Below are 143,262 nucleotides of genomic sequence, written 5' to 3'. Positions count from 1 at the left end.
TCCAAATATAGGCGCGCAGAATCGCTGGGGGAAGCGTCCCCTTCCCGCGCATCGGCTTGGGTGCTTCTCAAAAGCCCGCGCCCTTTCCTTCCATCTAGGGGATGTGGGAAACAACGGGATTGGGGAACAGTGGTTCGACACCTTCTCGGAGCTGTCTTCTGCAAGAAGCTTAGCCCAAGTCTGCTTGCTACCAACAGCTCCCTGTAACACAATAGGATCTGGTTGGAGAGAAGGACGATGAGGCGTTTTATCCTTGGGGCAGCTTCTTTGCAAGGTTTGTCAGAACTGGGTGGGCAGGCAATGACCCTTGCAAGGTCACACAGCTTCGAGGATGGGAGGGGGGATCCGTCCTGCACTGCAGGCTCTCTCCCAGCACATTGCTCTTTCGGCCCCACCTGTTACAAAACTATGCTTCCTCCAATCAGCATCTTAGTTTTGTGGGGCTACTGACTCTGATCCGTTATCTCTAAATGATACACGGATTCGTTCAAAAGACTGCGAGCTGGTTGCTGTCTGGCTACGTTTGCACAACCCACTGTATCAGAATAGAACAGCCAAAGATATTCTATCCTGATGTTATTGTAAGAACACAGGCTGTGTGATTAATTTATGGTCCAAACACAGTGCCTGTGTTATGGTATTGTAGATAGGCTAAAAATACATTGTTGTGATGGGAAGGCAGCCTATTCAGAATCCTATTTTACTCATGATTAACAAGTCCAGCTCTTGTCTTAAAGGTAAAGATTCCCTGGGGTTGGGGGGTCTATTTTTTTGTAACCATGTAGGTGTTTTAAAATCCATTACCTTGTTCCAGGATACTTTTCTTAATCACCGAAGAAAGTATTAACCAGATCTAACCCCTATTCTTTTAGCTATAAGCCAAAGTGAGCTAGACACTACCATTTAGTGTATGAGAGGTTTTTGCCTAAAGCTTTTATAATAAATGTCCTGGTTTTCCTCACATCTTCTCCATGTTTGGGGTAAAAATAAGCACCCACGGACCTCTCCTGTTTTTTAGATTAATCTATAATTGGTGAGAACTTGCTGATAAAAGAAAAATTATACACCTGGCAGAACTATTTGAGAGCACGGAGAAAAATTATGATATCCATGACTTCCAGATATGTTTTAATTTAATAAGGAAAGGTAGATAAGAAGAAACAAGATAATTATATAAAGTGTGGAGAAAGTGGATAAGAAAAGGTTCTCATAACACTGAAACATGAAGAATTGGAAAAGCAAATTCGAAACAATGTTAATTCAATTTTAATTTTACTTAAACAGAAAAAATCCCTATTGCAAGATAATAATGATTGCTGCAACTGTGGCTATTTTTAAGAGGGGATAAGACATATTCATAGCAAATAAGATTAGAAGTTACTGTTGGTCAGAATGAATCTAAATTACCTCCAATATGAGAATGGAAGGTCTCTTGATATAAGTAGGTAGGAAATATTGAACTTATGTTCAACCGGTGGATGTCCCTTAGACCCCCATAGGAACAGAATGCTGAAGGGAAGATGCTGAAGACTTTTTCCCACAGATATACTGTTATCAAAATTCAAATAAATAAAATGGATTGGATCATCACAGGGTATTCTGTTTCTTAGGGTTTTAAAGAACTATAAAAGACTACTGGGGCAGGTCTTTGCAAATTCATGTTGATTCTTCAGTAAGATTTGTTTTTTCTGTATGTTTGGTCATTCAGTCATTAATAAAACTTTTCAGTCAAATTTAAAACAAGCCATGTGTGTGCCAATCTGTAATTTTCTGGACCCATTCTAATTACCTTTTAAAAACTGACATCACACTCAGCATCATCTAAACTTTAGTATAGCGGCAAAAAAAAGACTAAATTGTGTTGATTCATGTCAAATTGTATTGATTCAAGATGATATTCCTTCAATACGAACTCTCCCACAATCAGTTTCTTCCTTTGGCTTAGTTTGAGAAGATATGATTCTCTTCTCCATCGGAAGATTGGAAGTGTGATCATCTTCACTGCACACAAACTAATCCAAAAGGAGAAAGAGCACATTCTTCATGCTTTTTGTGTTTCTAGTCTAACCGGGGGGGGGGGGGGGACGGGGACTGATCAAGGAGAGATTCACTCTAGAAATAAGGAGGAATTTTCTGCCAGTGAGAACAATCAACCCATGGAAAAGAAGTTGCCTTCAGAAGTTGTGGGAGCTTCATCACTAGAGGCTTTCAAGAAGAGACTGGGCTGCCATTTGTTGGAAATGGTGTAGGGTCTCCTGCTTGGGCAGAGGGTTGGACTAGATGATCTACAAGGTCCCTTCTAACTCTGTTAATCTAAATCTAATCAAGGTGTCCCTATCATGGGTTATATTGTATTTTTCTGATAGCATTGTAAAATAAGTACTTGCCATGACTGACCTGAACAATACATCTGAATGAGTGGTAGGATTCAATTTTTTTTTACTATTGGTTCTGTGGGTGTGGCACGGCTTGGTGGGCGTGGCAGGGAAAGGATACTGTAAAATCCCCATTCCCTCCCCACTCCAGGGGAAGGTTACTGCAAAATCCCCATTTCCTCCTGATCAGCTGGGACTCAGGAGGCAGAGAATAGATGTGGGCGGGGCCAGTCAGAGGTGGACTTATGACCAGTCTCTGCACTTACCATTGTGACAGCGTCCCTATGATCACTTGATTTGGGGACTTGCCAACCAATACATATTTACAGTGTTTGCAGTATCTTGGGAAGGGTTCTACCACAAAACTGCGGACGACAAAATTGTGGTCGACGAAAGCGCGTATGTGACGTCATCACAGCGCGACGAAAAAGATCGAAAAATGTAAAAATAAAGCTAAAACCTTCCCCTAACCCCCCCAAACCTAACCCTAAACCTAACCCTTAACCTAACCCTAAACCTAACCCTAAACCTAACCCTTAACGTAACGAAAAACCTAACGCTAACCCTTAACCTAACGCTAAACGTAACGCTAATGCTCTAACCCTAACCCTTAACCTAACCCTAACCCTTAACCTAACCCTTACCTTTATGTGAATCGGCTTGCTGTAATTTAATTTTTATTTCAATTTTTCGATCTTTTTCGTCGCGTTGTGATGACGTCACATACGCGATTTCGTCGACCGCGCTTTTGTGGAACGCGCTTTTGACGGGTCACGCTTGGGAAGGCCTAGGTGATCTTCTCAGCTGGCTTTCAACAAGCAAAGTCAATGGGAAAGTCAGATACACTTAATGACAGGACAGGAACAAAGATTATTAGAACTATGGAGAATAAATCCCATAAGAAAAAATTGAAGAAACTAGACAACATCAAAGGTTTGAGAGAGAACATGATAGCACTGTCCAAGGACTTAAATAGCTGTAATAGAAAAGGGCAGCAGAAGATCTACTAGCTTTACCTTATAATCAGGTAGACTTCCCCTGAACATTATGAAAAAAATCTTAACAGTTACAATCGAGTATCTAGCAAAGTAGTGAGACTTCTGTTATGTGGAGATTTTCAAGCAGACCTTGGCCATCCATTAGAGCAGCTAAACTTTGCACTGAGTGGAGAGTTTGGTGGAAAATACAAGGAAGGATCAAAATGAGTTTAAAATTCAGAAGAAAAGAAATAAGAGGCTGGAGAAGTCAATTTACTGGAGGGGTGGGGTGAGGGGAGCAGTAAAATGGCATTAGAAGCCACATGAGGACATTTCTAGATAGACATCCCATCAACATGTGGTGATAGATCGTACAGCAGACAACTTCCCAGCCAAGGGAAAGAGACCTAAAAATAAAAGCATCATTTATCATTATGTCCATTAAATAACCATACATATACAAGTTGTTCTGCTTCCAATGCAAAGATTTAACTGCATTTATAATATTTGAATATAAAGTAAGTCTCTTAATAAGAGTCAACAAAATTTATTTGTTTCTTTTCGATGGCATCTTCAATAGTGCAGAAATCAATGGAATCTCCTTCAGGTGTAGATGCAATTCTCTCCCTCCCCCCCTCCCTCCCCCTCCCTCCCTCCCTGTGTGTGTGTGTATATATACAGTATATATACATATATACATGTATACATATGTACATACACACACACATACATACACACACACATACATTTATGTGTGTGTATATAGTATGTATGTGTATATGTATATATGTATATATGTATGTGTGTGTGTGTGTGTATATACACACACACACACACACACACACTATATACTATATACTGTATGCTATATACTATATACTATACACTATTATTTATCAGCACAAATTAAAAAAAACCACAAATATAACAAAGGCAACAATAAAAATATTGGGTTTCTGTCGTGATGGACTCTTGTGACGAGCCGATTGACAGATGATGGAAGCAGTTATCTTCCTCCCATAATTGGGGCTTACCAGGGGTTGTGACTCTAAATATATATACTATATACTATATATATTTAAAGTCACAACCCCTGGTATGCCCAAATATGGGAGGAAGATCACTACTTCCATTCTCTGTCCTTCGGCTCGTCACAAGAGACCATCCAGACAGAAACCCAATATTTTTTACTGTTGCCTTTTTGTTACATTTGTTATATTTGTGCTGATAAATAAATAAAGGGAGACTAGTATAGATAAATAGCTTGAAATAGATCTATACTAGTCTCCCTTTATTTATTTATCAGCACAAATATAACATATAGACCATATATATATATATATATATATATATATATATATATATATATATATATATATATATATATATATATATATATATATATATATATATATATATATATATATATATATATATACACACACACACACACACACACACACACACACACACACACACACATACATACATACATATATAGTATGGACTTCTGAATACATATGGATAGGATTAAATTGATGTTAGTTAGATACAGAATACATTCTGCATAAGCATAATGTAACTGGTGTTTGTTGATGTCAGAGAGTTTGCACAATAAATTCATTTAACTGGTTAAAAGACTGGAAGCATTTAGTTTAAAGTTTAATTGGTATTTTAAATGCAGAACAACTATTTTTCATAATGCTTTGAAAGATCATCCTAAGAATATAACAGTAAATGTAATACTTTACCACTGAACAATGAGATTTGGCATCTAAGCATGATCAGCCTTTACTCTTCTCAAATTACATCGGGTTATTCAAGCTAAATGACTCCACTGACATTGATGAAGCATCTAGCTAAATCCTAACCATCCCGTAAATATGTAGAAAGTTGCAACTCACAGTACAAGAAGATCTATTTTAATACTCTAAAAGTATGATTAAACCATGGGATTATGCTTGCCAAACAATGTTAATTCATATTCCCCCATAATAGAGATCATGTTGTAGGAACTATTACAATAGCAACAAAAGATACACAGTTACCCATCTGCAAAGCTCCTGTTACATATCATTATTTTATCATAAGATAAATATCATGTTTGCAAAGCAATTTAATCACTAATCCACAGCTTTGCCATAGTTTATGTATTCACTCTAATGTAAGGACAATTCATATAATGATTATGTTGACCTTGAAACAATGTTCAGTCAAATATTTTTAAAGTTTATTGGAATGATTCTCAGGTGTGACCACAACAGGACAAAATTGACAAAATACTGTTTAGTATGTTTGGGCTGTTATTACAATATTCAGATTGAAAGTTGATGTTACTCTGGCAAAGAATCAGATAAATGATGAATTCACCAATGGTTATATGAAAGCATTCATTTCCAACGTCCTTTCTTTTGATGGTTTGAAACCCACTCAGTTCTGGAAGGACTCTAACCGTAGTGTAACTAACTGATAAGTACGTTATTTAGTTATAGCTTTAAAATATGTATTATTTTACTTTTACTTAGAAGTCTAAACCATGTTGATACTTCTTATAACACTTTGGAAAATGTTTGTTCCTGTGCATAGACAAAGAAAGAATATTGTCTTATGAATGCAGGGTATTTGAAAATAACCTATTAATAAAAAAGAGAATAACACATTATTTTCATAATCTATGTCTATACTATCTTGTCATTATTCTAGTTTGTGAGATGGACACCTCTTTCTCTTGTGTCCAATCTGATACAATCTGTAGTTAGACAATTGTGCACAACAGCAAATGATTTATTGTGCCTTCAATATCCTTCATGTCATCACCAAGGGCATTCAGATGACATACAAAAATAGAGCATGACTCTGAAATGTAATTATCCTCTCTTCAAAGGGAGGCAAAAGGAACCGGTGCCTTGTTTTTAGAATGATTATTTTCTCAAATTTAAAAAATGGTAACAAGCTATTATTTATTTTACTAATTAATTTGTGGCAACCCCTGAGATATTGGAACACTGCTATCATGTCTCCCCTAGTCCTTCTTTTCATTAAACTAGACATACCCAGTTCCTGCAACCATTCTTCATATGTTTTAGTCTCCAGTCCCCTAATCATCTTTGTTGCTCTTCTCTGCACTCTTTCTAGAGTCTCCACATCTTTTCTGCGACCAAAACTGAATGCAGTATTCCAAGTGTGGCCTTACCAAGGCATTATAAAGTGGTATTAACACTTCACGTGATCTTGATTCTATCTCTCTGTTTATGCAGCCTAGAACTATTGTATGTTGGCTTTTTTGGCAGCTGCTGCACACTGCTGGCTCATATTTAAATGATTGTCCACTAGGACTCCTGTTGGGGAGATGAGAGGAATAAAAGAAATGGAGAAATCCTAGATTGCAGGAAGTGCTTCTTTTTTTATTTTTGCAGAGTGCTTTTGACCAGAACTACAGGACTTTTTGCCAGGAGCTCCATTTCTCTTGCCAAAGTAGAAAAGTCATGTTCTTCAATCCACTGGAAATTTTTCTTTTATATTAATGAAAAAGCTAAACTTTCCCCTGAGTTAAGTTCAGCTCTTGTCCACATATAGGTAGTCGTTGACTTACGATCATTTGTTTAATGACCACTCAAAGTTACAACAGCACTGAAAAAATTACTTATGACCATTTTTCTTATGACCCAATTCAGCATCCCCATGGTCACATGATCAAATTTCAGACACTTGGCAACTGGCATGTATTTATGATAATTGCAGTGTGCCAATGTCATGTGATCATCTTTTGTCATCTTTTGTGATCTGACGAGCAATGTGGAAGCCAGATTCACTTAGCAACTGTTACTAACTTAACTGCAGTGATTCACTTGACTGTGGCAAGGTTGTAAAATGGGCAAATCTCACTTAACAATTGTTTTGCTTAGCAATGGAAATTTTGGGCTCAGTTGTGGTCATAAGTCAAGGACTACTTATAGTTCTTGCACATATATCAGAGTAGTTTGCCACTGCCACATTCGTTCTGCACCATCATTATTCTCCAACATTTACCCTTTCTTAGATCTATCCACCATCCTGTCTTCTTTGTTCCTATTTTATTGTTTTACCAGTTGACAAAGATAGAATCAGAAAGCAAAGTGAACTTTTTCTAAAGGTTGTCATGTTAATGATGTATGTTCTGAAGTTACAAACTCGTACTCATGTTAATCCAGGCTTTCCTAGCTGGCTGTCTTTATAATCTATTAGAATGCAACTCCCATTGTCTTCAACTAGAACAATAAGTACAATTCCCATAATCATAACCACCAGCTGACATGGAAGGCTAGAGGTGACTGGGCTAAATACATAAGAGTCATGTATTTTAATTGCCAATTATGCATTTCTACGTTTTCTTCATTTGAGCAAACTCTTGTGTGTGCATGTGCATATTGTCTTAAGCACAATGTTAGCTCCTACCCTTATTCTGAAAATAGTTGCTCTTTCCACACTGCCACTTGCAGCTTAGCTTCACAATGCAAGGTGGAATCAAGTAATTAAACATTGAGTCCAGTCACTGCCTTGCTGAATATAGCATTAAAAGCAAAACAATAAGCATAAGAAGCACAATAGCACACAAAGCAAAGGCAAATAGACAGAATAGAATGTTCTTCTTTGCACTTTCAATATCTGTGATCTCTTCACTTCCTCTCCCATTAACTGTGCTTTTGCCTAAATAAACATCAAAGAGCATTCATAGTGTTCCTTTCATCTATAAATGCCAGAGAAGCCCCAAGATTGGATTTCCTCCCCATACCAATTTGGAGTTGATATAATGAATTCCATCCATTGCTAAGGGAACATAAAAACATTGACAAGTACTGCTTATTCACTTTTGTTGCCTTAAGCTGGCTCAGCTGGAAAGGCTCAGGAAGTGCCATGACTTTACTTCCATGTATCAAGCTCTTTCAATTATATGGTAACACTGGCAGCTTAGAAGTGGAATTTACCTAATTATTTCTATCATTGGAATTGCCTTGTTAGGCCAATATAGAGCAGTAGGATGACCTTGAGGTGCCAAGGAGAGCAAATACTGCTCATTTTTTACCTCACAGAAGTTTCACAGTGTACCTGTAATTTTGCTTACTTGTACAGAAATGACAAAAACCTTAAGAGACTGAATGCTCGTATATCTATAATAAGATCCCAAAACTATCTAAGTTCTGTTGATATGTTAAGAATCAACAGGAGAAAGATAGGCAATGTGAACTAGTATCATAGTGAATCATAGTTTCACAGAGATGGAAGGACATGTTTGGGCCATCAGGTCCAACCCCTTGTCCAGTACAGAAATCCAAATTAAGCAACCCCAACAAATGGTTGTGTAGCTACCACTTAAATATATCTAGGAATGGAAAGCTCACAATCTCCTTTGTTGAATTGCTCTTACTGTTAGGAAGTACTGCCTTTATGCATCTATGACCATTATTCTGTACATTGGGACAACAGAAAATAAGATGTGACCTAGTTCTGTGTTACATACCTTCAGTTGCTTTATCTCAGGGCAAAAATTCTCAATTTTTCTTGCTTTGACCTTGTTAGAATTAGCTTCAGTCCCTCAGTTATCATCACTGCCTTTCTCTAGACTAAGGTGACCAGATTTTCAGATTGGAAAAGAGGGACACCCTTGACCGGGGGGGGGGGGGGGGGGGCTTGATTAAAAAAACTTTTTTTGTCAAAAGGTCACCCCAGGACACTGAAACCAGAATAAATACGAATCTGTTGCCAAACAAAATTTTGATCACGTGACCATGAGGATGCTGCAACGGTCGCTAAGTGTGAAAAATGGTCGCAACGGTCGCTAAGTGTGAAAAATGGTCATCAGTCACTTTTTTCAATGCCATTGTAACTTTGGTCACTAAATGTTTTCCCCCTCCTCGAGACTCCTCACTTCTTCCTTCATTCCTCTTGCTTATCTACCTTCACCTTATCTGTCTTCTGCTCTTTCCCTCTCTTCCTTCCTTCCTCCCTCCTTCCATCCTCTTCTTTCCTCACTCACTCCCTTCCTCCTTTTTTCTCTTCCTTCCTCCTTCCATTCTTTATACGATATAAAATTCAATGAGGGTGAAACACACCAAATCTGGCAAAGCTGCCTTGCACCAACCTGGCCTGCCCATAGAATAACAGCCACTTTGAGACACATAAACCTGGTCTGAACATATTGCATCACAAAGATTTGCAAAGATCACATTTGCAAAAAGGAACATTTCTTGTAGTAAATACATTTTATAAACAATTTAAAAGTAAAAATCCCCCCAAAATAATAAAAAAGGTATTCTATAAATAAAAGAAATCCTTAAAAACCATTGTTAAGTATTACACCAGCAATAATTTATACTGTCACCATTTCAAACTATCATCAGAAATACGAATCTGTTGCCAAACATCAACATTTTGATCGCGTAACCATGAGGATGCCACAACGGTCGCTAAGTGTGAAAATGGTCACTAAGTGTGAAAAATTGTCATCAGTCACTTTTTTCAATGCCATTGTAATTTTGGTCACTAAACAGCCATGTTCCTGGCTTAACAACCACCATGATTCACTTAACGTGGCAATAAAAGGTCGCAAAATGAGGCAAAAATCATTTAACAAACGTCTCCCTTAGCAACAGAAATTGGGGGATCAATCCTGGTCGTAAGTCGAGGATTACCGGTAGCCAATTGCAAAAGGCAACTTTACTTGGAACAGGTGAGATTGTGCCCGGATCCCTTTCATGCCAACATATCCATCTTCTGCTCTTTCCCTCTCTTCCTTCCTTTCTCCTTCCATCATCTCCTTTCCTCACTCACTCCCTTCTTCCTTTTTTCTCTTCCTTCCTCCTTCCATTCTTTCAGCTTCATTTCTTTTGCCTATCTACCTTCTCTGTCTTTCTGCTCCTTCCATTTCTCCCTTCCTCTTTGCTTTTGTTCCTTTCTCCTTCCCTCCTTTCCTATTTCTTGCTTCTTCCTTCCTTCTGCCTATCTACCTTCACCTTCTCTGTCTTTCTGCTCTTTCCCTGTCTTCCCCTTTCCTCCCTCCTTCCCTTCTTTCATTTCTAGTTCCATCCTTTCTTCTTTCCTCTCTCCCTCTTTTTTCCCTTCCTTCCCCCTTCCTCTTGCCTATCAACTTCATCCTCTTTGTCTTTCTGCTCTTTCCCTCTCTTCCCCTTTTCTTCCTACCTCCTTCCTTCTCCCTCCCTTCTTCTTTTTCTTCCTTTCTTCTTCCATCTTCCTCCTTCTCCTTCCATTCTTTCTCCTTCCATCCATCTTTTCTCCTTCCATCTTCTCCCCCCCCTCCCTTCTTCTTTTCCTCCCCCCTCCCTCCTTCCTTCCTCTCCTTCCCTTTCTCACACACAGGAAGGGGAGGGGGGCTATCTAGTCGCTTTCACAGCATAATTTCTTTATCTAACTTTTAAAAAACAGTGTGCAAATCAAACGAGATTTTCGTAACCTGCGAAGCACCAAGTTATATTATGTTGTTATAAATTCGCAGCTACTCCACTCTTTCTGATAGGGAACTACATTTCCCAAGATGCCTCAGGTCCTCAAAGTGCTGAACGCAGTTTTGCAATTGACTCCAGCGAGGCCCGGTAGCCGCCGGTTGGGGTGGCTGTCAAGGCGCTGAAAGGAAGGAGCTGCAGCCGAAGGGAGAGACGCTCCCCCCCGTGTTCAGCAAAGCAAGCCCGCTGGCGGCGCCTGTGCTGTGGTGGGAAGCGAACTGCGGGTCCCCCCCTGCCGCCGCCGCCTTCTTTACCTCTGCCTCTTCCAGAGCCCGGGGTGGCTGTCAGGGCGCTGACAGCGGAGCAGACGCGCCGTTTGTTACTGCTTCCAGCAATCGAGACGGACGAGGGAAGCGGTGGCGGCGGACGTCAGCAGCGACTGTAACGAGGTGCGGAGGAAGAACGGAAGGTCCAGCCATGGACGAGAAGCTAGCTAGCCCCAACAACAACAACGTGCTGCTCTTGCCGCCACCTCTGGATGGGAAGCAACCAAGCCTTGCAGACTCGCTTCCCACCGCACCGTGTTGTTGTTGGGGCCAGCCACCGCCGCTTCCCTCATCCGTCTCGATCCTGGAAGCAGTAACAAACTGGCCGCGTCCGCTCCACCGTCAGCGCCCTGACAGCCACCCCGGGCTCTGGAAGAGGCAGAGGTAAAGAAGGCGGCGGCGGCAGGGGGGGACCCGCAGTTCGCTTCCCACCACAGCACAGGCGCCGCCAGCGGGCTTGCTTTGCTGAACACGGGGGCGAGCGTCTCTCCCTTCGGCTGCAGCTCCTTCCTCCCACGGGTGGCTGTGTCCTGGAGCCATCGCCCTTTCCTTTTTTCTCCACGAAGAGGCAGCTCCTCGTGGGCGCAGCGCCTGCCGCCCGCACAGAGTGAATTTAATTGGGATCGCCTGCGGCCGCGAGGACCCCTGCACAAATGGATTCCTCACGGCTGCAGGCGATCCCAATTCACTCAGCCGGGGCGGGCAATTTCTGCACGAATGGACTACTCCTCGCGGCCGCAGGAGAGGGAGGCGGAGGGGGCAGCCGAGCCGCCCGCACAGAGTGAATTCAATTGGGATCGCCTGCGGCCGCGAGGACTCCTGCACGAACGGAGTATTCCTCGCGGCCGCAGGCGATCCCAATTCACTCAGCCAGGGCGGGCAATCTCTGCACGAACGGACTACTCCTCGCGGCCGCAGGAGAGGGAGGAGGAGGGGGCAGCTGAGCCGCCCGACTCCTGCACGAACGGAGTATTCCTCGCGGCCGCAGGCGATCCCAATTCACTCAGCCGGGCGGGCAATTTCTGCACGAACGGACTACTCCTCGCGGCCGCAGGAGAGGGAGGAGGGGGGGCAGCCGAGCCGCCCGCACAGAGTGAATTCAATTGGGATCGCCTGCGGCCGCGAGGACTCCTGCACGAACGGAGTATTCCTCGCGGCCGCAGGCGATCCCAATTCATTCAGCCAGGGCGGGCAATCTCTGCACGAACGGACTACTCCTCGCGGCCGCAGGAGGGGGAGGAGGAGGGGGCAGCTGAGCCGCCCGACTCCTGCACGAACGGAGTATTCCTCGCGGCCGCAGGCGATCCCAATTCACTCAGCCGGGCGGGCAATTTCTGCACGAACGGACTACTCCTCGCGGCCGCAGGAGAGGGAGGAGGGGGGGCAGCCGAGCCGCCCGCACAGAGTGAATTCAATTGGGATCGCCTGCGGCCGCGAGGACTCCTGCACGAACGGAGTATTCCTCGCGGCCGCAGGCGATCCCAATTCATTCAGCCAGGGCGGGCAATCTCTGCACGAACGGACTACTCCTCGCGGCCGCAGGAGGGGGAGGAGGAGGGGGCAGCTGAGCCGCCCGACTCCTGCACGAACGGAGTATTCCTCGCGGCCGCAGGCGATCCCAATTCATTCAGCCAGGGCGGGCAATCTCTGCACGAACGGACTACTCCTCGCGGCCGCAGGAGAGGGAGGAGGAGGGGGCAGCTGAGCCGCCCGACTCCTGCACGAACGGAGTATTCCTCGCGGCCGCAGGCGATCCCAATTCACTCAGCCAGGGCGGGCAATCTCTGCACGAACGGACTACTCCTCGCGGCCGCAGGAGAGGGAGGAGGAGGGGGCAGCTGAGCCGCCCGACTCCTGCACGAACGGAGTATTCCTCGCGGCCGCAGGCGATCCCAATTCACTCAGCCGGGGCGGGCAATTTCTGCACGAACGGACTACTCCTCGCGGCCGCAGGAGAGGGAGGAGGGGGGGGCAGCCGAGCCGCCCGCACAGAGTGAATTCAATTGGGATCGCCTGCGGCCGCGAGGACTCCTGCACGAACGGAGTATTCCTCGCGGCCACAGGTGATCCCAATTCACTCAGCCAGGGCGGGCAATTTCTGCACGAACGGACTACTCCTCGCGGCCGCAGGAGGACAGGGAGGAGGAGGGGGCAGCCGCCCGCACGCGGTTCAGGGGCTTCTGCCAGGCGGCGGGAGCCCCTGCACCGCATGGAACTTCTCTGCCGCGGGCGGCTGCAGCTGCCCCCACCCTCTCCTTCTGCCGCGGCAAGCGGAAAATTCGATTAGAATTAGATTACTCACCAGTCAGCGCAGCTGCAACCTCTTTCGTCTTTTGTAGAAAGGAAATGGAAACTCGCGCAAGCGTGCTGAAAATTTCCCATCCCAGCCAGCTCACTGATTGGCTGGAGTCCAGGCCAATCCAATCAGTGAGCGGGAGGCTGGGCTGGCTTAAATTTGTAGGTAGTTAGTAGGTAAAAGGCTAAAAGCACGCTTTTTTTGGCGCTCGCAGCTCCCGCCCATCAGCTGCTAGCTTGCTGGGTTGGCTCATCTGGTAGGATAGAGAACAGAACGATGAGCCAGCCCAGCAAGCTAGCAGCTGATGGGCGGGAGCTGCGAGCGCCAAAAAAAGCGTGCCTTTTAAAAAGGCGGGCGGGACGCGGGAAAATGCGTTGGAAGGCGGGTGTGTCCCGCCAAAAGCGGGACGTCTGGTCACCTTACTCTAGACCTGTTTTAAATTGTATTCAATGTGCCTAGAATTTGACACAATTCTCAAGGTATGGATCTGGCTGATGCAGAATATAGTAGAGCTATTATATCCCATGATGCAGAGGCTAGACATACTTTGATTAACCTGTAATTGCACTTATCTTGGCCCCAATTAATGTATACCTTGTGTTTGTCTCAGAGCCAATAGATTATGATCTGGATGCTGTTTCCACCAGCAATTTGCAATAATCAGATCCCTTCTGATTAGATATGTATAGGCTTGAAGACAAAGGAAATACAGAGGTCAACAATAAATATATTAGAGATACAGAAATCTATGAAAATACAGTGAAATTGGACTTTAAAGGCCAATAGAATACAGCTTGTAGGAAATATAGGCAGTCCTTAACTTACGACCACAATTGATGGAAATATTTCTGTAGCTATGAACTCTATTCACAATTAAGTGAATTTTGCCCGATTTATGATCCTTTGTTAAGTGAATCGCTACATTTGTTAATAACACAGTTTTTAAGGAAATCTGCTTCTCCATTGACTTTGCTTGTTAGAAGGTCACAAAAGATGATCACATGACCCTGGGGCACTGCAGTTGTCATAAATATGAGTCTGTTGCCAAGCAGCCAAATGCTGATCAGTTGACCATGGGGATGCTGCAACAGTCGTAAGTGTGAAGAACTTCCATAAGTCACTTTTTTCAGTTCCATTGTAACTTTGAATGATTACTAAACTAATTCTTGTAAGTCAAGAACTACCTGTAGATAATTGAAATATATTATCAATTAAGTAGTAAGATATTAATTTCTAAAACAGTTGAAAGCATTTATAAGGAACAATTTATTATTTTTTGTAAGCTTTCTTTTGTAAAAATCAAACCATGACTCAGAAATATCTGAACAAACAACATTCAGACTAATTTGCATCTCAGAAAAAGGTATTTAAAGACCTGTGTTCTGATAGATGAGCACAATTCAAAATGCACTGACAATGTCTCCTCAAATGGTGACGAAACATTTGGAACCAAATTGACAAGCTCTGAGCTCAAACCAGTTGTCAGGTGCCGCTTCATGTAATAATCAGGAAAGAAACCACTCAACTCCATTTGTTAGAAATCAAGTGTACTTCTACTAACTACAAACGAATAGTAGCAAAGCTAAGCCAAATCTGGTTAATTAGGTGCGAAAGCAAAGAATATCATGTATAGGTCAATCCCCTCCCCTTGGCATCCCAGTCCATAGTCCAATTATAATTCACCCAACTGTCAGGTGGGAGATATCTTCAAAAAACATCATCAGGGTGGAATGCTGGACAGTTAACCTTGGTGGGAAACTCCCTCCCTCCACATGCACAATGAGATGGTCAGGACAGCGTCTAGAATATTCCTCCAGCACATAATGATTCCCCTCCCAAATACCATGCCCCCCTCCCCGTTTCAATGGCAGCCGAAGCAGCAGCAAAGCAGAGGCTGACATCTGGCCCTCCTCCAGAAAAGGCCGGTCAGACCTGGAGAAACGAAAAGAACACAAACAAACAGACAGACAACAAGACACAAAAGAGAGAAAGGGGAAGGGAGGTGAACTGAACACCCCTGTCCGAAATGATGTGGTCGGGTACCCCATGTAAGCGATATATATGTGAGATGAACATTTTAGCGAGAGATTTAGCGGAAGGGATCTTGGAGCAAGGAGTGAAATGAAATGCTTGGAGAATAAGTCAGTAACAACCCAGATTACCGTGTTTCCTTGACTTTCTGGAAGGTCAACAATGAAATCCATGGAGATCTCCTTTCACGGGGCCTCTGGGCGAGCCACCGCCCGGAGCAACCCCTGGGGCTTACCTGGAGGGCGTTTAGCTGCGGCACAAATGGGACAACTAGCAACATAAGCCTCAATGTCCTTTTTCAGTGAGGGCCACTAAAATTGCCTCTTAACGGGGTGCAGGGTCTTGACAAACCCAAAGTGTCCAGCCATCCGGGAGTCATGAGCCCGTTGTAGTACAATGGTCCTAATGGACACAGGGATGTATAACTTTGCTCCAATCCAAGCCAATCCATCTTTTATAGTGCATTCATCCATGTGTTGCTTGAACCAGTCATCCCCAGTAAGGGCCTTTTTTAGGTTAGAGAGAAAGTCGTCAGTGACCTCCAATTTAGAAGTTGTTTAACTTCTAGTGACAACAGGAGCAGCCAGGCTTTTTGTGGGAATGACAGGCTGGACAACACTGAGCTTTGAACAGTTGTACTGAGGGAGTCTGGACAAAGCATCAGCCTAAAAATTTTCCCTCCCGGAATGTATTTCAAAGTAAAATTGAATCTATTGAAATGCTGAACCCAGCGCATCTGTTTTGGAGAAAGTTTTCTGGGGGTTCTCAATGCCTCCAGTTTTTTATGGTCAGTCCACACCTCGAAAGGGTGCTTGGCGCCCTCCAGAAAATGGCGCCAGCTTGATAAAGCCCAACGAACAGCAAAAGCTTCCTTCTCCCAAATAGCCCAATGTCTTTCTGTGTCGGTCAGTTTGCAAGAGGTGTAAGCGCAGGGTTGCAATTTACCTTGGCTATTTGCTTGAAGTAGTACAGCTCCCATTGCCACATCACTGGCGTCAGCCTGGACCACAAAAGGCGCGTCCATGTCTGGGTGCTTTAGGACTGGTTCCTTTGCAAAGAGGCGTTTCAACTTCTCGAAAGCAGCTTGACAGTCCATAGTCGAGTCCAACGGTTTGCTAGGTTTAGGCTTAGCCCCTCCTTTCGATTTAAGGAGGTTAGTTATAGGTAGAGCTATCTTAGCAAAGGAGGGAATAAACTGACGATGGAAGTTAGCAAATCCCAAAAATCTCTGTAATTGCTTACATGTACGTGGGGCCTCCCATTCGGTGACAGCCTTGACCTTAGCGGGGTCCATTTCTATCCCCTTATGGGAGCTTCCATAGCCCAGGTAATCAACTTTTTCCTGATGAAATTCGCACTTGGACAATTTGGCATACAGTTCTGCCACTCAGAGTTTCTTCAGAACAGTGCGAATAAGCTTCACGTGTTCTTCATGTGTTTCCGTGTAAATAAGGATATCGTCTAAATAGACCATTACGCCTTTGTAAAGATGGTCATGTAAAACCTCATTAATCAGTTGCATGAAGACTGCTGGTGCCCCCTGGAGGCCAAATGGCATTACTCGAAATTGAAAGCAACCAAGGGGGCAGTTGAAAGCAGTTTTCCATTCGTCCCCCTCTTTAATTCTGACCCTATAGTATGCTTCCCTTAGGTCCAATTTAGTGAAAATCCGCCCCTTCCCCAGTTGGGCCAGCATGTCCTTCATCAATAGTAAAAGATAGAGGTTCTGAGCAGAAATGCAGTTTAAGTTTTTGAAATTAACACATAATCTGAAGGAGCCATCTTTCTTTTCCCTGAACAATACTGGCGCAGCTACCTTGGGCCTTGCTGGTTCAATGAAACCCCTTTCTAAGTTTTTATCAATGAATTTCCTCATTTCTTCTATCTCTCTAGGGGGTCATAGAATATATTTGGGGCTTTGGAAGCTTTACTCCAGGTAAAATATCAATGGTGCAATCCGTGGGCCTGTAGGGGGGGTGTAATTAATCAGAAGATTTTTCACTAAAAACATCCTTGAAGTCCCAATATTCCTTTGGAATTCTTTCCTCCCCCTCAATTTTCTCCTGCCCCCTGGCCGCCAGTGTGGGGGCCGTAGTATCAGAGTCTGGAGCTTCAATCTTCCCCTCAGGGGGTGTGGTTGTCCGAATTCGTAACCACCCCTCTCTCCAGTTAATGCGTGGGTTCCATCTACAGGGGAGTCCTAAAATAAGGGGCCGGTCCATTCCAGATGCCACAATAAAAGTTATCATTTCTTGGTGGGTAGCCATCCACATCTCGATGGGCTCAGTAGAAAAATGAGCAGGACCGCCCCCCGCAATAGAGCCATCTATTTGGCAAAAAGCAATAGGGATTTTTAAAGCTTTTAGTTTCAAGCCCAATTTCTCAATCATTTCAGGCCTTATCATGCAGCGGGAGCAATCAGAATCTAAAAGAGCCATAAGTTTTTCTTTTGCGCCAGAAGAGGGCACTCTAAGCTCAATGGGAATAAGCATGGAGCCAGAGCGGGAACTTACCCAGCGATCAGCATGTTCATAGTCACTATCGTCAGATGAGCTGGGATTTCCATTTCCCTCCTCCTCTGGCGCAAAGCGGCGAGAAGTTTCTTCCCCAGCCAAGGCGGTTTCCTTTCTCTTGCCTGGAGGCTTCTCAGGTTTCCTCTCCCTCCGGGGGGGTGGAGCGGAGTATGTCAGCTTGACTTGGCAATTCACAGCACGATGCCCCTCCTTCCCACAGCGGAAACAAGCGGAGGACTTGGGCTTGCCTGCAAAACCTCCCCTACCCCCTTTTTCACTCTTTGGGAGGGGGGTTTTAGGGGGTAGTGGAGGCGATGCCTCAACTTCTTTCTCTTCCATGCAATGAAGCCTGGTTAAATCAAGCTTGATATCTGCAGCATTCTCATACCAAGGCTCCAAGCGGCAGGGAATGCATCTGTTTATGCACTGCTGGTAAACATCTTTATCTAGGCCATCTGCGAATTGATCCAACAAGGCTTCTTCAGACCATTCCCTCATATAGGCCGACAACTCCTGGAATTCCTGCACATATTCAGGCACAGTCTTTTTTCCCTGTCTGAGGGTCGTAAATTTTAGCCTAGCTCGATGCTCGGTGAGGGGGTCATCAAACCTTCTCTTCATTGCCGCCATAAAGTCATCAAATTCCTCAGGAGAGGGGAATTACTATTATGTAATCCGACCATCCAGTCTGCTGCTTTCTTTGCTAGGGCCATTAACACTATTCTCACTTTAGATACATCAGAGTCCAAATCAGGCCCATATATTTGCATATAATGAATAATAAACAACTCCAAACCGCTGGGCTCTCCATCATACTTTACACTTAAGGGTGGGACCTTAGCCATCCGGCGTCGCCTGCCCCCCCCTGCTCTCGGAATGTCTCTAGCCGCAGGGGGAGAGGTCGGTGCTGGGTTTTCTTGCGCACATCCCCCTTCGGCCCCTCCAGTCTCCCTTAAGCTATGCAACGGGTACCTTTTTTCCAGTTCCTCTGCTGGTTCCCTTTCCATAGCAATCTCTCGAATCCGGCGTTCACTCTATGCCTCTTCGAGGTGTCTCATGGCTTGGGACATTTTGTAATCTTCCTCCCTGGAGCCACTCCAGTCAGCTGCTGGGTTTTTTTGGTCTCCTTCTCGTGACTCCAGTTAGTAATTCCTCAGGTTCCTCTTTCTGTCCCACACCCCAAGTCCACCTGGGTCGAACAGCAGCTTCCTCCACTCTCAGGTCGGCTAGCATTTCTGTTAAAGATGGTGCTGCCGTTGCACCCATGTCTTCTTCCTGGTCGCTTTCATGTAAGGACATTTTCCTTTTCCTTCTGTGAAGTTGTTCGCTTCCAACTTCTGTTGGAAGTTGTTCGCTCTGGGTTGGGTGCGAGGTGAGATTCAGCTTATTGTCAGGTGCTGCTTCATTTAATAATCAGGAAAGAAACCACTCAACTCCATTTGTTAGAAATTAAGTGTACTTTTACTAATTACAAACGAATAGTAGCAAAGCTAAGCTGAATCTGGTTAATTAGGCGTGAAAGCAAAGAATATCATGTATAGGTCAATCCCCTCCCCTTGGCACCCCAGTCCAAAGTCCAATTATAATTCACCCAACTGTCAGGTGGGAGATATCTTCAAAAAACATCATCAGGGTGGAATGCTGGACAGTTAACCTTGGCGGGAAACTCCCTCCCTCCACATGCACAATGAGATGGTCAGGACAGCGTCTAGAATATTCCTCCAGCACATAATGATTCCCCTCCCAAATACCATGCCCCCCTCCCCGTTTCAATGGCAGCTGAAGCAGCAGCAAAGCAGAGGCTGACACCAGCAGTCTAATTACCAACCCAAGCCCCTAATATTCAAACACATTCTTTTGTAGTGCCACATCTGGTCCTTAAAAATCCGGATGACTATTAATTGGCAGCCAAGGATATTAGAGTTTTCTGTACATCTTTGCATTTTGACTTATGCTGCTTAGATCTGATAAACATTTGTCTGTGTGATTGATGTCTTAAATTTGACACAGTTGTGGAAACAGAAATTGCAGAGATTACATTGTATGAAAAAGAACATGTATTGCAACACTTTAAAAAGGTGTGGGTTCTTGATAAGTATTCTAAATGTTTTCAGAAAAAAAACATTTATATAGATAAAGCAATGGAGATTATTGGGGTACCTTAATGCTGAGTTTTTATAAAATTCAATCTATCACCACATATGTCAAATGGAGTGAGTTTCCTGTTGAATCACAGCTGAGCCAAAAGTAAAATAATTCAGTGGCCCTGTGGAAAACGTCAAAGCCATGCAGCCCTTAGGGAATGGTGCAAATGCCGTATAAGGAAATGCACTTTGATTAATCATGAGAAACCTTTTAACATCTATTATTATTTCAACATCTGCTATTTTGTGACGAATGTGGCCTTTGCAATTTCTTTTCTCAAGAATCTCAAGATCATCTTGAGGTCAGAGAGGCAATGTGGCTTGAAGAACTGCGGTGCTGCCTCTTTTTTATTTTTAATATTACCATTTTTACAGTCAGATTTGTGCCTGTTTATTCTTCTGTCTAGAGGTTAATCATACTATTCAATATAAAAATACAACAAACATTGTTTGCAGATATTGTGTACTACAATGGATCTAAGCAAGTATATATTTTTCTGATTTGTGGGGACTTTCCTGTAACTATGATACCAACATAGCTAAATAGCCCAAAAAAAAATCCATATATCACATTTTTTTAACCACACCTTACACATATCTCTGGCTGGCAATGATGAGAATAGGTGTGGATGAATTTAAAACATTTTCACAATTTCGGAATGAAAATAGAGGTAGAATTTGCATATAGATAAGAGATTCTCATCAGCATTATTTTAACCAAGTAGTGTATGCAGGAAAATCTTGTTATTTTTAATTACTCTTTTGCTAAAAGAGGCTTTAAGTAATCCTCATGACCTCCTGACTTTCTAACATGCTGCCTGTCTCACTCTGAACTCTCTCTCTCTCTCTCTCTCTCTCTCTCTCTCTCTCTCTCTCTCTCTCTCTCTCTCTCTCTCTCTCTCATCTATCTATCTATCTATCTATCTATCTATCTATCTATCTATCTATCTATCTATCTGGTCTTGTTGTATTCAGGTCTTTTCCCATGTAAGATTGAGATTGTTTTGGCAACGTTTCAGCGAGGTCTCACTCGCCATCTTCAGGCTGGGTTTTGGGCTTAAAGTGTGATCGGAGATGCCGTCTTTCTATAAATCTTGGGTGGGGTGGGGTGGGGTGCTGGCTTTATTTTAGTAAGTGAAATGATTGGTTGTGTGCTTGTATCATGATTGGTAGATTGGTGCTGATTGGTGCTGGCTGTGTGTCCATTGTTGTTTTGTGTTGTAATGTCCTGGGTGGTGGGTGGGGCTTGTTTGTTGACTAGGGATGGTTTCCAGATGTCTGGTAAGCGGGAGGTATCGTCATGTTTATTCATGTTGTGGGGGTGTTTCTCTATTTTCATAGCTTCCATAATTATTCTCTTGTTGAAGTGTTCAGTTTTGGAGATTAACCTGGTTCCTTCAAAATTAATTTTATGTCCTGTAGCTTTAAGGTGCTGGAAAAGGGAGGAAGTTTTTTCTTTTTTTCTTACTGTGTTCTTGTGTTCTGCGATGCCTGCATTTATTCTGCTGTTCGTTTGTCCAGTGTATGTTGCAGGGAAGATTTTGCATGGTATTTCATAGACTCCTTGGTTTTCTAGCTGGATTTTGTCTTTGGGGTTTCTTAAGTTATTGGCTATTTTTGGTCAGTATTGAAGGCTGTCTTGTTATTGTGTTTGTGGAGAATTTTGCTGATTTTATCTGTGGTGCCTTTGATGTAAGGGAGAAGGGCAATGCCACTGTCCTGTTCTATCCTGTTCTATGTATACACATACATACATACATACATACATACATACATACATACATACATACATTCATTCATTCATATTCTGCCACAAGACTTGGTTTGCAGATGGTGATTACACAAGTAGAAATGAAACATGAACAGCAACTGAACAAATATAATTTATACTGTATATCTCTGCAAACAATGATAGTAAAATGAGAAAAGGAGGGAGAGGAAATCAAAGGACCGGTCTTATATAATAATTTAAAAATGATTGTGCAGTCAAGAACAACAAATATTAGATAAGTCAAGCAAAGTTAAAATACTAGTAAGCCTTTTAAATTAATAAATCAAATGCTGTCATATAGATAGTTCTCATACCTTTAGAACATTTGAGGATGGAAAACATCAGCTAATTCAGAGGACCTTATTTGTATGGATTTAATCAAAGTTGCCTTGTTGAAAATGTCTCATGTCCTTGCTGGAATGAACAACGTCAATATTTTGTCCATGTAAGAAGATTTTTCAGATGGTAACAGTTTCACCCGCATTATTCATTTAAAATGTACAATAAATCTGATTGGTTCATAACTGTATACAGTAGAGAACAGTATATTTATATAGTAGACCATAACCTACGAGTGATAAAGTAGAAAAATGTGGGTTAGACAGCATCACCACCAGATGGATTCGTAACTGGCTGACCAACCGCACTCAATGTGTAGTCCTCAATGGAACTGTGTCTACATGGAGGAAGGTATGCAGTTGAGTACCCCAAGGCTCTGTTTTAGGCCCAGTACTCTTCAACATCTTCATCAATGATCTGAATGAGGGGATAAATGGGGAACTCATCAAATTTGCAGATGACACCAAGATGGCAGGAATAGCCAACACTCCAGAAGATAGGCTTAAGATACAGAAAGATCTTGACAAACTTGAACATTGGGCACTATCTAACAAAATGAAATTCAATGGTGAAAAAAGTAAGGTTCTACATTTAGACAAGAAAAACAAAATGCACAGGTACAGAATAGGTGGTACCTTGCTCAATAGTAGCAACTGTGAGAGGGATCTTGGAATCCTAGTAGACAACCATTTAAATATAAGTCAGCAGTATGCAGCAGCTGCCAAAAAAGCCACAACAGTTCTAGGCTGCATAAACAGAGGGATAGAATCAAGATCATGTGAACTGTTAATACCACTTTATAATGCCTTGGTAAGGCCACACTTGGAATACTGCATTCAGTTTCGGTCGCCACGATGTAAAAAAGATGTGGAGACTTTAGAAAGAGTGCAGAGAAGAGAAGTTAGAACAATTAATCAGTGGAACATCTTGCCTCCAGAAGTTGTGAATGCCCCAACACTGGAAGGCTTTAAGAAGATGTTGGATAGCCATTTGTCTGAAATGGTATAGGTTTCCTTCCTACGCATGGAGTTGGACTAGAAGACCTCCAAGGGCCCTTCCAACTCTGCTATTGTATTGTATTGTATTGTATTGTATTGTATTGTATTGTATCGTATCGTATCGTATCGTATTGTATCGTATTGTATATTTGTTTCAACCAAATAATAAATCAGATCAGCAGATTAATGGTGAGCCCTGATGTCACTGCTTGCTAGTCCTGATCTTTCTTCACTCCCAGCATTCTGATTAGTAAGTGCAAAGATTTGTAATTACTTAACAGCAACAAAGGAAGCAGTAAAAGTAAAGGTTCCCCCCGCACATATTTTCTAGTTGTTCCCAACTCTAGGAGGCAGTGCTCACCTCCATTTCAAAGCCGAAGAGCCAGCGCTATCCAAAAATGTCTCCATGGTCATGTGGCTGGCATGACTAAACACCAAAGGTGCACAGAACACTGTTACCTTCCCACCAATGGTGGTTCCTATTTTTCTACTTGCATTTTTACATTCTTTCGAACTGCTAGGTTGGCAGAAGCTGGGACAAGTAATGGGAGCTCATTCCGTTACCCGGCACTAGGGATTCAAACCGCCAAACTACTGATCTTTCTGATCGACAAACTCAGTGTTCTAGCCACTGACCATCCCTTAAAGGAAGCAGTAACACATCTTATATAAAACAACTTTGTTCCTTTAGCAATAGAAAAGAGCTAGGGATAAATGTATTATTCATTCCATTTATTGAATAGATTGATGCCCATCACAGGGTTCTTGGTCTTTACATCCTCCATCATTGCAAAGACTAAAAGGTCCATGATAAAAACACATAAAAGAAAGTAGCAAAATAAATCCTAACATTCACAGCATTAGAACTGTTGATTACAACTCATATTTCAAAGCATTCCTGGACATCTTCCATTTTTATAACATTTGAACATTTGATAGCACAAACATGTATCAAATTCCTGGGTTGGGGCCAGAGGTGGTATTCAGCAGGTTCTGATCAGTTCTGGAGAACCTGTAGCGGAAATTTTGAGTAGTTTGGAGAACCGGTAAATACCACCTCTGACTAGCCCCACCCCCACCTATTCTCTGCCTCCTGAATCCCAGCTAATCAAGAGGGAATGGGATTTTGCAGTAACCTTCCCTTGGAGTGGGGAGAGAATGGAGATTTTACAGTATCCTTTCCCTGCCACGCCCACCAAACCATGCCACACCCACTAAGCAATGCTCACAGAACCAATAGTAACAAAATCTGAATCCCACCACTGGTAGGGGCTGTTCCTTGGTGCAGACATACCAAAAGTACAGAATCTGCAAGCCACATCCTCTACTTTCTTTATGGAATTGGAGACTTCCAGCAGGTTGCCTTGGGACATAGGTTTTGGGCAGGGTGAGACTAATTGAAGCAGGTGGTCAAGTACCTTAAGATCAAGTTATGTAAGGCTTTAGAGGTTAAGGCGAGTGCTCTGAATTGCAGTCAGAGGCAAATACGGAGCTAGTCCATACAGAGTAAATACCGAGTAAAGTTGTAAAATGATTATGACAAAATCTAGCAACCAGGATCTGAGTCAGTGTTGTGGACTAATTGAAACCTCTGGGTTGTATTCAATAGCAGACCCACCTAAAGTGCGTTGCAATAGTCCAAACCAGTGGTAATGAAGGCATCTTTTTATTTATATACACAAGACAGAAATGTAATTTGAGAAAGCATTTCAGACTTGACCCTCCTTATCACATAGATAGAAGGGAGAAGCATATCCAGACTTCAAAGCTTATGTTTCTGTAACATTGTGATAAAAATAATATTAGCACTCATAACTTTGGTTTTTGAAGGACTGAAGGGACAGCTTCAATTAGCACACTACCTATGCCTTGATAAAGGGCAGGGGACACACCCTCCACTTGCTATCTAACAGTAGCAATAGCAATAGCAATAGCAGTTAGACTTATATACCACTTCATAGGGCTTTCAGCCCTCTCTAAGGGGTTTACAGAGTCAGCATGTGTAGCCATGTGTTCAGGACTATCCACTGTTTCAGAGACAGTGCCACTCCAGCAAGTAACAACACTGGAGGCAGTAGAGAACACTAATGAGCTATGAGAATTTTATCTCGCTTGGATTCAATTATCAGCCTGTATAATCCCATCCAGGTTGTTACAGCTTCCAACATTGGGTTAAGATATTGACAGTCTGTCATACATCTAGGGACCTAGTAATATGGCAATGCAACTCACACAACTAAACCAGAGGTAGGTTACTCCCGGTTCAGCCCGGATCGTGTGAACCAGTAGCGGTGGCAGCGGGAGGCACCCACCCATCCAGACACTTCTGCATATGCGTGGAAGTGTTGTACGCACGCGCAAATGAACCGGTAATAAAAAAAATGGCAACCCACTACTGAACTAAACCACCATACTGAATTCATTTTTCCAGACAAATCAAAGTATTGTAATAAAAGCTAGTAGTGATACCTTTCTTTCTCCACACAGAAATAATTGCTTTTTAAAAGAAATTACTTTAGTACTTACAATCTCCTTTTTTCACAAAAAGCATCCCAGTTATTGCATTTCTCCTCTGAAGAATACTTCAAAGCACATAACAAGGCCGCATGTCTCCTTCATGAGTGTAAAAATGGCTCTTGTAACAAACATGTTTGCCCCTGTTTATATCGTATGCATGGTGCTTCCTATTTCTGCTTTTACCATAACTGCAATTCTTTTAGATAGGTTGGGCTGAATGAGAGTGACTGCTTCAGTACCACATGCTGCCATGCTGCTTCTGCTTCAGCACTGCTAGCCAGCCACAGTCCCATGATCCACATTTCCAAAGCTTCCAACAAATCAATGAATAAGTCGGCTGGATAGGTGGCAAGTTGCTTGGGTAAGTCTACCATAGCAGCACAGCCATACCAGCCTCACGCTGCACTGACCACTTGCGTTCCCCAATGTGCCCTGCATAACTTGCACATTACCTCTCACAGACTCCTGAACACCCTTCCCGACCTGTGCAGCTCTGCTTCCACACTTCCACACGGCAACTCATGTCCTTCTCAACCCACGTCACATCTCTGTGCATCCTCCCGCACCTGCACAGCATGTGCTCGGTGACCCATATAGCACTTCTCATATACCCACATGCACTCCTGCACAACTTTCTAAAAAGATGACTCATAGGATCACAGGTTGCCTCTAAAGCAATAATCATACAGAATAAACATCATTTGAGTCATGAGTTAATCAGAGATGCGATTAAATGCTCTTTTCTTGACCTTAGCTAAAAGAACAAAACAATCACAAATTTAGAATTTAGAATTTAGAATTTTATTAGAATTTGTAGGCCGCCCTTTTCCCTGAGGGGACTCAGGGCGGCTCACACAAAAACTGGGAAGGGGGAATACAGACATTAGGACAAAACATGTAATAAAATAGCAAGCAACATACATTCATCATTCGGGAGGGGTAACTATCCTATCCCCAGGCCTGACGGGCGAGCCAGTTCTTCAAGGCTATGCGGAAGGCTTGGACGGTGGAGAGGGTACGAATCTCCACGGGGAGCTCGTTCCAAAGGGTCGGGGCTACTGCTGAGAAGGCCCTCCTCCTTGTAGTTGCCAGCCAACACTGGCTGGCCGATGGAATTGAAGCAATAGTGAGTGAATATGGCAGAAGAAGTCAGCTAGTGGACCAGTTTCTTGTGTTTTCTCTCCAGACAAGGAAAGGGGATTGCCCAGAAATCTGCAGGGAGTAGCTCCCCATAAGGACATTGCAAGAAAGCAGGTTCAAGAAGGCGGGGCTTAGCAGTGAGAAGACGGAGTTTTAGGCCATTCCTGAAATTCCTCTATTCTGGAAGAAATGGACGGGTCGTTTACAACCCTAGCTGTCCCGTAGAGACAGTGAAGGTTTGGGGAGATCCAGTGACCTCAGAGACGTTCGCAGGTCTCGGGGGGCTCGGATTTCAACCCCTTTTGCCACACCTTCCTGGATTAGCTCTATGCTAACCGAAACTGCTAAGAATGGTAGAAGTGTTTCCAACTGGTAAGCTGATTTTATTACTCAAAGAGAGAGACGGTCCGCACTAAAATTTAAGCTAATTGAAACCAAAGAACAGAAGAATCTAGCGGCGAATTTGTTTTTTTTTTTAATGGATTTATGGTTGGTGGTTACTTCATCTCTTAAATGTCTTGAATGCTGTTTACGTGGATAAAGGAAAGTTTATTTTACTTCAACACTCCCTCACGGCTCTCCTTAAGTGGGCTGTAAACCAATTCACTATAATTTGGCTTCTTACAACTTGACACTTTTATTGCTTGGCTGTGTTGGTCTAAGATCAGATAAGACTGCATAGCTCCCAGCGTGTTCCTATTTGCAATTTCATCTGCGTCACATCATGGTGTTTGTACTTGCTTCAAGTGATTCATTTCAAAATATTTTCTCCGCTTTCCAGAAGTTGTTTGATATTTATGAAAAATCTGAAAAAAAATCTGGGAAAAAAATGGATTATCTCTTGTTTTTAACATCAAACTATGAAAGAAAGAATCAGAGCATTGAATGTTTGAGTGCTTCTGAAATCCAAATGAAGAATGTTAGAAAGGAAGTTTCTCAATTTGCTGACACGCCAGGCGTCTGTTTTACTTCAGAGGCAGAAAGAGAAAGAGATGTAACGTTTGAAAAAAGGGGGGCCATACAGAAAATTTATCTTAAAAGACAGATTCCAGGAGGAATGAGAAACATTAAAGAATCTATACTTTATGAAACATTACTTGCAGAACTTTCGACACCACCCTTGAAAGTCAAAGACAAATTGATTGGAACAAGCCAAGCACAAAGTTATTATGTCAGAGGCATCCTAAGCAAAAAGGTGCGAAGATATTTCTGTTTGGACTTGCTTATAAAAACGTTTGGGGAATTTGTTTTAGGAATGGTAGTTTTGCTATTGGAGAGACATAGGCTGATAGACTGAAGAATATAATTGAAAATTAGCTAAATCTAACTATTTTTATTTGTAATAGATATAGCTGAATAATAATTGATATTGATAGTAATGTATATAATGTGGAGTTGATATGATAAATAACAATTGGATATGAGAAAGGAAGGTTGGAAACATTTTTGGATTACACATAAAGGGTATTAATTACAATAATTATTACTATTAAAAAACTAAATAAAATATATACAGTTAAATGTTAATTAATATGGGGAAAATGTTATGATATATGATATAACTAAATATTATGGATGTTCAGCTAAAATAGGATATGAGGATTTGATGTTAATGGAGGATTTTACAAACAAGTAAATGAAATGTCAGCATGTGTTATGGATTAATTCTTTGGCATAGTTAAGGATGAAGGATGTTTAAATAACTATAGTTAACTAAAAGTGGAGGTATAATGATGTTAATATGGTAAACATTTGAGTTAAGATATCTGAATTAATATGAGTTAATGGAAGAGATGCACCAAAGCATGTTGTAACCAGCTGATATACTTTCTCTTTTTTATAATAGATACCTGTGTTCCTTTTTTTTTCTTTTTTGTTTTTTGTTTTTTCTTTCCTGCCTTGTCTTTTGTCCTTTTTGTCTTTTTTGTTTTATTTTTGCTTTTTTTTGCTTTTTCTTTTTGATTTTTTCTTTTCCCACTGGTGTGGGCATGTATTGTTCAAGATTATTACCTTCATTAATATTTTTAAATAATAATTACAGTCAAATGAAAATGGATATATGATGATGGTGATATGTATGAATATTTGAGTTAAAATGCTTGAGTTAATATGAGTTATGTTTGTTGACTGTGGAGGAGATGTACCAAAGTTTATTTGTGATCGACTGATACACTTTCTATAGATGTAAAGAAAGATGTTGTACTTGTTTCAAATTAAAATTAAAAAATCTTTTAATAAAAAAAAAGAAAGAAAGCAGGTTCCAGTGCATTTAGAGCTCCAGAAGCTGAAGGATGATCATCTTTGCCCAAGCCTTGGTTTGGTGCCTTCAGAAAGACACTGGGCTCACATATAGTACATATTTTCATAATCATTTTTGGAAATTGTTTGGTAGCTACTTTTTCTGTCAATATTACATCCTAATCAGAATCTTGTCTGCCATCATAAAACTGGATCTAAAAGTTTTGAAAGAGGAACATGCTTTACTAGACAAGACTGAGACTGAGGCTGATTTGAATGTGGATGTTAAAATGACAAGATAAAGGTATAACATGAGTAAAGATGTTACACTGGATATTCAAATGAAGCTGGCTGAGTCTTAATAATTAAAAGGGATGTATAAATAACAAAGAAGAAGAATGATTTACATAACCTTTTTCATTTTAGATTTACAAAAGAGATGTATTAAATGCTTTGAAGGGCTTTTAAAGAGAAACTGGAAAAAAATTGAGCTCTGAGACACTATTTAAAAGGATTATAGATCAAGATTGTTAAAAGCAAAGGAAAGGAATATAAAGCAGGTTTATTTGATCAAGGTTAAATATGTATGTTGTTTCTGATAATTCTTAATGGGTTTTTTGCCAATCAGAATCAAATGACAAAGATTTGTTTATATGTTTATTTATAAGATATGACATGGAAAAAGATATCTTTTGTAATAAGAATGTAAAGTTAGTCGATTTGATTAAGCTGACCTATCCAGTAATTCTTAATAGACTGATTAGAATTGAAGACGGCTTCAAGAATTTGTTTATAGGCAAGATATGAGATATGGGAAGTAGAGAGCTTTTGTACTATCAGAGGAAGTGATAAATTACTGAAATTGTTTGTACTTGTCAGGATTAAAAGGAAAATTATTTATCTTTTTTCTTCACAGGTTACAATCATTCATTTAGTGACCATCTGACACCATGATCACGTGTTCAAAATTTAACCACTTAGCAATTGGTACATATTTATGATGGTTGCAGTGTGCTGAGGTCAGGTTATCATCTTTTGCGACCTTCTGACAAGCAAAGTCAATGGTGAAGTCAGATTCACTTAACAACCATGTTATTAACTTAACTGCAGTGATTCATTTAACAACTGTGATAGGAAAAGTAGTAAAATGGGGCAAAACTCACTTAATGGCCTTGCTTAGCAATGGAAATTTTGGGCTAAATTTGTGTCATAAGTTGAGGACTACCTGTAATATATTGTTTTATTTGCACTTTTTTTTACTCCTATATTTTCTTAAATTGTATTCTTTTTATTCTTGTAACTATAAACTTTATTAAAATTATTATAAAAATAAATTAAATGCTCTTCTCCAGGACTTCAACAGTTTAAAGCAGAGTCATCAACAACATTTTTATTTAATAATTTCTTCTAGGAATTAACAGCATCTCCTCCTTACCCCCATCAGATTGTGCTAATTAAATGTTAAACACTGTATCAATTGTTGTGTTGTGGTGCATTCTGTTACCATTTATTTGGTTTTGATCAACCTGAAGCATATCTGATTTTCATTAAAATTCACATATCCATATTGTATGTTGATAAAGTGTTAGATTAACATTGGGAAGAAATGGTTAAAATCCACTGTAAATAATGGATGTTTGCTGGACGTCTGAGCCAGTAATTCCCCTTCAATTCAATCTCTCTCACAAAGGTTGTGAGGAAAAAAATTGAGGCAGCAGTTCTGTCACGCTGAGTTTACTAGAAGAAAGATGAGAGGTAAAATGAATGAATAAATGGAATATTCTTAATTATTATCAAAGACCAGTAACAATTGCTTTATCATTTTCTTCTGCAAATCCACACCACTAAATTTCAACAATATATGCTATTTTTATATGATAACATATCTAAAAATATAACGCTTTGGGGGGGGGGGGGTTCCTGCTTTTAAAAAAAGAATGCTTTATCTCTCTTCAGCTTCCTGAAAACTGTTGTGCTACGTTCATCACAAGGTATAAGTAATTATTCATGAGAAGTGGAAGCCTGCTCCTCTCTTTATGGAACTAAAAGGTGAGATAACATGTTCCAGAACTGAACAAAGATTGAAACTGTGACTGTCCCAAAATCAAATTACTTGGCAAGTGATCAGTTCTTTTGATGTCTTTGCTTCACTTAGTTGGAGGGGGGAGCATTTATTTTGACCCCATAATGAATGGGGAGAAGATAGTTAGATGTTCTACTTTTCCCCATAATTATTTCCTGGTTAAGAGAAAACTTCTGTCCTGGCAGCTGTTGCTATTGGCTGCATAGGAAGAAAAAAGATAAGTACAAATAAGAACATACTCCATCATAATTAATAGCTAATTTGGGATAGTTGAAATTGCAAAACTGTCAGGGCAGGAAGAGTTTTAAAATAACTCTTAGTATATTATTATATCTTGCACCTAAACAATACCATTCTACCCACTTGGTCTTCAATAAAAGCTTTGGTAGATTCAGTCTCCCATGTTTCCTAATTCAATTGAATTCCTGGAAAGAACATGCATTCCAGTGGTGGGATTCCAAATCTTTTCCTACCAGTTCTATGAGAGAGCGCTTCATGTGCATGCACAGCACTCAAAGACCCCTCTCGGGGTCAGCGCAAGTGAGCTGAGCTGCTGTTTAGCTCAGCTGAGGCATGGCAATCTGCTCTGCTGCGCGAAACAGCTGAGTTAAAAAACAAGGGAATGTGAGACAGGGAACGGTGGGGGCAGGAGGGCAGGGCCAACCGGTGGTAGTATTTGCCAGTCTCTGAACCACTCAAAATTTCTGCTACCGGTTCACCAGAACTGGTCTGAACTGGCTGAATACACATACAGGTGAATACATCTCTGATGCATTCCTACTGTAGGGTCTTGCACAGGCTCTGAAAACTTGCAACTGACCATGTCATGTCCCTCCAGCTGACATCAAGCTACTTTCTTTAGCTGCTTCAAGGTGGTTGTAACCACCATCTGTCATGCGCCAGGGAAATCAGAAGATTCAGGCGGTTCAAATGGGTATAAAGATTTATTGCAAGCTTAAGCTCACTATAAGAATCTGAACTACTAACAGTCAAAGCTATTTGGCCATACATACGGAATTAAAGATTGACTGGATTTAGATATCTTGTGGGCCCAATTTCTGACTGATCATGTGTTTGACCCTTCCCTAGGGTGAAATCAACTTATCTTCACTAACAGTTCGCAAATGTGAGCATGCGCAGACCCTTCCACACATGTGAAGAGCATCAAAAAAGGGGTGTGGTGACATCCGGGCGGTTGGGCAGAGCCTCCCATTACCACCGCTACTGGTTCACCCAAACTAGATAGAACCAGCTCAATTGCACCACTGCCCATTTCCACCAACAATCCTATTCCTAACTGAATTTATCTTACATTATTAGTTTGCTGCCCACATTGTAAGATTTATTATCCCTTGCCAAGAAAGCAAAAAAGGGGAAGACCCAGACCATATTGATAATATTACTTGCACAAACTAGAGACTACGCAAAACAATCTGATTTTTATTTTAAAATATAGTTAGTAACAAGGTTTCGTGAGACAAAGAACAGAATATTCAAGAGTTACAAAAGTATAGAATTCCAAAATTGAATACAGTGAGATTGAATACCAATATACCGTACCTATTTCAGGTTTTGATCTCTCTTAGTTTAAAACATAACAATGCTTAATGAAAATGCTGTTCTACTGCATCCGGACTATACTAGATGAGGAAGACTGACTCTCCCTCCCTCTTTCTCTCTCTGACATGCTCTCTTTCTCTCCCTCACACCCAGCCCTCACACATGCACAAGCACATGTGTGAGTGCACAAGCACAGTAATCATTATAGCACAAGATAATTGCTTCACAGCTATCATTTCCCCTGATCATTGACCATATTGGGCTGGTGGGGTTTCTACTCCACACTTTCTACAATATATAGTCATTAGCTTTGAGATTAAGAATGTGGCCTAAAACCATTGGGGTTTTTGCCATTTGCTTCATCCCGTTGTTTTCCAATTCTCATGCTCCAGGGACCCCTCAAATCTAGTTGTCCTTTGGGGTATTTTTACTGTTACGAAGCATACATGGATTGCTTTTATTGATGGACAGTAACAAAAAATCATTATTCTGTGCTTTACAAGCCTGATGAATTTTAATAACATTAAGAATATCTGCTCTTTTTTATTGTTTCTCATTTCCGCTGCATCTGATAGAGGTGAAGAATATTTTGCTTTCTGTGAAGTCATTATTACTAAATGAGCATAAAATGCAGTGAAGTCTGTCCATAAATGAAAGATAAACCTCCTCAGAGTATTGTTGTCCTACATATTTCAAAAACAACAGGATAATGTCATGTGGCAACCTATAAACCTGCCCTAGTTCTACTTTCTGTATGCTTTGTAGTGAATCACCAAAATGTCAAAAGAAACACTTGCAATAGGGGTTTTTCAAAATAAAGAAGGCCATATCCCAGCTGCTATCTATTTGTGTCACTTGGCTAAATTCATCTAAACAAAGTTGATTGTCACGAAATCTTACCAAAGGTGATCTGACATATTAGAAGACGAAGAGAATTAATCTCCTTGAGCAAAATCATTTGCCCCAAATTCCACACGTTTTGTTCAGATACATTCATATTTCCACAGTATCAATCTGTGCTCTCCAGGGTTGTGATGATATATACAAAAGATATTCAAAATACTTAGGAATTTACATTGTTCACTTAATTGTCTCCATACTACTGCTCCATGATATTGTTATTGCACATTTCCAACATTACTCTTCCTCAAGCTTCCACTTCTGAGCTGAAGTGCTCTCTAGCAATACTTGAATCAGCATGTCGCACTTTGTTAAACACTTTTTCTCCCTGTGGATCAAAATCAGGCTCAGTATCACATCGTCTCCAAGAATCTTTGTGCCTCATAGTCATCAAAAAGTTGTGAGCAAACTAACTGATGAAAAGGACTTCACTTTTCAGAAAATAGACCAGATGTTAGCAAAGGCAGCTTAACAAAAGTAGCATTTCCCCCCTCTTCCCTTTAATTTTCCTAGAATAAATACAAGCACACAAAGAAGCTGTGAGTAAGAGAGGGAGTGAATGAAACAGATAAGACACTGTAAAATATTCTTTGAAATTGGCTGCTTAGAGTTGAATGTTTATAGCTTTTATTTATTTATTTGTTTATTTGATTTGTCAATCGTTTACAAGATAATAGGTATACAAATAAACATGAGTATGAATGAAATGGGTACAAATAAATGGGAACAGTAGGACAGGGAAGGTAGGCACGATGGTGCGCTTATGCACAGATCTCTTAGGAAAGGAGCGAGGTCAATAGTAGACAGTTTAAGGTTAAAGTTTTGGGGATTTGAAGATGTAACAACAGAGTCAAGTAGTGCATTCCAGGCATTGACCACTCTGTTGCTGAAGTTTTGTTTTCTGCAATCAAGTTTGGAGCGGTTTACATTGAGTTTGTATCTGCTGTGTGCTCTTATATTATTTTTTGTTAGGTTTGTTATGCTAAGGCTACTGTTCGATCTTCACCATCTTAAGATTGACTCAGCCTTCCATTCTTCCAGTAAAATGAGGACCCGGATTCTTGATTCTGTAAACTGTTTAGGGCTATAAAGCATTGTGAAGCGGTATATAAGTCTAAGTGCTATTGCTATTGCTACCGTGTACGTTAAATACTACTGCAAATTGCAGTGTATGCAGGGAAAAGTCTTGTCTTCCTCCACAACAATTTAAATGAAACAGGTGTGAAATTTACCATCCACTTGCAAATCCCTAGCCTGTCCCTATTGCCTCTATCAGCAGTCAGGGCCAGTACCATTATTTCCTCCCAATGCAATGGGTGACAGTTTTTATAAAATTGAGGTTGCTCTTGAATTACATCAGAATGAAGAGGACAATATTTTAATGTAGTCTAAGGATGCTTGCCTTATTCATGGGCTTAGGACAAGATAAAGGCAGTATTTTGTGGATGCTGCAGAAAAAGCAAAATCTGTTGTCAAGAATGCTACTGTTGCACTTGTTAGGTACACGCGAAGAAGGCCCTAAGCGTTTTCTGAGCATCAGTAATAGCCTGCCTGAATATTGCCTTCTATTCATTATCAAGTAAATAAGCTTAGAAAGATTCATTCCACAAAACCACACACTTGTGTTAATTCCATTCATAAGGAGATTGTTTTGAGAAGAGCATTAAGTGAACAGTGACACCACAATTGTACACTTGTCTTCTCAGAAATAAGCCTTATTGAGCTGACTTTAAGCAGATAAAGAAGCAGAAACTGCAGCTTAACACATGCCATTACAGAATGAGTGAAAGAACTGGCACAGAACTTGGGTCATGATTTTAATGGCATTTTAACCCACAAAAATTTCACGTATGACAGCCTACAATCGTAACAAATTGAATTGAAATGCTAGATGAAAGTAGCAGATGCTTCGGTCACATTCACAAGCATATAATGCATGCAGGGATAGAGAAATATTTAATCCTGATTTGTTCTTTTTAAATGATCAAATTAGTGATCGTGACAATAACAAAACTATACTGGAAGTATTCTCAGCAACCTGAAAGGGTTCTTATGAACAGATGAATAAAATAAGCACAATTCTAAATAAACACCATTTGCTCAATGCCAAAGGCATTTGCTCCTTCTTTATGTCGTATGGGAGGGGCCAATTACCTCCAAGCCTTACTCCCAAGTTGTCCCATCTGTCTTAACTATTCTTGCCTTCTGTCAGCTCTGCGCATGCACGCACTGGGAACAGGGAGAGCCTGTTCCTCTGCCTCACTGCTGTCCAACTCTGGAGGCTCCGGAGACAGCACATAACTCCCAGATGGCCCTGTCCCCCTCTCTGCCTCCAACCAGAGCCCTCGTCCAACCCTTCCCCAGACTCCAAGGGGAAGCCAGCCTCCACAGGCTGCCGGCGGACCACAACAGCATTGGACTTAAATATCCATGAAGTATGTATCTCTGGCTTACTTGTAGTGTTTCCAGGTTTGAACTTTCAATGTGCTACTAGAATCATATGGGCTGTATGATTAGGCCCTTCAGTCAAAAGAAGTCCCAACTGGGCTCTCTACTAGCCACTTCCTAGGAATGCTTGGCTTTACTCTGACACTGAAATAAGAATCTAAAAGGAATGGTTGTACTTGTCTAGCTTTCTATAAAAGTATGTCCTTTAAGCATCTCTCTATCAAGCTTTGTTCCCTGGGATTCTTTGTAGTACATGCAGTGGGGTCATGATGTTATTATTTTTGAGAAATGTCAGCTTGACAGCAGTTCACAGAGGTAGAAGAAGATGTTCTGAAAATGCCACATCAACCTTATGACAGCATTTTTAAATTACTCATTTTCATTCAGTGTTTGTCAATACTTAAAATACAGTATGAAAAAGTCCAAGCAGTGCATTTAAGGACTGTGGCATCTTCCATGAAATACACATAGTCTGAGATTCTTAAAAGTAGGCTTCTCTTTTTTTTCCTTTTGTTATATGTGAGCTGCCAACTGGCCATAGGAAAAACCCCACAACTTACCTTAGTTTACTCTTGGATCTTTAACCAGATCTGCAGAAATCAGAACAAATAAGTAGTACAGGTAGTCCTTGCTTAGCTACTGCACTGTTTAGCAATTGTTCAAAGTTATGATGGAGTTGAAAAAGTAATTTTATGACTAGCCACCATGTTGACAACCGTTGCATCCTCTCCATGATTACATGATTGAAATTGGGACACTTTCCAACTAGCGGGTGTTTATGATACCGTGTTTCCCCCAAAAAAGACCTTTCCTGAAAATAGGTAATAACTTGAGTTTCCCTGGATGTGCCTAATATAAGCCCTACTCAAAAATAAGCCCTAGTTAAGGCCCATCCACTCCATCCCACCATCTGGTTGTACAAGGTGGGGTGAGGTCCATGCGCAAAAATCAAGCTAGTGTAGTGGTGGTGAGTGGAGCTGCAGAGTGTGTGCCCTGTACCCGCTTACCTTAGGACTGCCACAGCCAGACCTCCCATGCCCCTACACCTGTTGCACCCCTGCCCGACTGCTCCACCACCATCCCCCATCTTAGCTTGATTTTTACGCATGCGCCTCGCCCCACCTCGTACAACCAGACAATGGGACAGAGTGGGTTAACTAGGGCTTATTTTGGGTAGGGCTTATATTAGGCATAGATATAAAAAGTCTGTCCCAGCCATGTCTTATTGCTAGTCCCAATTATGGTTTGTTAAGCATGGAGTACCTGTAGTATTTCTTTCTTACCTAAGCTTGGCAATGCGAAAGATTCACACAAATAAGACTACATGATCTGGCAGTTGAACTCTATATTACTGGCTTTTGTTCAGCCCTGTTTGCTTGACAAAATTAGCACATTAATGCTTGGAGAACAAATTAGACTTCAAGGACTTCCACATGACACCGTTTTTATTCATTTTCTACCCTCCATTAATGAGAAGTTAAAGTGACAGCTCCCAACCGGTGAGCCAAGAGAAAACCAAATAGGCATAACATTTGCTATCCTCACTGTTGATGTCTGTTCTGCCACATACACCTGTCATCCACCAGACTGAGGTATCCTTATTTACTGGGTGAAGGGCAAATTGAGGAGAGTTATTCCTGAATTCCCCTGGGGAGGGGGATGTTCTTCTCTGCCATCAACCAACATCAGCCAGCAGAAGTAGAGCTACCGGAAATCCTCCTTAATGTGGAATGGGGAGATAAGATTGTGTATTTAGGCATCTGTCAAAACTTACTTCAGAGCAAGTGCAAGTAATCTTTAAAAACTCTGTGTTTTAGTAGTGCTGGCTTTTAATGTGTGTGTTTGTATTTTAAAATATTTGCACTGTGTTTTTATACTTGTTCACTACTCAGAGTGGCTACTGATAATGGGCAGCCTTATATTTGTTAAATGAATAAATGGTGCATGGCAGGGTTGCACAGTGTAATAGGAAGGACAATGCGACCTGCTTCCTGGCCAGGTTATTTCTAATCATGTGTTCGTCATCATTTTGGAAGAGCATTAGGTTCATGTGTAAAAATACCTGACTGTACAACAGAAAGTGGATTTTTAGCAATGCAGTGTAAGAGAAATTCCTGCTTTACCAACAATAGCTCCCTGCAGTCTTTCAGCTGTTCACCTGAGTTATTTTCATTTATGGGCATGCTTTGGGTCCTGTTGATTAAACAATCATACATACATATATACATACATACATACAATGGAGTGTGCCTATATATACTGTGTGTGTGTTTGTGTTTGTGTGTGTGTGTGTGTGTGTGTGTGTGTAAGATTTCCCTACACATGTTGTTCACTTTGAATTTTATAGTATTCCTGATCCTTAATTTTATTGTTACATAAAACATCACATGAAAATTATCCAAAGCTATGTGTCCTCCTACTTTGTTTAATTATATTAGAATGTAAGGTCTGTGGGTTTTTGGTTGGTTTAGTTTTAGGATTACTCAGTTTATATCTCAGATTCATCATTGTACCCAAAGGGAGAGTCACTTAAACATCCATGAAGTATATATCTCTGGCTTGCTTGATGTGTTTCCAGATTTGAACTTTCAAGGATCTGCTAGGATCATTTGGCCTGTATAATTAAGTCCTTGGTCAACAGGGCTCTCCACTAACCACTTCCTAGGAATGCTTGACTTTACTCCAAAATCTTACTGAAGTTTTCTCCAACAGAAATACTGCAAATGGAGACAGCTGGTTTTTTTAATTTTCCAACATTTTCTTCATGCTGTGTAGGCAGCAGGAGCAGTAAAAATATGTTCCTAACCCTAGGGAGTACTTTGTAAGAAGAAAAATAGAGCAATCATATTAGGCATATCAGGAGTATGCTTCGGAATATAGGTCAAATTACATGGTGCCACGTTGGGTGAAAAACAGATCCAACTTCTCACAAAAGCATCCCATTGCCATTTACCCTCTAGTTTAGGGATGGATGCTGTTAGAGGTATCTGGGAAAAGTTATTAGATTTAGACAAGGTTCTGATATTTTCATTGGTCCAGTTTCTACCATCTTTTGTAAGAGGCCAATGCCTGCTCTTTGGTTTACTGGATTCCCTATGATGAGGCCAATAAAATAAACTTGACAGTGCTCTGATATGAAAAGCATGTGTGTAGGTTGCAGCATCCAAATCTTGCCTTGCCCTTTATTTCCAGTTTCAGTCTCCTGATGTCCATTCTGTGAGAAGAGGTAGGATGTTTATATCACTTCTGTAAGTGGGCAATTGGACATTAGAAAACCATATGGGAAGGTAGTGGGCAATCTCAGAGTCAGGAGGTGAGTATAGATAATATGGCACAATCCAATTGCACATAATTAAGATGCCATTATGGCATTTTTTTTTTCTGAGGGAAATTCTTAAGCAACTGCAGACCATTTTAAATAATGAAGAGTTGCATCTAGATAAAATGATAGCCCTAACTCCTAAGTTCACACAGTTGAGGGCTGACAAGACTGTTTTAAGTAACAGATACTCTGTGAATCAACATTTGACAGCAATATAGGCAAACCCAAGGATTGGTGGCTTACTTCAAAAGTAAGCAACGTACCTTTTTGAACTAATGTATTTGCAGTCATCTGGTTTGGCACAGATTAAGCATCCTCTACCTGATTCAATTCTTTTAGACAGGAAGGAAGGAAAGGAAACCAAATATACTGGAAAGCTAAGTGCTATCTACCGATATCTCTGATCTTTCCGGAGGTGTTCCTAACCTCATAATCAGATTTCTTCAAAAAATTAGAATGGTGAGTGGTGAAACCTAGTTGTTTTTGCTTGATTGTTTGTTTGTTTGGGGGGACATATGCCCATCTGACTAGACAAAAGCCAAAGATAAAACATGGGGGGGGGGCAGAGAGGTTCATTGCCCTGTGCTGTTTGACCTTTGTCTGACAAATGTAAATCCTTACATAACAAGTGAGTTCTTGTGGATAATGTCTATTCTAAGCTCATAGATGGTGATAGATTAACTGAGAAATGTTATGCACATAATTTTAGAGATCACCGTATGCTAAACCCATAGTACTGGGATTCTCCCAGAGCACAAAGCAGCTCAGGCACATGCTATTAAGCAGATCTGCAAAGTTGTCTGGACTCCTTGGCCAGGTGCTGCAAGTTCTGAACATAGGACTGATTTTTTGTCAGGGATGTGCCTTCTCCAAAAACATAGAAATTACTTCAACATTGTGGGAAATATTTAATATATTTAGACCACCTGGCCTAAGCACAGATGAAACCTATTGGCGTGTGATTCCAGCAATATCTCATGGTTCTTCTGTCCCTCTTCTTCTTCTGTCATATTCATCATACCTCTAGATCTGCAGCTTATACCTGCAGACAGAGTATGGAATTCAAGCAAGCCCAAGGCATGCTGCTAAATAAGCACTTAGTAAGATAACCAGCATTTTTCAGCAAATGCTTATATATACCATTTTGTCACCCCATCCTTTTCCCTATAAAAATTATAGGTGATTTCCAATTTAAATTGCAGAAACAGAAATTTGTCAAGTGGGCATCATCATCAGACAGGTTGGAGGGTTTTTTTTTGCAAATGATCCAGTGGGAGACAGCCAATAGCTGAGGTGAGGTGCAAAATTGTGGCTCACCTGGAACAATGGTTGACTGCAACATGGAACCCTTCAAGGACAGAGGATGTCCCATTCTCTCTCAAGAAGCTCCAGAACTATGAGATTTCAGCCTTCCCAGATTATTTCTGGATATTTACAATTGTTAGACATGTAATTCTGCCTGCTGCCCACAGCATTTTGACATGAAAAAGAAAGATCACCTCTGTGGTTCTGAAAATCCAGGATAACTGTTTCCTAAGTATCAGGCAGTTGGTAAGTTTTTTAGGTTGTGCGTGTGTGCATGCACACACGTACATCTTTGAGTCAGTGTTGACTCCTGGTAACTCCCTGCACTTTTACTGACAACATTTTCAGAAGTAATTTGCCATTGTCTGCTTCATAGGCAAAGAGATAGTGACTAGCCCAAAGTCATCCAGATGGTTTCATGTCTAAACTGGGACCAGGATTCAAAATCTCCCAGTTTAAAGCCTAGTGAATTAACCACTACACCAAACTGGTTCCCTTTAGGACTGATGCTTGCTTCCCATTGAAGAAAATGGAGAAGCTGAGAGAAGTAGAGGTAAGCTGTTGATTCCCACTCTTAGGAATGGTCATAAACACCTATCCTTCCAAAAATATCAGTTGACTGGTTTCCATTGTGTGGCAGCCAAAAATAGTGTAGGGGTTTTACCAGAAAGAGTTGACAGATTTTCATGAAGCTTGGCAGGCTATAAATGCCCAATACTAACATGTTTGACCTGCCTTTAAGACTATAACATTTTACATGGCAATCTATAGCTGAATCTCATCAGTTTTGAAGCATGAAAAAAAGGGCTAGCTGGCAGAGGCTTCCTTGGGGGACTGAGGTAAATAATAAAGGCAGCATCAAGATGCAAGCTCTGCCTCTTTGATGCATGCATAGTGCATCAAACATATATAAAAGGTGCAGGACTTGCAGCACAATAATTTCATGCTGTTTTTCTTATTTTAATAAAAATATTTAAACCAACAACCACCACTGCCTGGTTGGCTGACCCCAAAATATACCAAGCCCACTAACTATTTGCCTTTGAAATATAGACAGAGCAGTTTTATGTAAAACAGAGAAGGCAGGCTCTGTTTTTAACATATTTCTACTTCTTGCAATGTTGGAGCGTACCAGTGGTGGGTTTCAAAATTTTTACAACCTCTTTTGTAGGTGTGCCCTGCTTTGTGGGAGTGGTTTGCCAGCCATGTGACTGAGTGGGAGTGGCTTGGCAGTCATGTGAGTGGGTGGGCGTGGCCAACTTGTAAAATGTGGTGAAACTCACTTAACAATGCTCTTGCTTAGCAACCAACATGTTGGCTCAGAAACTCTGGCATTTGAAGCACGCAAGTCTTAAAGCTGTCAAGTTACAAGACCCTTGCACCCCTAACCCTTTAGAAAAAAAAAAACCAGGGGTGTTCAAACTTGACAGCTTTAAGACCTGTGGACTTCAACTCCCAGAATTCCTCCTCAGGAACTCTGGCATTGAAGTGTGCAAGTCTTAAAGCTGTCAAGTTACAAGACCCTTGCACCTCTAACCCTTTAGAAAAAAAAACCCAGGCATGTTCAAACTTGGCATCTTTAAGACTTTAAGGTTTAGATAGCATGCTTAGAGGCGAGTGGGGCGATTGGTAAGCCAGCCAATCAGTGAGTGGCGGGCGGGGCAAGTGTAGTGCGGAAGGGCGGGGGGAGGGAGCTGGAACTGGTTCTAAATGGCATGGTAGGTTTGTGGAACCTCTTCTATAGAAGAGGTTAGAACTGGAAGGAACCCACCCCTGGAGCGTACACTTCCAGCCCATTTTGCACTTGCTTTTAAGTGATATAGAAACTAGGATAACCAATAAAAAATATTCTATATAAGGGATAGTTTCACTGCATGCAGCCAATTATCATGCCACGGTGTCAGCTGAATAGCTGTTGGTCAGGAATTTCTAATTACAGTTCGTGTTAATAAAAAATCTGCCTGGATACATGCCGATATCTGGTGTTAAAATTGACCGCCCAGCACCTTTCCCTTCTGTTTCTTTTTGAGCTTTCATTAACCCCAGTTCTGCACCTTTAGTGAGACAAAAATCTATTCTTATGTCGCCTCAGGCCTTGTGAAAACTAACATTATTGTCACATACATATAAATTGCTTTCCTTGCTGTTAGATTCCATATTGTGGACTACTTCTTGTCACATTGCACCCAAAAAAATAAAAATGAGGCAATGTGTTTTAGAACAATGGGGATAATCTTTTTCTCTTGATTCACTGGGTAAACTGCCATCTTTGGAGTTATTGTAAATGATTCCATTTGCTGCTAACATTTTAATTTCTTTTGACTTCAGTGGGAGAGATTCTGCAGATGCTTACGGTTCTCATTGAAAATAATGAATCTGCAGCTGAGCAATTTTGTGAACATTTGTGCTGATGGAAGACTAGAGACCCACTCTCCTTGCACCAGTCTAGCAGCTGCCAAATCACGTACTCACCCAGTTGAAGATGACAAAGACACAATGTAGCTACCCCATTAACATCTGGAGCAAAGCATGTCATGTTCAGCCATCCTGGACGATTATAGCAATTGTCTTCCATACAAATCAGATACAAAAGGTAGTGAATTCCCTGCCTGCAAAGTTGATCTACTTTCAGCCCAGGATAGCTTCCTGTCCTACATAAATACAGATGATGCCACAAGCTTCTGGAATGCAGTTAACAATGATCGGGTTGGTGAGAATTTCCCGCACCCCTAGAGGCAAAAGTTTGTCCTGTTAGATCACAATGTCACACAAACGGAAGGAAGGCATTATTTACATTGCTTGGACCAATTAATCTTTCCAGCACTGTCCTCCCTTGGCGAACAACGTGAACAATCAGTCCTGCTAACTTTTATTTCTTGCTAGCTTCTTCTTAATGCCAGAAATCTAAGTATAGAAAAGAGAATTCTTCAATAATGCTGATTTTCTCTGTGCCCTCCCTATGATGCCTTTTGAGCCACTATGAAAGCAGACTCATTTAGAATGACAAAAAGGGATTTCTACCCATTTTCATTCCATCCTGTATGGCTTATTAATTCTATCTCTTGTTCTCATTGCTTTTTTTAAAATTCTTTTTAGAAACTCTTCATTTTTCTAGCAGAAAATCTGCCCAGAAAACTATTTTTTGAATGGTTTAGGTCAGGGGTGTCAAACTCAATTTCATTGAGGGCCGCATCAGGGTTGTGGTTGACCTCAGGGGATTGGGTGGGTGTGGCCGACTGGTTGGGTATGGTGAACTGCATGGGCATAGTTAACTGTGTGGGCGTGGTTAATTATATGGGTGTGGCCAGCTGGGTGGGTGTGGCCAGCTTGACACCACTCCCCAAACAGCTGGGATGTTTCCTCTTCACATTGGGTAGACTGGGCCAAAGCGATGCGGGCTGGCCCCTTACATTTTCAAGGATGATCCCACAGGATCCGACCACATCACAATCCGGATCCAGCCTGTGGGTCTTGTGTTTGATAACTCTGGCTTAGGTGGAGAAAGAAGGAATAAGTGGTTTTATTTGGGTATGTGTTGTGGCCCGGCAGGAGCCGTTAGAGCTGCTGCCAGACTCCAACAGCGAGGGGTCTTATGAGTTGGCCTTGGAGGAGGTGGAGGACCCTGGACAGGGTGTCGACGCCGAGCAGGGCGAGGAGAGACTGGTTGGCCACCAGGTGGCGGCAGAGCATTGGATCAAAGGGAATGTTTCTGAAAGTATTTGGGAGTTGTATCAGGAGGCAAGAGCCGGGACTGATAAAAAGAAACCTTTTGAGTTACGTGGCTTTTGGCTTTCATTCCTGAACGGAGAAGGGGGGGTCAGAACAGGTATGTATGTATACTGAAGGCACAGCAGAGTAAACTATAATATGCTAAACATAAAGTACATCATATACATGACCTGAATTCTTTTCAGGTTTTGGAAGATATTTTAGAAGTTGTTGTTTTATTCTTTTTCAATACAAGTAGTCTTTGACTTATAGTTACAATTGAGGCTGGAATTATGGTCATAGGTCATGCTGGTCATCTTTCCAAGGTCATGCAAGACTTCCAAAAGCTCTAAAAGTCCAGCATGGACAATCTGTATTTAGAACAGAAGCCACTTCACAGTTCATCTAGTTGCATAAAAAGCTCTCATGGAACAGAGAGTTTATATTTATGTTTCAGACTTGGGGCAGAGAAGGAATTTTGAAATCTCTAATTCTAAAGTTCAATCACTAGATCTGCATGTGGATAAAGATCCAAGTTGAATGTTGGTCCACTTAGAAATCCACGAGCTTGCCAGATTCCTGATTCCTTGCCAGATTCCTGATCAGATGGTCCAAAGAGCAGAAATTGAAAATTTAAGCAGTTTGAAAACTCAACAGCAGACATCTTCTCATGCTGGAAAAAACAAGAAAATGTCCCTTTCTTCCTTGTAGATATTATAACATGAGTTGTTGTGACAAGTAAGGGAACTCTTTGGAATAATGAGAGTCAACAGTGAGAATCAAGAGATCACATCTGTACCACCCTGTCTCTTTCAATGCTGGATACTGGTGTTTTGATTATAAATGGAAAGAGCTTTTCCTTTCATTAAAGATCAAGCTCTCTATTAGTTAATATAAATATTCCAAAAGAATAGATTATTCTGTGACAACGAAAACACCCCCACAAGGGTTTTATAGCATGCAGCAGATGTTCTTTCTAGACAGTATTTCATTCCACAAGTACTTAAGAGAGAAAACAATTCTTTTGAATTGTTCCTGACTATATTTCAACACAGAAAAAATGCACCTCTTTATGAATACATTTTCCCAATAGCGGTGTAATTCCAAAACTGATTTGCATTGCCTCAACTCCTAAGAGCAATAGCAGAATCATTGAAGAACTCAAATCTGATTGTGTTGGAATGGCAGTTGGTCTTGCCTGAACTGCATGTTTAAGAGAAGGTGTGGGAGGAGTAACCATGGGTATTAACCAGGGGTGGGTTCCTCCCGGTTCGCACCGGTTCTTGCGAACCTGTTCGTCAGTGAACCCGGAAGTAATTAACGTCCGGGTTCCTAGCTCCTAGCCCCTGTCGCTGGGTGCCTGCGGGGTTTTTCTTTTTAAAAAACGCCTCTCTGGATGATCTTGAAATCCTGCAAGGTTGCTTTGGAAGGGGACAGATAGGCAGATTCCCCCTGCCCCCCTCCCTGGGTGCCTGCAGCCTTAAAGCAAGCGTTTGCACAATAAAGAAAATCTCACGCGCGAGAGAAGTTCTTAATTGCTTTTACTGTTAAGTTTCGGAAGCTTCCAAGGCTACAGGCAATCAGGAATGGGGGGGGGAATCCCTCGCAGGTTTTCAAGATCGTCTGCAGAGGCATTTTTAAAAAGAAAAGGGTCTTCTTGGGAGGGGGAATGGGCTGCGCTCCTGGTTCTGGTATTCCCCCCCCAAAAGACCAGCTTCCCATCTCTCCAAATCTTGTGGCTTTTCAGGATTTTCTTTTTAAAAAAAGCCTCTCCGGATGATCTTGAAATCCTGCAAGGTTGCTTTGGAAGGGGACAGATAGGCAGATTCCCCCTGCCCCCCTCCCTGGGTGCCTGCAGCCTTAAAGCAAGCGTTTGCATAATAAAGAAAATCTCACGCGCGAGAGAAGTTCTTAATTGCTTTTACTGTTAAGTTTCGGAAGCTTCCAAGGCTACAGGCAATCAGGAATGGGGGGGGGGGAATCCCTCGCAGGTTTTCAAGATCGTCTGCAGAGGCATTTTTAAAAAGAAAAGGGTCTTCTTGGGAGGGGGAATGGGCTACACTCAGAGGAGCCGGCGCTTGGGGCACCCTGAAACAACGCATCCCCGCCGCCTCGTTCTACTCAGCAAGCGGGGACATCCCATCTGTGCTCACTTCTGCTGCCACCACCTCCGCTCCCAAACGCAACTGTCAGATGTGAGCAGGTGACTGAAGCTGCTGCTTGCAGTCATTTATTGCTGCAGATAGATTGTGCCTGTAGCGGGAAGCTCTTTGCCCTGTGAGAGCTCCTCTTTGGTAACATCATCAGTGCTAGAAGGGAGTGGGGTTGGGGGGGGAGGAGGAGAAAGTTAGGACAAAAAAGAAAAAGATAAGGAGGGAGAGGACTGTGGGGTCCTTTGGTGTTCTCTGAACGTGGTGGTTTTTAATTAGTTTAGGGAATTTTTATTTATTTATTGTTTATAGAATGTTTATTACAAGAAATGTTATTCCTTTTTGCAAATGTTTTATTTGTGATGCAATATGTTGCTTTTAAGTGTTTAGACCAGGTTTATGTGTCTCAAAGTGGCTGCTTTTCTATGGGCAGGCCAGGTTTGTTGCAAGGCAGTGTGTTTCACCCTCGTTTAGGTAATTCTGAGGTGGTTGATGGTTCTGTGAGTGCCTGTCCTTTATAATTTTCCACATTATCTTGATGGTTTTTATTCCAGTGACTTTGTCTTTCCTGTTCTTAGGCTTAGGGAAAAAAACCTGGTTTCATTGGCAGTCTTTTTTTGGGGGGGGGGGGATTTTTATTTTTTGGGTGTTTTCCTAGCACTGTCATAGTTTGTGGGTGTGGGTGGGTGTGTAATGTCCCACAGTTATCTATGCATTAATAATGATCTAGTAATATTAATAATATCTAGTAATTAGTAATATCTAGTAATAACATCGTCTTGGCCACTCCCACCAGGTCACATGGGTGGCAGGCCACTCCCACCCGGTCACATGGGTGGCAAGCCACTCCCATCCGGTCACATGGGCAGCAAGCCACTCCCACAAAGGAGGCCACGCCCACAGAGTAGGTTCGAACAATTTTTGAAACCCACCCCTGGTATTAACCCAGCCCTTTTGCCCTGGAGTCTGATGATAATCTTTTGAGGCCACACCTCTGATCCTCCTTCTGCTCTCCCAGATTAACTGATGGTCGTAGCAGAGCCCTGGAAGGAAAGAACAACAGAACAACGCAAGCACATATCCTTCCTATTGACCCTGACTGACCACTGAGCTAATTCAGGCCCCTGGCGCAGGGCGCCCTAAACAAGGGGGGCAAGTGACTCCTCTCACACCTTCTCTTAAACATGCAGTTCAGGTAAGACCAACTGCCAGTTTCCAGAGTGAGGAGTGGGAGGAGTAACCATGGAACATACCAAAGCTAGATGTCCTAGGGAGGGATCAATGGGCCTGAGCCCCTCGAGAGTCTAGGACTCCCTGCAGAACCCTCCTACCAAAGGCTCCCTCCATGGAGGCGGAGGCATCTAGACGGTAATGCCTAATGAATGGTGGAGACGCCCAGGCGGCGGCCCGGCAGATCTCCTCTATGGGAGCCTGGGTGGGCCAGGCTGCTGAGGTGGCCACACTTCTGGTGGAGTGCGCTGTGATGCCCTCTGGAACCTGAATTCCCCGTGCCTCGTAGGCCTGTGAAATGGCCACCCTGATCCACCTGCTGATGGTGGCCGGGGAAACCTTAGCGCCTCTGGTGGATGGTTGATATGACACGAAGAGGGATTCTGAATGCCTAAAGGGTGCCGTGCGCTTCAGGTAGATGCACAAGGCTCTTCTGACGTCCAACCTGTGCCAAGATCTTTCCCTATCCCTGGAGGGCTGCGGACAGAAGTCCGGCAGAACTATCTCTAGAGCCCTGTGGAAGGGGGAATTGACCTTGGGCATGACCGTGGGATCCAATCTGAGGATGACCCGGTTCTCTAGGAAGGTGCAGAGGTCCGCTCTGCTGGAGAGAGCGTTGATCTCAGATACTCTCCTGGCCGAGGTGATGGCAACTAGGAAGACGACCTTAAGGGTCAGGAATTGTAGGGAAACTTTCCTCAAGGGTTCGAATGGTGCCTCCGTCAATGCCTGGAGGACCGTGGGTAGGTCCCAGGTAGGGAATCGATGGACCACTGGGGGTTTCAGATTCTCCGCTCGCTTTAGGAAGCACTTTAGGACTGGATGGAGGACGTGGAGAGAGCGGAGACCTGTCTTCTAAGGGTGCTGGGTGCCAAACCTTTCTCCAGACCTTCCTGTAGGAAGTCCAGAACCTGGGGTACCGAGGCCGAGGCAGGAACAATGTTCTTTGCCTTACACCAATCAGCAAAGGCCACCCAGGAGGCGTTGTAAATGCGGGTGGTGGACTGCCTCCTGGATGCCTCAATGGTCCTAATGACCTTTGAGGAGAAATTGGCCCCTCTCAGCTTTTCGCACTCAATCGCCAGACGGTCAGATGGAGCCACTCCGGATCCGGGTGCTCCAGTGACCCCTGGTGCAGGGACACCTCCCCCGGGGGAATCCTCCAGTGGGGGGCTGAGGACAGCTCCACCAAGTCTGCTAGCCAGGGGTGGTGTGGCCAGAAGGGAGCCACTAGTATCATTTCTGCTCCCTCTGACACCAGTCTCCTCAGAACCCCGGGGATGAGGGGAAGAGGGGGAAAGGCGTAGAGTAGACCTGGTGGCCATCTGCAGCGCAGGGCGTCCGTGTCCATGGCTCCACTGGACGGGAACCTTGATACGAAGTTTGGCAGCTGGGCGTTCGCTGGAGTCACGAAGAGATCCACTGCCGGGCGCCCGAACCTCTCGCAGATCTGCCGGAAGACGTTGGGATAGAGCTGCCATTCTCCGTTGTCGACCGTCTCCCTGCTGAGCCAATCCGCCTGTTGGTTCTCCGTCCTGGAGATGTGTTCCACTCTGATGGACTGGGGATGCCTCTCTGCCCAGTTTCCTAACCGGAGGGCCTCGTCGCGAAGGGCCTTGGAGTGGGTGCCCTCTTGCCTGTTCACGTGGGCCTTGGCTGCCACATTGTCCATCAGAATCAGGACGTGATGACCGGTCATCGTGGTCTTGAAGTGTCGTAGGGCCAGGTGGATGGCCCTGAGCTCCAACCAGTTTATGTTGTTGCGTAGATCTGTTGGAGTCCAGCGACCCTGGGCTATCTGGGTCTCCAGGTGCGCTCCCCAGCCGAACAGGCTCGCATCCGTCGTGAGAACCTTCCTTGTTGGTTCCTTGAAGAGGGATCCTCTGTCTAGCGCTGGGGTCATCCACCAACAGAGCGAGAGCAACACCTGGGGTGTCGCTCGTCCCTGCCTTCTGGTATGGAAGCAGGAACCACTGAAGCTCCCTGGTGTGTAGGTGAGCCCAAGGTACGATCCCTATACAAGAGATGAATTTCCCAAGGAGCCTGGAAAGAAGAACTACAGGGACAGAGCGTAATTTGAGAACCTCATGGATCAGCTGCACAATGCTGTCCTTTCGCTCCTGGGGAAGGAAAACCTCCCCCGACACCGAATCTATAATGGATCCGAGGTGCTGGAGCCTGGTAGGTGAAACCAGCTGGCTCTTCTTTAGGTTGATAGAGAACCCCAGGGACCTGAGAGTATCGATGGTGATCCCCAGGTCCTGCCTGGCAGTGTCTGGGGACCTGGCTAAGACGAGGATGTCATCTAGGTAACAAAACAGTTGGACTGGGAAAGAGCGCAGGTGACCTGTGGCCGCAGCCAGCACCTTGGTAAAGGTCCTGGTGCTGATGCCAACCCGAAGGGGAGGGCCCTATATTGGAAGTGGTTGCCTTCATGGGAAAACCTAAGGAACCTGCGATGTTCCAGGGCGATTCTGATGTGAAGGTAGGCCTCCGTGAGGTCAATGGAGGCCAAGAAGTCACCCTGTCGGATGCCCTCTAAGATGGATTTCAGAGAAGCCATCTTAAACCTACGTTAGACCACCCTGGAATTGAGGAGTTTAAGATCAGGATGGCTCTCCACCCCCCTGAACTCTTGGGGACCAAGAACAGGTTAGAGTAGAATCCGGAGCCCTTCTCCCCCTCTGGGACCCTCTCAATGGCCTTAATATCTAACAGGCGCTTGATGGCCTTGGCCTTAAGAGCCCGCTTGGTGGGATCCCTGGAGGAGGTGAAGGTACAGAACCTATCAGGGAGCTGCGAGCGGAACTCCAGCTGTAACCTGAGCTTAACAGTCTGGAGGACCCACTCGTTGGAGGTGACGTGCTCCCAAGCATCAGCAAAAAGTGAGAGGCGACCGCCGATGGGGTGATCTGCGAAGGAATCACTTGAATCTGTGGAAAGGATGGCCGCCCCCTCCTCGAAAGGGCCTCTTGCTCTGCTGCTGGCCCCTGAACCTATCCCTAGGGAACTGCCTCTCCCCTTGTCGATAGAATCTGGAGTTCTGGTACCTCTGGTTCTGGCCGTCGGACTCAGGCGGATGGTAGGATGTTCTCCTGGGGTACAGAGCAGTGATTTGACCGTCTGGTTGGAGCCGGGAAGACCTTCTGCTTATTCTTGTCCTCCACTAGGATAGGATCCAGCGAGGCGCCGAAAAGCTTGTCCCCAGAGTAGTCTGCCCCTGCCAGGTGCCACTTAGCTCGGGATTTCGCCTGCCAGTGTCGCAACCACAGCAGGCGCCTGGACGCTACAGAGGATAAGGCTCGAGAGGCATACTTAACTGAGTCAAAGGTGGCATCAGCTGAGAACTGTGTGACTGCCAGCACCTTAGAGATGTTCTGCAGAAGTCGTACCTCCGTGGCCGGGGCCCTGTCTCTCAGCTGTTCCAGCCATAACACTGTAGACCTATTAAAAAAGGAAGCAAAAGCAGCTGCCCTAATGGCCCAGGTTATTGCTTGGAATGTTTTACGCAGCACGATGTCTGCCTTCTTGTTCTCTGCTTTCAGGCAGTTGGCGATGTCTCCAGTGACCACGGCTGAAGCTGAAGCTAGGATGGCAACCGGATTGTCCATCTTGGGAATCTGCAGAGCTTGGGCAAATGTAGGGTTAAGATTATAGAACCTCTGTTCATTGCCCCCCCCCCCCCAGTTGGGAAAGGAGCCTGGCTTAACCCACTGAGATTTAAGCACCTCCATGAACATCTCTGGAGTGGGAATCTCTTCCTTCTCCATTGGAGGCCTATGAAAAGGACCCTTCTTTTTTCTCCTGCTGGTGCTGGGCGTGGTAGTCGCAGGTCTGGGATATGGTGGGGTATCTAGGTCTGCTGTGGCCCTGGCCTTGCGGAGTAAGGAACTAAATAAGGAGGGGGGAAAAGGCCCGTGATATTGGGGGCATCAGTTGACTGGGCATCTTCATCCTCAGAGAGCCCCACCTCCTTCAACTCTCCCTCTAATTCCGAGGCTTCACTGGCAGTGGAGGGGGAGGGAGACCTGGGTCCTCTGGTATCAGAGGCCCTGGGTTGATCCTGGTGGCCCCTGGGCTGGTCCCGGGGGGGCCCTACTCCTGGAACTCTGGGGTTGCTGATTCATCCCAGAGGTCATTACCTGGGCTAAGGCCCTGGCTAACATCTCCTGAAAGCTAGCAGAAAGCTCACGCAGGGAAGGTTGGAGTTCTGGAGGCTGTGGGGAGCCTCTGTGCTCGGGAGATTGAGGTGCCAATGGGTACCTGGCTGGACTGGGTGCCCTGTGCCCAAAGGGGTCGTTCCTCGCCTCAGATGGGAGTGCAGGCGAGAGAGGGGGTGATAGGGAGCTTTGCCCTCTGCCTGAGCCCCTATGGGACTCTGGGGAAGCCCCCCGGGACTCTACCAGGGCCGGGAGCCTGTGGGGGGAGCGAGATCTGGAAGGGGAAGGGCTGATGGTGGCCCTGAACCTTCTAGCGGAGGCCCTGGTGATTCGAAGCTCCTTTCCCAAGGTTCCCTTCCTCTGGGGCCTGGGGGTGCCTCTCTTGGTAGGGGACATCCCTCTGGTACCTGGGGATTCCTTCCTGGAGGTCCCCTCACCCGGATCCAACTCCATGTGGGCTCTGGGCCTGGCACCCCCGATTCTAGCTGCCTCCGCCATTGTACTCACAGTTCTGCTGTTCACCGCCTCCCTTTCTTTGGCCGACCTTGCTTGAGAAAAATCCCTGCCGCCGATCTGCGGCCCGGCTGCTGGCGCACCGCTTGGATTGGGCCCTCCCCAGAGAGCCAGCGGAGTTTGGGGCCTTGGAAGCCTCTTCCGGCTTCCGCGGTGCTGCTTTGAGCGCTCCCAGCGCCCATAGAGGGAACGCTGGTCACGTGCTCACCCACGTGCTCTGGAGGACCAAGATGGCGGCCGCCAATCTGCGACCCAAATCCCTGCAGCTGGAGAGCGTTGGGGGAGGAATCCGACGGCTCCCCGGTCCTCAAATGGCCTCCTAGGTGCGTGGAGCCTCCAAACGCCCCGTGCGGCCTTTCCTCTGTTTACGCGACTGTCCGGTCGCTGGGAGTCGTGCTAGCTGGTACACTAAGGAGGGGTGAGGCACTCTTCAGTGCTTCTTCTGTGAAGAAAAAAAGTCTTGAAGCCTGAAGAATCAGAAGGATGGTGGAAAGAGAAGTCTGGAAGAAAAAATCCTGCAAAAAAAACTCGTTTCCAAGGTAAGGGAGAGTAGGAAAAAAACACTCCTTCTGGGCTGGAGTCTAAGGTTAATCTGGGAGAGCAGAAGGAGGATCAGAGGTGTGGCCTCAAAAGATTATCCTCAGACTCCAGGGCAAAAGGGCTGGGTTAATACCCATGGTTACTCCTCCCACACCTCACTCTGGAAACTAAATCACTTTATCATGAACCATATTGTTTTTCAATGTTTTCTATCTGAAGTCATCTCTCAGCTAAATGCCTAGAAATGCTTCTACTATTTTCTCAGTACAAATGAGTAGTATTTACTCATTTGAGATTCCATATAGGGTTCCACATGCAGAGAAATACAGTACTTTTGTTTGCTTATGTATTTCTACCAGCTTCTGGATCCACTGAAACCACCAGATAAGGCTTTACAGGAGTTTATAAATGGCATTGACTAAAGTTTGTAGGCAGGGCAAAGATAAATTACTGTAAAAGGAAATGTAATTGTAACAATAGCAATGAACAAATGGACGTTACAAATTCTTTGGTCTTGAGCAGTTATAGAAATGTGCCACCAGATTACAAACTCTCAACTTCTAAATTGGTGATGGATGGTTGGATCATCACCGTTGTATAAAAACTTAGAATTGAGATTCAAGTTTCGCAACCATAAGAAGTGTGGACTTCAACTCCCAGAATTCCCCCAGCAAGCATGTGCTTTAGATCAATACTGCGCATGAGCAAGGAAGATGTCTGCCGAGCTTATCGCTCCGGCTTTGCCTAACATTAATTGATTTGGAAGGGGGTGAAACGGTGCCCGGGAACCAACTAAACTGAAGGCTGAGGCGAACAATTTATCAGGGTGTTGTTGCCGGGAGTGAATTGGAGTGGCATTTGCTCTCCAGAGCTACCGAGCTTAAAGACACCGAAGACGCCGATGCCGACATTGCGGAGCTAGCGCGGCTCAGCTGACCAGGAGACCTCGTCGGAGTTGCAATTTCTTCGCTGCGACTCTGAGACCAGCTGGGAGTGCCGTGGTTGCTGCAAACAGCGCTCGAAAGGATATCGTAGCCCGGCTGCCAGGAGGGGGTCCCTGACTGTCCCTGACTGTTGCAACCATCGAGGCCACCTGGGAGCGCCATGGCTGTCTGGGAACGCTGCAGCCTAGCCACTTGAGCCGTTTGAGAACTGCAGCATTTTTCGAGGCCATCTACAAACGTTGTGGCCGTTTGGCAACGCTGCAGTCTAGCTGCTTGAGGATGTTGGTGGACGCCGAGGCCATTTGCGAGCGACGCAGGCTGGGAGCACCGCGGCCCAGCTGCCCTGGGGGAGTTTGACCCTGGGGGGGGGGCGGACTTTGCTGACTTGTTGGAGCTCCCATATGTTTGCCATGGTTGCAGAGGCCGCTGAGAATGCTACGACCTGAGTTTGCCTCGGTTCTGCCTTTAATCTCCTCAGAAGAAGATACTTTCAGAAGATATTGCTGCTTCGCTGCTTTGGAGGGGCTTTTTCTGTTTTTGACCAGGAATACCCAGAGGGAAGGCATTGGACGCTGTGGAGTTTGTGGGCCGTTAAACCATCTTGCGAACCTTGTTGGGTCGCCTGTGGCGAGAGGCGGACGGTGACCTCCCGACCACCGGGGCCGAGGACACCTGTTGGAGCCTGGAAGAGCAGGCTGAGACCGTCTGGCTGCCGTGGAAGCGGCTATCGGTGACTGTTTGGGGGGACCTGACCCCCCCCCCAGGTTGTCTGACGCCTCCTCTGCTGTTGTGCTGCTGTAGGGTCAGGCTAGGGGCAGGGTAGGGCTAGTTTAGAATTTAGGGTGGGGTTAGTTTAAGTTATAGTTAGGTTAAGGTTAGGGTTAGGGTGAGGGGTGGGTGGGGTTGCTAGCCTTATGGCCTACCGACGGGCTGCTTCCACGGGTGGTGTCACGGTACAGCTGGGAGTGGGGTTTCCCCCCCCCTTTACCGTGGGATTATCCCTGGCTCCCGGGTGTTCTCTGTCCCCGATGGGAGGGGGTGTTGCTGGCCGCCATTTCCTGCGGCTGGCCCTACAGCTTTCGCCGTTGCAGCCTGCTTGTCTCTCAGATTTCCTGGCTTCGCTCTGGATTATTGCTGGGCTATTACTTTCATGTCCCCGCTATTATCTTTGGACTTTCGGACACCCGCTTTGGGAGATTTGGACACTACTCCCCGGCCTCCTTGGACTATACAACTGGCTGGACTGCGCAGACTCATAATTTTTATATATCTGTAATTTTTTACAAATTTTTTACAATTTTAAATGTGTGGGGAGAGTATGGCATGACTGTGACTGACTGAATGTTTCCACTTTTTATTATAATACTGCTGTTTTCTGCTTTAACTTGTATTGTGGGGATTGATTGGTTGCATGTATGGGTATGTTTGGTGGGCTGGGAGTTTAGCCGGGCCCTCCTGCACTGAGTGCTCTGGCAGAAGTGCTAGGGGGACCCGGGCCTGGTTCCAGCCCTTGGATGTGTGTGTCGAAGGGCCTGCCGATGAACCCGGTGGCCGGGGGAGAGGGTGGAGGGACCACAGATGCGGGAGTGGGCCGGAACATTGGGGTCATAATGGGGAGGGGCAGATATGGCAGGAACTTCAGGGCTAACCATTACCGGGGAAGGAGGGTTCCCTATATCAGAGGGATCCCTCCTTCCGGCCCTGTGAGTTCCACTCCAAGGCCAGATGGCGTGAGTAGTCAGGACCCTGGTCTCAGGTTGCTGTTGCTAAATGCCAGGTCTGTGGTTCACAAGGCTCCCCTCGTCCACGACCTAATTACAGACGAGGGGGCAGACCTGGCATGTATTACTGAAACCTGGCTGGGCCCGGAGGGAGGAGTCCCCCTCACAGAAATGTGCCCAGAGGGTTTTCAGGTGCTTCATCAACCGTGACCCCAGAGAAGGGGCGGGGGAGTGGCCATTGTTATCCGACAGTCTTTAGTTCCTCATAGGATCCCTGCTCCGGAGCTTGTCGGGTGTGAGTCCTTGCTGGTGAAGATGGACCTTGCAGGTCAAATGGGCTTGTTGTTAATGTACCTGCCTCCCAACAGCGTGATAACAGCCCTCCCCTTGCTCCTCGAGTCAGTAGCCTAGCTGGCAGTTGAGTTCCCCAGACTTATGATACTGGGGAACTTCAATTTGCCTTCGCTCGGCGAACACTCTGATGGAGCACAGGAATTCATGGCTTCCATGACAGCCATGGGCTTGACCCAAGTAATCCAGGGTCCGACTCACTCAGCGGGTCACACACTCTACCTCGTATTTCTCTCGGAGCAGTGGAGTTGTGATCTTGGTCTGAGGGGTAGTGAGATCTTGCCCCTGTCATGGTCGGACCACTTCCTATTGAGGCTTGACTTTCGGAGACCAATCCCCCGCTGTAGGGAGGAGGAACCGATTAGGTGGTTCCACCCCAGGCGTCTTATGGATCCCCAGGGTTTCCAGACGGCGCTTGGCATTATGCCTGATACTCTCGCCCGCAGTCCGGTGGAGACCTTAGTTGCTACTTGGAACTCGGTAGCGTCTGAGGCTCTCCACCGGATTGCACCTTTACAGCCGATCCGCGGCAGTGGATCCAGGAGGGCCCCTTGGTTTACCAAGGGCCTCTGGGAGATGAAGCGCCAAAAGAGACGCCTAGAGCGCCACTGGAGGGCCAGTAAATCCGAGTCAGATCGAGCACTATTAAAAGCTTGCATCGGAGCATATCTATCGGCAATACGGACAGCTAAGAACAACTACATTGCCGCTCTGATAACGTCCGCCAAGTCTCGCCCTGCTGCCTTGTTTAGGGTGACCCGCTCCCTCCTAAATGCGAGGGTTGCGGAGAACCCTTTACAAGGTAGAGCAGAGGAATATGTCCAGTTCCTCGTGGACAAAGTTGCTCGGCTTCGGATGGAGCTGGACTCCAATTGCGCAGAGCCAGCCGAGGTACCGGGGGAAGGTCTTGAACGACATCTCTGGACTGACTTTCAACCTGTTGCTCCTGATGAAGTGGACAAGGCCATGGGAGCGGTGAGTGCTGCCACGTGTGTACTGGACCCGTGCCCCTCCTGGCTGGTCGCGAACAGCAAGAAGGTGACACGGTGCTGGATCCAAGCGATGGTGTATGCTTCTCTTCGGGAGGGCTTCTTCCCACCGGCATTGAAGATAGCGGTGGTGAGACCCCTTCTGAAGAAGCCATCGCTGGATCCAGCCAGTTTGAACAACTACCGTCCAGTCTCCAACCTCCCCTTCATTGGGAAGGTTGTTGAGAAAGTGGTAGCCTCTCAACTCCGACGGTCCTTGGATGAAGCCGATTATCTAGACTCCTTTCAGTCTAGATTCAGGCCTGGCTGCAGCATGGAAACCGCTTTGGTCGCACTGACCGATGATCTCTGGAGAGCCAGGGATGGAGGTCATCCCTCCATCCTAGTGCTTCTCGACCTCTCAGCGGCCTTCGATACCATCGACCATGGTATCCTTCTGTGATGGTTACGAGAGGTGGGGGTGGGAGGCACCGTTTTTCGGTGGTTCTCCTCCTACCTCTCGGACAGGTTGCAGTCAGTGTTGGTTGGGGAGGAGAGGTCGACCCCTAGGCCCCTGAAATATGGGGTTCCTCAGGGTTCGGTCCTATCCCCCCTCTTGTTTAATATCTACATGAAGCCACTGGGTGAGAGCATTCGACGGCACGGGATAAAATACCATCAATACGCGGATGATACACAGTTGTATCTGTCCGCTCCGTGCCAACTCAGTGAAGCGGTTGACATGATGTGCCAGTGCCTGGAGGCTGTCAGGGTCTGGATGGGGGTCAACAAGCTTGTGCTCAATCCAGACAAGACCGAGTGGCTGTTGTGTTTCCCTCCCAAGAATTTGGCTAATATTCCATCACTCAGGCTGGGGGGTGAAAATTTACACCCCTCAGACAGGGCTCGCAACTTGGGAGTCCTCCTGGACCCACAGATGACCTTAGAACATCATTTGTCGGCTGTGACCAGGGGGGCATTTGCCCAGGTTCGCCTGGTGCACCAGTTGCGTCCCTACCTGAATCGGGAGGCACTCGCAACAGTCACTCATGCCCTCGTGACCTCAAGACTGGACTACTGCAATGCGCTCTACATGGGGCAGCCCTTGAAGAGTATTCGGAGACTTCAACTCATCCAGAAGGCAGCCACGCGAGCGATTGTGGGTGCACCTTGGTACACCCACGTTACACCTATCCTCCGCAAGCTGCACTGGCTACCGATCAGTCTCCGGATATGCTTCAAAGTGCTAGTCGTAACTTATAAAGCCCTTCATGGTATTGGACCTGGGTACTTGAGAGACCGCCTGCTGCCAATTACCTCCCAAAGACCCATTAGATCACACAGGGTCGGCCTCCTCCGGGTTCCGTCTACCAGCCAATGCCACCTGGCTACTACCCTGGGGAGGGCCTTCTCTGTGGCAGCTCCGGCCCTCTGGAATGAACTCCCCGCAGAGATTCGGACCCTCACCTCTCTCCAGGCCTTCCAAAAAGCCGTCAAAACCTGGCTTTGCCGGCAGGCCTGGGGTTGATGAGTTCCCCTCCCCTCTCGACCTATGTGGTTGTGTGATTCTTGGATATTTTAACTACTTGTATTGTGTTCTATGTTTCCCTTTTCCCCCTTGAGTTGTTTGCCGCCCTGAGTCCCTCCCGGAGAAGGTCGGCATACAAATAAAATAAATCTAAATCTAAATCAAATATTTGGATCAGATTCCTGTCAGAACAAAAAGGACTTGTTACCTTAATTTCTGCCAGCAGTGTATTCATCTAACCTGCCTCCTTTGCTAACAAGATAAATACTGGGCATTATTTTGTGGAAATGCAGCCTCAGTTATGGCCCATTTATTTTTTTTCTCGTTAGCAATACATTCTTTGAGCTCTTTATCAAGTGCTGGCAGATGGGTGCTCTATTTATCACTGCTGCATAGGAAATGAGGAAATTAACAGAGCCTGTCAGACTCAAGACACATAAATTAGGTGTGCCTCTGTTCCTGAAAAAAATAACAGATTATGATCCTGTTTCCTTAAACCTTTAAAGTATCCTTAATCAGGAATGGGCAATCTTTTGGTAACTGATGGCCGCACAAATCTTTGAGTTGATGTTGAAAACAAAGTGTAAAAAGCAGTGTATGAACTTTTGGTTTTTTTCTGCATTTTTTTAAAAGAACTGTAAGGTCTTTATTCTTTTAAGCCAGAGTCACAATTCATCCTCCTGATTTTCTGAAAGACCAGAGATCATTCATTGGTTGTTATAATTGAGGAAATGTAACTGGATGTATGTTATGCAGATATTTCAGTCTTTAGCAAAGGGGAGTTTAAGAATAATGAAGGGGAGAGGAGCCCTCCCAAAGGCTAACTGCTCCTATTCCAACTCTTAAAAGCACTTTAAGTCCTGAAAAAGTTATGCCAAAATTCAGGAATAATTGCTGCTAAATTTCAGTGGAATGACTTTGGGGTGAGGAGAGGTGGCTATCCATCCATTATATTGAACCTGTTTTAGAGAGTATACTAGTTTCTTACATTTTATCTAAGTCATGACTGACTTCTCATTTTCTTTTTCCTATTTCATTGTCCTTTCCTTTTGAGATAATTGCATATGGTGTATTTCTACTCTTCCTCATGAATATGGCTCCATGGTTTCTTTCTTGCAAAATACTAGCACTTCTCACAAAAAGCAATAGTGTTTTTTCTTGTATCCTAGAAATGAACACTCAGCTACCAATCTGCTAGCCTGTAATGTTAGGGTAATAAGGTACAATGGGCAGTGGTTACTAAGGAATACATAACCTTTAACATTCTTGGTATGGAAATAAATTATCAAAAAATACAGCAGACGAGAGCCATAGAAAATGAAAAGTCTGAATAGGGTAGTTAGTGGGGACTAACTTATCAGTAGAAACAACAAGACCAAAGCTACTTCCTAGATAATAATTTATTGGGAATTATCATTCAAAACAAGTTAGAGCTATGATGACAAAAGGCCTTTGGCAGCAGGATTTGCCAGCCCAGGAAGAGCCTGTGGTTGTAGCTTGGAAAGAAGTAGAGACATGCCCTCTTCTTTGTTGGGATGTTCAGAACTAGAAAAAGGCAAAGGGAGAGAAGGATGTTCTTCAGTGACTACAATGACAGTGTCATTAGCAGAAGCTGGAGTTTCTTCTTGTACTTTGGTCTGTTCATCAACTGTAGTAGAAGCAAGACCTTCTTCTTGTACTTTGGTCTCTCCATCAATTTTAGCAGAGGAACGATGTTTCTGCCAGCGACGGCGAAAGCAATAGCAACAGCTGCAAGAGATGGACAGAGATGCACTTAATTAGAAACATGTGAACCCCAAAAGACATCCACACCACTGTTTTCCCAAAACAACATTCTCTTTCCCATGAGTTGTGTTTTTCAATTCTCTAGGAACCTACTGTATATAACCTTTTACAAAGCATAGTAAGAAATATCATATACTAACAAGTTTTGTAATTAATTGCTAACATAAAAGAAAGTTTTAGGTAATTATACCTAAATTATCTGATTAGATAATTATAACTACTGTAAATCATAATTTTTCTTTAAACTGATTCATTTAAACTGATTACTCATAAATCTATCTGGCTATGAAATTTTACAAGAATGAAATAAGATAGGAAATGAGAATAGTCAGAACTTACATCATAATGAGACAGAGGCAACCAAGTGGAGGCACGACAAAGGCTATCATCACTACAGAAAATCGACGTGAAGGAGGGACTATATGAAGACAGATTAGGGGATCCTCAGCATTCAAAGTCAAGCCTCCTATACAGTTATAGTATGTATTCCAATTAAGTATTATATATGGAAGGAAACAGGAAACTAGGGTACATAAATATTGGGACCAAGCGCTCCAGTGAATCTACATGTGTGTTCTTCTATGTTCACCTGCTACTTTTTCATTTCCACTTATTACTGTATAAATCTTCCCAAAACTAGTGTTCTTCCCATGTGTTAAGACTACACATGTATTAAGATTTGCAACTAGGACAGTAAACTACATGTTTGTATTTATTAACAAGATTATAAAAAAAAATAGAGCCTTGGAAACTATTTTTCAGACACCTCCATAACTATACTCACAGACTCATGGAATATCTCACCACTTCCTTCAATTTATGTCACTGAAAGAAAAACACTGGGAGGCCAAACAAGGCCCAATGTTAACTCCATTTATGCTTTTAGCATGGAGTTCTTAACATGCATAAGTAATGTTAGTAGGGCTATGGGGTTGCTTATGATTATGACTGAAACAAGAGAAACAAAATTGAATCCTTTTCCTGCTGAAGTCCTGAAAATTCCTTCTGAAGGTAGTATTTGTATTTTAAAAAATAATAAAAAACTGACTGCCAATAAATGGGACTCTAAGGAAATATCCAATCTAATACATACCTCTCATATTCATGCAGTCTGCAGATGTTCTGGCACCAGGGTGAGAGGTAAGCCAATTATTGTTGCATGAAATACAGATGATTGTCCCATAGTGCAAGCTATAGCTCCCAATTGGACAGAGAACACAGCTGTCAGTGGTAGCCACACTGTATGTTCCAGGAGGGCACAAAGCTGTTCAGAAAATTGGCAGATAAAGGGAAAAAAGAAAGGATAAAGTGAAAAGAACAAATGTCATTTTTCCATTAACCTAATGTGTAGGGAGCAGAGAAGTTGAATTTCAATGTTGACCACATAAGGGCAATTCCTAGCAGGTATCTTTTTAGAAAATATGAGCTCTTCTAAACATTTTTTAAAGGTCTTGATTTGGAGGAATCATATGCAGTAGATGCTGATAAATAGGTAAGTCCCTACATTTGGACAGAATCTGCCTGGGTTCCAAGATACACCTGACAGAGCTACAGAAACATTATATGAAAAAGAAAGACAAGACAAAGATATAGGAACAGAATGGGTAAAAGACTTCCCACAGCATAGAGAGAAACAGAAGTTTATAGACCAAAGACAGTTTCTGAAGACAGTTGAGGCAGTAGCTTTTGGATCACCTGCTTAACTCACTACAGCAGTCGGGACAGCGTGACTGTAGCTCCTGTGTCTGTCCATAACCCTCGTGGCACTTTCCCTCTTCTAAGAAATTGAAAAAGGTATTGACAAAAGAAACATCCGAACCATTTGATGTTTCCAGAGAAAAGTTTTTATTCTTATCCATAAATTCAGTCATGGCTTCCTTGGCCTGTAAAGCAAAGGGTCAAGAAAAGAAAACTTTTGGAGCCACAAAGTGAAACAGATAACCATTTCCCTATGAGTGTGTGTATGTATGTTTGTGAGTAGTTGAAAAAAGAAGTAAAGAAAAAAGTGAACAGAAAATTTAGGAGGTCAGCAATTGCTGGTAATATTATGTATATTCCATAAAAGTGACTAGGCAAAACTTAGTTAATTGCATACTAAATGTCTTATGGATAAAAGCATGCATCAACTGTTTCAACAGACTTGCTGTTTGATGTTCTTGATTCCCACCCCACAGTATATAGCCCCACCATTATAGATCAATTAAGTATCAACTATTAGTTTGAGGATGCAAAATGCATATTCACAGATTCTGATTACACGGATGTGTAGTGACAAGAGCAGAACAGAAAAAACTATGCATCCTGTTGACCTTTGCCAGCTATGGTTGATCCAAGTACATGAAACCTCTTGTTGCATTTTGAAAGACAAGCTTTCTAGCAGGCATTTGGTGAAAATGTAACTAGCTCTAAAACCCAGTAAGTCATTTCCTAGTGGGACAAATTACAAACCTCCTGTAGATTTTTCTGGACTGCCGAGTGGTAACATTCTAATGCCATTGAATCAATCTGAGGGTAGCAGGATTTATCCCAGTCCTTTCCAAATGGAGTTACTGAAAAACAAAAATACATTACTATTCTTGTACTGTTCTTCTCTGCTCTAACCAAGATTCTCTTATTTACCACCACACAGAGAATCCAAACATCATGCAATACTGCAAAATAATAATACGCAAAACATTTTCATCACAATCTTTTTTGGACGGTGTTCTGGGTTCTTTGGAGAAGAAATGCTTTGTAAAATCAATTGACAGTATACTACTTGCTTTCCCCCATGAAGATTTGCATGCATGAAGATTACAGTGGCTAAACTTTAGAGAGTTGGACATGGTGGCTCAGTGGCTATGATGCTGAGCTTGCCCATCAGAAAGGTCGGCAGTTCAAATCCCAAGTGCTGCATAACAGAATGAGCTCCCGTTACTTGTCCCAGCTTCTGCCAACCTAGCAGTTTTCTGCATGAATCTTTCCTATGATAAATAAAGTTCACTTTCTCCCCAAAGTACAACTGAAATATATCTTCCTGATTTCATCAGGGAGTCTCCAAACTGTATCCCTTTGTGGCTCTGACCTTTTAGCTCTACTTGGAGGTTGAACTCATCCAAAGGCTTCTCCACAGTAGGAAAGCAAGTGGTGCTCCCAGAAAGGAGCTCACAACGGAGGTGGAACACCAATTGACTCAGTTGTGCATGTAGAGTTCTCACAAATTCACGTGTCAATTGCTTATCACATGAGTTACTCTGAAAAATCAGGAGGACCTCTAATTCGCCACGTATGTGATACCCTGAGAAAAGGAACAAAATTAAATTTATATTTAAAATTCACTACAAGATATTGAATGCACCATATCATAGCAATCAGGAAGAAAAGATCAGATTCTAAATTCTGGAAACCAATAATGAATTCTTAAAAATTTGAAAAGGTATGTTGGCATTTGGCTAGAGGATCCAGTCACAGGAAAGCTGTTTTCTTCATACTTGTTTCTGAAAAACATTTTCTTCCATAATCTCTCCATATAATCAAATAAATCAAATCAAACATTGTTCTCTCATCAAGCCTCCATAGCATTGGTTTCCTGTTGTTTAGCTATCCTTCATAACAGCAGGGATATACTCACCCACCACTGTATGAGAGAAAGTCATAGTATGGAGCTGGTCTTCCTCTGTGAAAGAGATAGAACAGGTATAGCGTCCACTCTCCTCAGCACGGAATTCATGCAAAATCAGGGAGGCACCAGAATGGAGAGTTAGGTTTTCTGGAAAGCAGACAATAAAGTCGTATCATTCAAGAATGGCAAATTCATCTTAGTCAATCCACCAAGGCACCTGCACTGAACTAGAAATTTTATTTATTCATTTATTAAAGAAATTTATATGGCTGCCCAAATCACAAGGAGTCACTCCTGAAAGCTTACAATATTCAAATTTCACAGTGTAAGAACCCATTACCCACTCCCCAGCCATTTAACAGTCCTTTTGGAAATGAATCTTCTCCGATACAAGCTCTTTCTCTTTGCCCAGTTCATGAAACCTTGAAACCTAATTACTCCTGATTTTATGACTATCCCACATAAAATCAGTTATCAACCTTACTTTTTCATATGCCTTCTCTAAAAATGTACCTTATGAAGTTTGAATTTAAAAATTAAATATAAATATATCATTAATGATATAATTAAATTACATGTTTGAAAATATTAAGTTTTCTCATGACTTATTCCAATTATTATTTTCCAGAGTCGAGTCTTAAAGATAAAAATGTATATTTCTCAATTATATAGAAAAAATAGCTATGTCAATGCATTGTTGTACTCAGTAATGTCATTCAAAGCAGCTGTTCCAATATTTTCTGCATTATAAAATAGATATTAGAAAAAAATGAGCCTAATCTATAGAATTGCCTAGATAAATATAGAAAAATTATTATTAAAATTAGAATTCTGATCAGCTTGGCTTTTTACCTGAGGAGTTGAAAAGCACATTTGCAGATTTGTCTTAGGGCTCAAATTGTATGTTTGTAGTTTATCCATCTGAACTGCAAAAAACTTGGGGACCACTAAATGATAGCAGAGTTATAATTTTCTGCATCTCTTAGTACCATCTAGTTTTGTATAATGTTTTTGTAGCCCAGGTATAGGGGCTGCCTTACTTAAATCTGCTTGTCTCACTGTCTCATTCCTCCTTACTTTAGAGCAATGTTGGTCTGCAATCAGTAACATCTGGGATGGCAGCCCATTAGGGAGGGCAGCCCATTAGTAAACCATCAAGGTAATTATAGCACTACCATCAGCACTTTTTAAGATTTGGATCCTGGAGGCAGAAATTGATTTGACAAGCTAAATTTCTTTCTCTAGACTGTAATTTTCATCTCTGTGTATGCACATTCACACACACAAAACTCAGAGGTGGATTGCTCCCGTTTCGTCCTGCTGCCATTTTGGTTTATAGTGACTGCACATGCGCAGTTCACTGTAAATTGTTCTGCACATGGGCGAAGAACAATTTACATTGAACAACATGCACACATGCAGTGTGCGTTGCACGTGGGTTATGGACTGGTAGTAAAACTGGCAGCAACCCATCCCTGACATAACTATTAGCAAATCAAACATTATACCCTCATGCTTTTGCCTAAGGAAGAAGTAAACTATGTGCCCTCCAGTTATTTAAAGTTATATATTTATACAGGCAATACATTAACAACATACTGAAAGGAATATCATGAAGAATAAAATACAATACAATAAGAAATTATTTCAGAGATATTTGCAGTTGTACATTTGTAATCTTTTGGAGGGATACAACATTTTAAACATATATATTCAATATTTCTGCTCAGAAAGGAGGCATAGATGAAGTTTATCTGTTGGAAATTTACTTTATTAATATAACTAATCATTTGAAACCAATTGTAAAAGTAGCAAATTTTAAATAATTTTTCAAAATTCTTTCTTGTGTTCACTTTTTCAGGCAACGTTACATTCCACACTTTTAAAATATACTGATGCAAAAAAAAAAAAAAAAAAAAGCAGCATATGTGAGACCAAGTTATACAATACAAGCAAACAGCCTAGTAGCTGATCCACGTACTATCAGAATAAGAGACAGGCACAAACCATCACTCCCATCCAAAGAGAATAGCCTCTAATGCATTATATTACAAGTATAATATTTGAACTTCAAATTTGAATTTAATAACATTTATATGCCACCCAATCCTGCAGGACTCCGGGCGGCTTACAATACAAAGTAAAATCAAAACAAAAATATAAGGAAAAGAAAAGATAGATTTAAAAACAACACTTCATGCACTCGGTTCTAGATGGGGCTGGACCGTATTTCGGGGTCAACAGCCCCAGGCCTGCCGGAACAGCCAGGTTTTAGTGGCTTTTCGGAAGGCCGAGAGAGTGGGAAGGGTCTGGATCTCTGCGGGGAGATCGTTCCACAGGGCCGGAGCAGCTACAGAGAAAGCCCTCCCCCAAGTGGTCGCCAACCGGCATTGCCTGGTCGACAGGACCCGGAGGAGGCCCAGCCAGTGAATCTTATGGGTCGTTGGGAGGTATGTGGCAGGAGGCGGTCCCGCAGGTATCCAGGTCCCAAGCCATGTAGGGCTTTAAAGGTCATGACCAGCACCTTGAAGCGCGTCCGGAGACCGATGGGAAGCCAGTGCAGCTTGCGGAGGATAGGTGTAACATGGGTGTATCTAGGTACACCTGATATCGCTCACGCGACTGCATTCTGGACCAACTGTAGTCTCCGAACACTCTTTAAGGGCAGCCCCATGTAAAGTGCATTGCAGTAATCAAGCTTAGAGGTGACGAGAGCATGAGTGACCATTTGAAGTGCCCCCTGGTCCAGGTAGGGCCGCAACTGGTGCACCAGACAAACCTGGGCAAAAGCCCCCCTGGTCACAGCTGACAAGTGATTTTCTAATGTCAGCTGTGAATCCAGGAGGAACACCTAAGTTGCGGACCCTCTCTGAGGGGTGTATAGTTTCACCCCCCAAGCTGAGAGATGGAATATCTGGACCGTCTTTGGGGGGCAACATCAATAGCCACTCGGTCTTGTCTGTATTGAGTGCCAGCTTGTTTACTCCCATCCAGACCCTGACAGCCTCCAGGCACTGGCACATCACTTCTACCGCTTTGCTGAGTTGGCACGGGGTGGACAGATACAACTGGGTATCGTCCGCATATTGATGGTATTTAATCCCGTATATGGTTCTCATTTAATACACAGAAAAGGCAGGAATTCTTTCATAACTATTACAGTAAATCTACTTATCTAAATTTCTCCTTGAATGCCTGTTTGTTTTCTTGTAGAAACCTGATAGTGAACTCATATAGTAAATTGGCAATAAATTATATCGCACATTTTACAAAAAATAAAACTAGAAAAGGTTTTAGTAATTTTTTTTAGTAAAAATACTAAAGGTTTAGTAAAAAATACTAAATAGTTCTATCTCCTCAAAACCTTTTTGTCCAGTAACTGAGTAACTGAGTATTATCCAGAAATAATGTTATGTTGGAAACCAACTACAAATTAAGGGCCAATTTAATAATATAAATTTAAGGGTGTCTGATGCCACCTGTAATATGTATTTATAGTCAATTCTTAATAACTTGTTAAACTAGGATAGGAAAGATTTTTATGTTCTAACTTAGCAAGTTCAAATCTTTTAACATTCTTAAAAAAGAACCCTCCAGATAGTTGAAATCCAAAAGTCCTAACCAGCATGATCACCATTCAGATATCTTTAGAGTTACAAACCAAAACATCTGAAGGATGCCAACTTATCTACTGCTGCTCTAAAGTTTAGTTGCATGCAAGGCACTGTCAGATCCACCAGCTTCAGCTTGGTGCCTTGCCAGCATTCTGCCAACAATTGGGAAAGGGACAGGGAACAAATTGGCAATAAAGCTATATACCTTAATGATGGGAAACTGGAAGGGGAGATTGACAGTTGAGGAAGAACAGAGTATTTTGGAATCCAGATTGTGATAGCATGTTGGCATCTTCAATGCAGTTTACCATGACAATAGAATTTCACCAACCTAAACAATCTCAGTGTTTCCCAAAATATCTCTGTGATGCCAGATTGGTTACTTCCCATGGGGGAAGGAGGGCTAAAAGGAACCAAGGGGTTAGTCCTGTATTGGTGCACAGGAACTTTAGATTCCACTTGACTCTACTGCAATCACCATCTCTTAGTAAAAGTTCCTTTTCACTTCAAGCAAATGGAGTTGAGAGTTTTACTTCCCTAGGCAATCAGACTGGGGCAGGTCCCACAGGTTCTTGGAATTTATTCCTACTATAAAATATTTATAAAGTATTTGAATTCAGCTCTCCAAAAATCTGAGGCAGCATAATCCAAAGCAGCACTGAAAGCAATAACATATTCATATATACTTCCACAAGAAAAAAATGCTATTTCCTGCTGTTCTCTATAAAGAAATCTCCAGCCCTGAGCAACAAAGCCAAACCTCCATTTTCCAGGCTCCAGATGTAGGTAGGATTCATACCAATCACAACATCTATTTTCTCAGGCTTGCATGGTACAGTGAATTCCTTGGCCCCAATGTGGACAAAAATAAGTTCTGAAAGAAATGAAAGTGAGGTAGAGTCCTAAGAGAGTAGGATGACAAGGTTCTTCAGGTCTCTTAATGTATAATTCTAAATAATACCTATATTTATGACTAGATCAGTTGGACAGAACATGACCCATGACTAGAGATTTAAGACTTTAATATCCAGGGGTTACACATGTGGAAAAGCTAAATACTCCCATCTATTTTTAGAGATCTCAACTTTATTAATTTTTTTACCTGTCTCTTTCTCTTCAATAGGTGCTTGCCCTGAAAAAGTTTCATTATCAGACTTGTACAAATCAAGAAAGAGTGTGTGGCCTGAAAAACAAGGTAAAAACCTCAGCAAGCTGCTATGGCTGGAAATTATTCTACATTCAAAGTAAATACTTTTCTTTCAATGTTTACAAAACTGCCTTTTCCAGTATAATGCTACACTGCAACTCCTGAACCCTAGCTCACACCTACCAACAAAAAGTAAGGTAAAAATAAATCAGAATATCATATCAGATCTTTGGATCACAACCTGATTTTATAAGGATTTCTCACTCCCAGTTTGATAACAACCAATATAATATATCCATTACAGTTGGCCTTGTTCTAATACAGTGAGCCACAAATCAGGATTTACAGCTAGTTGAACTCACCAGTTTTCTCATAATCACTGGAGATCAGGTGGCCAAATCACAATCAGTGCACTTACTATACTGCTTCAACTATTGCCTTGCTGCATTTACCTTCAATCCATTGCTAGCAAAGTTACATCAGTGACTGAAAAGTGGCTCACTGAAACTAACAGCAATGCATACTATAAGTAGCAATGTGACTATTAAGAAAACTGAGAGTAAGGAACAGATCTAAAATATAGTTACTGAGTTCTCAGGTGTTGTCAAGTATAACTGTGATCTCATAACCAATCTTTTATCATGGCCTTCCGAAAGGCTATCAAAACCTGGCTATTCCGGCAGGCCTGGGGCTGTTGACCTCATGACTGAGGTCCAGCCCCGACCAGATTGGGTGCATGATGTGTTGTAACGTTACAATGATGTGGTTTTAATTTGTTTCCTCTGTTTTTTTTAATTCTTTTTTAAAATTTACTTTCTGTAAGCCGCCCGGAGTCCTTCGGGATTGGGCGGCCTATAAATCTATTAAATACAATACAAATACAAATCCATCTCCCCATGTAAATGGGAGTATGTAAAGTGTGATTTCTTTGTATTACGAATCTATCCATCCCAAGTTATTAATATTCAAATATCACTTTATGAGAATTTTCTTGACTAGGAAGCTTGTGCTTATAATTTTCACTATTAGGGCATAGGGAACCTAAAGTAACTCAACAAATATGTAGTTTGGGAGATTTTTTGTACACAATTTAATATGTCTTTTAAAACAGAAGAGATGGCAACACAACTATAATCATTATTTGCCAAGAAATATGAACTCCCATGCTATTAAAACTGAAAATGTAGAGATGGGTATTTGTATAACTGGATAGCTTTCAAATGTCTAAATGTTTACTGAATGGACTACAAATATATTGTACTTATAGAAAGTCTGTATGTTATGTCTTAGAGCGCTTGCTCAAAATATGACTCAAGTGTTTATTTTAATAAATGAGCAGCATTCTTCTATTAGCTCTACCTCCTATTTACTCTTCTCACCTCCCACATCTCTCCTTCCATTTGCCCTTGCCTTCACTTGATGTGTTTTAAGCTTCTAAATAAAATGAATCGTCCACATCTGTGATTTAGGACTTCACCCAAACTTAAGTTTTTCATGAAATAACACAGGCAGCCATTTTTCCTGAGGGCCAAGATGAGTGTTGGTCTATTTCATCTGCTAATGGCCAAGTCAAATCGTTTTTTGAATGTTCCCAACAAACAGAACTAAATTACTGATAAATATTGCTCATCAGTATGAAGGTGCCATCATGGGAAAAGCTGCACCTTCAATCTTTTGCCCCTAGAGCTACAACACAATAGCCCTATATAGTTCCATCTATTAAAGGCTTGTCTTATTTAAGGCATTCTACATCCCACGGAATCCCAGCCTCCAAGCAATGGGAACCAGAATAACAGAGTTGGAAGGGACTTTATAGGTCATGTAGTCCAACCCCCCCACCCCCACCCCGCCAAAGCAGGAGACCCTACACAATTTATGACAAATAGCAGTCCAGTCTCTTCTTGAAAGCTTCAAATGGTGAAGCTCCCACCCTTCTAGGACCGGCCACCTCACTGCAGTCCATCTCCATACCAGGTCTTTCCCAAAGAAAGAGGATTATGACACCCAAAGCAACTCCAACCCTTCGACCTGACATGGACATGTAGCCCGACTCGAGGATAATTTGCTCCGCGCCGGAGGGCGTTCCCACTCTATCACCATGGTAACGAGAGGGAGGAAAGGCATTTTACGCATCCTCCTTAGTTACCCCCTCAAAGCCCTCTGTGACTCCGCGACCGCTTACATGCCCCGCCCCTCCTTTGGAAGCGTCGGCTACGTCACCAGCCCCCTCTCCTCCTGGTCGCCGGTGATTGCGTAAGCTGCCTACATCATCAGAACGCGAGTCTTGGAAACCGAACCTTGGCGAAGTGTTGCTCATTTGTTTACGAAATGGGGTCCTGAGCCGCGCGGGCTGCGAAACTTGGTGGGCGGGAGGAGTAAGGAAGGGGGCGGCGAAATTTATTGCGCGGGAACGCGAAGACGCTCTCCCCCCCGCCTTTTTCTTGAGTTTGGTGCCGGAGCTTTTCTAGGAGAAGAGCTATGAAGCCCCCATCGAGGCTGCGATCGGCGCCCGCCCGCTTCCGCCTGGACCCCGCAATCCGGGTTTGGACGGATCGAGAAAAGCGGCGTCTTCTCCAGGCTTTGCGAGCTCAAGCCCAGACTGCGGGCCCGCTGCGACCGGGACAGCTGAAGAAATACTTGCCTTCCAGAAATGAAGATGAAGTGAGTATATTATAGGCGGAGTCTGTGGGTTGGGATCACTTAAAAGACTTCTTTCTAAAACGAAACAGGAAGATCTGAAGGATTTGTGGCAACAGAGGAACTGCTAGTCTATTTAGACTGCGATAAGATCACACGAAGTACACAGGATACACATATAAAACATACCTATTTCTAACAGTACAGCTGAAACAATCAACAGGTCATGCTATACATCTATTTCTTTGCCGTATTATACTTGCTTTTATACTACGGTCTATAATTAGTTACTGTTATGGGTTGAACCGTTTTCGGTTATCTTAGTCACTATTTAATCTGGACATTCATATCTTTCATTTTAACATGATCCATTTTGAGTTTCAACTGCCCAAATACGAGCTTAATAATACCAATAATCTACCTTCAAGATGAGAATATATTTCTAATTGTGAAGTGGGTTTGAAAGTGACAGGCGAGTGCCTTAGAGTGATGCAAACAGGACATTTAAAGATGGAATGGAAGAACACCCACCCACCCCCAAGCTTTTGAAAACGAGAGAGAAGGACTAATTACAAACCCTTGTCTCTATTATAAAAGAATGTGGAACATACACTAAGAATCTATCTTGCATTGTGGTCAACTGAGTGTGTAGCTTTTGAATGGTAAAACATAAGGATTTTCCTCTTGAACTGTAAAAGAAGCCTACATGTGAAACAGCAATACTTTCTTATGTCTAAGAAATGAAACCACTATGAATAAGTTTTCCCATGTTTAAGAATTCATCATCAAGCCAAATTTAAATCAAAGCTAAAGTATGTTAATAGAAAAATGTTTAACTTCCTATTTGTGTGTATTTTTCTTACATGCATTTCCATCCAGGCTTTCTATCAAAGAGCATACATGGAGTCTTCCCATAATTTAATCCTCAAAATTACAATTCTGGGATATGACTTGGGACTAATTATTTCTCAGTTCCAAAATACCCATGAAATGGGTTCCGTGAGATTAAAAAAAAAGGTGGAAAGGGTACTCGAATACAAGCAGCTTTCTACTAATAAAGTTTTGTCTCTTAATAAGGTGTTCCAGTTTGTTTAACTAGCAGGTTACATAGATTAAAACAGTTTGAAAATATCTGGATCAGATTCTCCTGAGTGTTACACTTAGCAATAGGACTTAGACATATGTGACTTCATAGTACTTTACGGCCCTCTCTAAGCAGTTTACAGAGTCAGCGTATTGCCCCCAACAATCTGGGTCCCCATTTTACCGACCTCAGAAGGATGGAAGGCTGCATCAACCTTCAGCCAGTCAGGATTGAACTCCTTGCAGTGGGCAGAATTTGCCTGCAATCCTGCATTCTAAACACTATGCCATCACAGCTCTTAGGCTTCACTTTACACAGTGTTTGTGGCTAAAGAATTTTCATTAATGGATGACTTTAGTTCTCCATTTCTGAAAATGTAAAGTTCAGTAGATGTTTCAACAGTTGGGGGCTTTCATGAAGTGGGCTGGATATAACTATTCCTATGACTGACAAAGCTGACAGTTATAGAAAACAAAATAATTCTACTTTCATTGTAATGTTTCTCCCCTTTGCACCAGGAATAAACTGCAGTTTTTTCTGAAAATAACCATTTTCAGTGCTATTTTAAGAATAGAATGTGCCTTCTAAACATTCATGTGTGATATTTTGCAGATCTTAGCATTTGTAGACCTGCTGAAAGAACGTGTGGCAAGGGAAGCAGTCAAGGCACGGTATCGATATCGCCAGTGCAAAGAGAAGCATGCCCCAGTTCCAGCACCTATAGAGGTCTGAAATTATTAAAAGTATGGTTTCAAAAATAAGACAAGTAGGTAAAAGATACTCATTTATTGTGTCCTACTCTCTATTCCAGGTATGGATTCGTTTAGCTAAGAAGTTAACGGGTTGCCTTGAGGATGCAGTAACAGCTGCTTTTTCCCAGGTAACATTGATATCCTCCCCATGACATAACATAAGATAAATATTTCTATGAATATAATAATTTCAGAGATTTCTAAGTTTGGTTATGCAAATGTTCTCTTGAAACAAGCAGGTCTACCATTGGTAACTACAGTTATTCAATCCTTTGATTTTCATCTTTCCAAGCAAAGATGAAGTAGTCGAAAATATACAGAGAATTTCTGTTTTCTAGCACTTTAGTTATTGGATATTTTTTCTTCTGATTATCTTACTTAGGTTTTAACAATTGCATCTGCAGAGCCACTCTCTTTGCTTCACTCTGTGCCACCAAAGCCTGTAGAAGTAAATACTACTCAATGCATGGCCCCAGCTGTTCCTAGCAAGAATATGAAATCCAATAAAGAATCTGAAGAAGCAACTACATCATCAGATGTAGAACAGTTGACCCCTGCAGAAAATGGTGAATTTCATGTGGACTTTGAAAAGATATACAAGTATCTTTCAGTCATCTCACGGGGATCTAAAGCACCAGAACTACCACCTGGTGGTAAGTCAGGATTTAGACCAAGGTGAAAAGATAAGATGAATTATTCCTGCATCTGGAGTCATATCTATTTATTTTTTTGTGCAGTAATTGTTTTATTTACGCTATCTTTAAATCTTAGTTGCTCTTACATCTACTTTTTAATATTGTGTTGTTCTTTATAATAAATTTCATGTTTGTAAACTGCTCCAGGTTCTTATTGAAGGGAAGACTCTTAAATTGCATAAAAGCTGCAGGGAATGAAAAAGCCCTAGAACTGGAAACAACATATTGAACGTCTCCAAGGTTTTCAGTACATTTGAAAGCCTGTTTACCAATAAAGGAGAATATTTGTAGCTCAGGCTTGAAATCGTGGATCCTTAGTGCTCTCTGAGCTTGGTAGTTTTTAATCTAGACTTTCATCACCCAAACTAGGTAAGATCATTAGTGCTTGCCCTGTCAGTGTTAATGGGAGTGGTTCTGGAGGTTCTGCTGTTCCCAGTGGCATTTGATTGGACTGTTTACGGATATCTTATTTGGCACTTCTTAATTACGGCAGTAGAAACTTCAAGATAATATACATTAACATTGACAAGGGAAATATTAGCACTGATGATGTCACCTAATTTGGGTAATGAAATATCTGCAGAAAAATTACCACACTGAGAACACCAAGGATCCCCAAAGCTTATTTATTCCAAGTGTGATTGGGTGAGAGATATGATATCTTTTTAATTGCAATATTGATGTGTAAAACCTATAAAATGAGCAATATTAACAGTGAAGGAAGCAAGAATATGGCAGTTGGATAAGCATTTGAGATTTTGGTTGTGTTGTTGGTGTGAATTATACATATATACAAATTTACAAACTCTACTAGTTATTTCATTTTACAATTTCAAACTTTCACTATAGGAATCAGTAGAAATTCAAAATAAAGTAGTTCCCTAGTTTCCCAGTTGTAGAGATATAAAAAAAGTCCATAAAGGCTCCACCTGCAATGCATTCTACAGAAAAATTACCCATTATAAACCATAGTAAACAAAAGAGCAGTTATGAAACATATAGTCTGTACTGCAATGTTTTAAGATAATTTCCCATTCAATATTCTTGGGCCAGCTCTGTGGGCCACCTACTTTTGCACTTTTAGGATGATAAATGAAGGAAAGGCTTGTTTAAAGTTCCAATTATTCCTCATCAGCTCAAAATAAAACGTGCTTGTTTATTAGCAATGTTTATGGAACAATGGTTGAGATTTTAGAGTAAGGAAAATTTTGAAATGCAAATTTCTCCATGTGAAAATAAGAGTGAAAGTGAGCTAAGAGAATTTTCTACATATATAAGTAGGGAAATTATAACTGTTATTGTAACGGCCACAGTTTTCATTTAGCTTTTCATTAAAAAAACATGTTAGAGGTTGCCATAAGTCTAAGACTTGGAGATAATTAAAATTTAAATAAGTTGATGCATGAAAGAGTGAACAATGACAATTATTTTGCTAGCCCTTTGGGGGAAAAGTATAGGAGAAAAAACTTGTAAAAATGTCAATTAGAAAATAAAATACAGCATGAATTAGCTCCCAGTCACTGCTTACATTTTGCTTCCTTATTGCTTTCTGCAGAGTCAGCTGTTCTACTAGATCTGCTTTTGTCATTACCAGAAGAACTGAGCCAACTGGATTATAAGAAACTTAAGGGGCACATGTACAAATGCTATATTGATTTAAGTGCACACTATAAGAATGAAAAAAGTACAAGTAAAGCAAAGATCAGCCCACTTGTAAACAATAAGGAAGATCTTCCTGAAACATTTTTTAACATGCCATCAGCCAGAAATAACTTTTTACAAGAGCAAGAGGATACTAGCTCTGGTGCTTCTTCTACAAGTGGCACAGCATCAACATCTTCCACGGATTGGAAGACGCTGGGTATTTGCCCACTTAATTCATTTTGGTTTCCTTTGGATATTCTAGCACAAAAAAAAGAGATTTTGGAGTGAAGACTTTTTTGTTACGTCATGAATGTTGTGTCTTGGTATCTATAAGAGTGGAAAAACAACTGTCATATTTTGGCCAAGCATGGTCCCTTAATTTGTTTCAGTATTTAACACTTGGCCTATGAATATTTCTACTTTGTATTTTTAAATTAATGATATATGTGACTAGAATTTTTCTTCCAAAAATCCCGAAGTTTACTGCTTATTCCTGGGAAATCAGTCTCATCTTAGAAAGTTTGTGCTTACATAATTAATGTTCTGAGTATGCATGTCTGTTGTCAGGATATGGATTATTCCAGATGTATCAAATGCAATCAGTGTTATTAAAGTATTTCTGCAGTATAATAGAGCTGAAATGTTTTTAGTGTTATGAAAAAGATTGTACAGTCTTTTATGTATAATTGGCCACGTTTCTTTAATTCAAGATCACTTAATCAGGATTAATCACTTCTGTGAGCTGATGGTGAGGCAAAGCTACTATTAAATTTTTGGTTTCTTATTTCATGCCATCACTTCATACAAATCAGATAATTCCAAATTGAGTGAAAACTTCAAAATCTGATCTGATGTTTGCAGTATGGTCAACCTGCAGTAGCTTGATTGGTCTGCAGATCATAGATAGGAAATAATTAACATATGTGTAGCTCTGTAATACTTTCAGTACAATATAAAAGCAATATTTTTATTTATTTACTTGTATCCTGCCTTATTTTACAAATGACTCAAGGCACCAATCATACCTAATACTCCTTCTTCCTCCTATTTTCTTCACAACAACAAGGCAGGTTGTAAGGCAGGTTGGCCTGAGAGAGAATGATTGAGAGTGAAAGTCACCCAGCTGGCTTTCATGGCTCAGATAGGACTAGAATTCACAATCTCCTGTTTTCTAGCCTGGTGCCATAACTGCTAGACCATAGCATTAAATTATATTCTTCAATAGTTAACAGAAAATTTCACTTAGCATTGCTTGCTGTTCATGTAGAAGACAGTCCATTTTAACAAGTACCGTGTTTCCCCGAAAATAAGACAAGGTCTTATTTTCTTTTGACACCCCCCCCCCCAAAAAAGTGCTTGGCCTTGAATGATTTTGTTTCAAATTCTAAGGGAACAAATTCTAGTCTTGAAATTGTAATGTATACAGAAAATATCCGTAGGCCCTTGGATGTGATGCAGATTACTCTTACCTGGTTGGCTTTTAAACTTGAGAAGCTACACTGCATACAATACTGTATAGTACAAAGAAAATGAAAGTGTCTCTTTTCAATTAAAAAATTGAAATTAAATTCAATTAAAAACCTTTCTCAAAATTGGTACATTAAGAGAAGCAAAATGGTCCAGGGCATAGAATTATCAATCATACATTTATAACAATCATTAAGTAAACTGTCATTTGGTTTATTAAGGAAGTAATATAAGTCCTTAAAGTTTTATTCAGTAATATCAAATACTCACTATACACACGGTGTAAGTGCCATTAGAAGTAAATATCCTAGCAAAATTTGACTATTCAGTCAAGGTGGCTTCACGTAATTGAATTTAAGATCTGTCAGTGCAAACTCAGAAGCAGAATGATTTGGGTTAAAACTTCAGTGTTCATTTTAGGCAGATGGACTGTTCATGTTTATAAGAGAACAATATCTCATAATTCTTCTCTTCTTCACAATGCTTGAATGCTTTATAGAAATATTGAATTTGTAGAAGCAGCTGTTCCAAAAGCAAATTAATTAATAATATGGTACCAAGGATTCTCAACCTATAAATGTTCCTTTAACTTTTTCATTTTCCTTATCAGCGTGAATATAGGAATGCAAAGAGGCCTAAAAAGTAAAAGCAAAGAAAGTCAGACTCATCACCTTATACTGTTCAGCACCTTATACTGAGATCTACTTCAATCTGTTAAACCTTTTTTTAAAGTAATAAAGTTGTGGCTTGCAATTTATTAAAAATGATGAGGGCAAATGGAAAATACCTTTTGCAAAAACAGAATTACAAACCAAAAATATTTGTTCAAGAGTTTTGGACTTTTCTACCCAGAAACCTCAGTAATGCCACTCATCAGTCAAGGGCCTTGCTCTAGTCTACACTAATTCTCACCCACCCACCCCCGTCTCCAGTCTGTATAGGAATATATTGTCTCCAAATTGTACTGCTCTGGAATAGCCTAAGGACAAATTACCTGATTTAAAAATTGGTCTCTCTTCAGCTCCTTGTAAAATTGCAGTACACATGGATTAGCTCTGACTAACTTGGCTTCAAAATCCAAAACTCGAAGACTTGCCAGACTACGAGCTCGAGAAAGTGCTACATAAGCCTGCCCACTTTCAAAGACGCGGGCTAGAGAAACCTCGGCACAGTCTAAAGACATACCCTAGAAAAAGAAACAAGCAAAGATTGAAAGTCATTAGTAGACAAGACTGAGCTAGCAACACCAACAATTAAATGTATACTGAAGTATGTACATAAGTCATCCGCTAGGATGTATATCCCAGGTTTAATCTTTGGAATAATAATGGAAAAATATTCAGTAAATAGAATTACAACTATGAGCTTGCTGTATTCTGACTGCAGCATAATTATAGTAATTTTTTTTAATGTTTGTATCCTCAAGATCTTGACTTATTTCCAGCTCCACTTGTTCTTATCATGTAGCTTAAATTATTTAGTTCCAGTTCTAAAGTAATTCTGCCTACACAAGTTTTGCTACACTGTCTTAACATAACTTCTACAGAGTAATTGCTGACATGATCAGAAGCTGAGTCTACTCAGCTTCTAATACTACTCCATGTTGATGGCTACTGCCACCAACATGCATTTCCTCCAATAAAGAGCTCCCTTGCATGGCCCTTTTTTGCAGCAGAAGAGACAAGACAATCTGGCTTCTACAGATAAATTTACTGTCTTGGTGCTTTCTAAAGTACTTGTCAGGTTTTATGTAAGCTTCTTATTAGCATGAGTAGCACTCGACATTAAAAATAGCAGGTCTTCCTGTCCAGAAGTTCATCTTAAATCAGGGGGGGGGGGGATCTGGATTCTGCAGGCTACATCTTTGCTTGTTCTGTTAACTTCCAATATGTTACAGATTTTCTGCTGCTCTGACCAACATATTTTTGTAGTTATACTGATAGCACTATTTTGTCTACCCTTTTCTGCTTCATTGGCATTCATAGGCTACTTCCAGAAGTTGATGGCCATGAAGACACAATTGGATTAATCCTGCAGGCACTGCCATTCCTTGCAAGTTTACCTGAGGATGTTCTCAATCGCTTTTTCTCCCTTTAGCTTACCGTCCTCCTCCACGAATGTGATCTGTCATCCAGGCTATTTTGGGATATATATTTAGTGGTCTTTTAATTGGACAGTTTGACAGAAGGCTAATTATGCCATTCTGAGTACCTGCCTACACTCACCTAACCCTGTCCTAACCCACATTAGCAAAAGCCATTAGTTATTTTTCAGCTGGCAAGCAATGCTTGATAGGAAGGGAAGCCAAAGAAAGAGAAACCAAGGGAATCCACCAATTTCTTTTCTTGCTTTGTCCTAGATAAAAACGAAAAAGGAGGGCACCCTTCATCAACTTAATTACTGTGTAGCAGTATATATCCTTAGAAATTGGGGCAGCAAATTTTAGGCCAGTGTACTTTTCTGCTGACCCCAGAATTAGGGGATAGAACTTTAAACGGTATAATGGGATTACCAGATTAGGACTGCAAACACCCAAATAACTGATTGCTCTCTGAACTTGTTGTTTCTCAGAGATGATTACCTAACCAGGTAACATTAGTTCTGATGTGTGGAGGCTACTACCATACCTACGTACCATAATGGTGATCGCATGTCTGAGGAATGCCGCAGTGGTCATAAATGAGCTGCAAAGTTATTTTTTCACTATTGTTACTTGTCACTGAACAAGTAGTTAATAAATGAGGATTACCTGTACATGATTTCTTTAGTATTAGAATATCTACTTTAAAGTTTAGGGATAAAGCTGTTGCCTTAATGGCATTTAGTGTGCAACTTTAGTCCGCTCAGTGATAGGAACAAAACAAGTTGGATTCCATCAGGTATGGGCAAAAAAGAACAAACTGACTGATAACATTCCAGGATTTTAACATTGATGAAGAGTCTAGTACAAAAATCAAAATTCTGCTGTTACTTAAAGCAGCCCAGTGATAAACCATTATTACTATGTACTGTGTAGGGTGTACAAACCTGGCTCTTATGAATAGAAATGGCCCATGCAAGCTTCAGGGGCAGCTGCTGGCGACTCAGGTATGTGCCTGCTGGCCCTTTAAAAATCCATCTTTCCAAGCCAATAATATTAGTCACACCACAAAGGAATCTCACTTTGGGCAGGCCTGTAGCAACAAACACAAGTCTACAGTTATTATTCAGTACTTCGATAATATCACTACTGCTGATTACAGGTAATTCTCAATTTACAATCATAATTTAGCCCGAAATTATGGTCATAGGTTCTGGATGTTTTTAGGGGGACACACCATATGACCATGCCTCATTTTATTAGCTATTTTGCAGTGGTTTAGCAAACACTAAAGTGAAATGAACTTTCATGGTCATTAAATGAAGCCATTGCTTTCTGCCAGAAAACAAGTAAATGGCAATTTCCAGCAAAAGCAAATGCCAAAAAATGCTGTCATGGGGGGAACACTGCAAAGGGCCATAAATAAATCTAGTTGCCAAGTGCCCTAACTGCAATCACGTGACACAAAGTGGGGTGGGGCAGGGGCAGCCATCATAACTTTGTAACCAGATTATCAGTATCAAATGGTTGCTATGTGTAACCAGTTGTAAGTTGAGGGTTACCTGTATAGGTAATATTGTTTATGTTGTTTGTTTATTAGTTTTGTATGCTGCCCACTCCCGAAGGACTCCGGGCGGCTCACAATAAACAGGGAAAGGGAAATAAATAAGACAATAGAAAGAATTTAAAAATGCACAACATTCACAATTGAGGCGAGGCTGGATATTTCAACAGCCCCCAGCCTGTCGGAACAGCCAGCACTTGGTAGCTTTACGGAAGGCCGGGAGGGTAGTAAGGGTCCGGATCTCCACGTGGAGCTCATTCCAGAGGGCTGACGCAGCAACAGAGAAGGCTCTCCCCCCGGGGGGTTGTCAGCCGACATTGGCTGGCCGATGGAACCCGGGGAAGGCCAAGCCTGTGAGATCGAATTGGTCTTTGGGAGGTAATTGGCAGGCGGCGGTCTCTCAGGTACCCAGGTCCGATGCCATGCAGGGCTTTATAAGTAAAGACTAGCACCTTGAAGCGTGTCCAGAGACCAATGGGTAGCCAGTGCAGCTCGTGGAGGATAGGTGTAACGTGGGTGTACCTGGGTGCACCCACAATCACTCACGCGGCTGCATTCTGGACTAGCTGAAGTCTTTGAACACTTTTCAAGGGCAGCCCCATGTAGAGTGCATTACAGTAATCCAGTCTTGAGGTGACGAGGGCGTGAGTGACTATCTGAAGTGCCTCCCGGTCCAGGTAGGGTCACAATTGGTGCACCAGGTGAACCTGGGCAAAGACTCCCCTGGTCACAGCCGACAAATGGTGATCTAAAGTCAGCTGTGGGTCCAGGAGGACTCCCAAATTGCGAACCCTCTCTGAGGGGCGTATAATTTCACCCCCCAGCCTGAGAGATGGAATAGTTTGCCAATCTTTGGGAGGGAACATCAATAACCATTCAGTCTTGTCAGGATTGAGCGCAAGCTTGTTCGTTCCCATCCAGACCCTAACAGCCTCCAGGCACTGGCACATCACTTCTACCGCTTCACTGAGTTGGCAAGGGGCGGACAGATACAATTGTGTATCATCCGCGTATTGATGGTAGTTAATCCCATGCCACCGTATGATCTCACCCAGCGGCTTCATGTAGATGTTAAATAGGAGGGGGGACAAGACCGAGCCTTGCGGCACCCCATAATTTAGGGGCTTAGGGGTCGACCTCTGCCCCTCAACCAACACCGATTGCGACCTGTCCGAGAGGTAAGAGGAGAACCACCGAAGAACGGTGCCTCCCACCTCCCGCAACTGTCGTAGAAGGATACCATGGTCGATGATATCGAAGGCCGCTGAGAGGTCAAGGAGCACCAGGATAGAGGACTGACCCCTATCCCTGGCTCACCAGAGATCATCGATCAGCGCAACCAGAGCAGTTTCCGTGCTGTAACCAGGCCTGAAACCCGACTGAAAGGGATCCAAATAATCGGTTTCATCCAAGGACCGTCGGAGTTGAGGGGCCATCACTTTCTCAACAACCTTCCCTACAAAGGGAAGGTTGGAGACTGGATGATAGTTGCTCAAGATGGCTGGGTCCAAAGACGGTTTCTTCAGGAGGGGTCTCACCACCGCATCCTTTAGGAGGAGCGGGAAGGATATGCCAAACTACCCTACATCACAGTATTTTCCTACATTTTCTCATTTTATATAGAATGATTTGTCAACTGCCTGTGAAGCAAAAATAGAACTGCTTCTGCAAAGAAGTTGTGACACAGAGCAGAGAAAGCTAAGATTATAGGAAAACATTTCTAAAGGAACAATGCACAAAATTACATTAGAAAATGAAATCTAGACTTGATCTGTAGCAATGAAGTTTGTTAGAACTGAACTAGATTATTTGGGACAAAGGGAAAAAACCAGCACTTTCAAACAAGTTTGACAATGGAAGAGGGATAGAAGTTTTTCTGTATACAACATAACTTTTTTGATGGCTTTCCTTGCTATTTTTTATTAATATCAATACCAGTATTGCATTACAATCTTAACAGTTGAATGTATTTTCTTCATTGCAAAAAGAAACTGCACCACATGACTACTACCCATGAGGAGATCATCCAAGGTGTGCCTGTCAGAAACCAACCTTTTCCTTCAGTTTCAAATCCAATCACAACTCCACGAGCCCCATTCACCAGACCTTGAGAAACATCAAGATTCTTTGTAAGCATCACCTATCGAAAAAGAAAAGTCACAGGAATGCTTTAGTGGATTTTTCCATAGCACCTTCTAAAGTAGATTTATTTCCACTGCATGCTAACGAAACCACCCTCCACACATTTGTGGGTAAGGGAATCATCCAGAGAAGTGCTTAGCAATTGGGATACAGGCGTTAAAATCAAGGAGCCTGTTGTGGTCCTCAGGCAGCCTGTGGAGCTGGCAGCAGAGTCAGACAGTGGGGAAGTTGGGGAGGAACATGGGCCAGTCCTGGAGTCTGGGGATGGCTCAGACGAGGGCTCTGTGTCAGAGGCAGAGAGGGGGCCAGGGCCATCTGGTAGTTATGTGCTGCCTCCGGAGCCTGACATCAGAAGAACAGTGTGAGCTTGTCTCCACTGTGCGCATGCAGAGCTTCCAGAAGGCAAGAATAATTAAGACAAAAAGGGCAACTCAGGAGTAATGCTTGATGATGATTGCCCCCCCCCCCATAAGACATAAAAGAGGGGCAAACAGACTTGAGCCTTTGCAGGAAGCAACTTCGTTCATTCTGGTTGGGTCAAACTCTATGAAGCTCGGTTTGATTCTGTGTTCCATTTGGCCTTGCAAAACTAATTGGCAATTAGGTCTTTGGCAACATTTCAAGGGAGATAGAGGTGGGTGCTTATCAGCATTACCCTGAAGGACTGTGGCATTCATCTGTCGGACTCTTTACAGTCTGTTGGTGAATTATTAAGGGCTGTGAATGAACATAATTCACAGCGGTTTAAATAAAGAGGGTTTTTGGGACTAAGCATGTGATTTCTGCTTTATCAGGAAGCCCAGATCAGAACAGAGACTCTAGCATTTGGCAAGATCTGATTCAAGGTATGAATGCATTGTGAAGAAAGAGAGGGATCTCAGAAGCAGCCACAACACCTCTGTTCCAAGCAGTGCTGTTTTGTTTGTTTACCTGGGCACCTTCCTTGAGTTCAATTATGCTCTTCACAGGACATTGTGCATCAAGAGTCTTTGCCAACATAGGATCACTGTCAACAGCCTTGAAAGACCTTGGCTGTCCTGGAAAAGAAGTAACATTTTATTCACTAGATCTCTGATTGCAGTGTTGCAAACTTATATCCTTTCAGACATCCTGCAACATTAAGCTTGTTAACATTTTTTTTTCCAAATAAATAAATAGGAATGGAAACTGGCATGCTTTAAACTAAAGCTCTAGTCTCTAGAAAAAAAAAGACCTTTAAAGTATTTGAAGAAATAACATGGTAGGTGGCTACTGGGCATGGACTTGTAAATAAGTGCAATTGCTATAAAAGTAGTAGCAGGGAGGGAGGGAGGATAGGGAAATAAGAGAAAAGTAAAGTTTTCGCAAGCAACATACCTACCTGGTTAATTTCTGAGAAATGGAGGTTCTGTAACTCATATCAAAAATTATGTGAGTAGACAACCCAATATTGCATTTAGTTTATGAAGCTACCCCAAAGTATGTTCTCAAATTTCCAAATTTATCCAATTGGTGCAAATGAGCAGGGTACTTCTGGTAAGTTTACGGTAGTTTGAAAACATAGCTTCCTAAATAATGTTCCTGCAACCAACCACAAGCCTCTCAGTTTATCCATCTACAATCATAAATATTTTGAACATCAAGAGTTCACAGGATTCCCAAAGTACAACAATCTTATAACCTTTACAATTGGTAGAACAGTATATCACATTTTGCCATTTCATTCAAAACAAAAATGATATGGAATAATTCCTATTATTGGTTCTAAGTTTTTACAACTTGCATCAGTAGTCATCTTTCTCAAAGGCAAAGAAAGAGCTACTTACTGTACCTCACTAGGAGTCGCTGCATGATTCTTACCAGCTAATTGCTGCAGCTGCATGATATTTGTGAACTCTACATCATCCTTGTGAGTACATAACCGTGTAGCCAATATTCCATTTCTCTCCACTTTTTGCATTACTGTTTGAGTCAGCAGTCTGGTGACTTCCTCTGTACATCTGTCAGATTGCAGTAGAGGTATTTAAAATTACAAGAGCTAAGACCTGTAACAGAGATCCATGGACGTAGATACTGGCAACTACGCGGAGGAGAGCCTTCTCGGTGGCAGCTCCGACCCTATGGAACGATCTCCCCGTGGAGATTCGTACCCTCACCACCCTCCAGACTTTCCGCACAGCCCTTAAAATCTGGCTATCCCATCAGGCCTGGGGCTAAAGACTGTAACCCACCCGAATGGTATGAATTTTGTGCTTTTAATTATGTACTGTTTTACGTGTTAAATGTTTGTTCCCCCCCCCCCTTCGAGTTGTAAGCCGCCCTGAGTCCCCCCAGGGAAAAGGGCGGCATATAAATAAACTCTCATAAACTCATAAACTCTAGAAAACCATAAATATTTTTTTATTTGATAAATTGTACTGTATGTTTCCCTGCCTGTTGAGGAAAAAAGACCATTCCTCTACTCTTAACTTCCTATTCCACTTAACTCATGGGTGTCAAACTCTCTGCGTCATGTCACCATCACATGACATTTCATGACGTTTTTCCCATTTGCGGAGCTAGAGTGGGCGTGACCTGCATGTGACACATCCAGACCGCAAATTGCCAGTTTGACATGCCTGTCTTAACTCCATGCATGTTACAGTACAATTCCATCAACTCCAACTAGCCTGCCTAGTGATAGGAATAGCTGAATGAATGAATCAGGAAGGTTGGTTTAACAATTGTTACAAATTATTTCATTAGTGGCAAATATCAACCAACTTTCTTTTAGAATCCCAGCATTCGAAGAATGTTATTTTTGAAGTTTTGTGAACAATTTAAAGAAAATGATGACATTTTAATCAGCATTCAAACTTGGCAGATGTAACAAGTGTCAACATCCAGAAATAAAATTAGGGAGAGATAGGAAAAGAAGTATCTCTAAGTTTCTGTTATCCCATCCCAAGAGGACAAATCCCCATCCTTTTCCATCTATTGGTTCTAATGAACAAGAAGATGATATCTCACCTGCCAAGACGGACAGCATTCAGAAGAGAAATGAACACCTTGTCAGTCTGTCTCCGAACCTCTGTCAACTCCATGTTCAAATGAATGCACTTTCTCCAGCTCTTTGCCTATAAAAGCACACTCTTGGTCAGCCAGTGACCAACCACATAGTTAGAAGCAGCAGCAACTACAACAAACCTGGAAACAGAACTTGGGCTGTCTGTGGTCCTTGGTAACGGGAGGCAGTTGCAAGAAGTCTCCACAGATAATAAGCTGGATTCCTCCAAATGGATTCTCACATTTCCTGACATCTCTGGCCAGAAAGCAAACAGAAAAAGATTCAAAAAAATTTTTTTTAATGCTCAAGGACAAAAAAATTGAGTGCAGTATCCAAGAATAATCTTTTTTAGTCTTTTAGGTCTGCAATCCCAGGATTCCCAGTCAAGCTGGAAAAACACCAAAATTATGAAAGGATGTCTTAAAAGTAAGTCATACTCCCATTCCCAATAGCTGGCTTTCTTTTCTTTCCTTTTCTTTCCTCCTTCCCTCCCTCTTATCTCTAGGACCACAGTGACAATACTGGCTACAATCCTGATCCCTTCCAGGCTCCCAGTCCATTGCAAAAATCCACAATTCCTCTAAGGGTTAATCAGACCACTGGCACACTCCCTACCAAAATCTGAAAAATGTTCCAGGGATTTCAGACACTTTTGGTCGGATGAATGGAGAAGTGATAAAAAAAAAACGTTCACCATTTTATATAAGTAAAAAAAAATCAGGGTATCTATGGTACAATATAATTAAAAGTGTCAAAAATAAAGCATAACATTAATAACCATGGTAGAAATTAACAATAAAACTAACAAAAATAGAGAATTTAAAAAAAGATGGCATAATGGTTAAGCATCACAAACCTTCTCTGAAAATATTCTGTTTTCAACAAACCTCTGAAGAAGATCTAATCTAATCTCCATAAGGTGACTGCATGCTGCATAAGGTTCTACATACCTAGCCACCGCTTCCAGTTTATCAAAGAATTCCCCTTCCACCATTGAGATCTCATCGATGATCAGACACCGGCAATTCAGCCATTGCTGCCGAATCCCAGGTCTCTTGGCCAGCTCAAGACACTGATGAAGAGGGGCCTTTCCTGACCCAATACCTACAAAAGGGAAAATAAGAGGGCGTGAGAGTGGCATACAAGGCCCAAATTATTTCCAAACTTCTCAGGATCTGAACTCCAGTTACCTGCAAAAGCATGGAGGGTGATGCCCCCAATCTGACATGCTGCCACTCCTGTGCTGGCTGTGACATACGTGCCATTTGGAGGAAAGGAGGCCACAATCTTTTTCAGTAAATAAGATTTTCCAGTTCCTTTGAAAACAAACATTAATTTCAGAGAAACACCATTCAGCTCAATTCATTCAAAGTTGCTCGTATTTTCCTCTCTACAATTTTTTTTACTTATTTAGGGAGTATTTAAATGGCAAATACCGTATCAAGTTTCCTGTGCTTAAGTAGTGGTACTTAGGATGCAACAATGAGTCAGTTTAAAACAGAGCAATTCCACTGAACAAGGGATTGTGTGTGTGTGTGTGTGTGTGTGCAAAAAATTTTAACGAAGTAAAAACCATTGAAAAAGAAATAAGAGTACATAAGGGGAAATAGTGCATGAGAAACAGAAAAATAGGAAAAGAAAAAATGAAAAAATAAAGATTATAAGGAAGCATTTTACGATCTTCATTGCAGCAATTATAAATGCATTTACATTTTATCCTCTCTCTAAGATTACTAAATAGCTTCCTTCTTTCCATAAAGTGCCCTTTTTTAAATTGTAAAACTCATAAATCACAAGGTCATTTTGGTCAGTAAAATGTTCAAAGGATACGAGAAAACAGCGTTTAAGGTCACGCTGCAAATAAAAAATGAAGATTCCAATAGGAAGTGAATAAACATAGCTCAGAGTTGAATGATGGAGTCCTTGATGATCTATGAGCTTTGTTATTTGTCTGCAGACGTTTCATTGTTTGATTAGGTAACATCATCAGTGCTAGTGAGAGTGGGGTTTGCTCCCTGTTTATGTATAGTAGCTTGCCCCACCAGCCTTGGGTTCCCCCCCCCCCTTCCTTGGTAGTTCCTTAATATTGGTTTATAATACATTAATGCTTGGATTTAGGATTTTACAACACCCAATAATACTTGGAATTAGGGTTTTACAATATTCTAATAAAGGAATTACCAAGGAGAAAATGACAATCCCACCAACACCGGCAGAGCAAACTACTGTATATAAACAGGGAGCAAACCAAGTAGCATTGATATTACCTGGTCAGGGACTTATATACTGCTTCACAGTGCTTTACAGCCCTCTCTAAGTGGTTTACAGAGTCAGCATACTGCCCCCAACAATCTGGGTCCTCATTTTACCAACCTCGAAATGATGGAAGGCTGAGTCAACCTTGAAACATCAGTTTGATGGTTCAAATCCCTAGTGCCGTATAACGGAGTGAGCTCCAGTTACTTGTCCCAGCTTCTGCTAACCTAGCAGTTCGAAAGCATGTAAAAATGCAAGTAGAAAAAATAGGAACCACTTTTGGTGGGAAGGTAACAGTGTTCCGTGAGCCTTCAGTGTTTAGTCATGCCAGCCACATGAGCATGGAGATGTCTTCGGACCGCGCTGGCTCTTCAGCTTTGAAACAGAGATGAGCACTGCCCCCGAGAGTCAGGAACAACTAGAACATATGTGTGAGGGGAACCTTTGCCTTTACCTATTGGGATCTTAATTTTTTATTTGCAGCATGACCTTATTAACATCGTTTTTATCTTACCCTTTGGACTTTTTATTGACCAAAGTGACCTTGTGAGTTATTGATTTGACAATTAAAAAGGGCAGTTTATCTCAAAGAACTCCACACACACACACAAATGAAAATAATCTATTCATGCACACGCAAAAGAAATCCCAAGCCATTAGTTAAATCTCTTATGAATAATAGCAGTGGGAGTTCTTTAGCTTGAATCCCCAACATAGTCATAGAAAACATCTGGGATTCTTCATTTGAAATGACTAATCATGCACCCCTCCCACCCCTTTTCACTTACCAGCACTCCCTGTGAAGAAGACATTCTTTCCACTCAACACTGCATTCAGCACTGTTGATTGCTCCTGGGAAAGTGTTGCTCGGGAGCCCATCAGCCACGACTTCTTCACCTGCTTTTCTTCAGTCATCTGATGGGACAATCCATAGTTAACTGACATTCCAAAGGCAGAAGATTTATTTATTTTTTTATTTATTAAGTTTGTCACTCATGTGCAAGATAACAGGAATTAGAATGAACATGAACAAGCGCACAGGAGATGGATACAATAGGACAGGGAAGTTAGGCACGCTGGTGCGCTTATGCATGCCCCCTTACAGACCTCTTAGGAATGGGGTGAGGTCAATAGTAGACAGTTTAAGGTTAAAGTTATGGGGGTTGAGGATATAACAACAGAGTCAGGTAGTGCATTCCAGGCATTGACCACTCTGTTGTTGAAGTTATATTTTCTGCAATCGAGTTTGGAGCGGTTTACCTTGAGTTTGAATTACTTTTTAGTTTGAGTTTAAGATTCAAATATACATTTGAATCTCAGGAAATCAGAACTGGTTATTAAAGTGACTGCCATTAAAGGTTTACTCTGTTATCTCTTTTCCAAAAAGAGAAGAAAAGAAAGTTTCTGACGAGGGAAGGCGTTGGGACTGCAGGTTCGGTTCTGGTGGAATCTGACTAACAAAACTCAACTTACAACCACAATTGAGCCCAACATTTCTGTTGTTAAGTGAAACAGTGAGTTTTCTTCCATTTTACGACTTTTTTGCCATAGTGAATCACTGTAATGGCTAAGTTAGTAACATGGTTGTTAAGTGAATCTGGCTTCCCCATTGATTTTGCTTATCACAAGGTTGCAAAAGGTGATCATGTGACCTTGGGACACAACAACGAACACAAGTATGAATTCTTTGCCAAGCATCTGAATTTTGATCACATGATTATGGGGCTGCAAAAAGGTCACTTTTTTCAGTGCCATTGTAACTTTGAGGTCACTTAATGAACTATTGTAAGTTGAGAACTCCCTGTATATGTATAATATATAAATTGTTTTATTTTTATTTCTTTCTACTTTTCTCCTTTTCCATATTTTTCTTAGTTTGTATTAATTTTTTCTCCTTTAATTTATAAGCTTTAATAAAATTATTGGGCAAATCTATCTTTCAAACATATTATCCTCTAGTCAACAAGGTCAATGGCCTTCTTGGATTTGGGGAAAGCACCATCAGATGCAGTGGTGGATTCCAGATCCCGTTGCAACTGGTAGGTGCAATGGGACAGGGCGCCCACCACGTGCATGCATGCAGCACGCGCATGCATACCCGCCTGTGATGCTCCAGCTCCGGAACAGTACCTGGTGCTCCCAGCAGGCACCGGCACGCCCGTACCAGGGTGCATCGGTCGTATCCCACCACTGATCAGAGGGTATGATTGTTTCTTTAGTGCTTAGTATTACCTATTGAAAGGGACACAGTGGCTAAGACGCTGAGCTTGTCGATCAGAAAGGTCGGTAGTTTAGTGGTTCGAATCCCTAGCTTCACGTAACCAGTGAGCTCCCGTTACTTGCCCCAGCTTCTGCCAACCTAGCAGTTCGAAAGCATGTGAAAATACAAGTAAACAAATAGGAACCACCTTTGGTGGGAAGGTAACAGTGTTCAGTACGCCTACAGCGCTTCGGCTTTGAAACGAAGATGAGCACTGCCCTCTAGAGTCGGGAACCGTATGTGCGAGGGGAATCTTTACCTATTGATGCTTAATAGTATAAGCAAATACCGTAGTTACTTTTCAAGCAGAAGATAGCTTACCTGCCTCCCATCCACTGATTCCAAAGGACGCTTTCTAGACCTGCAGCGTAGAATCTGTCCTTTCGTGGGGGTGGCTGTAACGTTAGCCAGGGCTTCTCTGGCCTTTGCATGTTGCAAATCGCGGACTTGTACCGGGCTTACTGTGTCGAATGTGCGCGGCAAGCTAGAGAGGAGCCTTGTCCGCTCGGGCACCGGCCGCCCTCCGTGCTGGGTGGCTTCAAATTTGATGCGCAGAGTCTGGACGAAGCGACGCAAGCGATCCGGAGGGCAATTAGAGAGCAGCAGCTGCACGTAATTGGAGTCTAAGGGACCCAACCGGACCGAGCTCTTCCCGTCCTTCACAAAACGTGTGAACAGGCGCATTTCGTTCTGCCGCAGGGGGAAGTTCTGGAGACGGCCTGGACCCGAGGCATTCGTCACCTGTAAGACCAGTTCGCGAAACTCGTTCCGCCCGAGGTTAACCCAGGCATCCCGCAGGAGCAGCCGGTTCGGGACCGCCGCCGTCCCCAGATGCTCCACGGCCACCGTGCAGCGAATCCTCCCATCCAGCTCCGAGCCTTCCGCCGGTTGCATTCTGCGGGGTGAAGCCGAGAGAGCAAACCCGCGGGCATGACAAGAGCGAGATCGAGACCCCCACTAAAAAAGCCTGCGTCGGGTGCGGAACGGATACTTTTAGCCCGCGGTCGACCCAGCCGGGTGTTGAAAAGACATCCTCACGTTAAAGTTGCCTTGCTGGACTCGGGCAGATTCAAATATTTTTCGACCGGCCGTAGCGACCAATCCGCGTTTGGGGAAGCTTTAATTTTTCAGCCAATGAAAAGAGGAGAAGGCGGAGTTAGAATTCCCGGCTTGCGACGTTCTTAAGTCACTAGCCGGGAGACAGAAAGCGGCAATCTCCGCCCCTTGGAGACGCTCCGGCTGGAGAGGACGTCGGCGGAGGTTCTGGAGCGATTGAAATAGCGATCAGAGTAACGCCGCATGGCTGCGTTTAAGGGGGGCGTGAAGGAACCATTGGACCCAGTAAGCCAGAACAAGATCTTCACGGAAACGGTCCGGAAGGAGCTGCGATGCCAGCGCCTGCATACCGAGTTTGCCTTAAACCCGCTCCTAAAAGGTGGGTGGGCTGGAAAGGCGGTGGTTTTGTCAAATTCAGGCAGTCCTCGACTTACAACGGTTCATTTAGTTGCTGTGCAGTTACAAGGGCACTGAAAAAAGTGACTTGTGGTTTTTCACACTTAACGACCGTCGCAGCATTCACCAAGTTCAAAATTCAGACGCTTGGCATGTGGTTCATATTTATGACAATGGCAAAGTCCTGGGGCATGTGGCCAGCTTTTGTGAAGTCTTCTAGCAAAGTCAAGAGGAAAGCCAATCTGGCTTAAGTGAATCTCACTTAACAAACACGATACCAACAACTGCAGTGTTTCATTTAACAACTGCAGCAAGAAAAGTTGTAAAATGAGGAAAAGCTCACTTAAATAATATTTTATTCAGCAATATAGATTTTGGGGCCCGTTGTGGTCGTAATACAACTACGTGTATTGCTCCCTTTCCTTTCCTTTTTTAAATGTATACTTGCCTTTGAACGTAATCAAAGCCTGATATAGGCCGTAGTAGTCTGCAAAGGGAGTAGGACAAAATGACACCTGGCTGAAATCATAGGTTCTCTATGCATGTTTTTGATTCTGTAAAAGTCAGCATTTCAAACTAAATACTACCCAAAATGTTTCCAAAGAAATCAAGGTAAGGAGAAAATATTAACTTTCTCATTCTATGGTAATCTAAAGCGAAGTTTAAGAGCACCTTCATCTGAACTTCCGCAATAGCTAATTACATAATCTTGCTTTTGTCCTGCAGTTTATGCCTTAACTGGGAAACCTGCCTCTTGGCATGATAACTTAGAGGAACCTGAAGATGGTAAGACACTGTTACAGTATTTTTTTTAATGTATTTATAAATAATGTATTTATCCATGTGCTGGAGAAGGAAATCACTGACAATCTGCAGCACCTAAAGCTTTGTTTCTGCTGGCACAGCACTTGATCAACGTAATTCTCATCAATCAGTGAAAGAGCTTTGGGGGGGGGGGTGTTTGCACTCTGCAAACCTCCCCAAAACAGCCTGTTTTTTGCGAAAATGGGCTGGGTTTTTTTTCCAAAAGAAAGGCATGAATAGCCCGGGGGGGGGGGCCCTTGCAGAGTGCTTGGGGGGGGGGGGATGGACAAAAAATGGCCTATTTTTTGAGAAAACAGGCCCATTTTTTGTCAAAAAAATTACATGCATAGCCTTATGAAGGCTTATAGAGTGCTGCAGGGGGGGGGGGGGGGAATGGCCCATTTTTTTGCTCATTTCTGCCCTCCCCAGCTCTCTGAAAGTCTCCATAAGGATATGCATGGCCATTTTTGTGAAGGGGCAGGGCTCCGGGAGGCCAAAATACTGTATTCAATGACACTGTAAAATACAAAATACTGTATTCAAGACACACCCAGATTTTCAGCCTTTTTTGAGAAATAAAAGGTGCATCTCATACTCTGAAAAATACGGTAGGTAGAAATTATTCATGATCTACAATTTTGCATTAAAAACAGGAAAAGATTAAATGCATAGTTTCACATTGAAGGATTGTTTCTGTCAATTCAGCACACACAAAAGGAATATATATATCTTGCAGTTTTGCTTCATTAAACATACAAGATATATAAATGCCTAGCTTTTCCCCAAAAATAACAATTAAAGCAATTTAATAAACTAAAATGTTATGTGTTTGGTGTTCTATTTTATATCACTCATTATGTGACAGTATTTGAATAGCATCATATACTGTATATTCCAAAGTTTTAAAAAACCCACCTAATACTGGATATAGACCTGTAAAAGATATGCAAACCAAAATACCATTAAATGTTCAATAGAACTATTTACATAGCTCTAAGTAATCTGGTTCCACATATTTACTATTTCACACCCACCCAATTGAAACTATGGTACCTAATAATTACTGTCAATGCTTTAACCCAACAGCTAAATTCCTAAAGCTTATTCATCATGCTGCACTTGAGCCACCCAAGAAATACACAGAACCACAAACTGAAAGTCAGGAAATTGGTTGGTTTTCCACACCGTTGGTAAGTAGGATTTCAGGGAAAGCTAAATATTGTGGGACAAGTGCCACCACAAATTTTGAAGTACTATCATGGTTAAGATGAGCCTTCCCAGGAAGACGATACCATTTTGGAACATTAGAATCATGAGGAACTCCTTCAAAGGGTTCAGGTAGCACCAAATGGGTTATCAGTTGAGGGGAAGTTATATTGAAGCATCCAACATTTTGTTCCTTCATTTATTTCAATGCTCTTACGTTATAATCATATTCTCTTTCACAGGTCAGTATCAACCGGGATGATAGTAGGCTGCACTTCCCAAGTCGGAGTACTGAAATCAGCAGGTACATGGCTGCTCTGTGGCGCCTGAGGCAGATGACCAAAAGCAAATAAGGGCATAATAACATCACGGGATCTTACTGTGAAGATGTTAAACTTTCATTTAGGATTTCTGCCTGCAAGATGATCATCTTGTCATTGTAGTTAGTTATTTTAAGAAAGGAAGCAGTTTTGCTCTTTGAATTTTTAGTGGTTGCAATAAACTTGTTCCCAAATTGTTTGTGAGTGTGTGTTTCATAAGATACCTAGGCAAGGAATTTCTCATCCATAACTACGCCATCTCTCCGAAGACCGTATTTTTCGTAGTATAAGACGCTCTGGACTATAAGATGCACCTATCTTTTGGGGGGAGGAAAACAAACAAACAAAAAATCTGCCTGTGCCTCCCAGCATCCATCTAGTATTCATCTGGCCCATTCGCCGTGGCCCATTCACCACCACCGCAGCCCATTCTAGAACAGCTGAGTGGTGCAGCACCAACCACCACCCCGCCGCAACATTTGCTGTATAAGATGCACCAAAATTTTCATCCACTTATACTCTGAAAAATATGGTACTAATATGCATAAGTGATTAATGCACAGTTCATGATACTCAAATCAGAGCGAGTAATTGAGTGCCATTAAGTGAAGGAAGTAATGAAAAGGTCAAAACAGGCACTACTACCATACTCTGCAGGGCCAACATTGCTTCTTTCCAAACCTTAAAGGAAGATGAAACAATACTTTTTAATTCATTTAAGGAATTTTCAAACTAGTCTGAAAGGAAAGGCAATAAAAAGCATCTATTTGCCATTTGTGTGTGAATTGTGGTGTGCGCAGGATCAAACAGAAACATCTGCTATTCCACAGCACACCCATAACCAGGGAGGTTCAAGTTCCATATCTGTTCATGGCTATATGCCAATATTGTGTATGGAGCTGGGCTTAAAATGTCATTCCATTTCCAATCCTTATCACGAACGGCTCTTAATTTTTTGCCTCATCTTTTTGCCAGGCCTCTTCTGAAAAGAGAGGAAAAAATATAGAATTCACTAGACTTATCAGCATAGTCACACATGTTCCCCTAGTGATCCAATTGTAGCATGTAATAACCCAACTCTAACTTACTTTGGCACCCTTTTTTCCTGCTTTTCCAGTTCCCTTGTTGTGGGCTTTGCTAGCACGGAAGCTGGACACATCATTGTAGCTTTCCTTAGTGTTCCATTTGGACCCCTTCTTTCTGCCACCAAAGCCAAATTTCTGATTCTTGTAGCGTCTTTTTGCATTTGGTCTGAAAGAAAAAACAATATGTCAGTCATGACTAGGTATTTGTTCCTACAAATAAAATTAAAAAGATACTTTGGCCCATATATGTTGTTTCTTAAAAATAGCCAAATATTATACTTTCTGCCAAACTAGGTTTCAGTAAACATTCCTTTTAATCTAGCAAAAAGACTACTCAATCTGTATTCAATATTGTTTTTTTAAAATAGTTTTTATTAAACATTTTAATCTTTAAAAACAAAGAAAAACATAAGAAAAAACAAAAAAACCAAGACATGCATAACAATATAAAGTAATTATACAGTCTTCTGTATTGGCATTCATGTTTAGCCTTTATAGTTCTCCATTCTGCATTGCCTTCCTATTGATGTTACCTTGTCTAATAATAATAACAGTACTGACACTTGTAATTATATTAATTGTTTATATCAGTGTTTTTCAACCACTGTGCCGCGGCACACTAGTGTGCCGTGACATAGTGTAAGGTGTGCCATGGGAAAAACACCTGCCTATAGTCAATATAGGCACAGAGTTAATTTTTTTTAACATTTTCTAATGGTGGTGTGCCTCGTGATTTTTTTCATGAAAAAAGTGTGCCTTTGCACAAAAAAGGTTGAAAAACACTGGTTTATATCACCCTTATATTTACATTCTCTATTTCCTGTTTTGGCTTCTGTTTTCTAGCCACTTATAAATTCTATTCTATATTTTATAGAAGTCCGATTCTTCTCTTTCTTGGTCATTTTGTCCATCTCTGCACATTCAAGTACTTTTCTAATTATTGTTTCATCTGTGGGTGTATTGATTTGTTTCCAGTTTTGTGTGAAAGCAATCCTAGCTGCAGTGAGTATGTGTAGTGTTATATATTGAAATTATTTATCCATTTTGTGGTCTAATATTCCTAATAAGAATACTTCTTGTTTCAGTTCTATTTTTTCTCTGTAATTTCTTCCAACCATTTCTGAATTTTGCACCAGTATTTCCTTGTGATAGGGCATGTCCACCACATATGATAGAATGTTCCAGACTTGTGGCTACATCTCCAACATTTGGGGGATAAATTTGGATACATTTTGGCCAATGTCGCTGGGGGCAAAGATCATCTATAAAACATTTTGTAGAGGTTTTCTTTGTAGGCTACTGCCGTCATAAATTTATAATTTCTTTCCCATAGTTTATCCCACTTTTCTAACTCTATATTATGACCAAAGTTTCTTCCCCAGCTAAGCATTGTCTCCTTTACCGTGTTTTCCTCCATTTTATATCTTAAAAGAAAATTATATAATTTGGTAATCATTTTTCCTCCCATTCCTAATAATATTTTATCTAATACCATTTGTTTCTCATATATTCTGTATTGTTCTCGATCTTTTTTAAATCTTGTTTTCATTTGTAAATAATTTGTAAATAGGGCCACCATTCCATATTTATTCCTTGTGTTTTCAGATCTTGTACTGATTTTAATTCTCCTTTTTCATCTAAGATTTCTGCATAACTTATCATTTTACTGAGATCTATAGTATTTGGATATGACATTGCCTCTATCATTGATAACCAGATTGGGATTTTCATGTAATGGGTTTTTTTTTTAAAAAATTCCCAGACCTTAAGCAGGGCATCCCTTACTATGTGTCTCTGGAAATATGAATGAGATTCATTTTTTCTCTCCCAGAGGAAGCCATGCCAGCCTAGTTGGAGATCATGGCCTTCTAGCATCAGAATCCTTTTATTTTTTAGTTGAATCCAGTCCTTGAGCCATGTCAGGACTGCCGCCTGATAATAAAGATTGTTTTGTAAATGCTAGATGTCAACACCTGATTTAAAATTTCTCCATATGTACAAGTCACAACATAACTAAGTTCTGCTTTGTAAGACAGTTCTTGCATTTCAGGAATGCAAGTCTTAAATATTCATATTTATGATATAATTCCTTTTAGCTGATTTTACACATGACGCTCACTCTTTTGTTTCATTCAGTTACTGAGGCTTCTAAAAGACACTTTAAAAATCTTGAAAATGATAAGAGTGCATACAATCACTGACAGTCCCCCAAATAAAGAAATTATGATAATGTTTCTTAGTGGATCAATCTTTGATCTTAGTTGTGTGGACAGCCACTTATCTGAAATGGTGTAGACCAGTGTTTTTCAACCACTGTGCCGCGGCACACTAGTGTGCCGTGACATAGTGTAAGGTGTGCCGTGGGAAAATTACTTTATATATAGTCAATATAGGCACAGAGTTAAAAAATTTTAACATTTTCTAATGGTGGTGTGCCTCGGGATTTTTTTCATGAAAAAAGTGTGTCTTTGCACAAAAAGGTTGAAAAACACTGGTGTAGACCAGAGGTCTCCAACCATGAAGAGCCCTGGTATAGACTCTTGCTCGTGCAGGGAATCAGACTAGATGACCTCCAAGATCCCTTCCAACACTTCTATTTTATTCTATTTCATTCCATTCTATTACAAAAGACTCATATTCAGAACAAAGATGCACTTTAGTCTTACCCCTTCTTCATTGGCTGCCTCTCTGTTCCTTCCTTCTTCTTCTGAGGCTCAGATGATTTTTCACCTTCCAGGAATTCCAGCTTGTCCAAGAGACCTTACATGAAAGGAGAAGGAATAAGTGGCTACAGCCTTCTGGCACTCTTAACCCTTGGATCCCAAAGTTCTGTAATACTTTATGTATATCGAACTGAATTTAAAGAAAGTCATAAAGAAGTGTTTAATTTTATAAAGTCCCAAAAACATCCAATCACTGACTACCAAATAACATAACATTGGGTTTGTTGAATCTACAGTGATCTTACTGGATTCCCAAATCTATCAACCCAAAAATAGATAAGACCGAATTTTGAGGTAGAGCATCTCTGAATCTGGTACTTTGTTTTAAGTTCATAAGCTGATTATTCACAAAATAGCCACTCTCCTGTCCTCAAATTTTCTGTTGTCTATATGAAAAGGTCAGCTATTAAACAAAGTTTACAGAGCCACTGAAATCTCTCGGTGGCTACAATCCACATTCTACTCTTTCTTTTTTGTAGTGAATTAATAGAATGGAGAAAAGTAGGCAAAAGAGAAAGTCTGCAGAAAATCAGAAGTAAAAAAAAAAACTGAACAGAAGCAGGAGACCATAGCTGACATTTAATGGAGGATCCCTTATCAGTTAACATAGGTGCTAATTGTTCAGTTGTAAATATAAAACTGTTACCAACGTATTGTTGGTTCGATGATTCAGTCATAGAAGACTATTTACTGGCACAACAAGCCTTTATTAGGCAGCTGATGCTGAGACTCATGTTTTCTTGTTATCACATCTTCTTACTCCTTTTCTAAAATTGAGAGGTGGGAAGGAAGTGACTCACCCTTCTGATATTTTTTGACTGCATTCAACATTGTGGACTTCTCTTTCTGTCTTTTCTGCAACACGTCAATTTGAACCTATTAACAAGAAATCAAACATGAACCTTGCTCTCCCTTGTACCTGAACTTTTCCAAAATGTTCCAATTTTATGCATCTGCAGATACATATGGTTCTCATTCAGCTTCTGAGGAATCCTGTCTGTTGACTGAAAACCTTCCAAGCAAAACAGTTTGAATGAATTGAAATGATTTTTGTCATCCAATTGCAAGTTACCTGTTTGCCATATTTTCTTAGGGCACGGAGTTGTTTAGCCTTTTCAGACTTTTCCATGGCTTCTTTTTTGCTCTTCAGCTTTTCACGAATCTAATGTAAAAGAATATGGTTTTTGTTGGGTTTTTTTAGCAGATGGATGCATACTCCTACTATTTAGACATGACAAAGACTTTCAGCTTTTTGTAACAATGCTACAGCATTTTAAATATGTTATTAAATTCTATCATTACCATATTTTTCAGAGTATAAGATGCAGAAATGTTTGGAAGAGGCAAATTTAAAAAAAGTAGGTAAGTAGAGGGATAGAGAGAGAAATACAGTAGGTAGGTAGGGAAAGAGAGAAATAGAAATACGGTAAGTAGGTAGGGAGAGCAATAGAGAAATACAGTAGGTAGGTAGGGAGAGAGAGAGTAGTTAGATAGGTAACTACTATCTAACTACCTAAGTAGGTAGGGAGAGAGAGAGGTAGGTACGTAGGTAGAGGGGGGTTGAGAGAGAAATATAGTAGGTAGTTAGGGAGAGTGAGTGAGTAGGGAGAGAGAGAGAGAGAGAGAGAGAGAGAGAGAGAAATACAGTAGGTAGGGAGAGGGAGAGAGTAGGTAGGTAGGTAGATGTTTTCAGGTCTATTTATCCAAGTGCTGGAAAAAGAAATTGCTGACAATCTGCAGCACCTAAGACTTCATTTCTGCTGGCACAGCACTTGATCAATGTAATTCTCATCAATCACTCTAACCAAAGAGCTCCCCAAGAGGAAAAAAAAAGTTTTGCACTCTGTAAACCTCCCAAAAACGGCCCATTTTTCGTGAAAATGGTCCCCTTTTTTTCTTAAAAAAAGAGGCATGAATAGCCTGGGGGGGCTTGCAGAGTGCTCCTGGGGGTGGGGGAAAACGAGCAAAAAATGGCCCATTTTTTGTGAAAACAGGCCTGTTTTTTGTCAAGAAAATTGCATGCATAGCCTTATAGAGGCTTAGAGTGCTCCCGGTGACTGGGGGGCAAAATTGAGCAAAAAATGGCCAGTTTCTTGCTCATTTCTGCCCTCCCTAGGCCCAGGAGCTCTCTGAAAGCTTCCTACAAGCTGTGCACAGCCATTTTGGTTAAGGGGCGGGGCTTTGGGAGGCAAAGAATGCTGTATTTGATGCATAAGACGCACCTAGATTTTCAGCCTCTTTTTTTGAGGGAAAAAGATGTGTCTTATACTCCGAAAAATATAATACTTTCCTTCTTATTTGGATCTATTCTGACAAGGTTCACTAGCATTTCACATTAGACAAGATAGCCATGTCAGAATACATATCCATCCATAACACATAATAATCAAAGCAAAAAAGCACACACACATACACACACACACACACACAATAGAAAGATAAGTAGAAGATTAAAAGCTATGGAATAAATAAAAGACCAAAAGGTACAATATTAATTTCAATTTTGTTACTAAAGAGGATTCAGCATTAAATGGTAACTACCGGTATATATAATTCCATAGAAGTAAATAAAATTTGATAACTTATTCTGTATGTTGTAAAAAAGAATTTAGAGAAGTAGAAATATTATTCCAATTGTAAATTCCTGTTCATATTCTGTGCTAAAAGAATAAGCAGTTTATCTCAAAATAACTAAACAGCACATATCTATGTCCTATTTGTCCCTTATTTTTATCATGAATGAGTAAAGGAAGAGCACTGCAGGGTAACAAGGTAATAGGCCCTTCTATATTACAGGACTTTTAGCTGCATAAGTTTTACTACAGTATATAACTTTGACTATTAATTATGTGAAGATTAAGAGGCTTAATGTTACTCTAATCAATTACGTAAACATATCACATTCATTCCCATTTCTACATTCCTGTGCAAGCTTTGAAACCAGCATCTTCAAAATTCTAGAACAAATGTGACACAAGTTTCTCTCCAACAGAGCCACACTCAATAATGACAGCTAGAAGAGGTGTGAAATTGAATCTTTAAATCTTACTTTTTGCATCTGCTGATCAGATTTTGCCATCTCTGCAAAATAATCATCAGGCCGCCTTGTGGGGATTTTAAACTGATGTAATCGAGGTAATGCTTCCAGAACAGAGGCTTGGGCTTGATGATAACTGGGGAAATCAGAACCAACATTACTATTTCTAATCAGTGGCTAAATATTCCAAAGATTCAGGATTTTTGACCTATTAAACATATACTTCACTGAAATAAAAACTATCTAGTCTAGCTGCCTTTCATTACTGCTATGGAGGCACTCAAGAGGTAAGCTTTTTAATATGCATTTTCAAATAACTGCAGCTATACAAATAGTGTCAATATGCTAATAAATTGTTACATGTGTGCAGTGGGAAGTAAAATAACATTATTAACATTATAGCAACATATAGCTTATACATAGTGTGGTGAACCACTTAACATACATTATTAAGCTATATTACTTTTGTTTCTTATATGAGAATCTATTCATAGTAGATTAGTACCCTATGTAGACCTGTCTTAGCACTTCATGTGAACTTAAGACTGTACCACCTATTGTGCACAAGAATGAAACAAAGGCTGCATATAAGACTCACAGCATAATAGAAACTTTTGCCTCATATACTAAGACTTACAAGCTCATTTCTCTTTTAAAGTCATCTTCAGGGTCAACAGAATCCTTTTCAGCTATGTTCTTAGAAGCTGCACCTGTGACATTTGTTTGCAGCGGTGAAGTAATATCAAGCCTTTCGACCCAGGACAGGTTTTTTTGGAATTCAGACAAGCATCGTTTCAATCCATCCTAGGGAGATCATATTAATTCTACATTACCTCAATGCTTAGATGTTTCTCCATATCAGTTAATATATATTATCCAAACTATCATTCAGAATAGTTGCAGATGACATTCATTTTAAAGCAAACAAGAAGATTTTGCACTAACACACCAATTTCTCTCAAAAAGCCAGATTCCAGTTACATGCTCATCAGACAAAATGTGCAATATTTAAAAATTCTAGTCAATGAATGTCAGGTATTCTGGGTTTAAGATCTTCCTAACAAAGATCCACACAGAAAACTTAGTGTTTTGTTACACTGGCAGCATAAATCAAAGCTGCTCCACAAGTCTATCCTCATATTACATTCATATTACGGCAGAATACATTCATAATATACCAAACTGTAAACACTGTACCTTTAGAAACGGAGAGTTTTACTTCCCAACATTTCTAGTTTTTTTTCAAAAACCAAGGAACTAAAGCTTTTAATCAATCAACGACACCTAATATAAAAGGTTGGACCCACTGAGCTGTCAGATAAATAGACCAAACCTTTGAATGCTTGGTGTTGAATTTAGAATTCCAACTCACTGTACTAAAAGGCTGATGTTTAAAAATGTGAGGTAAACATTGAGTTGTTCAAAAACAACCAAAAAAGTTCAAACAATTGATATCACAATACTTACCACATTATTAAAGGCTTTCGGTTGTCCCTCCAACACAACATTTAAGCCCGGTTTCAATGAACCTTTAGCAAATGCTTCCTGAAGCTACATTGAAAAGAGGTAGTATTTATATTAACACATTAAAAATTAATGTATACAAATATAAAACTGATCCCACTGATAATAGAAGTGAGCATGTGACATCCGAGCACAGAAATGAGCATACAAGGGAAAATAATCATCAGGTCAGTGATTTCCAAGCTACAGCATTTATCCTGATGCCACAGGAGCACTTCTGGTTTAGATCAGATACTGCTATGGATTACACTGTGCAATTAATTCTTAAGTGTGGCACAGTAACTAATGCTGTCATTAATCCAGTTAATATGCAAACATAAACTCACTATACTTAACCTTAACTGTTTTAATTATTACTAAGGTAATATAGCTCATCAAATGACAACAATTAGCCAACCTTGTCTGGCCTCAGCCCCTAAAAAGGATAAGTTACAGGGAGGCAATCAAGAAATGCTATGGTTGCAGGTACATTCCTGCAGAAAGACAATGGCAAACCACTTCTATATCCATTCATGGTTGAATTTATCTAGTCATCACAGGTTAAGTTCAAATCAAGAATATCATTATCTTAATACAATACAGCAAGTCACGATAATACAAAAATTGGAAATATGTGCATAGTTACATCACAACACAATTACAGCCCTTATGCACAATACTTGCATATCAATGTCTAATTGTCAGTTATCTCCCTTACAGATATCCCAAAGGTGCTTTTTCAGGAGGGTACTGGACTTTCTTGTTTTTTCTTTGAAGATGTTTTGCTTCTCATCCAAGAAGCTTCTTCAGCTCTGACTGGATAGTAGGGAATGGAAGGATTTATATTCTTTACAGACACCTTAGTCATTTGCATCCTTTTAGAGGGTCTTTGAAGCACTCTGACAAATAAACCTCGAAGTGCTTCAATGACCCTCTAAAAGGATGCAAATGACCAGCTGTCTGCAAGGAATATAAACCCTTCTATTCCCCATCATCCAGTCAGAGCTGAAGAAGCTTCTTGGATAAAAGTGAAACATCTTCAAAGAAAAAACAAGAAAGTCCAGTTGCTGCCTGAAAATGGTTTTCTTTTGGAATGACCATGACTGGATGACTGGGAATCTCAATAGACTCTTCCTTACAGATATTTCTACCTTTATAATAATCATGTTTTGAATATTTGAAACACCTTATATAAATATTAAATAGCATTATTTTAGGTATTTAAATAAGTGCATGTCTCTGATTAATGCAGCTACAAGTAATCTAAAGCAGCTATAAATCTTAAGATTATTGAAATTTTGTATAATTGTCAATTTAAAACAGAATAACAGAGTTGGAAGGGACCTTGGAGATTTTCTATTCCAACCCCCTGCTCAGGCAGGAAATCCTATACCATTTTAGGCAAATGGTTGTCCAATCTCTTTTTAAAAACCTCCAAAGCACTGCTCCATACCAGCCTATGCATTTATCAATCCATACAAGATCATTTAAAATTCAGCTTAAATATTAGTTTCATTCCTATAGTTTAAACAGTACTAGAATATTGGCGCATATCTCATGTGCCAAACATACCTCTTGATCTGCTAGAACAGATTCTTCAGAATCAGAGGATAATGACAATTCTTGCTCCATGGCTATGGGCGGCATGTTAGACTGCTTTTTGAGATGTTTGGATTTTGTCTCCAAGCTGTGTCAAAACCAAGAAAATATATTGCAAATGCAAAGCCATGGAACAAATTCAGAATTGGACTGCTAACTTCATCCTTCTCTCAGCAAGGCACATACAATATTAATTAATGAGGTTTTCCCTATCCATACTTAAAGTCTACTAAATTAGGAGCTATTATGCATCAATGTTGAAAATACCTGTATACATGAAAAACAACATGAATGTCAATTCCAATTTAACCTGGAAAGTCTTTTTCAAATACAATTCTTTACATGAACTGCTACCACATTTGAAACCTGGACTATTTTAACTATGATTTTGTTTTATCAAACAGATCTCTCATCTAATCTAAAACCTGATTTAATCGTTAAAATAAGTTTTGAAAAGTACTAAACTATCATGACGTTCGTGTGTGTGTGTGTGCGTATACATACATACATACATACATACATACATACATACATACATTAATCCAAGCCTCTATATAAGGAAATTCCCCTCCCCTTGAACAAGTTGCTTTTATTTTAAATGCAAAGATATTCCATGTAACATTGGTATTTTGTAATTTCCATTTTTGTTTGCTTTTAAAATAAACAAAATATAAAACACGATAAGCTACAGCCTATTGAATGTCCAGTTAGCCCCCTCTCTCCAATTATTAATTTTGCATTAAACCGAATCTAAAATTCTTTCCAGACTTCTATTCTTTGGAATCCACTCCATAAACTATCTGCTTAAGAAATTCAATGCGGTCCCCAATTTAGATTAGCAATGATCGATGCTTTTATGTCTGTGAGCTTTAAATGTTTCTAAAGGCGTCCTACTCACTTTGATCAACCGGTCCCCGGTTTAATTCAACTGAGCCCGAAAACTCTTTCAGCCATCCACCTTCTCGTTCACCACGAGGAATTGCTTTTAAAAAAAGGGACTTCCGCTTTCCGTGGCTGTTCCATCTACTTCCGGTTCCGCTCCGCCAAATTGTTAGCCTTGTCCTGGGGACGCTGTCGCCATGGCAACCCCTTCTCTTCCCTCGCATTTAGCCTTAGGGACGCATCTTCTTCATATTCTTTTAGCGGGCGGGGCTGAGGCCAGTCCTGCTGCGGTCCTAAGGGAAAATTCTGGGCAGTTAATAGCAATTTTTGAAAACGGATCGGAGCGAGCAACGAACCGAAGGAGCGAGACCGCCGAGAGTAGCCGAAGAGCCCCGTCCCGGGGAGACTATCCGTGAAGGGATAGACCCCCTCCACCTAATAAATCCTCTCCCGTTTGTCTCTCCTCTTTCTCACGCAGCCTTCTGAATTCAGTCGCGATGTCAGTGATTGTGGCTCAGGCTCTCCACATCTTTGGATTCCAGTCCCGAGTAGCAAATAATATTTGCTTTTTTGATGAGCAGATAATAGTCTACCCCGCGGGAAATAGCTGTGTGAAATACCACATAGAACAGAAATGGCAGAAGTTCATCCCAGGTAAATTAGCTTCCCCCCCCCCTTTTCCCCCTCAATCATTTCGGATTCCGATACAAGAAGAGGAAACCCAAAAGTGCTTTTTCAAGAGGCAACTGTCCTTTCTTTGAAGACGTTTTTTGCTTCTCATCCAAGAAGCTTCATCAGCTCTGAAGGGGAAAGTTGGCATCCTCTCTACACCCTTGAAACTGTTTCCTTTGACTTTAATACTCTTACAAAGAGATAATGGTTCTTATATATTATTGTTCATTGTTTTTCTCTCTTAATTTGCAGGATTTAAATACAGGTGGTTCTCAATGTACAACAGTTTGTGGCACTGAACAATGTGATTAATGACTATTTTTCACAGTTATGACCTTTGCAGTGTCCCCATGATCGTGTGATCAAAATTCAGATACGTGACAACTGGTTCATATTTATGACCGTTGTGTCACCTTTTGCAAACTTCTGACAAGCAAAGTCGATGGGGAAAACAGATACATTTAGCAACCTGGTAACTTAACTTATCAGCTGCAGTGATTCACTTAATAACTATAGGCAAGAAAGATCATAAAATGGGACAAAACTCACTTAAATCTCCCATTTAACAATTGGGCTCAATTGTGGTCATAAGTCAAGGACCACTATAAGCTCATAAACTAACAAATTTGAAAACTTTAAAATTATGTATGGTGTTAAGTCCAATGTTAATTGGGCTGAGAAAAAGGGACTGACCTTAAGTCACCAGTGAGCTTCCATGGACGAGAATAGATTACAACATGAGTTTCCAACATCATAATTCAACACATTAATCATACTGGCTCTCATAAGTAGCATCTTGAGATAACATTTTGAAGGGAAGAGAGCTATTTTACATTATTCATTCTTTCCAAATGTGAGATACAAAGTTTTCACTGTTCTGTTCTTTTATCATCAGTGCTGATAAACAAAATACAGTCACCTCTTTGTCTTTTACAATATACTTTACAAGTTAAACAAAAATATAGGCAATATGAACTTCCAGTTTACTTATTAATGTTTATCAAGTTTTGGCTTTTCTTTAATGTACTCAGGATTGGATGCTTTTGCTTTTGTTTATCTCCTGTTTACTATTACAGATGAATAATTATTTATTGGAAATAGTTACATTCTTAAATGTAAAATTAAACTAGCCATAGTTGGTGTGTGTGTGTGAGAGAGGGGGGGGGAGGGAGGGAGAGAGAGAGAAAGAGAGAGAGAGAGATTATAGTAGTTTAAAACATATATGAATTATTCAGGTTTTCATGTAAATATGCCAAAAAGGATAGGAGAAATTGTTTGAGGCCAAGCTAACTCAATTCACTTGAGTAATGTGAATTTCAAAGCACTAGAGTTAAATCTAAATAAGGCAGTGACTTTCATGATGACAGTTAAATATGAGCCAATGATGAGCAAGTAAATCAAGAATTCTGTCGATAATTTCTATCTCTAGAAATGCAGAACTAGCATATAAGCATTTTATGGATTTCTCATAAATAACTTAATTGCATTATTACTTGTGGATATATTAAAGTGCTTATTAGAAAATCAGGTGATTTATGTGGATAACCATAATATTGTAATTTGGTACCATTTTGTCCCTAATCAAAATTTAACTTTATGATATTAAGCTTACAGGAATTTCGTATTTTTGTGTGTGTACTATGTAGGCTCAGAAAAAAGCCAAGGGATGATTGCACTAGCAATAAGTCCCAATCGACGCTATCTGGCCATTTCAGAGACACTTCAAGATAAACCAGCTATCACAATTTATGAACTGTCATCCGTCCCATGCAAGAAGCGGAAGATTCTGAATATCTTTGATTTTACTGTGCAGGAATTTATCAGCCTGGCTTTTTCTCCTGATTCCAAATATCTAGTGGCACAGGCAGGACCTCCTGAATCACAGCTTGCCTATTGGATGTGGGAAAAACAAAGAACAATGGCAATTATTAGGGTTGATATTCAGAATAATCCTCTTTATCAAGTAAGTTGAAGATGAGTAATATCTTGGGAACAATTAAGTGTCAGTAATTATGTTGGCCCTCTGGATACAGTATTGAAAAAATCTTATTGTACTGATAGCTTCAGTGTGCAATTCCAGTTATCTTTATTCTGTATTTGTCTTGATAAATCCACAAATGTAGAAATTTCAATAGTTTGTATAACAATCTAAACATGGTATTGTTTTTATTGTAAGGTCCTAATCCAAAAATTCTTGCTTGTGTTTTGGAGACATGGCTGTCAATTTAACTAGATTATCTCGAAGATATCTTCCAGCCCTTACATGATATAATTCTTTGACTAATAGTGCTCACAATTAAAATGAGATTTTTATTTGAGTTTATGGAACCAGAATTATGTAACTATAAAGGAGCGTACGATAAATATCATACCGCTTATCCTAAATTTCCAATATACCAATCTATTAATTACTATAGTTTTTTTTTCATTCTGTGATGATTGTATTGTATTGTATTTTATTTTATTATTTGTATGCTGCCCTTCTCCGGGAGGACTCAGGGCGATGAACAATTCAAAGGGGAAAAATGGGAACATAAAAAGACAAAATACAAATAATAAAAGTAGACAACAGTCGCACAACCATACATGTCGAGAGGGGAGGGAACTCATCACCCCCAGGCCTGCTGGCAAAGCCAGGTTTTGACGGCTTTTCGGAAGGCCTGGAGAGAGGTGAGGGTCCGAATCCCTGCGGGGAGTTCATTCCAGAGGGTCGGAGCTGCCACAGAGAAGGCCCTCCCCCGGGTAATAGCCAGGTGGCATTGGCTGGTAGATGGCACCCGGAGGAGGCCAACCCTGTGAGATCTAATGGGTCTGTGGGAGGTAATTGGCAGCAGGCGGTCTCTCAAGTACCCAGATCCAATACCATGAAGGGCTTTATAAGTTACGACTAGCACCTTGAAGCGTATCCGGAGATTGATCGGTAACCAGTGCAGCTCGCGGAGGATAGGTGTAACGTGGGTGTACCGAGGTGCACCCACAATCGCTCACGCGGCTGCGTTCTGGACGAGTTGAAGTCTCCGAATACTCTTTAAGGGCTGCCCCATGTAGAGCGCATTGCAGTAGTCCAGTCTTGAGGTCACGAGGGCGTGAGTGACTGTTGCGAGCGCCTCCCGGTCCAGGTAGGGACGCAACTGGTGCACCAGGCGAACCTGGGCAAATGCCCCCCTGGTCACAGCTGACAAATGGTGTTCTAAAGTCAGCTGTGGATCCATGAGGACCCCCAAGTTGCGAGCCCTGTCTGAGGGGCGTAGATTTTCACCCCCCAGCCTGAGTGATGGAATATTGACCAAGTTTTTGGGAGGGAAACACAACAGCCACTCGGTCTTGTCTGGATTGAGTACAAGTTTGTTAACCCCCATCCAGACCCTAACAGCCTCGAGGCACTGGCACATCATATCAACCACTTCACTGAGTTGGCACGGGGTGGACAGATACATATTGATGGTGTTTTATCCCGTGCCGTCGAATGATCTCACCCAGTGGCTTCATGTAGATATTAAATAGCAGGGGGGACAGGACCAAACCCTGAGGAACCCCGGCTTTGTAAAGTGGAGTCAACAACACTGGCAGCATGAAAACTTGATGAATAGATTGGCTCTTCAATAATTTATTTTAAGAGAAGGTGTTACAAAATTGTTTATACTTGTGATGGAGATGATGTCACATGAATACTTTTCCTTTGCTAGATTTTAAATTTTCTTTTTCTCTTTCTTCTGCACTTCTACTCTTTTTACTTTTCTACCTTTTTCAGTTTATATATTTAATTGTTATTAAATAAATTAATGTTAATGATATTGCTATTTTAAAAAAGAACAATTATACCAAGGCAAAGGTGGGTTGAAAAAGTTTTAGGTTCAGAGCCGTGAGTTAACATCCAGAAGTGGTTCAGGTAGATACCAGTACTTTCATAATTCAGTGGAGTATAAGAAGGAGGAAGGGGCACTGAATAATTGCATTGCAAGATTCTGTTAACATAGTCAATCCCAATAAAAATAAGTCTAGCCTTCCTGTGGATTTCTTGGTCTGGACTGCAAAGTAAGGTTAATATGTGCATATATACACACTAAATATAATAGAATTGTGTTGCCCTTGATTTTAATGAATTAAATTAATTAGTTGAATTGCACATACATTAATAATTATCAAATGATCGGGTATGTGTGTTTCTTTTCAGGTGAGCTTCAATCCTCAGGATAATACTCAAGTCTGTGTCATAGGAAATGGTATTTTCAAGCTATACAAATACACGGAAGGAACCTTAAAGCAGACCAATTTCATACGGGGAGAACCCCAAAACTATTTGTCCCATGCCTGGCTATCTGAAGATAAAGTGATTGTGGGTTCTGATACAGGCAAACTCTTTTTATTTGATTCGGGTGATTTACGGTGGGAGACAAGTATTGAGCGGAAAGAAACAACCACTGATATGTCGCATGAAGAACCAGCTGCAGAATCAGAAAGGTGAGATTTCTGCAAATTGTTTAGTCAAAGATATAAAAAAAGCATGATTCAACAGTTGGACTAACTCTCTAGTTTCTGATAAAGCTATATTATGATTATTATTGTATGATGACCTTGATCAAGTTACTATCTTTGAGTATTTTAAAGATATCATTAAATGTTTGCTTCCAAGAAACATTCTTGGTTTGGAAGGTAAATATCTACCTTAAATATACTAAATTCCAATCTTGAATTTGTAAAATGTGTTTATTCAGAAAATAAGCCATACTTTAAATCCTGGATGTAAAATGTATACAGCACAGCAACTTTAAAATCACATTTTGGGAGGACAACTATTGTTAGATATCCCTCCCCCCTGCTGACAGACTGACAGAGGTTTCCACCAAGGTCCTCTGTTCCGGCGGGAACAGAGGTTGAATCCCATTGGTCAAGAGGTCTGACAGATCCCTTTAAAAGGGGATGCTGCCCAACCATTCCTTAGCCAGATGTTTACCTGACTTGCAATAAAGTGCTGTTGTTACTGAAGCCTTTGTGTGCCTCCTTTACCCGATCTAACACTGACGACAAGGATGGGATTGGAAGGCAACTAGGCTAACAAAGAGAGCACACGAAGCCTTGCAAGTACATTCAGCCCGGAGCATCCTGTGCGGCATCAAGCAAGCCATCGCAGAACAACCAGAGAGAATCAGAATGGCTGTGCACGCCCCATCAACTCTGTACGATCCAGCTACCGAACACTGGGAATCGTACATGCTACAATTCGAGTGTTTTCTGGAAGCAAACAATCTCACGGGCATTCCAGAAGCCCATAAAAAGAACATGTTCCTCGGTTACTGGGGTTGGGAAGTGTTTGAGACGGCGAAAAACCTCTCGGAACTGACCCCCCCTCCAAGCAGTGTCCTGGTCTGCACTACAACAAACGCTAAAGACCCACTATGCACTGAAGCCATCCAAATACGTTCGCCGGCACCAGTTCAACATTCAGAACCAGAAGCAGGGTGAATCGATCAACGAGTACGTGGCGCCGCTTCGAAAAGCCTACTGTGAGTTCCGTGAACTGGACGAGCTGATTTTGGATTGCATAATTTGGGGTGTGCGAGCTATCACTCTGCAGAGGAGGCTACTGGCTAAATCCAACCTCTCTCTGAGATCGCACTAGACGAAGCTAGAGCTTCCGAATCAGCCGCCCAATTGACGGAAACCCTCCAGACCACAGCGCACCTCCAGACATGCGGAAAAGTACCTGCATACATCACGAGACTACAGAACCCGAGACCTCTAAAAGCGAGGAGAAAGACAGCTAGCCGCAAAAAGCCGGCACGAAAATTCAATTCACAAGTTCCGACCTGCACCCGCTGCAGAGTAGACTATGTCCGATCATCCTGCTGTTTCCATGAAACAACTTGCCAGCGATGCAAGCGGAATGGGCACATTACCAAGTTATGCCGCAGCGATTTTCCTATGGCTGCAAGACAGCCCAAGGGGACCCAAAACCGCAAACAGTGACCTAAACCAGGGACTTGGCAGAACTAGCCATGGGAGTCAGAAGGGGATGATAGAATTGCCAACCTTACGTCTGCCACACAAAGCCTTCCCGGGCGCCCCAAAAAGCTGAAAGCCATTGTCCTCATTGAGGACTCTTCTTGCAAAATGGAGATCGACACTGGATCGTCACTGACCATAATCCCATGGTCAATCCTAAAGCAAGCGACTCCCAAGCTACAAAAGAGACACCCTAGAAGTCCCGATGTTTGCCTACGCGACTACTAGGGGAGCCAGGTCCCCATCATGGGCCAAGGCACCTTCTGGGTAAACTACAAGCAATTCTGCGAAAACCTCCCCATGACAGTGGTCAGCGGGAACTTTCAGAGCCTACTGGGGCTTGATTGGTTCCAAGCTTTGGGGATGGAAGTGACCGGAGTCAACTCCGTGGGGGAGGACATCGCTGAAGCCATCTTTAAGGAGTTCGAGGACATCTTTGGCACCAGTCTGGGTGAGTACAAAGGAACCCCAATTTCCTTTAGTTTAGACCCCACAATAGCCCCAATTAGGCTAAAACCCAGGAGAGTACCCTTCGCGCTCTGGCCAAAAATTGACAAAGAAATTGATAAACTCATGAGCTAGAGCATCTTAGACCCAGTCAATCACGCACTCTGGGAGACGCCAATTGTGACACCTGTCAAGCCTGACGGGTCTGTTCGCATATGCGTGGACTATAAATGTACAATTAATAAAGCGCTGCAACAAAGCGCTTACCCTGTACCTATTGTACAACACCTATTGCATTCGCTCGGGCCAGGAAAAATCTTTGCAAAATTGGATATGGCACAGGCATATCAACAATTGCCAGTAGATGGCACTACTGCAGAGGCCCAAACCATTGTGACGCACAAGGGTGCATTTAAATGCAACCGCCTGCAATTTGGTGTTAGTATCACCCACGGGCTGTTCCAAAGCGTCATGGAACGACTTTTGCAGGGGATTCCTGGAGTCGTTCCCTATTTCGAAGACATCTTGGTATCAGCTGCAAATGAAGCGCAACGTTTGAAATGCTTTCGAACAGCTTTGGCTAGAATCAGAGACAAGGGCCTCCACCTCAAAAAAGAAAAATGTCAAATTAATGTACCAAAAATCACATTCCTAGGGTACATGATCGAAGGGTCTGGGATCCACCTGACCTCACAAAAAATTAAAGCCATTAAAGAAGCCCCCACACCCCACAATCAGACTGAACTGCAGGCGTTCCTCAGGCTCTTTAATTTCTATAGCGTCTTTCTCAAACAGAAAGCCACCATTGCTGAGCCACTACATCGCCTCCTAGCCAAGAACCCAAAATGATCCTGGGACAAAGCCGAGGTTGCCGCATTCGCTGCTGTAAAAAGACTTTTGTCAGCAGATTCGTTCCTAGTACAATACAGCCAGACCCTGCCTTTGGTGTTGACTTGTGACGCCTCCCCCTTCGGTGTCGGCGCTGTCCTCAGCCACCGCATGCCCAACAGAACCGAAACCCCCATTGCATTTTACTCCAGGACATTATCCACTGCAGAGCAGAATTACAGCCAACTGGACCATGAGGCTTTGGCTGCAGTAGCTGGAGTAAAGAGATTCCACGAATATCTCTATGGCCGGGATTTTGAACTGATCACAGAGCACAAACCATTGTTGGGGTTACTCGCTGGGGATCGTCCCACCCCGGTATCATTATCCTCCCAAATGACCAGGTGGACAATTTTTCTAGCAGCCTATTCCTACTGCCTCATCCACTGACCGGGTACCACTTTAGAGCAAGCGGATGCATTGAGCTGCTGTCCACTGCCCGAAGTCCTCGATGACCCCACATTGGTCCTCCTCATTGACTGCCTGGAAACCAGACCTGTCTCATCTAGTGACGTTGCACGCCACTCTGCAAAGGACCACATAATAAAACAAATTTTGAACTGGGTGTGGAGGGGGTGGCCCAAGGGGCCTGTTGGGGCCGAATTCAAAATGTATTTTTCCAAATGGGATGAACTGTCAGTTATTAATGGGTGTTTGCTGTGGGGGGACTGGGTAATCATTACAAACCAATTGCGCATTGCAGTCCTTGAAGCATTACATATAGGGCATCCTGGGATTGTTAGAATGAAGTCTCTTGCAAGGAGTTATGTTTGGTGGCCTAAAATGGACAGGGAGATGGAAGAATGGGTGGCTACATGCACGCCCTGTCAGGAGTCCAGACCGGCTTTCCCACGAAGCGGCCGCCAAGGAGTGGGAGCACCCACAAGCACCATGGTCCAGAGTACACATTGACTTTGCTGGACCAGTTGGCCAAACGTTCTTCATAGTTGTGGACGTTTATTCAAAATGGTTAGAAGTAGTCCTGATGAATTCCACTACAGCGGAATCGGTCATCAAGGTACTATGGATACTATTCTCCATGCATGGCCTCCCCGATATCCTAGTCTCTGATAACGGGTCCCAATTCATGACCATGCCATTCGAGACATTCCTAGCATCTCAGGGAATCAGGCATGCCCAGGTTGCGCCATTCCATCCAGCCTCCAATGGCCAGGCGGAATGAATTGTAAGATCCGCAAGAGAGGCCCTCAATAGGATGGGCCCAGGCGAGTGGCAAACACAAAATGACCACTACATACTCATTCAACACATCACACTCAGTGCTACCACTGGAAGAAGCCCCTCTGAACTCCTCATGGGCCACCGCCTAAGGTCTCACTTAGAAAGACTACATCCAAATTATTCCACCTCAACACCCCCTGACTCCACAAGCAAGGTTAGGTCTTTCACCATAGGAGACGCGGCATATGCACACAATTACACCGGGGGAACGTTGTGGATTCCTGCAACTGTAATTGAAATTACTGGTCCCCGATCATACACAGTAAAACTCAAGGACGGTAGGAATTGGAGAAGCCATATAGACCAACTCCATAGCCGTGTGTCCAACTCGGTGCTTAGAGAACCAAGTGTAACTCCTGCACAAACCGGTCAAAACCACACAAAAAATAACAGTCCTTCAAAGACCAAATCAAGCCCAAGAATATCGGAAGACTTATGTGACTTCAATGCAGGCCCGCAGCGAGCTCTAAGCAAATCAACGCCAGAAGCTCTAGCTGCAGCCTGTGAAAAGTTCCAGGAGATTCCATCAGGCAGGTCGCCGGAAGCAACAGGTCTGTCCGACTTGTTCGAAGGAAACACCAAGACTGAATTGCACAGGTCAGGCAGAGCTACGCAAAAGCCTGCCTACCTGCGTGACTACGTCACCAGTTAGATTGTTCCATCCTAGAGGGGAGGAGTGTTAGATACCCCCCCCAACCCGGCTGACAGACTGACAGAGGTTTCCTTCAAGGTCCTCTGTTCCGGCGGGAACAGAGGTTGAATCCCATTGGTCAAGAGATCTGACAGATCCCTTTAAAAGGGGATGCTGCCTGACCATTCCTTAGCTGGGTGTTTACCTGACTTGCAATAAAGAGCTGTTGTTACTGAAGCCTTTGTGTGCCTCCTTTACCCGATCTAACAACTATCTTAAAATAAAGGAGCACAATATATATTTTTTACACACTGTAAAACAAATATTTGAAATTTTTAACAATTGCTTTCTTTGTCTCATTTACTTTTCAAGCCTCATTGAATTTCCTGTTACTAATTCCCCTGAGTACTCTACTGAGGCAGTTTCTGACACTGAAGGGCAGCAGCAAGCCTTTCTGCCCCGAGTCACTGCTATTGCTGCATATTCCAAGGGATTTGCTTGCTCTGCTGGTCCGGGTATTGTTTTACTATTTGAGAAGTCTGATGAGAAAGATGGTTACCGAGAAAGTCGAGAGATTCGGGTGCGTAAAAGTTATGAAGGGTATAACTCTTCATTTTGCTACTGTGAAACACTATTTCCCAGACCAGACTAGTAAAACTGATGCTTGGAAAGAGAAGACTGAAAGGGTTTATGCCAAGCCAAACAAAAGGCATACTATAGTTTTTGATAGTGACAAAGTGGTTAGGTAATCCTCCCATCTAGTTCTGGTCCATCATATATGGTTTGTCATAGGACTACACTCAAGAAAAAACTATTCTGCTTATTTGTAGCACAAATGAATTGTGCACTGTGATGATTAGTCATCCCATAGGGATCAATATTCAAGTTTTAAATATGGTGGTGCATTAGTTAGAATACACCACTGCAGGAAAACTTCGCCTACAGCCTGGAGTTAAATCCTTGAGGTGGTTCAGAGTTGATTCAGGCTTCCATCCTTCTGAGGTTGGTAAAATGAGGACCCAGATTGTTGGAAGCAATATGCTGACACAGTAAACTGCTCAGAGAATGCTGAAAAGCACTGTGGGGCAGTATATAAGTCTAAGTGCTATTGCTATTTAAGATGTGTTTTTAATTGCTATTTTTCTGCAGAACTGCTGTAGGCATATATTTACAAATACAAATACAATAGCAGAGTTGGAAGAGACCTTGGAGGTTTTCTATTCCAACCCCCTGCATAGGCAGGAGACCCTATACCATTTCAGACAAATGGCTATCCAACATCTAGTAAGAGCCGAGGTGGCGCAGTGGTTAGAGTGCAGTACTGCAGGCCATTTCAGCTGACTGCTATCTGCAGTTCAGCGGTTCAAATCTCACTGGCTCAAGGTTGACTCAGCCTTCCATCCTTCCGAGGTGGGTGAAATGAGGACCCAGGCTGTGGGGGCAATATGCTGACTCTGTAAACCTCTTAGAAAGGGCTGAAAGCCCTATGAAGCGGTATATAAGTCTAACTGCTATTACTATTGCTATCTTCCTAAAGACTTCCCGTGTTGGGGCATTCACAACTTCTGGAGGCAAATTGTTCCACTGATTAATTGTTCTAACTGTCTAAATTTCTCTGCAGTTCTAAGTTGCTTCTCTCCTTGATTAGTTTCCACCCATTGCTTCTTGTTCTACTTTCAGGTGCCTTGGAGAATAGTTTGACTCCCTCTTCTTTGTGGCAACCCCTGAGATATTGGAACACTGCTATCATGTCTCATCTAGTCCTTCTTTTCATTAAACTAGACATACCTAGTTCCTGCAACCGTTCTCCATATATTTTAGTCTCCAGTCCCCTAATCATCTTTGTGCTCTTCTCTGCACTCTTTCTAGAGTCTCCACATCTTTTCTATATTGTGGCAACCAAAACTTAATGCAGTATTCCAAGTGTGGCCTTACCAAGGCATTACGAAGTGGTATTAACACTTCGCATAATCTTGATTCTATCCCTCTGTTTATGTAGCCTAGAACTGTGTTGGCTTTTTTGGCAGCTGCTGCACACTACTGGCTCATATTTAAATGGTTGTCCACTAGGACTCCAAGATCCCTTTCACAGTTACTACTATTGAGCAAGGTGCCACCTATACTGTACCTGTGCATTTCGTTTTTGTTGCCTAAATGTAAAACCTTACTCTTTTCACCATTGAATTTCATTTTATTAGATAATGCCCAATGTTCAAGTTTGTCAAGATCCTTCTGTAACTTTAGCCTATCTTCTGGAGTGTTGGCTATTCCTGCCAGCTTGGTGTCATCTGCAAATTTGATGAGTTCCCCATTTATTCCCTCATCCAGATCATTGATGAAGATGTTGAAGAGTACTGGGCCTAAAACAGAGCCTTGGGGTACTCCACTGCATATTTCCCTCCATGTAGATGCAGTTCCATTGAAGACTACACATTGAGTGTAGTTGGTCAGCCAATTACGAATCCATCTGGTGGTGATGCTGTCTAACCCACATTCTTCTATTTTTTCTAGTAGTAGGTTATGATCTACCTTATCAAATGCCTTACTGAAGTCCAAGTAAACTATATCCACGCCATTCCTCTGGTCCACTAATTTTGTCACTTTTTCAAAGATTGCAATAAGTTTAGTCTGGCATGATCTGTTTTTGACAAACCCATGTTGGCTTTTGGCTATTACTTTGTTTACTTCTAGGTGTTCACTAATTCATTGCTTGATTATCTTTTCCTGGTATTGAGGTCAGGCTGATAGGTCAGTAGTTTCCAGGATCTATTTTTTTTCCTTTTTTGAAGATGGGAACCACATCAGCTCTTTTCCAGTCCTCTGGCAGTTCCCCGATGCTCCAGGATCTCTGAAAGATATAGTTCAGTGATTCTGAGATCTCGTCTGCCAGTTCCTTTAGAACCCTGGGGCGTAATCCATCCAGTCCTGGTGATTTGAACTCATCTAGGGTAGACAGGTGCTCACTTTCCATTTTCTTCCCTATTTCATCTTGTATTCCTAATCTGATTTTTGTGGTGCTGTTTTTGATAGGTTGGACTGTTTTATCCCTTTGTAAAGACAGATGCAAAAAATGAGTTAAATAGTTCTGCTTTCTCCCTGTTGCTTGTCACCTTCTTGCCACTTTCTCCTAGCAATGGACCAATAGTTCCTTAACTTTTTTTCTTGTTTTTAACATGTTGGAAGAAGCTTTTTTTTGTTATTTTTTACTTTTGTGGCAAGCCTTTCTTAATTGTGAGCCTTAGCTTTCCTCACTTCATCTTTACAGGCTTGGCTATTTGCTGATATTCTGCCTTAGTTATGTCCCCCTTTTTCCACTTTTTATACTTATCTTTTTTGTCTTTCAGTTTGTCAGAGAGTTCTTTATGCAACCATGCTGCTTTCTTTTAAGGAAACAAAGTCTAATGTGGTTACTTTATTTTATAGATTCCTCAAGATCCATGCAGCAGTGATCCAAACCAATCAGATAAACAAGATGTTGTGTGTATTTCCTTCAGCCCTGCAGAAGAGACACTTCTCATCAGCACAAATAAAAATCAGGTGTATTATCTTTCCATGTCATCAGCTGAGTTAACTAAAGTAAGTTATTTCAGAGCCCCTCTCTGAGGGACATGGGAAGTTTAGAAATATAAATAAATAATAAGTTCACACCAAACAATGAAAAGTACTACTACACAGGTAACATTTAAAAATGTATTTCTGCAAATGTAGAATACACTCTTAATAAGTGAGCATCAGACACATCCTCATGGTTGAGTTAAAATATTATTCACTATACTTTGCTGCTCCCACTAAAGATCCCTATCGTGTTACAGGTATTGTACTAACAAATATAATTACAGCGTTCTGGGCACATTAAGAAGCCTCCACAGATTCCCCTCCATCCCATTAAGTATTGCCAGTTTGCAGAAAAACATTCACCAATCATACCTTAATATGGAATGAGGTTAGGGCAAGAGGCAACTTTTGAAAAATGGTTAGACACACTGCTTTTAAAGAAGATAAGAAATTCAGGTAATTGGCAGTATAACAATAAAAATAGCTCTTTACAATCCAGAAATTGGGGCATGTTGTTTTGTCTGTGCATTTGCATTTTATTTCTGAATTCAGCTTAAATTGCTAGTTCTTGTCTTTAAATCCCTAAACATTTTGAGCTGGAGTCATTTACTTGTAACAGATTCCAGTTTAAGGTTGACAGCTCTTCAATATAAGAACAGATTGGCAGGTATCCATGACCAGACTTTTCCAGTTGGAGGGTTATTATGAAATATGCTTTCTGCTTGACCATCTATTAGGATTCCTTTAATACTGTGCTTGGATATTTTATTGAAACCTTTTTTTCTTTTAGTTTCTTTTGAGTAATTTCATCTGTTTAAAACATGCAGCTATTTTAGAAGTGCCTGTTTCTAGCTAAGTTACTTGAGGGTAATTTGTGTAGATTCAGGTACAATATAAATATGTGATGTCGCCCTCAAGTCAACCTGGTGACTTAATGGACATACCTGTGCAGTTTTCTTGGCAAAGGGGTAGAAATGATTTGGCATTGGCATTTTTTTTGGAAGGATGTTTACTTCCCTCGTAGCACAAGTCCTGGAATTTTCCAGAGGTGCCCCACCAAGATTTGATCCTGGACCTAGTAACTAAGTCCAGATAGGTTTATAGAGATTGCTATCTCTTTGTTTTCTTTTTTTTATGATAATTTAAAGCTAAGGTCATTGCATATTTTGTTCTGATAGATATAATGTATATTTAATCCCATTGAGAATGTTTGGTAGAGTTAGTGTTAGACTATCATATAGGTATTTGTTTGATAATACATATGATGTTTCATAAGGGAGAGACGGCTCATTTTGAATACCTGAACTTCCCAATACACTCTTCTGCTGTTACTGGCTTGGATACCTGCATTCGCAAACCACTTGTTGCTACATGTTCGCTTGACAAATCTGTCCGTATCTGGAATTACGAAACAAAGTAAGAAGGCCTGCTTTCTTGGTTATTACGTGTGTCTTTTGACTAAGTGAGCAATATAATAGAATAAATGAAAATTGCATGTACTTGCTAGGATTGGGCAGCCATTTGTTTAGAATAGAATAGAATTATTTACTGGTCAAGTGTGATTGGACACATAAGGAATTTGTCTCCGGTACATAAGCTCTCAGTGTACCATAAAACAATGAAGTAATAGGTCATAAGTTATAGTTTCAATCATTAATCATAAGATACAAATAACAAGTGATAAATCATAAGATACCAATAGGAGAAGATAGTAGGAAAGATTAGAAGATGAGAAAAGAGAAAAGGAAAAAGATGAGAAAGATTTGGAATACTACAAGGAGTCCTCAACTTATGACCACAATTGAGCCCCAAAATTATGTTGCTGACTGAGACATCTGTTAAGTGAGTTTTGCTCCATTTTATGACCATTTTTGCCACAGTTGTTAAATAAATCACTGCAGTTGTTAAGTTAGTAACATGGTTGTGAATCTGGCTTCCCCATTGACTTTGTTGTAAGAAGGTTGCAAAAGGTCATGAGTCAGTTGCCAAGCATCGGAATTCTGATCACATAACCATGGGAATGTTCAATGGTCATGTGAAAACAGTCCAAGTCACTTTTTAGTACTGTTGTAGTTTTGAACAGTCACTAAATAAACTGTTGTAAATCAAGGACTACTTATATACGCTCTCCTGCTTGAGCAGGGGGTTGAACTAGAAGACCTCCAAAGTCCCGTCCAGGCCTATGTATGATGCTATATTTCTGAAAAGAAGTTCCCATTGCAATACAATACATAGTTGCAGTAGAAATGGGTCACTGGCACTATGTTTAGTTTTATGATGGTAGCTTAGGAAAGGATTATTATCTGTATAATGGTTTTAAACCTGAGCAAAAATCCATGCAGTATTTTGAGCTGTCCAAATTTTAAAAAATGCTAACATTTTTTAGATAAATTTGGTGAAATGTTCATGTTGTTTCTCATTAGGTCAGAGAATGCAAATAGAATTTTATTAAAATATTCAAAACTATTATGTAAAATATTGGGTTAGCTTGATTCCTAATTTTTTGCTCATGGAAATAAGTTGTTCAAATAGCTGACCATTCCCACTTAGTGTTTTATAATATCTATGTTGTATTGCATATTATCATTAAAATGTTCTTAAGTCTTCTGACACAGCACAAGATAACAAAGGGGTCCGTTAAAATTTCATACCCTAGATTACACCACACAGAGTGAAAGAATTCCTTGTTTGTACAAAGTCATCATCTGACACATATTACTATCCTCTGTTCCTTTTTTTGTTTTGAATGTAATTCTTCTCTTGGAAGTTAGAGAATGATAGACAGCTAAAAACCGATTGTGTCCAATTCATTATCCCAAAGGTGCTTTTTCAGGAGGCAATTGTACTTTCTTGTTTTTTCCTTGAAGACGTTTTGCTTCTCATCCAAGAAACTTCTTCAGCTCTGACCGGATAGTGAGGAATGGAAGAATATTCCTTGCATTCCTCACTATCCTGTCAGAGCTGAAGAAGCTTCTTGGATGAGAAGTGAAACATCTTCAAAGAAAAAACAAGAAAGTCCAATTGCCTCCTGAAAAAGCACCTTTGAGACAACCATAATCTGGATGACTGAGAATCTCTACAGATGTCCACTTCATTACAAAATGAGCATAAATAAATCTTACATAACTTTTATAACGATTACAGTCAGAAGCTGCCACATATCTAAATAAGTAGCCTTCTTAAAACCCTCTCTTACCAAGTGAACTCCTCAAATAAATATGAAATTAAGTATACATCTCCTGCTTTAAATTGTAATATATCTTCAGAAGCCATAACAGAATGGAGGATAAGGCAACAATGCCTACAGTAAGCTTATCAATGTATGGTAACTTAACAATTAGATGGAATCTAATGAAAATTATATCACTTTGGTCAGCCATAGTAGTGGCAGTTCTAAATGTGCTAATTAATTAAAATATAAATGTAAAAGCAAATATAAATGGGGAAAAAACTGAGCTGGTTTCAGGAATAGAGCTTTAACCTTACTCTAAACAATGGGTTTTCCAACTGCATGAAATCTTCAGATGTACTGAATTGCTTCTTTTATGGTGATATTATTTTTGCTACCTTGTTTACATGCACTGAATTGGATAGTTTAGTCTTTGACCCTGTGGCCCTTCTCTTTGGTTTCCCAGTATTTCATCATAAAGTATGGCCAAGAATAGCACCAGCTGTAGGGTTTTTTTATTAACTGTGTTGTACATTAATTGCCATGGCTGATCCTGCTACAGCACACTCGACTTATATAAAGAGTACCAAGAAGAGGCATATGCACTTGCTTTTCACCCTGGTGGTCTGTGTGTTTTGGTTGGTTTTGCTGACAAACTTCGACTGATGAATTTACTTATTGATGATATCCGGACTTTTAAGGACTTCACTGTACGAGGATGCCGAGAGGTAAGCATTTAGGGAAAAGTACTGATATAGAAACTTGTGTGGAAAATATGCAAAAGCACAATCACAGAAAAAAGTTTATAAGCAGATTGAAATGAGGGCCAACTGGTTAGACAACAATGTGTACTGTGTAGTTTGTATTTGTAAGCTACGTTCCTGCATTCAGGGAATATACCTTTCTAAAATACAAAACATTCAAGGAAAATAGTTAAAATATCTTTGATGTCCAATTTCCTCTTATTATGATTTTAGTTCTAGTCTGCTAGATAAATCTACTTTCTAATTAGTCAGGCTGGAGTAGGTGCTGGCTCATGTGACAACTTGGGCAGGCAATATTAAGAATCATTTTATGCTTGTTTCTTTGTATCCCTTTATTATTGTTCTTACAAATAACATAAGGTGGCAAACATATCCAACATTACTTCCTCTTCCTATTTTCCCCACAACAACACCCCTCTAAGGTGGGTTGGTCTGAGAGAAAGTAACTGGCCCAAAGTCATTCAGCTGGTTTTCATTGGACTTAAACCCATGGTCTCCCGCTTTCTAGCCTGGTTCCTTAACCACTACACCAAACTGCTTCTCTTCGTACTTAAATTATTATAAAGGAAGACATGTGGAAAATGTTTTAGTGACAAAAGAATGTTAGTCCTGGAATGGTAAGTCAGATACCTCAGCGCACATAAAATATTGGTTTATTACACACACTGTCCTTAAGCATGCTTTTTTTAATACATTGTTTGAGTAGACCATAGTAACTGGATTCACCCATCATTCAGTGATGTAACAGTGGTTTACAAGCCACAAAACATGGGTTCACCCAATATGTTAACCCAATGCAAACAATTTACAGTATGGCTCAATATGAAATGTAAATCCAGTTAATATCTTCTGACAAAATGGAAGGCTTTAGATAACTTTCTTTTATTTGAAAGGCAATCAAAATCCTAACCAGATCCTTAGTAAGCAAGTAAGCATTGATTTGATTAGGGTTTGTCATGGTATAGCTAATTAATGATAATGTATATTAAGTATGGAGGCAAGCCTTGCAGCTGTGGGTAACCCTTCTACTAATTTGAATAGAGTCTGAACTGTTTTGAAAGCACTTGTGGAATACTAAAGTATATTGAATGTTTAATGTGTCAAAAGGTTAGTGTATAGATCATTTCTTTGACAGGTTTTATAAGAACTCTGAATACATATTTGGATGTTCCTAGACACAATTTAGCGTTTTGAACAAAATTGCTTGTTGGGGGACACTGAAAGAATAGTTCTATCTGTCAGTCAAAGGGGTACAGGATTACTAGATGATGCTTTCTACATAATTTCCAAATTATATGTATATATTACTGATTACTAATTCTCATAGTCTTCTGCTTCTTTCTTCAGTGCACCTTCAGTACAAGTGGTCATCTGTTTGCAGCAGTTAATGGAAATGTGATTCACATTTACTCTACCATAAGTTTTGACAATGTCATAAATCTGAAAGGACACAATGGTAAGGTCAGTGATTAGAGCTATAAGGTAGGTAAAATGCAAGTAAAATGTACACACAAAGAGGGAACCTATCTCTAAGTGGGAATTGAAGAATATGAACTTCCATAAATCTTTTCTCTTTATAATCAGGGAGAAGGGAAAGAGACTCTTCCAGTTGATCAATAGCAGCTAATGTATTTCCTTTAAACTATTTGGGCAGATTCCTTCCACTGGAATGTGCAAATTTCTTTCCGAGTTCCTCCTGGGCTTGATTCTTCAGTTCCTCTTCTGTTTCAGACAAGAAGCCTGCAGGAGGAGGAAAGCGCTAATACAGGATAAATTTAGATATAAATATTGCAAAAAACATTATCAAGCCAAGCTAAATAACATAATTAGAAATGCATGTAACTGTCAAATTAAACATGGATCATGTAGATTTCACTGAGAAACAGTAGTTTGTCATCATAAATAATAATTTATAGAATAATTGTGAGGCCTACAGCTCCCTAACTCTGGATGCGGATTACAGAAGATCTGAAGACACAATGTGGTCTTCAAACATTTTCAGTGTAACCTCTCCAAAACGTGATGGCATATTGTAAAGTTCAGTGTGACAAAAGGGGAAACAATTGAATGCATGACTGAAAAGTAATATTAATTGCTTAATGGTAAATATATTTACACAGAAATCCAATTAATCAAGGTTTTTGTCTGGTTTCCTATAATGCTTTTTGTAGTGCAGCCCTTGGCTTTTCACATAAAGGCCTTTTTCCTGATCTGCTATGGTTCCCATCAGGCTTTCTAATAAATAAGCTGTGAGGACAGGGGTTAAAAACTATGATTCCAGTCTAAAAACAGAACGAACAGTGGCATAAATAAATGGGAATAATATAAAGCAAAACACTGCTTAAGAATAATGGCCTGAATATTGTGCATTCTCATCCTTTTATTTTTCCCTTCCCCCATGCCATCTTCAGGTACGGTCAGTTGTGTGGAGCATGGATGATTATAAACTGGTATCCTGTGGCACAGATGGAGCAGTATATGAATGGAATCTCCAGAATGGCAAACGAGAATCAGAGTGCGTACTCAAGTCTTGCAGCTATAGTGGAGTAGCAATATCACCTGATGCAAAAGTCATCTTCGCTGTTGGTTCTGATCATTCTATCAAGGAGATTTGTGATTCTTCGGTGAGCCATTGCATACATACAATACATGCATACATAGCGGGGAATAGTGAAATTGTATCAATTGAAGTTCGGGTCATGCTCTGAAATAACCTCGTGTACTTAATTTTCTGTAGTTGAGACTATCTGGTGGTGCTAGTTTTCATAATTTTCTCTGTGGCAATCCAGTTATTAAATCACTTTTTGATACCCTAGATTCTTCCCCCTAAAGATCACTACTGGAGGTAGTGCAGTCTTTTCACACAGATCAGGGGGGGGGGGAGGAAAGCAGGTATGAGGCTTTCACTGTGGTAGATATGGTTGGTATAAAGTGAATCCTGTTCTGAATAAATCTTCATGAATTACTACACATAGAAACACCTACAAATTACAATTACAAAAAGTTGTATTGCTTAGAAGGAATGCTATGTATGTTTCAGATACTGAGAGAAGTTCCCTCTTTTGACGTTACCTACACTTGCATTGTGATCTCTCATAATGGGCGGATGGTATTCACTGGAACGTCTGCTGGGACCATTCGGTCCATGAAATACCCATTACCTCTGCACAAGGAATTCAATGAGTATCAAGCTCATGCTGGTGCAGTCACCAAGGTAAAGTCTCTGTATTACTTTGACTGCATGAGCTTTCCTGGGATTCCTCCCCCCCTCCACCTTTAGCAACAGAAGGTAGTTTTCATATGGTTGGGGCCTATACTTAAATATGTTTGCCTTTTTAGGAATTCCAACAGCTTGTTTTGCATTGGGTTTTCTTCTGCACTGCGGTTTTTAAGGCAGGTTCAACAAGTTCTTAAATCTCCTTAGAAAAATCAGAAGAAAATCAGCTGGGGTGTTCTAGGGGCTCCAGGAATGGAGCTAAGGTACTATACCATGTGTGTTTGTGTGTGTGTGTGTGTGTGTGTGTGTGTGTGTGTGTGTGTGTGTGTGTGTGATATATATATCATTTGTGCTGATAAATAAATAAAGGGAGACTAGTATAGATCTATTTCAAACTATTTAGTTATCATCAGCTAGCCATACCCTTACTGGGAATTGAACCTGGGCTGTATTACATATCAGGCAGATGTATTAGCCACTAAGCCACCGGCTCTCCTCCTTTATCAGCTCTCCTCCTATATCAAGTCAGAGAAATAGGTATGTATTGTGTCACAACCCCTGGTATGCCCAAATATGGGAGGGAGCATACTGCTTCCCTTTTCTGTCTTTTGGCTCACCCTAGGAGCCATCAATGCCGAAAGCCATTTTTTTATGTTGCCTTTGTTACATTTGTGTTGCATTTGTGCTGATAAATAAAGGGAGATTAGTATAGATCTATTTCAAGCTATTTAGCTCTCATCAGCTAGCCATACCCTTACTGGGAATTGAACCTGGGCTGTATTACATATATGTATGACACAATACACACACACACACACACACACACATACACACACACATACATATACATAGTACATCAATGTATCATATCAATACATTTAATGGCATTACACCAAAGATTTCTGTAGTAATGAGGAGGAAAGTGTGCATATGAATCATAAATCTACAATTGGAATTATTACTACTAAGAGCGTGAGGGCGCAGTGAGCTACTTCTGCTGACTGCTGGATGCCTGCAATTTGGCAGTTCAAATCTCACCAGGCTCAAGGTTGACTCAGCCTTCCATCCTTCCGAGGTCGGTAAAATGAGGACCCAGGGCTATAAAACACTATGAAGTGGTATATAAACCTAAGTGCTATTGCTATTGCTACTCTCCATACTGATCTCATTTATCTGGAAAATGCAAGAAAGAAACTTTAGTATTTTAGCAGACCACATTAATAGGTTTAAGCATCTGTATATGCAATATAAATATCATGAACCTGTTTGTCTTATTTGTAAAACTGAAGTATTGATTTGATTTGATTTGTATTCCACTTTTCTGCTTAGGTGTTATGGTACCTAATTAAATGGGCAAGAAGAGGAAAGGGGACGTGTTCAGAAACTGTTCATGAGAAGTGATAGAAATTAGAGTAGACACTGGATGAGTGTCTATGAGAATGAGGAAAAAATCCTAATTAATATGAAATATATATTGAACAATGAGAGAAAATGCCAGTATAATGAATATTGCTTAGATAGTAAAGGAAGAGCCTAAGTGTAGGTTGTTTATATTTTTTTAATGCAATAAAACTTTGATAAAATAATAAGAAAAGTCGAGTTTTATTTTGTGAGAATAAATATTTATCCTGTGCTTTCTTTATTATCATACTAGTGCCTATGAATTTATACTGCAATTCATGTCCACATTATGCATCTAGACTAATGGTCTTTTTCTTGGGGATTTGGAAATGATAATAGGAGTAGAACACTCTGTATGAATCCAGATGTCAGTAATCACAATGATAACAATGTGGTGTTATTGTTTTATTTCTGAGAAAGTCAAAATTAATCATGAATAATACATCTGGTAGAATGTACCTTTTAAACTAGTATGTACACATGGCACCGCAGACTTCCAGATTGAGTTAGCAGCAGTTATGTCTGGTGAATATTGTATATATTTTAAAAACAGACCTAACTGACAGTAAGTTGCTTAAGCTTTCTTTACATCCAGAATCTCATTATATAAAAGATGCACTAGATGTGCTAGAAGATATTCAATGATGATTCCTATTTTATGTACATACTTGCAATGGAAAAGCCATTCAGAGGTAAGAAAAAAAATAACTAGAAAACCACCTTTCATTATCAATTTTCATAGAAGTCCTTATGATTCCAACAAGGACATATTTACTATTGCTGCTTTTCTTTTTCGTCACTCACTCTTTAATAGTGCTGTCTCACAGTTAAGAAAGCTTCTTCTTTTTTTAACTTCTACAGATATCCATAACATCTGATGATCAGTTTTTGTTAACATCTGCAGAAGATGGATGTATAATTATATGGAAAGTATATGACAAAGAAGGACGGGGATTGAAAAGGGAGAGAGAGGTACCATATTCTGATGAAGTGTTGATTACTAGAACAGACATGGAAGAGAAGGTCAGTATAACTGCAAGGTATAGGTTTGAGAATCATTACTATATGTATTTCAAATTGAAAAGTTTAGATCATCATAAATCTGAGAATCAATAAATGTTAGTCAATAAGTAGCCCTCTGAACCATAGCAGAGATATATCCTGTTTCCCTGAAAATAAGACCTCCCAGGATAATACGCCCAATCGGGCTTTTGAGCTCATGCGCTAAAATAAGCCCTCCTCTGAAAATATTGAAACACAGCATCACCATGAGGTGACCACGCTCACGACCTCCTGCACCTCAAAAATAATAAGACCTCCCTGAAAATAAGGCCAAGTGCTTATTTCAGGGGAGTCAAAAGAAATTAAAACCTTGTCTTATTTTCTGGGAAACATGGCAGCAGAAATTAAAATTGAGTCTATAGTGTAAGATTTAGACATTGATGACCTAAAGCTTAGCTCCTAACCCATACTGCTCCATGTTTTTAGGGAATGTTTTAGATATTAGAGAAAACCCAGGTTTATTTTTGCCTATGTATGTGCAATTGCAAAAAACATGATATCTTGATTCATAGCTTTTCAGGAACCCATAAAAACTGTATGTATACATGTAACTAGATAGATCACACTCATATTAACCTGGAAACATGTATAGCAAATTTCAGTGGGACCTCTAAAGATTGTAGTGTTAATCCATATATTAACAGCACATTGCAATGCACCATAGCAACAGGAGAGCAATGTGATAATGATGAGCCATCAAGTTGGTATCAACTCTGAATAACCACATAGATTTTCTTCAGGAGGCTCTGTCCCCAATCTGATCTTTCATATTTACAAACAGTGCAGCCAACTTCATTATAATAGAGACCATCCACATTGCTACTTGTCATTCTTTTCTCCTCTTTCTTTCCACCTTTTCCAGTATTATAGACTTCTCCAAAACTTAGTTCTTTGCATGTGCCCACACTAAGATAATCTGAGCTTGATCATCTGTGCCACAAGTGAGAATTCTGGGTTGATTGCTTTGATGATTGACTCCATAGTATTTTTAAGTGTCTTCTCCAACACCAGAGTTCAAAAGTGTGAATCCTGTTTCTAGCCTGCTTTTCAAAGTCTGATTTCCATCAAGTGTTACGAAAAATCACTGCCTACATTTTAACCTTTGTTAAATACATCCTGGCACCTGAATGTTTTTTCCAAAGCCTTCATGACTGCCTTAACATGCTAGTTTGTGACATATTTCTGGACTGCTAGTTTTTTTACCATTCAGAGTAACAATATATGGGTAGGATCACACTATTAATATAGGAAACCAGTTATACTTATGATAGATAACATGTGCAATACTTATTTTAATCTCCATGTATACATTTAAATATTTACACATTGATTTCTTTTTAAAATTTTACAATTTCTTATCCTGCAGACTCAGGTCATGCTAGAACTAAAAACACGGGTAGAGGAACTAAAGATGGAAAATGAATATCAGCTTCGTCTCAAGGATATGAATTATAGTGAAAAAATAAAGGAGTTAACTGAGAAATTCATCCAGGAAATGGAATCATTGAAAACTAAAAACCAGGTATGGCTCAAATATCAATTGCATCTCTCTGAATTATTGCATTACTCTGTTTCCAATCATGCAGTTAGTTAAATAAATTAAAAATTGTTAATAAATTTCAGATGAAAATGTTATCTGTCTATATTTCAGGTTCTGCAAACAGAAAAAGAAAAACAGGAAATACAACACCAGGATCAACTATCAGAATTAATAGAGAAACAGTCAAGAGAGGTGCAAGATTTAGGTTAGGAGACTCTGATATAACTGAATGAAAGTTTCAGTCTTTATAACAAAAGATAACAATTGTATGTATAGGTAACACATGCACATCCTTTGGGTTTAAACTTTCTCATGCCAAACAAGTAATTGGAGTTGATTTTATTTTTATAACTTTCTTGGTTTTCCTGATAATGAAGGGGATCATTGATCATGCATAATAAGCTGATAGATTTTTGAAGAATATTTTCAAAGCATCTATTCCTGAAAATCACTCACATTTATTTTGGCCTTCTTCCCTGCCCCAATTGTTAAGATTTATGCCATTTCTGTAATAATCATTTAGCTTGAAGCACCTAAACATTTACCTAAGAATCCTTTAATGTATCATTCTTGTCTTCATTTTCTGCACAGGGAATGGATTGAAAGAGATTTCTACTTTTATTTATGATGTTGTCTTGAAAGAAACAAAAACACTGAATAGGAAAGTTTTGTGTAGTCATAAAGTTGTCAGAAATAGAGTTCAAAGCTAATAGTGATTTAGAAATAGTGCAAAATGTAGGAATATGGACTTTACAAAGACAGGTTCTAAAAGATATAGGATACATTATTAAAAATGCCCGTTCATTACTAATTTGTAGGCAGGAAACGGCATTCTTTACCACTTTATAGTGCTATTTTTAAACCACATTTTTAAAAATTGCTCTGGTGTTTAGAATCTGGCAATAACCAAAAGCTGCTACTGGAATATGAAAAGTACCAAGAACTGCAAATGAAATCCCAAAGAATGCAGGAAGAGTATGAGAAACAACTTCATGAAATGGAAGAGAACAAAAGCCAAGCACTTGAGGAACTGACAGAATATTATGAGGCAAAGCTGCTTGAGAAAGGAACTTTACTAGAAGAGGTATAACCTTTTTTTTTGCTTTTTAAAACAGAATTGAAGCAAGTACAACACACCTTTCAATGTCCTATATTCCTAGCTAATTTTGGCATAAGTTTGTATGACCTCATTCTTGAATTATTTTGAGAATAAGAGAAAGGCAATAAGCATACAAAACACAGAAATACTTAAAAGTCATTATCAAATAACTTCATTATTTTATTTATGTACTATGGAGTGTATGCTATAGATAATCTCCAATTAGGTTCTGATTTATACCACTTCACCTTTATAAATATTCCTTTTTTAAAACCAATGGCTTATAAGTATTCCAGCTCCTGAGAAGGTATATTAACCAGCAAATTCCATAACTTAAAATGATAATTTAAATATTTTCAGTTGTGTTTCCAATCATACACCTAGAAAAAAAAGTCTTCACAAGCATTGGCTGAGCCACATTAAAGGAGTGTTCAGTTTTACACTTACTAAAATTAATACTGAACTCCCACGCCATTCAAGATTTCCATGTCTAATGACTGCCAAGGTTAGTGACTGTAATTGAGATCTATATCAGATGGCACTAGCAAATAAGGTCTTCAGTCCCATAACATCTTACTGCTACTTTGCATCCCCAGAATACTGTAGCCTATATTTTTCAGGATCTTGCCTTTTCTAGGCCATTCTTGAAACCTCATTTGTTTCCCCAAGCTGCTATGCCTAGGTTCTTTCCTCACTTACTTTTACTTTTATTTTTCTAATTTGCCTAACAGGCTCAAGATGATGCTAGACAACAACTTAGGGAATTTGAGGAAACTAAGAAGCAGATTGAAGAAGACGAGGATAGAGAAATTCAGGATATAAAAATTAAATATGAGAGGCGGCTTCGAGAAGAAAGGGAATCCAATCTGCGATTAAAGGGGGAAACAGGAATCATGAGAAAGAAGGTGTGCTCCATGTTTTGTTTTTTGTGCTTTTTTTCAGCATTGTGTATGTGTGTATTTAAAATCAATAGCAAGCACACTGTTTTATCTGCTAACTTGGCAATCAAGATATTAGCATACCACATGAATAAATTATTTAATACTAAATAAATAAAAATATTTAAAACAACACCATAACTTTTAAGAGCCGAGCACCTGTTAAAATATTTATAATAAAAACTTACAGAAAGAAGAGTCAGCAAAAATCACAGTAACAGTTATTAGGCTGGTTACTACCCATGTCTTATTTTAAATCTAAACTTTGTAGCTCTCAGCCAGGTTGATACATTCACTGAGAAAGTAAAATGAAAATTAGACCTGGGTATGTCTATTAGTATATATTATTATATAATAGTCTTCTATTATATATTAGATTTTTACAAACCATTAAGATAAACAAGAATCATGCTGTTCTCCAGAACTTAAATCTCTTGGGAGATTTTCTATCAGGAAAAATCTACAGTAGAATATAGACGTTTACGTTATCTCCATCTCTAGAAAAATATTTGCAGATAAATCAGTGCGTCCCAAACCCTTCCCTGATGTTAGACTCATATTGGAATGCCAAGTTAGCATACCAGAAAGATCTATGTTAAATCTCTGTTTACTATCAAAAGAATCTGAATTTATTATTTGTCTTGTTTTTTCTTCATAGGTATTTCAAAAAATATGTCAATTTATATTTTAAAGTAATTATTTCCATAAGAAATGTTTAAATTTCAGGTTCTTATGTGGACACCAAAAGTAGGTTGAGAATGTTTTTGAGTACAGTATGATTTTTAGTGCAATAGCTTTTTAAAAGGGTATGAAGATGTCCTGTTTGCTATATTTTAATTGATTATTGCAAATGATTATTTTATTGCTGTTACAATACTGCAGGAAACTCTCTCATTGTTTTCAGCTTGAAAGATAACACTTTTTTTCCAACAGTTTAATAGTCTCCAAAAGGAGATTGAGGAGCGATGCAGTGATATTGAGGCAATGAAGTTGGAGCAGCAAAAGCTGCAAGGGATTATTAAGGCTTTAGAGAAGGACATTATGGGGCTGAAGAGAGAGATTCAAGAAAGAGATGAGACCATCCAAGATAAAGTAAGTTGACTGAGTAGTTTTATCTGAGCTGCTTTCACATCCCAAGCTCTTTTTAGGATATTGATCCTCACATAAAATCCTCAGTAGTTCTCATACAGAATTAGTTCTCAAATTGAAGAAAAGTTTTGTTTACGATCAACTCATCCCATTCTAAGGCGGATTTAAGTTTATAGTTTCTCTAATATTTCTGATTTGGTACCACCTTTCTCCTACAATGTCCTTGTTCAAATCACAAAGGAGTGCTTTTATTGATGAAAATCTGAAATGTCCTTACTGCTTCTTAACTATTTTCTCCCCCTGCTTTGCCTGCATTAGGAAAAACGAATTTATGATCTAAAAAAGAAAAATCAGGAACTGGAGAAATTCAAATTTGTATTAGATTACAAAATTAAGGAGCTGAAGAAACAAATAGAGCCACGTGAGAATGATATCAAAGCTATGAAGGAACAGATCCAGGAGGTGAGAAGCAAACAATGCAATCCACTTGCTGCTCTTTTAGACAAGCATTGACAAACACTATTCCAGGATGGTTCATTCCCCCCCCCCTCCCATTTCTATCTTCTTTCCACAAAATATGCTATGAAGAAGGAAGGAAAAAGCCAAAAGGAAACTCAAAACCATCATTTTACTACCCCCAATATTACTTATTGACCCAGAGATTCAAGATGTGTAAAAACAAATGCAGTTTTGTTGTTCAGTTTCTGAATTAAAAGATTTTTATTTTTCACATACCTTTAATTAACTCAAAGAATAGCTAGTTAAATCAGATTTGATGTACTGAGGCAGGATTCCTATGGCTTATGTAATGGTTCCAATCCCATCTTGGTACCCTGGTTCCCCCAAAATAAGCCCTCCCTGGATAATAAGCCCAACCGGACTTTTGAGCACATGCACTAAAATAAGCCATCCTCTGAAAATATTGCAACACAGCAGCAGCTGTGAGGTGACCACGCTCTCCGCCTCCTGCATCTCAAAAATAATAAGACCTCCCCAAAAATAAGGCCAAGCACATATTTCGGGGGGTCAAAAGAAAATACGACCCTGTCTTATTTTGGGGAAAACACTGTACTTTTCTCATTTTTTTTTCAGATCAGTGTCATTGTCTTATCCAATTAGGCTCTCTTTCTCTCACACACATGCACACACATACACTTTCAGATAAAATGTTACTGTACTTAGGAATGTTCAAAGTCAATAAGGAAATAAAGAAATGTTTAGAATAAAATGGCAACCCATTCAATCATTTAATGTTATTTATAAATTGTTCATGGGCTCTGTGTTCGTCTGTGTGTATATATGCACAATGTATATTAATATAGATATAGGATGCTATTGCTCAATAGCTTTTAATTGGTAGTATTAAGGGGTCCCTGTCTGAAAGCACCCCATATCAAGTAACAGACTTTATGTAATATTTTATTGCTTCTCATGTCATCTCTTCAGATGGAGGGAGAACTGGAACATTTCCATAAACAGAACACACAATTGGAACTTAACATAGCTGAACTGCGCCTAAAGCTGAGAACTACAGATCGTGAGATGCACAAAGAGATTCAGAAAGTGAGTATATTAAGAGCGAAGAAAGTGTTCATTGAATCACATCAAGGACTGCAAATGATGGAGATCCAAGAATTGCTTCCTGAAAATTACAGTTAACATGAAATTAACTGTAGGAGAGGTGGATTTGACATATCATCTACATGTGTCTACAATATTACAAACATATCACTATTAAATCTTAGCATTATAAGATTGCAGAATTTCTTACTATTTGGGTGTTCCTTTGTCATAAATTTATCATTTTCATTAAGTACATTATTTATTTTATTCTATTGTGTGATGAAGCAAAAATGCACCTTAGGTAACAAAATAGCCTTCAGATTTTTTAAAAAGAATGTACAAGTTATCAGTACAGGCCATTATTATTCTTTGTTTGAATACCATACGAAGAGTGAATGAATTTTGAAATTTCCTTCTTTCTTTAGTTTTGTTATAGTTGCATTTTTTTTCTAATTATGAAGTAATGTTGAATCAATAATATGAGCAATTGAATAGGTGACTATATATGCACCTTTACATGAAGAACAATTATCACAATTTAAAGACAACTAGCTCCCAACTTTTCATATTTTGTCCATATTATTCTTTTCATAAACACTGTTTGCATATTTATTCATCATTTACTAATTATTAAGTCATCTGGAATGAATTTTTAAATGATTGAAGCTATTTGAATTGGTCCAAGAATTAATAAATTCAAAGTGTTATGCTGAAATATTTATTTGGTTATCTACCATGTTTCTTTTGACTACGTGCCATTTGGTTGATATGAATTTTACAAAAAACATATGCCTTTATTTGGGTCACAAAAAGAAAATATATCAAAGGGAGCAGCATTCTGTATATTGCCTTAAATATTTCTTTGGCTGCAGGAACGAGATATGGAAGCACTTGTCAAGAGATTTAAAACAGATATTCACAACTGCATAGGCTTCATCCAGGAGCCTAAGAAACTAAAGGAGTCCATTAGAGATATCTATGACAAGTATGTACAGAAGGCAGATAGGGTAAGTAAGAATATACATCAATATAAATCTGGTCAATTTAGTCATCTGAATAGGTTAGTATATTTTTAAAATCTGTTTTTTTAAAAAAAACATGCATAGAGATATTTTACTGTATTTGGGTTTTCCTCAATATACTGACAGAGAAGCTGTATGCAATTTCTCCTGATGTATTAGGTTATTTACATAAGTTTCTTGACTGATATTAGCTTACATTTTTGATATATATTATTTTATTGTCATATACATTTCCCCAAAGGAAGCCAAAATTGCACTAGGTATGAAGTTTAGCAGACCTGCTGTTCAGTTATGTACAGATGATCTCTTTTACATCCCTAATCATTGAGAGTCACACCCCCATTTGCAGTTGAACACAAGCTTGTTTGAGCTCTTGTTTCTTCAGGTGGAAATTGTTGGAGTTGATTCAGACTTGCATCAAGAATATACACGGCAACGAGAGCATCTTGAACACAACCTAGCAACATTGAAAAAGAAAGTAGTAAAAGAAAGCGAGATCCATCGTGCAGATTATGTGCGCATTATGCAGGTACAAACTCAAATTTAAAAAATGGAGTGCAGGGTTTTGTTTTGTTTTCAACTGAGGGAAATTTCAATGTGTTCTGTGTACAAACTCAAAACAGAAATTAATTATTTTCAAACCCAGAAGATGTATTTGAGTCTCATGATGATATCCAAATATATTAATGTGAAAAGTAACTGGGAATGGAGGAAGAATATATTGAAATTTGATTGCAGAAAATTATATTTTCTATAGGCTGGCAGAAGTGAAGATCATAGGGTTATGGAGCTATACTCCATTGTATATCAGATTTAAGGCTCGATATTTTGCATATACTTTAGCTATGTTTTTATGGATTGTTGTAAGCTACCCTAGAACCATTATATGAGTTAGATGGCCAGTAAGTAAGTAAGTAAGTAAGTAAGTAAGTAAGTAAGATCATGTTGACTATACTAGTCAACAACTGTACCAGTCTAAACTGTGTTGTTCTTGAACCTATAGGAAAATGTAAGTCTTATTAAGGAAATCAATGATTTACGGAGAGAATTGAAGGTCACTCGCATACAAGTCCATGACCTTGAGTCAACTCTGAGCCTGCTTAGGAAGCACAAGAAATCAACAGCACAACCCTCAGGTGATTCCTGTGTTGTTGTTTTTTAACTATCACTTCCTTCTACTTTTTCACAACACGTAATATTCTATTTTTTACTTCCTGCTTTTCACTAGGGGCTCTGAGGCATGAAATAGGTAATGAGAACGACTTTGGTGTAGTGGTGGTTAAGGTGCTGGTCTGAAAACCTGGAGACTGAATTCTAGTCCCACCTTAGGCATGAAAGTCAGTTGAGTGACTCGGGGCCAGTCACTCTAAGCCCAACACCTCAGAGGGTTGTTGTTGTGGAGAAAATCGGAGGAGGAAGATTAGGCATATCTGCTGTAAAATCTAATCCAATTTTAAAAAATGCATTTTTGTACTGGATTGTCATTCATTAATGCTATCAATTGGGTATTTTTGAATTGCTGAAAGAAAAATTAGTTTAAATCTCCAATGTAAATCTCCTGGCATTATTTTATTGTAACAATTTTATGTAGATAGGACTCAACTTAAACATAAACATGTTAGTTTCATTGTATTTTGTGATTAAGTATATATGAGTGTTCTAACCACCAAGAGGAGTGGTTTCAAAGTTGTATGTGGAACCATCCTGCTTCATCTGGGTATATTGTGGGTAACACATTTTAGAGAGGAACAGAGCTTTGATTACTCAGACCCACCATTTTGAAGCCAGTTTCTATTGCTATGGACTTCCCTGTAGATGGTTTGACTAGCAAGCAAGGAGATGGAATCAAGTCTCTGCTTATGAAGGTTAAGCCATCCATTATCACTCAGCCCAACCAAGGTTTGGTATAAGGTTCAAATAAGGAAAATGCAGCCTATGACTTACCTGGTTTCTTGGAAAAACAAAATGTAAATGTGATAATCACAAAATGACTAAGAATCAAAGATTCGACTATTTCCTATTTATGTGTTCCAATATTCTTATAATTCAACTCTTTTTGTAAGGATTTTTTTCCCATTAAACCACTTATACAAGAGTGAACAATCATATCCGTTGTTTCAATGGTGGCTGAGCTGCAAAGTCAAGCAATACAAGGCAAAACTCCATGCAGTCATAGGAAGGCAGGCGAAAGAAGCAACAGAATTAAAATTACAGTGGGCATATGGTAAAAAGAGAATTACACCTTCATGATGGGTGACAGAGGGTACTCATCTGTTTCAGTGGCTTTTTAGTTTGTACTACCTAACGTATTGGCCACCAGATGGCGATAATAAGCAATCGATGGAGCCTTTGCATTCAAATAGCTGTGGATTAAAGAAAGCCTTTTTCCTCCAGTATATTTATTTGTTTATTTATTTAGTTTGTCAAATGTGTACAAGATAACAGGTATAAATGTAAACATGGACATGAACAAAGGAAATTAGTACAAATAAATGGGGACAGTACAACAGGGACAGAAGGCACACTGGTGCGCTTAAGCACACCTGCTTTATGGACCTCTTAGGAATCAGGTGAGGTCCACAGTAGACAGTTTAAAGTTGAAGCTTTGAAGGCTTGAGGATATAACAATGGAGTCAGGTAGAGCATTCCTGGCGTTGACCACTCTGTTGCTGAAGTCGTATTTTCTGAAATTGAGTCTGCAGTGGTTTACCTTGAGTTTGTATCTATTGTTTGCCCCTGTATTATTGAGGTTGAAGTTGAAGTAGTTGTTGAGAGGTAGGACGTTGTAGCAGACAATTTTGTGTACTATGCTTAGGTCAGACCGTAGGCGGTTTAATTCCAGGTTGTTCAAGCCCAAAATTTTGAGTCTGGTGGCATAAGGGATTCTATTGTGAGCAGAGGAGTGGAGTACTCTTCTCGTGAAATACCTCTGGACCCACTCAATTGTATTTATGTATGGATTCCAGGCAGACAAGCTGTATTCAAGAATTGGTCTGGCAAAGGTTTTGTATGCCCTAGTTTGCAGTACAATGTTACCAGAGAAGTGTCGCAAAATTAGGTTAACAACTCTTAATGTCTTTTTGGCAATGCTGTAACAGTGAACCTGTCTAGAACCTTAGTACACATTAATGTTTTTCCTGGATCCCCGGAGGTTAATAGGTTACTATGATTTTCTCTGTCTCTAGTGGAGGAATGAGTTGAATTCTACATCAAAAGTATTTCTCCTTTTAGCAGATGCATCTTTTTCAATTCTCCCATGAAAGTTTGGTTATGCTATTAAATACTTATTGCAGCTTCAAAGAAGGCTCCGACAAGAGTCAAGATCAGTTGATTCTTGGCAGTACTTCTGAGTCATGTCCATTTATTGAAGGAAGAATGATAGAACCATCTCCCCCCCCCCCCGAAATTGAAGTAACAATTCTTTCTGCAGAGAAATTCCTTGTCACAGAACAATTATTCTACAGGATTCTAATGAACCATAATCAACCCAAAATACTTTAAACAAATCAAATATATCAAATATGAACTTTTTCTAGTACTCAGGCTTCCCTATAAAGGTGTTTTCACTAAAAGTTCTCAAATAAAAATAACAGCAACAATAACAACATCAACAACTATTAGTAGGAAATTCAACATAGGTGTCTTTTCAAACAGTTTGGCCATGCCTATATTTGGAGTTTTAAAAATCAAGTCACTTTCTCTCTGCACATTTTTCTATGTTGCTTTCATTGATGAAACTACAGTTTCCAATAGGGTAAAAATGGTTTGCGTAAGAATGTCATACCTTAAACACTACTTCAGGGTCCTATCTCTCTCTCTGGAGAAGAATCAAGCAGTTTACTGCATACACTGACTCATGTCTAAGAGAACAGTGACATTATGTTCTATTGGAAAAGACCTTAGGGTTTCAAATGACTTAGTTACTTTCCTACTCTCCCTTTTTTGTAATTCTCTCATTGCTATTTCAAAAGAACAGTCACATGTTTCTCTGACTTCCCAAGTGAAGGAATCCAATTCTTCAAACTATGCCAGTGAATTCCTTCAGGGCCCTCAGAACAGCTGCTATGACTGTAGTCAAGTAGTCAGGGCCATGTTGATGAAGGACAAAAGCTACTGCCATTAGGCTAATTTTCTTATCCTCATATCTCCTTCATCAGTTTTTTTTCTCTCAGGATATGTGATGTGACATCTTGCATAAATCAAGAAGAAAATGCCCCTTGTGGCAGAAAGTGAGGGCACTCAACTTCAACCTTTTTGTTCTCTAGAGTATCATTTTTACCATGACTACTTAAATTGCATCGTTAAGTAAGATGTGCCCTTGAAAATTGTTTAAACAGTTTGATATTTCTGGTTGAAAAATAATTTCCTTTATAGTTACAACTTCAACAGAAAAGTATCTGAAATCAGCTCTTAACAGAACACGACAGTTAGTAGACTAGACTTTTCTTTCATTTTAAGTTATCCAAAAGAATTTATTAATCATGGGTCACCAGCAGTGACGTGCAGTCACTAGAGGCAGGGGGGGCGAGGCCTCACCAGTCTCCTGAGGAAAAGGAAACTATTTTTAAAATAATTAAAAAGGCCAAGGTAGTTGCTCCCAGACTCTAAGTCACAGTGACTCTGAGTCTCCTTAGTGCAGTTAGTAGGAGGAGGCTAGAGAACTATGGGCCTCCTTTGCATGAGGAATTTTTCGCCTTTTAAGAGTCAACCAAGGGTTAAAATGCAAAAAAATATATATGCAAATGAGGCACGTGATACTCCCGCCTCCTCCTGCAGAGGGCACTTTGTTTAGAGCCTATTTTAAAACGTTTAAGCAGTCATCCACGTGGTGACTCTAGCAGCAACTAGCCTAGCCTGCCTGGCCCTGGCTAAACCAAATCTAGCATTTTCGACGCAGCTGGAAGGTATGTGGGTCAGAGCGAGGGGGCAGGGGGGAGGAATTCAATTTATTTGTAATGTAAATAATTGTAATTTGTTTTTATTATGTGTATGTGTGCGTGTGTGGTTTTTTTTTTACCCGCCTCTGCTGGCATGCGGGCTGGCACATCTATTTTTATTTTTCATTTATTATTTTTCATTTTATTTTTTTATTTTTTAAAGCCATGCCGCCTCAGTGCACCATAAAGCAAAACATGTCCTGGTTTGTGGCCAGGCAGCATGCACTTTAAAGTGCAAGCGTGCCGCCCGGCCACAAACCAGGACATGTTTCGCTGAATGGCGGCCGAGCCCTGCCTGCCGGCACATTAAAGTGCCACCATGACTTTGAAGTGCTGGCTTGCCTTCTGCATCGGTCCGCGCGGAAGGCAAGCTGGCATTTAAAGGCATGCCGGCAGTTTAGGACTCAGCCGCCATTCAGCGAAACATGTTTTGCTGCATGGCGGCTGAGCCCTGCCGGCAGCCTTCCGGGCCAGCCGGCCATTCAGCGCTCGCACCCAGCACTCACACGCCCACAGGACGGCGCCGGGGAGGAGAGGAACTGCGCGGGTCCCGCCGCTCATGGTATGGGCGAGGGTTGGCCAGCTGGGGGTGGGGGTGGCTGCTGCCGAGGCCTCCAGCCTTGCAATCCTGGGCGGGGAAGGCAAAGGTTCGCTCCGGAGCTGCGGAAGACCGTTGCACTGGGAGGCCTCCGCCCTGGGGATCCCCCACTCCACCCATTCGGATTATCCCCAAACCCAAAGGATCCTGGGCGCAGGGGTGCAGGCCAGGGAAGACGGGGTTTGGGGGCTCGGAGGAGGAAGGGGCGATCTCCCCCTCCATTCGTCTGTCCCACTGCAGAGCTCCTCCCGGGGGAGGCGGCAAGTGCGCTGATCCCCGTTTGCAAGACCAGCCCTCCGCCTTCTTGTCCCATTGGGAAGGGGGTGGGTGGAAGACAAGAAGGGGGCAGGCTGGCCTCGCCACTTGCATTTCCCCTATCCCCCCCTCCCAATATAGGTGCAGAGAAAGAGCCAGGCTTCAGAAAGGAAAGGATATTTTTAATAATTTTCTTTGTCTGAATATGATTTCCCATTGAGGAAAAGGGGAGTTTTAATTCCCCACCAGTAAAAAAAAACGTTTAGTCTTTGAAGGGCCATTGTGTGACATCTGCCTCTGTGTGTGTGTATGTGAGAGAGAGAGAGAGACATCAGTGCCTCACCAGCCATAAACCTCACCGCACGTCACTGGTCACCAGCATACTACTGCCCTGTGGTCTTTCAGCAACTATGCATTTCTAGTGGGTTTAGGCGTTATAATGTGATATCATTTAACATTTTTACTAGTTGGAAGCACTCCCAGAGCCAGTTACGTTGGAACCTTAATGCTATAGAACAGGGGTTCAAACTCAATTTCATTCCAGGATGCATCAGGGTTGTGTTTGACCATGGGGGCCGGGGTGACCATAGCCAGGGTGGGTGTGGTCAGCTTGACATCACTCGTATCGTGGGCGTCTGTGGTGGCCTGATGCCTTCTGCCAGGGAAAATGGAGCTTGAGGGGGCCATACGCAGCCGCCCGAGCTTCGTTTTTAGTTGACAGGGTTGCAGGAGGGCGTTGCGACTGAAGAGCCTGAGAGGGCCACATACAGCCCACCCAAACTCCGTTTTCGCTAGCAGAGGGACTGCAGGCTGGTCAATTGCTGTTTCTAGGGTGGTCCCATCGGCCAGATCTAAGTGCCTGGGCCTTGAGTTTGACACCCCTGCTACAGAATATATAAAGGTATATTCAGGAATGCAACAAGTACAAGCATTCCAGATGCCAAAAATGAAAAATTAGTTAATAACCAATCAATACAATTTATTAGATAATGTAAGCACACCTCTTCTTGTATCATTTCATATTTGGCAGCATCTGTATTTTTCACTATTTTCTCTTGTGTTTTTAAATACTGTAGCACTTTTCTTGACTTCTGCCCCCACCCCCCAAAAAAGTTGTCTATCACTTTTATTGACTTTTGACTTCTTTTTTCATCTAGGTCCTTCTCCAGATCGGCAGCTGAGTCCAGGCCTTCAACGTTTGAATCTTGAAGAGGAAACCGAGAGAATAATTCAAATGCAGAGACTGGAAATCAAGTGCCTTCGAGATCAAATGCAGGGGCAAGAGAAAGCCCTTGCCATCCGGCCTTTGTCAAGTGGAAGACTCCCCATTCTGGAAATGGACAAAATTAGTGGCATACAATCACATTGACCTGGCTAGAAAGAACTCCATGCTGCAACTCTCTGCATTTCTAAACGTTCCCTAAATGTAGTTCTCTGCACTTGTAATCTTGTCCAAGTGTGATTGGAGGATGGCTTTTTCCTGTTCTTCCTCTTTTTTCTTTCTTTCTTTTTTTTAGCATGTCTAGTTTTTGGATTGAGACAGAATGTTAAAGAAACAGTAAACAAGCTAGTCTGGATTTGCCTGCCTCCTGTTAATATGTTTCAAGTCTCAGGACTGGAAAATCAAGTGAGCATACACAGAGCTTTAGGAAGGAAATTGGTCACCTGGCTTCAACTTAAAGCAGAATCCATTGGAGATAAAAACCCTTGTGTGTGGCATTATTGAAAATAGGCTAAGAGATGTAAACTTCCAATATGTTACTGTTTGTTACAGTTCAATTTGATTTCGCTCTCATACAACTCTTTCCCCTTCACCTCTCCTTTCTTGCCATTTTTGTTCTCCAACACAGTCCCTATTTTAAGGTTATACTTCCTTTAGCTTCTTCTATGTACGTAATAAATCCACTATTGACCTAGATACTAAGAAATACTTGAATAATAATATTGATGAGACCACTTTAAATAACAATTAAAGGCTCATGCTATTTCCTTTGTCTTCCTGTAAGTGTTAGGTTTTTATTGCTTGACTTTCTGTCATAGCTTACATGCTGATTTTTTATTTTGCACATTTGAAAAAATGCTTGGAGTATTATGGTCTATGGGTATCAGTGAAATGCTTCCACTGTAAAGCCAGTTTGGTTAATATGCTGGTCTAAAAACCAGAAGATTGAGTTCCAGTCCAGCTAAAGGACCTTATAAAGAAAGATCTTGGTCACAGTTCTTTATAACATCTTACAAATGACATCATTCATATTCAGCGTTCCTCTGTACATC

General features: G+C 41.1%; 6 protein-coding genes across 10 annotated transcripts; 3 read left to right on the top strand and 3 right to left on the bottom strand.

Moving 5' to 3' along the window:
- Window positions 1-59,917: 59,917 nt before the first annotated feature.
- On the bottom strand, window positions 59,918-70,934 carry LOC106545156 (zona pellucida-binding protein 2). 3 transcript variants are annotated; one of them, XM_087719845.1, is made up of 10 exons: window positions 70,651-70,754; window positions 68,635-68,715; window positions 68,293-68,406; window positions 63,928-64,065; window positions 63,382-63,594; window positions 62,766-62,866; window positions 62,026-62,200; window positions 61,411-61,581; window positions 60,657-60,735; window positions 59,918-60,281 (listed from the first exon to the last, which is right to left on the bottom strand). In XM_087719845.1, the coding sequence occupies exons 1-10, from the start codon at window positions 70,718-70,720 to the stop codon at window positions 59,966-59,968; spliced, it is 1,458 nt and encodes a 485-aa protein (XP_087575971.1). In that variant the 5' UTR covers window positions 70,721-70,754; the 3' UTR covers window positions 59,918-59,965. The 3 variants fall into 3 exon arrangements, with proteins under 3 accessions (XP_087575971.1, XP_087575972.1, XP_087575973.1); XM_087719846.1 differs by lacking the exons at window positions 68,635-68,715; window positions 70,651-70,754 and adding an exon at window positions 70,862-70,934; XM_087719847.1 differs by lacking the exon at window positions 60,657-60,735.
- An 11-nt stretch (window positions 70,935-70,945) lies between these two features.
- Window positions 70,946-76,465, top strand: SNAPC2 (small nuclear RNA activating complex polypeptide 2). Its single transcript, XM_014061625.2, has 5 exons — window positions 70,946-71,340; window positions 73,013-73,126; window positions 73,212-73,280; window positions 73,535-73,805; window positions 75,403-76,465. Exons 1-5 carry the CDS (start codon window positions 71,158-71,160, stop codon window positions 75,777-75,779), a joined length of 1,014 nt encoding a protein of 337 aa, XP_013917100.2. The 5' UTR covers window positions 70,946-71,157; the 3' UTR covers window positions 75,780-76,465.
- A 778-nt stretch (window positions 76,466-77,243) lies between these two features.
- On the bottom strand, window positions 77,244-91,407 carry PIF1 (PIF1 5'-to-3' DNA helicase). Its single transcript, XM_014061616.2, has 12 exons — window positions 90,607-91,407; window positions 88,814-88,940; window positions 86,960-87,085; window positions 86,720-86,873; window positions 85,910-86,024; window positions 85,733-85,839; window positions 84,584-84,723; window positions 83,675-83,781; window positions 82,655-82,742; window positions 79,986-80,131; window positions 77,953-78,144; window positions 77,244-77,593 (listed from the first exon to the last, which is right to left on the bottom strand). The coding sequence occupies exons 1-12, from the start codon at window positions 91,177-91,179 to the stop codon at window positions 77,525-77,527; spliced, it is 1,944 nt and encodes a 647-aa protein (XP_013917091.2). The 5' UTR covers window positions 91,180-91,407; the 3' UTR covers window positions 77,244-77,524.
- A 66-nt stretch (window positions 91,408-91,473) lies between these two features.
- On the top strand, window positions 91,474-94,264 carry CFAP144 (cilia and flagella associated protein 144). Its single transcript, XM_087719848.1, has 4 exons — window positions 91,474-91,720; window positions 92,464-92,523; window positions 93,628-93,731; window positions 93,990-94,264. The coding sequence occupies exons 1-4, from the start codon at window positions 91,585-91,587 to the stop codon at window positions 94,098-94,100; spliced, it is 411 nt and encodes a 136-aa protein (XP_087575974.1). The 5' UTR covers window positions 91,474-91,584; the 3' UTR covers window positions 94,101-94,264.
- Window positions 94,265-94,755: 491 nt separating this feature from the next.
- On the bottom strand, window positions 94,756-105,032 carry EBNA1BP2 (EBNA1 binding protein 2). Its single transcript, XM_014064223.2, has 10 exons — window positions 104,913-105,032; window positions 103,988-104,102; window positions 102,380-102,463; window positions 101,550-101,716; window positions 100,925-101,048; window positions 98,948-99,037; window positions 98,676-98,751; window positions 97,819-97,912; window positions 95,156-95,318; window positions 94,756-95,049 (listed from the first exon to the last, which is right to left on the bottom strand). The coding sequence occupies exons 2-10, from the start codon at window positions 104,060-104,062 to the stop codon at window positions 95,002-95,004; spliced, it is 921 nt and encodes a 306-aa protein (XP_013919698.1). The 5' UTR covers window positions 104,063-104,102; window positions 104,913-105,032; the 3' UTR covers window positions 94,756-95,001.
- Window positions 105,033-105,153: 121 nt separating this feature from the next.
- Window positions 105,154-142,982, top strand: CFAP57 (cilia and flagella associated protein 57). Of its 3 annotated transcripts, none has more exons than XM_014064221.2 (22): window positions 105,158-105,550; window positions 107,215-107,531; window positions 109,743-110,029; window positions 115,152-115,359; window positions 118,203-118,355; window positions 119,611-119,750; window positions 122,066-122,231; window positions 123,615-123,728; window positions 124,679-124,891; window positions 125,308-125,481; window positions 127,747-127,908; window positions 129,314-129,469; window positions 129,599-129,692; window positions 130,381-130,571; window positions 131,318-131,491; window positions 132,458-132,616; window positions 132,932-133,075; window positions 134,060-134,176; window positions 135,049-135,183; window positions 135,584-135,727; window positions 136,202-136,334; window positions 142,146-142,982. In XM_014064221.2, the coding sequence occupies exons 1-22, from the start codon at window positions 105,394-105,396 to the stop codon at window positions 142,355-142,357; spliced, it is 3,750 nt and encodes a 1,249-aa protein (XP_013919696.1). In that variant the 5' UTR covers window positions 105,158-105,393; the 3' UTR covers window positions 142,358-142,982. The 3 variants fall into 3 exon arrangements, with proteins under 3 accessions (XP_087575970.1, XP_013919696.1, XP_013919697.1); XM_014064222.2 differs by having other exon boundaries at window positions 105,505-105,550; window positions 107,382-107,531; XM_087719844.1 differs by lacking the exon at window positions 125,308-125,481 and having other exon boundaries at window positions 105,154-105,550.
- The last annotated feature ends 280 nt before the right edge of the window (window positions 142,983-143,262 follow it).

The sequence above is a fragment of the Thamnophis sirtalis genome, unplaced genomic scaffold (assembly GCF_051295495.1).
Source record: "Thamnophis sirtalis isolate CommonGarterSnake01/CBP01778 unplaced genomic scaffold, rThaSir2_p1.2 scaffold_7, whole genome shotgun sequence".
Classification (NCBI taxonomy): Eukaryota; Metazoa; Chordata; class Lepidosauria; order Squamata; family Natricidae; genus Thamnophis; species Thamnophis sirtalis.
This window is presented reverse-complemented; position numbering and strand designations above follow the sequence as displayed.

Coding starts and splice junctions, on each gene's coding strand:
- LOC106545156 (XM_087719845.1), bottom strand. CDS start 70,720: ATGTCCATGTCAGGTCGAAGGGTTGGAGTTGCTTTGGGTGTCATAATC. Junction 68,716..70,650: donor CTTTCTTTGGGAAAGACCTG/GTATGGAGATGG, acceptor CTTGTTTTTCAG/GCCACACACTCTTTCTTGAT. Junction 61,582..62,025: donor ACGCTGTCCCGACTGCTGTA/GTGAGTTAAGCA, acceptor TTTTCTGAACAG/CTTTGTGCCCTCCTGGAACA.
- SNAPC2 (XM_014061625.2), top strand. CDS start 71,158: ATGAAGCCCCCATCGAGGCTGCGATCGGCGCCCGCCCGCTTCCGCCTG. Junction 73,127..73,211: donor CAGTTCCAGCACCTATAGAG/GTCTGAAATTAT, acceptor TCTCTATTCCAG/GTATGGATTCGTTTAGCTAA. Junction 73,806..75,402: donor ACCAGAACTACCACCTGGTG/GTAAGTCAGGAT, acceptor TGCTTTCTGCAG/AGTCAGCTGTTCTACTAGAT.
- PIF1 (XM_014061616.2), bottom strand. CDS start 91,179: ATGCAACCGGCGGAAGGCTCGGAGCTGGATGGGAGGATTCGCTGCACG. Junction 87,086..88,813: donor CTTCTTCACAGGGAGTGCTG/GTAAGTGAAAAG, acceptor TTGTTTTCAAAG/GAACTGGAAAATCTTATTTA. Junction 86,025..86,719: donor AAACTGGAAGCGGTGGCTAG/GTATGTAGAACC, acceptor CTTTCTGGCCAG/AGATGTCAGGAAATGTGAGA.
- CFAP144 (XM_087719848.1), top strand. CDS start 91,585: ATGGCTGCGTTTAAGGGGGGCGTGAAGGAACCATTGGACCCAGTAAGC. Junction 91,721..92,463: donor CTTAAACCCGCTCCTAAAAG/GTGGGTGGGCTG, acceptor TTTGTCCTGCAG/TTTATGCCTTAACTGGGAAA. Junction 93,732..93,989: donor GTTGGTTTTCCACACCGTTG/GTAAGTAGGATT, acceptor TCTCTTTCACAG/GTCAGTATCAACCGGGATGA.
- EBNA1BP2 (XM_014064223.2), bottom strand. CDS start 104,062: ATGCCGCCCATAGCCATGGAGCAAGAATTGTCATTATCCTCTGATTCT. Junction 98,752..98,947: donor TAAGAAAATATGGCAAACAG/GTAACTTGCAAT, acceptor TCTTGTTAATAG/GTTCAAATTGACGTGTTGCA. Junction 95,050..95,155: donor CAGGAAAAAAGGGTGCCAAA/GTAAGTTAGAGT, acceptor CTCTCTTTTCAG/AAGAGGCCTGGCAAAAAGAT.
- CFAP57 (XM_014064221.2), top strand. CDS start 105,394: ATGTCAGTGATTGTGGCTCAGGCTCTCCACATCTTTGGATTCCAGTCC. Junction 118,356..119,610: donor CATCAGCTGAGTTAACTAAA/GTAAGTTATTTC, acceptor ATGTTTCATAAG/GGAGAGACGGCTCATTTTGA. Junction 131,492..132,457: donor CAGGAATCATGAGAAAGAAG/GTGTGCTCCATG, acceptor TTTTTCCAACAG/TTTAATAGTCTCCAAAAGGA.